This window comes from Patella vulgata, chromosome 6 (genome assembly GCF_932274485.2).
Source record: "Patella vulgata chromosome 6, xgPatVulg1.2, whole genome shotgun sequence".
Lineage (NCBI taxonomy): Eukaryota > Metazoa > Mollusca > Gastropoda > Patellidae > Patella > Patella vulgata.
In genome coordinates, this window is record NC_065884.2 from 1,348,282 (window position 1) to 1,492,460 (window position 144,179).

General features: G+C 36.8%; 4 protein-coding genes and 2 long non-coding RNA genes across 11 annotated transcripts in view; 3 read left to right on the forward strand and 3 right to left on the reverse strand.

The window, feature by feature from the left end:
* Positions 1-4,368: 4,368 nt before the first annotated feature.
* Positions 4,369-67,128, forward strand: LOC126824170 (uncharacterized). Its single transcript, XM_056101661.1, has 13 exons — positions 4,369-4,484; positions 7,363-7,427; positions 22,505-22,590; positions 23,877-24,028; positions 25,880-26,027; positions 26,438-26,563; positions 27,294-27,383; positions 32,999-33,247; positions 36,379-36,429; positions 37,303-37,426; positions 65,120-65,300; positions 65,766-65,816; positions 67,012-67,128. The coding sequence occupies exons 3-13, from the start codon at positions 22,524-22,526 to the stop codon at positions 67,126-67,128; spliced, it is 1,356 nt and encodes a 451-aa protein (XP_055957636.1). The 5' UTR covers positions 4,369-4,484; positions 7,363-7,427; positions 22,505-22,523.
* Positions 12,085-13,555, reverse strand: LOC126824169 (leucine-rich repeat protein soc-2 homolog). The gene has a single exon (XM_050553352.1). It carries the CDS (start codon positions 13,553-13,555, stop codon positions 12,158-12,160), a length of 1,398 nt encoding a protein of 465 aa, XP_050409309.1. The 3' UTR covers positions 12,085-12,157.
* A 2,308-nt stretch (positions 67,129-69,436) lies between the features above and the next one.
* LOC126824818 (myosin heavy chain, clone 203) lies at positions 69,437-98,900 on the forward strand. Of its 4 annotated transcripts, none has more exons than XM_056101839.1 (17): positions 69,437-69,597; positions 69,912-70,037; positions 70,591-70,745; positions 71,292-71,397; positions 72,457-72,615; positions 73,109-73,210; positions 73,512-73,694; positions 85,022-85,153; positions 86,417-86,637; positions 87,259-87,337; positions 88,107-88,211; positions 88,872-88,955; positions 89,069-89,157; positions 92,454-92,556; positions 92,921-93,082; positions 95,575-95,754; positions 96,450-98,900. In XM_056101839.1, the coding sequence occupies exons 1-17, from the start codon at positions 69,442-69,444 to the stop codon at positions 96,543-96,545; spliced, it is 2,238 nt and encodes a 745-aa protein (XP_055957814.1). In that variant the 5' UTR covers positions 69,437-69,441; the 3' UTR covers positions 96,546-98,900. The 4 variants fall into 4 exon arrangements, with proteins under 4 accessions (XP_055957814.1, XP_055957813.1, XP_055957815.1 ...); XM_056101838.1 differs by lacking the exon at positions 89,069-89,157 and adding an exon at positions 90,712-90,878; XM_056101840.1 differs by lacking the exons at positions 69,437-69,597; positions 69,912-70,037; positions 89,069-89,157 and adding exons at positions 70,204-70,247; positions 90,712-90,878.
* A 2,759-nt stretch (positions 98,901-101,659) lies between these two features.
* Positions 101,660-115,873, reverse strand: LOC126824814 (uncharacterized). The gene is made up of 9 exons (XR_008788521.1): positions 115,826-115,873; positions 115,196-115,251; positions 111,633-111,970; positions 108,847-109,000; positions 106,454-106,537; positions 105,773-105,863; positions 104,684-104,799; positions 103,338-103,501; positions 101,660-101,873 (listed from the first exon to the last, which is right to left on the reverse strand). It is a non-coding gene; the product is annotated as an uncharacterized LOC126824814 (long non-coding RNA).
* Positions 115,874-116,911: 1,038 nt separating this feature from the next.
* On the reverse strand, positions 116,912-125,012 carry LOC130013166 (uncharacterized). Its single transcript, XR_008788522.1, has 4 exons — positions 124,643-125,012; positions 119,157-119,192; positions 117,507-117,679; positions 116,912-116,988 (listed from the first exon to the last, which is right to left on the reverse strand). It is a non-coding gene; the product is annotated as an uncharacterized LOC130013166 (long non-coding RNA).
* A 13,376-nt stretch (positions 125,013-138,388) lies between these two features.
* Positions 138,389-144,179, forward strand: part of LOC126824817 (sodium-dependent glucose transporter 1A) — an 8,295-nt gene continuing 2,504 nt past the window's right edge. The window contains exons 1-3 of one of the 3 annotated variants that reach the window (XM_050554216.2): positions 138,389-138,497; positions 140,712-140,935; positions 142,325-142,610. In XM_050554216.2, coding sequence (XP_050410173.1) covers positions 138,452-138,497; positions 140,712-140,935; positions 142,325-142,610 — 556 coding nt within the window. In that variant the 5' untranslated portion in view covers positions 138,389-138,451. Of the gene's footprint in view, positions 138,498-140,355; positions 140,415-140,711; positions 140,936-142,324; positions 142,611-144,179 lie in introns of those variants that run through there. The other 2 variants (XM_056101841.1, XM_050554217.2) reach the window with 2 other exon arrangements.

Genomic DNA, 144,179 nt, shown 5'->3' on the forward strand with positions numbered 1-144,179 from the left:
GGACGGTTGATTAGGAGCATGCCACGACGAATTGCTGAATGTTTGAGTATTGGTGGAGCAATTACTCATTATTAAGACAAAAATCAAAAATGTCCATTTTCACTTTTGACAGTGTATCTCTTTGCGAGTGAAATGGGGCCGTCAGATAAGCCACCCATATGTACTGTTTATGTTCACGTGTAGGCAATTGGCCTGTTATTAACATACACTGGTTACCTCTAATAAACACAGCAGTTCATTTCCACAGTTTTGTATTGTTTCTGAATATCCCCTACTTTTTTTGAAGAGTATATTAAAACAACTCGTGACTAAAATTACTCGTGTTGTTTCAGTATATTACTTAAAGCTGCAATTTCATATTTGTAAGTTATATTTTTAAAATGTATTAAAATAAAGCCCTAAAATAGATGGTATCTATAAACAGTCCTACCTTGTTAAAGAATAATCCTATTAATCCTATAACTATTGACAGTCGAGAAATGGGCAAAGATATCATTTTCAACTTCAAATTCAAACGTTTGAAGATAGCTATTCCATGGTGGGGAATAGCAAAACAAGGGGAGTAATTGGAAGGTAATTGTGTTATTATTTCCGGTGAGAAGATTTTTAAGTGTGAGAAAGATAACCTATGATCGTATAATAGTGAGTTGACAACCTATTGAGCAAAAGCCATAGAAATAATTATGTTTTGACTTTCCATGATTTATGGAAACACAACAGAACATGTCACAAAATTTCTGGTAGTTGAATAACGAAAATGAAATGCAATGGTGTTTAACGTCCTACTGTTTTGCTCTAACTGGGTTAACGAAGACGGGCAAACACCATACTATGGAGTGGAATTTCCGTCATAATTCTAATTTGGGTTAACGAAAAGGGACAAACGCCATACTATGGAGTGGAATTTCCGTCATAATTCTAATTTCTAATGCTAGATTCTCACTGTCGTGCGATACGTCACGATAGAATTGTCCCTATTGAGTCCACTATTAGGTACCAGCAGATACGTTCGGATACGCTTCGATACGATCAACGCGATTGCTACGACTGACCTCAAGACCTGATAGGATCACCACGATTACTCCATAATTAAAACCAGGATTTCGATCGTTGCCTAGTGGGTACCTAGCATAACCTAGTAATGCGTATACTTATAATATGCTTACTTCTACGCCCGTCGTAATTCGCCCAGTTTAGGAGCAGTAGAACAGTAGGACATTAAACCTCATCTCATTTCATTTTACATCTACGCATGTAACTTCTTACTTACACATGTTAAATTGGCTATTTACACATGTTAAATTGGCTATTTACACATGTAAAATGAATGCTAATTTATATGACTTTTTTCTTAAATATTGCAGATAGAATTTGTATTTTTTTTCTATTTCCATTATTACTTTTAATTTATTGTAGTCAGTTTAGTTTTGTTAACTGGTTGATATTCCACAAATGTTACGCGACCATACCGAGTTTTCTTCCTGTATCGAAAATCCAGAAAAAATAATTCCGATTTTTCATCCTGTGCCGAAAACTCCGAAACAAAAATCTAGGAATCGAAATATCATGGCGTTACCCCCCCCCCACCCGCCCTTTCCGAAAACATTGAGAACGCGATACCGGCTATAGTTTTTAACAGATTTTTTTTCGAATTTGATTATGCCCCCTTAGCCGAAAAACCTATCGATAATCAGCGTTCTGTAACCTCCCTCCGTTGAAAACCTTGTAAACGCTACGCAGAATACAGTTTTAAACATTCGATGTGAAGAAATGGGACAATGAGAGAAGACGTCTTATCGTTTACACCATTCTCCGTCCATCAGCGTTCCGCCACCTTCCGTTTCGAAGTTATCCCCATTTTCCGAAAATATTGTGGATGTCAGGCATTAAGACAATGAGGTGAATGCATCTTACATGACAACTGTTTGTTTAAAGGAACTATTTGGCTATTGGTCTCAATGCATATAATAATGTATTATGAATGTATGTAAACCGATTTACGAGCGCCCCCCCCCCCCCCCCCCGAGAGAGGGAGAGAGACGACGAGCAATCGAAGAGCGGGGGCGAGCTGGGGGGGGGGGCGGCGACCGAGCGGGAGGACAGTAGCCAGGACTGAACACTGCCGGCCTCGTTCGCTGCGCGCACTCCCAGGCGAAGAGGAAGACCCTAAGACTGCACATTCAATCAATTGTGTTCGGCGAAATGCGCGAAGAGTCCAAATTGAATGGCAATCTTTGGCGTCTGGTTGTTCCAGTCTATACCGGTAATATTCTTCTGTGGGGTATGTTTAGCCTCGTTCATCGAGTCGCTTCATTCTAAATGGCGCTCGAAAGCATTCTGGCACACCCATCTTTTTACGGTAAAATAACAACGTCAATGTTGATTTAAATTGACCAATAAGTCGTGTTTGCAATGTGGATGACTGTGGCTGAATGGTTAGCGCATGGGCGTTGGGTCAGAAGGTGTGTCATTGAACCAAGTGGCATGCTTTCGATTCCCCGCATGTAGTGTCGCCTGTCAAACCTTGTGAGTTTTCTCTGGGTCGTCCGGTTTGCTCCCACTGCTAAAGACCCTACGAATTATTAAAATAATATTAAACTATTATGTTAGTCGTGGAAATGACCTAGTGTGTCGAGTGAACGTTAAACCCCATCTCTCTTTCTCTCTCTGTCTCCCTCTCTCTCTTTCTCTCTCTCTCCCCTCTCTCTTTCTCTCTCTCTCTCTTTCTCTCTCTGTCTCCCTCTCCCTCTTTCTCTCTCTCTGTCTCCCCCTCTCTCTTTCTCTAGCGTTTTTCTTTTTTCCATTTTTTTTTATAAAATCATATAAGTTTTGGATAATGTGTAGAATGCGCCTCTCTCTCTCTCTCTCCCCCTCTATCTATCTCTCTCTCCCCTCTCTCTCTCTCTCCCCCCTCTCTCTCCCTCTCTCTAGATATAATGTGTAGAATGCGCCTCTCTCTCTCTCTCCCCCTCTCTCTCTCCCCCCTCTCTCTCCCCTCTCTCTCTCTCTCCCCTCTCTCTCTCTCCCCCTCTCTCTATCTCTAGATATAATGTGTAGAATGCGCCTCTCCCCTCTCTATCTCTAGATATAATGTGTAGAATGTGCGTTACTATATAACATATGAGGATCACGGTGGCTAAGTGGGTAAGACGCTGGCTTGCTATCCTGGGTGTCGGGCGTTCGATCCCTGCATTGGCCGAGAAAGTTCATCCTGATTTTCCTGCGTGGTTTCCCCTTGTCAGTGATGCAGGACGGAGGGCCTGACAAGGACAGCTGTCTGGTCGTTCGGATGGGACGAAAAACCGAGGTCCCGTGTACACATTGGCGTGCACGTAAAAGATCCCTTGGCAGTTGGAATTCGATATAGGCCTAAGAATAGGCCATAGTGCCGCTGCCCGGGCAATTTCCCTCATAGCACACTGTATGGCGTATGCCCGTCTTCATTAGCCCAGTTTAGGAGCAGAACAGTAGGACGTTAAACCCCATTTCATTTCACTTTATTTATTTGAACTTTACCATTTCATACAGTTTGGTCGCTATGCTATTGACAAATTACAAGGACATGCTATAAACAGTAAAATACGTATTGCTGTTGATAGACGATCATTTTATAGTCTCCCTCTACACTATAACTCTTTTATAGACAATATCATTTATAACTGATCAACAATATTTGCCTGATTGGACTTTGTTAATACGATGAACATGTCCTAACAAGACTGGATTAGGAGGGACAATCAAAATAATAGAATGATTATCAAGTCTTTCACGCGTGTCAAGTCCCTCTTGTTTATTATTGGGCCATATTTCTAGAAAAAATATAAAGTTTTGGATTTCATATTACTTATATTTTTTAAATAATATAACAGATATGGGGAGGCCGGGGCGAGGGTGATTATAATTGGGGTGAAGTAAACATCTATAAAACGTTTACAGTAAACTTGTACGTACTATAAAAAAGCTGTAAATATCTATCAATCTATAATTGAGGTCCACGACAAAATAAAATAATCTTAAAAAAACATAAAAAAAAATTCTCATTTTTGTAATGGTAAAATAATTTTCATGTATTTATGTATAATTGACATCATTAATATTCTCAGATAAAAATTGTTCATTTTCGACGCAATTTAATTCAATTTTTAATAATAAAAAATAAACTACCGTTACTCTTTCTATCCTGTATTTAATTTGTGATGATTCGGTTTTATTTTTTATATGTAAATCAACCGAGTGAAGTATTCAGTGTGTTTAATACCATACAATATAGAGGTCTGGATGATAAAGACTATAGTAAAGTGTCTCCCACTTGAGTCTAATGTCAATATGGTATTGTATGATTAGTTTGTTTGGCCAAGTGCCATAAACTCGTTCAATATAGCTATAATATATGTATACACGGGATTTCGGTGAAATCTAAGGTTTTTTATTTATATATTAGGAAAATACACAGTGACACGGATGTACTGAACGGCATTTTACAGGTAAGTTTATTTAATTATATTTCCGGATTCACCTGTAAGTCTGTGTGTATCTGTGATGGAAGAAGTTATCTGCACGCTACAGGTGGTCTGGTTGATCGATGACTTGACAATGACATATCTATCAATCAGTGTTTGATATTAGATTCTTCAATTTGTATTATACTAGCCCGAATACTTGAATTCCTCGCTAGTAAAAAATGGCTTGCAACTTATTTATGTGGTAAAAGTTTCTTTTTAGAATAGAGAACTAAATAATTAGGTTTAATAAACATCCTACCTGCTCCAACCGGGGTAATAAAAACATGAATAAATAAATAGATCTACATGAATATGTTATAAGAACAAAGCCTCTTTACCCTAGCTGCCCCCCTAGCTCCCCCACCCCCTGCATCTACCATTCATGCCTAGTGTCTAAACAATTCTCGACCCTCCCCCAACCCACCCCCTACATCTACAAGGTATGCCTACTGTCAAACTCCCCCTCCCCATGCATCTTCAAGGTATTCCTATTGACTAGACACATCTTGACCCTCCCCAGAACCCTGAATCCACAATGCATGCCTATTGCCTAGACACTTCTTAACCCCTACATAAATAATGTACCCTTCACCCCTACATAAATAATGTACCCTTCACCCCTACATAAATAATGTACCCTACATAATTTATGTACCCTACACCATATATAATGTACGGTATATTTATTATGTACCTTACACCCCTACCCTTACATACATGTATATAATGTACACTACCAGGGGCGGATCAAGGAATTTTGAAAAGGGGGGGCGCCGCAAAATGAGGGCCCTGACCGCGGAGACGGGGCACGCCGAAAATTATCCGTCATTTCCCTGCATCTGTAGCCATAAGTAAAGGTTCGGAAATTGTTGAAAAAGAGCCTTAAAATCAAGCAAAAAGCGAGTTGAACATGCGACTCGAAAATTGTCAAGGCAAGCGAGGCATTATGATGGGAAAAAAGACGAATCTATTCCCTAGCCACTTCACTATGTAAGCCTTGTAACTTGTACTGTGTACTGTCCACACATAAAACAATGCTACATCAAGTTGCACTCATGCGCGTCAGTGATGGGCATGAGTGTATACGCCGCCGATTCCACAAGATGCTATCATTAATGTCTGTCTATAGTCACCCTATAGGATTAGGGTGACGTCAGCTAAACAACAAGAATTCGTTTGGAAGTGGAAGCACTAATTAGACCAAACTGGTGTGTTTGAGTCGATGGTTTGAGTCATTTGGGATCCCTGCAACGGGTTCCGAACGGACATATTTGGGTCTGAGAAAAGGCACTTTCAGCAGTAAAAAGGGCACTGTCAAAAACTAGGGGGGGCGCGCGCCCCTTGCGCCCCCCCTTGGATCCGCCTCTGACTACGGACTACACCCGAGCATATATAGCGTGCCTAACACCCCTACACAGTTAATAGCCTAATGTGGAATATTTCAAATAATGCACAGATTAAACTATAATCTCCTGAGTTATATGTGCTACATTTTATTATAACTTAAACTGTCAAGGTTAAATTTTATGAATAACTTTTGTAATGTTTGAATGAGTTAAAGATCTTATATAATAGTCAGTTAAGTGTCTTATTGAGGTCTATTGTTAAATATATCCTTCTGTAGTATATTGTTAACATATATACAAAATCTACAAAATATTAATATATAATACGCTTTCAACGTTGGTGTCTATTTAATTATTTGTTGTGAAGTTTTTTTTAAATACAGACGATTTTATTTTTGTTAGTTGTATTATCATATCTATAATGGCCTCCATTCATAACTTGAACGATATTTTAGTTTGATTGATTTCAAGAGTTCATATAAACACTATTTATTTAACATTAAAATATTTGTCCGTCTATGGGTGTATGTTTCTATAAACAGGCTAAGTAGTTAGATCACTTATTTTAAGTTATTGTAGGAGACACATTCTGGTGTCAGCTGGTCTAAAGAGAAGGCTGGGTAGTCGGTACATTGATCCCAATGCCCTATTCTTGCCTTGCTGGGGTAAAGTTAGAAACCCTATTTTTTGCATATGGTCTTAATATCTTGCTTCTTCACGTACAAGTTTCGTCGACGTCGCGGAGTGTCAGACATTTGTAATTAAAAAAAAGGAACAGGATTTCACATCTCGTTGATACAATATAGTGGTCATTTTGAGACTAACACATTGCATTCTTTTTGCTCTGTCCACAAGGAGCCACAGTGGCTCAGTTAGTAGGATGTTGGCTTGCTAACCTAGAGGTTGCGGGTTCGCTCTCTGTGTTGGCTGAGAAAGTTCATGGGGATATTCTGGCGTGGTTCAACCATGTCTGTGCTGCAGGGCCAGGCAAGGACAGGCGTCTAGTCATTTGGTCAGTTGGATGGAGTGGAAATCTGAGGTCCCGTGTACACATTGGTATGCAAGTAAAAGATCCTTGGCAGTTTCCCTCATAGCACACTGTATGGTCCATGCCCGTCTTCATTAGCCCTGTCGGATTAGAACAGTAGGACGTTAAACCCCACTTCATTTCACTTTCTGTGTCTACAGCCCCCCTTCATTAGTCCAGGCAGTGCAGAACAGTGTGGGAAGTTGGATGGCCGAATGGTTAGCATGTGTGCGCTGTATCATAAGGTCTGTCATTGAGTCAACTGGCGTGGATTCAATTCCCCAGTTGTACGTGACAAGGAGTAGGATTGCCTGTCCAACCTCGTGGGTTTTCTCCAGGTCCTCTGGTTTCCTCCCACTGCTAAAGACCCTTACGCACAAGCGAATTATTGAAATAAAATTGAACCATATGTTAGTCCCGAAATATCCTAGTTTGTGTCGAGTGGATGTTTAGCCCCATTATTATTTCTAACATGTTCTGATTTCAGATAAACTGTTTAGAAGAGAAAGATGACGTAGTTTTAGTGATATTACGCTAGGACATCTAAACAAGGTCAGTACAGTTTAATACTCAGGGGAACAGGCAGTCAAGCCGAGGTGGGGGGTAGTCGAGTGGTCACTATTATTTCTTTCTCAGGGGGATATAAGTGTAAGAGAGTCAAGGGAGGAGGTAAGGGGGTCGAATGGTCAGTATTGTTTAATTCTCAGTGGGTCAGCTGTCTCTGAGATTCAAGGGACGGGGGGAGGGGGTCGAGTGGTCAATATTATTTAAGAGAGACAAGGGGGGTAGGGGGTCAAGTGGTATGATATTATGCAAATAAAAAGTTCAAATGATGGTTGTACTGGTAATAAAGCAGAAAGCCTATAGATTTTAAAGATTCAACACTTATTTTATTAATTTAGACATAGGTTCAATACCATCTTGGCTTTGATGTTCATGGATAGAAATTAATCATCGTTCTGATGTCAACTGATAAGTACGAAAAATTATAGATGAAATCTGCAACATTTCTATCTAGCTAAGCGATCTTTGAGTGCACTGTCAATCTGCACCTTGGAATATCGTGGGTTTTTTTTCACATCTGCAGGCATCATCTAGATCAACACAACCCCCTACCATTTATATATCTAACAATATAGAAAAAAGAGAGATATATGGCGTTTCATGTCTACTCAACACAAACTAGGTCATTTCAAGACTAACATATGGATTAATTTTATTTCAATGATTTGCTTGCACGTATGGGTCTTTAACAGTGGGAGGAAACTGGGGGATCTGGAAAAAACCCATGAGGTTGGACAGGTGACCCTACTCCTTGTCACGTACAACCACGCCAGTTGACTCAATGACAGACTTTGTTATACAGCACACACACGTGCTAACCATTCGGCCATCCAACCCCCCAACAATAAAAGGATTAATACTGTCACTATATAGATCAGTAGATTAATACAGGAGATTATAGATAAAATACCTGAAGATCATCAATCTATATAGACTTAGATATAGGTTTACGTCTTGACTGGTAGACTTAGCTATAAATAATGACAGGTGTATTGTACAAGGCAGGTCATGCTTTTTTAAAAAGAAGTTTAAATAGATGTGTTACAGGATATACAAGCCTGAACAGGTACCTTATGTCCAGGCTACTAGATTTATTACATACATGTAACGCTGTAGTGACATGTGCCATGTAAGAGCCAGGGTATGCTATCTAATTTATAGCACCTTTCTTACAAGACAATATTCGTACAAATAGAGTTCCTTAGGCCGAGTAAAACCAGGAGGATTTTTCAAGCTTGGGCCTTCACTCCCGAGGGGTGGTGATACAGTCCCAACATGGAAAGTATGCCTAGTTAAAAACATGAGGTCTGATAACATGAATATTCATGACCTTTGTATATATGAATAGTAATGAGTTGTGTATGTGTGCAGACATAGACTCAGTTGTCATGGTAAAGCATGCAGTGGTCTTCTGTACATCGAAGGGATAAAACCATGTGTTGACATGTAATGGCGGAGAGAATAAATATAGTGTGGTTATTTAACAGGTCTACCCATTTAACAGGTCCATCCATTTAACCGATCTGCCCATTTAACATGTCTACTCATCTGTGTAGTACTAGTAGTATCCTATTAATAATGACCATAAGTTAATCTCCATATGACATGGGTGGGTGGGGGGGGGGGGGCGTGTAGCGTGTGTGTTGCATCATAACACCTGTCATTAAGTCAGTTGCTGTGGTTTTGATTCACCAGTTGTACGTGACAAGGAGTAGGGTTACCTGTCCAACCTCGTGGGTTTTCTCAGGGTCCTCCAGTTTCCTCCCACTTCTAAAGACCCCTAATTGAAATAAAATTGAACCATATATTAGTCCCGAAATGACCTAGTTTGTGTCAAGTAGACGTTAAACAAGGAATGTATGCCTAGTAGCAAGTCTGAGGTCTGCTCATATATATATTTGTGTACTCCTAAAAGAATCTCATTTAACCATGGAACAAAACATGACCATATGTTAGTCTCAAAATATGACCAAAGTAAACCCACTTTATTGTTTATAAAATATTGATAGCCCAGTTTTAAATATCAAGCCTTTGGTCATCTCATATTAACCTATTGGTTATCCTGTAATTGGTTGTCCCATATTAACCCATTGGTTACCCTGTAATTGGTCATCCCATATTAACTCATTGGTTACCCTGTAATTCTACATGGAGCCATGGTGGCTCATTGAGTAAGACATTGGCTCACTAACCTGACGATCTTGTGTTTGAGCCTAAACTTGGGCGAGAAAGTACATCAAGATTTTCTGACACGCTTGCCTATTGTCAGGGACAATGTGGTAGCTATTTGTAGGGGACGAAATAAACGGGGTCCCGTGTAAACATTGACGTGCATGTGAAATAACACTTGGCAGTTAAAATTCGATATAAAAGTAGGTCATAGCATCGCTGTCTGTTCCCCATAGCACACTGCATGGCGAAAACCCTCATTATGGATCACATGGCTAAGTGGGTAAGATGCTGGCTCGCTAGCCTGGAGGTCGGGTGTTCGATCCCTGCATTGGCCGAGAAAGTTCATCCAGATTTTCCGGCATGGTTTACCCTTGTCAGTGATGCAGGACAGAGGGCCTGACAAGGACAGCTGTCTAGTCGTTCGGATGAAACGAAAAACCGAGGTCCGTGTACATATTGGCGTGCATGTGAAAGATCCCTTGGCAGTTGGAATTCGATATAAGAGTAGACCGTAGCGCCGCTGCCCGGGCAAAATTTCCCTCATAGCACACTGTATGGCGTATGCCCGTCTTCATTAGCCCAGTTTAGGAGCAGAACAGTAGGACGTTAAACCACATTTCATTTCTAGTAATTCTTCAGAACAAAGCCTCAGAAATCTGGACATGACTGAACACGATGTGCAGCTAATTCCTAGATAATTATTAAGTTGTATTAAGTAGCAATGTATTATAGGTCATTGTGTATTTGTTACATCAAAGAGAAGATCAATTATCCTCGACAGTATCAATTTACAATCAACCTATTAATATTACTTGAGATATTGATTGATTAGTTGATAGGTGAAATAAAGACAAATATGATACCAGGTTGTTAAATCTCAAATTATTAACAGGTTTGTTACAATTAGTTTAGTTCGATTTCTCATCTGATGTGTGGTCTTGTAAATAAGGATAGTTGAAACTGTGGAATAATTCCTGGTTAATACGGATCCAGGAAATGATGGAATAATTTCTGGCAAATAAGGATAGAGGAAGCTATGGAAATATTTCTGTATATCTTTGTCTAAAGGTGAGTCTTCGAATAAAATACAACAAAAATTGTAATGTAAGAGCTAAATCTGCCTATCACAAGTCCCCCTTTAGGCCTGAAATGCTATCTTAATTGTTAATTAGACATTAATTAACTTATCCAGACCATAATCAACTCTCGATGCCATCGCTAGTGTGTGTTATTTAGTGGATTTGAATACATTTTGTTATGAATAATTTAACATAACTTTCTTTTTTATCATACCAAAATCAATAATGATGACCGAGACTAGCCTAATATTTAATAACTAATATCTCGGTTGAGAGTGAACCAATTTGACTGAAATTTTCAGCATATGTAGTTTTCATTATCTGGTTTTTAACTATTATAGCAAGAACTGTCAACTATTTATCTAATCTTACCTAATTCTCCTTTAATGAAATCTCAAATCAATTATAAATGCAACTAGGAGTTGTAGATGAGTGTCATACCAGTATGACATGTTTCTAGAACATACTTGAGTCCACACATTATTGTATATACCATAATATTTATGTTAGAAATAGAATTGAGCTTAACAACCATGGGGTGTTGGATGGCCGAATGGTATGGGCGTGCACGTGTATCATAAGGTCTGTCATTGAATCAAGTGGTGTAGTTTTGATTCCCCGGTTATATGTGACAAGGAGTAGGGTCGCCTGTCCGACCTCGTGGGGTTTTTCCAGGCCCTCCGTCCGATTTCCTCCCACTGCTAAAGACCCCTACACGCATGTGAATTTTTGAAATAAAATTGAACCATGTGTTAGTCCCGAAATGACCTGGTTTGTGTCGAGTGGACTTTAAACCCCATTTTTCTCTCTTTTTTCTATATTGTTAGATATATAAATGGTAGGGGGGGGAGGGGGTGTTGATATAGATGGTGCCTGCAGGTGTGAAAAAAACCCCACGATATTCCAAGGTGCAGATTTGACAGTGCACTCATAGATCGCCTAGCTAGATAGAAATGCTGCAGATTTCATCTATAATTTTTTGTACTTATCTCTCTCATGTTGATTGACTGACAGGTGTCAATCATTTAAGACTAGAATACATGTTTAAAATGAGAGATCTTTTGTTGAAAGTAATTTAATAAAAATTTACTTGCTTCATCACATAAATTAAATAATGTTGATTTTGGCTGATAAGTTTGATTTCACACAGTTTGACACATACTTTGTTTTTATTGATATAAAGAATTCAAAATTTTTATTGTGTAAATAAATTTTGAACCCCATTTAATCTGGTAAACAGAGCAAACAAATACTCCACAAATAGCAGTAATGTCACATAACTTCTTTGTCATGGCATAACAATCTAATCACAAACATAATGTATAAAAAGTCTTAATTCAAAAATATTTATGGAATCCATATCAGATTAACTGTTAGATTTATGTTCTGTTAAGTCTGGCACATGTAGAGATTTCTGTTCTGTTGAGTGGTGGTTAGCCATTATGGTGTAGGGATCATTGCATGGTCTTACACAGCACAATAATGGTTATAATTACTGATGAACTTCAGAGCATCCAAACCACCAAGATTTTCACAGTAGCCTTTAACTTGGACTGAAGGGTGTCGGGTGATCCATACGGCAGGCCAACCATCCCTACAGGTACATTGTAAGGGATTGGCCTCCAGGTTCAGCTCTTTTAGGGTTTGGAATTCCTGGACAACTGCTGGAAGTTCTGTTAATTTGTTGTCAAACAGCCAGAAGTTCTGAATTCTGGTCAGGTTTACAGCTGCCCGGGGTGAGACGTGCTGCATGTTGTTGGAACTTAAGTCCAAGTTTATCAGATTCGACAATCCTTGTAGATCATGATTCTCAATCGACTGGATGTGATTATTGGCTAATTCAAGACTCTTCAGATTCTTCAGATCCGATAATGTTGCAGGAATTCTATGAAGTCCACAGCTTTTCATGATCACTTCTGTTAGTTGTCCTGGAAGAATGTCTTCTCTGATAAAACCCAAATTATTATCCGAGATATCGAGTTTGTTTAGGGATGAGAGGGAACCCAGGGCTTTGGGTACAGCTGTTATGTTGACACTTTGCAACAAAAGTTCCTTCAGTGATCCAGATTGTCCATGGAAGGAGTCATACCAGATTCCTTTGTCTCCTATTGGGTTAAACGAGAAGTCCAGAAATTCAAGTCTGTGCAACTGGCTCAGCTGTTGGGGAATTTTGTGAAATTGACAGTTGTCCAGGGTGACTCTGTGAAGTGTCCATTGTAGATCAGACAAATTATCGGGAAAAGTAGAAATAGGATTATAGCCCAGATCTAGTTCTTCCAGAAATGGTAACCGATTCAGCCAATTTGGCCACTGGGTTAGCAGGTTGCCACTTGCCATAAACTTCTTCATTAAAAGAAACTGGCCATCCACTTGATCAGCGGAGAGGATTCTGTTATGACTGATGTCCAGTTCTTCCATATTCTGTAAAGTAAAAACAGTTTTAGGAAGACTAGTAAGATGGTTGAACTCGAGATTAAGAACTCGGAGAGTTGTTTCCAGTCCACTAAACACATCGTCATCGATGGTGCTGATTCTGTTGAATGAGAGGTTAATCTCTGTGACCTTTAACCCTCTGAAGGTCAGATTGGTGACTGTAGTTATATGATTGTTGTTGAGTTTTAGTTTGTCGAATGGTAGATCATGTTGGTGGAATTGAGGTGCCAAGACAAGTCGTCTGGATCCACAGTCTATGGTTTGATTCAGACAATCGCATGGTACGAGAGCTGGACATCCAGCAAGACTGTGTCTAAATTTAGGAATGAATATGGTAGATTTTAAAGGGGTCAGTGGTGTTAATGTTGCAGAGGTCAGTGGTGTTGATGTTGCAGGGGTCAGTGTTGGGAGACCAGCTGCTTGTTGTACCATAAATACCAATAAACTAAATATCCAGAGAAACCTGAAAAATATGAAATGTTCTGTTTTCAAGATTGGTTAAAATTTTACATAAATCCATTGATAATTTTATTGCTTTGATTTTCAGTTTTAATTCAAATAAGCCATTTCAATTGGAAGTATCTAAGCTATTGTATCTGGTAAAAATGATACCAGCAAGCAATGTCTAATATATTGTATCCGGTAAAGATGCCACCATGCAGTGTCTAATATATTTTTGGGTTGGCTGGTTTAGAGTGACCTAATACATTTGATTTTCTATCATTGAGATCTGTTATTGAGTTAAATGTTGTGATTTTGATCCTGCTGTGAACATGAATGGAGTAGGGCCGCTTGTCCAACTTTGTTGGTTTTCTCCAAGTTCTCCAGTTTCTTTTCACTGTTAAAAACTCACAAGCATATTATTGAAATAAAAATTGAACCGTATGTTAGTCTCAAAATGACTTCTCTCTCTCTTCCTGCCTTCATTAGTCAGGTTGATGCAAAGAAGTAAAATATTAAACCATATTTTATATCATAAAGTAAAATATTAAACCATATTTCATACCATAAAGTAAAATATTAAACCATATTTCATATCATAAAGTAAAATATTAAACCATATTTCATATCATAAAGTAAAATCATATCAGAAAATAAAATATTAAACCATATTTCATATCATAAAGTAAAATATTAAACCATATTTTATATCATAAAGTAAACCATATTCCATATCAGAAAATAAAATATTAAACCATATTCCATATCAGAAAATAAAATATTAAACCATATTTCATATCATAAAGTAAAATATTAAACCATATTTCATATCATAAAGTAAAATATTAAACCATATTTTATATCATAAAGTAAAATATTAAACCATATTTCATATCATAAAGTAAAATATTAAACCATATTTCATATCATAAAGTAAAATATTAAACCATATTTTATATCATAAAGTAAAATATTAAACCATATTCCATATCAGAAAATAAAATATTAAACCATATTTCATATCATAAAGTAAAATATTAAACCATATTTCATATCATAAAGTAAAATATTAAACCATATTTCATATCATAAAGTAAAATATTAAACCATATTTCATATCAAAAAGTAGAATATTAAACCATATTTCTTATCAGAAAATAAAATATTAAACCATATTTCATATCATAAAGTAAAATATTAAACCATATTTCATATCATAAAGTAAAATATTAAACCATATTTCATGTCATAAAGTAAAATATTAAACCATATTTTATATCATAAAGTAAAATATTAAACCATATTTCATATCATAAAGTAAAATATTAAACCATATTTCATATCATAAAGTGAAATATTAAACCATATTTCATATCAGAAAGTAAAATATTAAACCATATTTCATATCATAAAGTAAAATATTAAACCATATTTCATATCATAAAGTGAAATATTAAACCATATTTCATATCAGAAAGTAAAATATTAAACCATATTTCATATCGTAAAGTAAAATATTAAACCATATTTCATATCATAAAGTAAAATATTAAACCATATTTCATATAAGAAGGTAAAATATTAAACCATTTTTCATTTAAGAAAGTAAAATATTAAACCATATTTTATATCATAAAGTGAAATATTAAACCATATTTCATATCATAAAGTAAAATATTAAACCATATTTCATATCATAAAGTAAAATATTAAACCATATTTCATATCATAAAGTAAAATATTAAACCATATTTTATATCATAAAGTAAAATATAAAACCATATTTCATATCAGAAAGTAAAATATTAAACCATATTTCATTTAAGAAAGTAAAATATTAAACCATATTTCATATCAGAAAATAAAATATTAAACCATATTTCATATCATAAAGTAAAATATTAAACCATCTTTCATATCATAAAGTAAAATATAAAACCATATTTCATATCAGAAAGTAAAATATTAAACCATATTTCATATCATAAAGTGAAATATTAATCATAAAGTGAAATATTAAACCATATTTCATATCAGAAAGTAAAATATTAAACCATATTTCATATCAGAAAGTAGAATACCCAACCATATTTCATTTAAGAAAGTAAAATGAATTTACTTACATGTTCCTGTGTTTTCTCTTGTTAATAAACCTGTGTAATATATTCTCTGTAGATCTTTGTCTACGATGTCACACTGTTGTGGTTTGATTCTGTTTTCTCTGGTTGAACTTGTGTTATATACAGACCTAAATCTAAAAACTAAATGTTTTAATCAGATTATAAATATTATGATAATTCTATTCTCTACTCCCCAAACCCTTTCACTTATCTCAATAAACTTTCACCTAGTCAATAAAAATACCCATGTTTAATTGGCTCATTAGCTGTATGACATCATCTCAAGCAATTCTCATGTTCACAAGGCCAATCTTTTATCTTTCAAGTGGAAATGTCGAAAACCCATCGATTATCAGAGGATTATAATAATAATAATAATATTTTTCAATGTTTATCTCACAGTATGTAGGAGTGTTTTTCATAGGTGAGCGGAAACAGCTTGAATAAAATCCCATAGAAAAAGCAGCTTAGTTTTTGTCATGCCTTAATTTTTGTTATGCTTTAGTTTTTGTCATTTACTATTTTTTCCTGCTTTTTGTTATGCCTTAGTTTTTGACATGCCTTGGTTTTTCTTATGCCTCAGTTTTCATCATAAGCTGTAGAAGTAATAGTTTTTGTCATGCCTCAATTTTTATCATGCCTCAGTTTTCATCATAAGCTGAAGAAGTAATAGTTTTTGTCATGCCTCAATTTTTATCATGCCTTAGTTTTTATCTTAGTTTTTGTCATGCCTTAGTTTTTGTTATACCATTACCTCAGTTTCTGTCATGCCTAATTTTTATCGTAAGCTGAAGGAATATTTGTTTTGATCATGAGGGAGAGGGGCCTTAGTCTATATTATAACGGAGATGGTCCTTACCTTTATTATAAGGTGGGGGGCCTATTTGTTTATCTTAAAGGAGCTACATCGCTAATATTTGGGACCTAGAAATTGGCACAAATGGGTTGCAATGCATATAATAATGTAATTTGATTGTATATAAACTGATTTACATTTGATTGTTTCCATTTTGACTCTAATTTCAAATCGGTCATGTCCAGCGAAATACGGCCTGAGTCTCAACCGAATGGCAATTTCTAGCATCTTGTTATTCCAGTCTTTTGTGCATGCTCTCCAGATAAGATATGGTGTCACTGTTTGACATGAGTTGCGGAATATGTCTAGCCTCGTTCTTTCTGGTTACTTGTTACGAATGACGCTGAAACGCATCTTGGTACACGAATTTTGTCTCAATTATTGGATATCAGAAGCCCATCTTTTCCTGGTAACATCACAATATCATTTTTGATTTAAAGGACAATATTGGTGCCAGTCATTAACACATATGTGATAGAACTGGTTAAACACGTTCCAAATATAATTTTAACAACGAGGTCATTGCTACGATAGATTAGTAATCAATGTTTCAACAATAGGAAGTTACAAACGCAAAAGGAAAACACGAGTTATCCCTCTATTTAACTGACTGACGTGACGGGTGATAACAGATACATGGGAGAATTTCTGCTCACTAAAAATTCCTTTGAAGACCAAAAGTTGTTGTATGGGACTGTAAAAGGATATCTGACAATTCATAAACAAAATTGACTGTCACTAGATAAGAGAACATGAAAGAAAAATAGAAAAAGTCTGTGCATTACCATGTTTTTATAAGTATAGAATGAATAAACACCTGTGAATGTACGGACTGTTTCTATTTTTCTCGTGTTCTCTTATCTAATGACTTTCAATTACTGTTTTGAATTGTCAGATATACTCTTACAGTCTCATATAACAACTTTTGGTCTTCAAAGGAATTTTTAGTGAGCAGAAATTCGCCCATGTATCTGTCATCACCCGTCACTTCAGCCAGTTATATAGAGGGATAACTCGTGTTTTCCTTTTGCGTTCGTCACTTCCTATTGTTGAAACATTGATTACTCATCTATGGTAGCAATGATCTCTGTTATAAAATAATATTTGGAACGTGTTTAACCAGTTCTATCACATATGTGATAATGGCTGGCACCAATATTGTCCTTTAAATGGACAAATAATTCGTGTTTTCAATGTGTAAGACTTTGGATGATACTGAGTTAGAGACTTAGCTACTTTAAGGATGAGCTGAATTACCTTTATCATAAGGCCTTATCTTCATCGTAAGGGAGAGGGTCTTTGTTTTTATGGGGAAGGGACCTTTGCTTTTACATTCCTACTTGTATATGACATGGGGACCACGTGGCTAAGTGGGTAGTACGCTGGCTCGCTAGCCATGGGCCGAGAAAGTTCATCCAGATTTTCCGGCGTGATTCCCCCTTGTCAATGATGCAGGACGGAGGGCCTGACAAGGACAGCTGTCTAGTCCTTCGGATGATATGAAAAACCGAGGTCCTGTGTATACATTGAAATGCACATAAAAGATCCCTTGGCAGTTGGAATTCGATATAATAGTAGGCGATAGTGCCGCTGCCCAGGCAAAATTTCCATCATAGCACACTGTATGGCGTATGCCCGTCTTCATTAGCCCAGTATAAGAGCAAAACAGTAGGGAGTTAAACCCCATTTCATTTTGTATATGACATTAATGACAAGTATCAAACTGTTATAAAGTAGCAATGCTAAATTCTTCTTTTACCATCGTATAGAAATGTATTTTTAAAATAATTCAGAGTAAAATATACCATAGGTAAACAAACTGTTTGATCGTCATACATGCTTTGTTTACATCGGGCGTAGTAATACAACACAGTTCTATGGATAACAATCGCCTTATTATATACACACGCCAAGATTTCACTAGTATTTTTCAAGCATACAAATTTAATTTTCAACAAGATTTCACAAGTCGTTATCGAGCATAGAAATTTTATTTGAAATAGATGGTTGAGTATTTTATAGCTACGAAAAAGGGAATTTTTAGTTCAAGGGGAAAATGCTGCAAGTGGTAGACCATATTTAAATGTTGTTTGAATGTGTATTTTCATAAACCTCGTGGGTTTTCTCTGGGTCCTCCGGTTTCCTCCCACTGCCAAAGACCCCTACGCGCAAGAGAATTATTGAAATAAAATTAAACCATATGTTAGTCCCGAAATGACCTAGTTTGTGTCGAGTGGACGTTAAACCCCATCTCTCTCTCTCTCTCTCTCTCTCTCTCTCTCTCTTGTTGTTGTGAATTAGCTATTACTCATTGCTTCCATATTGTCCTGTCAGATATGTTTTTCTTTTGTTCCATTATAAATGGCACCCGCACCCGCACATGTCTTGTCTACTGATTTTAAAATGTTCATATTTTGTCTTAAATATTGGATATTGAATCCCATATTTTAACTGTAAAATTTATAACATTAAAGTAGCTAAGTCTCTAACTCAATATCATCCAAAATCTTCGACATTGAAAACATGATTTATTTGTCGATTTAAATCAACATTGATGCTGTGATCTTACCGGGAAAAGATGGCCTTCTGATGTCCAATATTTAAGTCAAAATAAACATTCGTGTACCATAATGAGTTTCAGCGCTATTTGTAATAAGGGACTGGAAAACGAGGTTAGGCATATTCCACAAGTCATGTCAAATGGTGACGATATATTCTTATATGGAGAGCATGCCCAATAAATACTATCAGCATAGACTGGAATAACCAGACGCAAGAGATTGAAATTCGATTGAGAATACTGGCGTATTTCGCCGAACCTAACTGATTAGAAATTACAGCAAAAACAGAAACGATTGAATGTAAATCAATTTACATGTATATACATTCATATTACATTATTGTATGCGTTGCGACCCATCTGTGTCAATTTCTAGGTCCCAAATATTAGCGACTTAGCTCCTTTAATATTGATTGAAATGGACCAATAATGAATTGTAATTCGTGTTTTTAATATTATGGAATATATTGAGTGAGGGGTTTAGCGTCTTTAGATAAAAGTAGAACAATCTCCAGATAATATTCAGTTGTAACCTTTGATATTTACTGATCTTGAAGACGAAGTAAAGTAACGAAGTAAAGTAATATTATCCCAGCTCAATCTAAGAACAACATCCAGGAGAAACATCATGGAGAGATTTACCTAGATATTATGTAGTTAAGTTTGGGTAAAATCTGTCTGTGTATAAAAAAAACAACCTCAGGCTTTGTATGGGGAGAGATAGAAATAGTGTTTAACGCCCACTTGACACAAACTAGGTCATTTTGGGACCCTTGTCACATATAACCGGGGAATCGAAACCACACGAGTTGATTCAATGACAGACCTTATGAAACAATGTGCACACGCTAACCATTCAGCCATCCCCCCCCCTCCTCCCCGTCTTTGTATGGGGTTAGAACATGCTATAATAATCATCTACAATTAAACTTAGTGAATTTTTACACTGCCTTCACATCAAAGACATCTAATGCAGTCAATGTAATATTTTACCCTGCCTTTACATTGTGAAGATGTCTTAGAATATGAACCAGATAATAAATCAGTTTAAACAATTCGCCTGCCAAACCTCGTGGGTTTTCTCTGGGATTTCCAGTTTCCTTCCACTTGGTAATATGTTAGTCCCGAAATTACCTAGTTTATGTTGATTGTACTTTAAATCTGATCTGTATGTCAGATAATGAATCACTTTTTAACATAATCCGGCCATAAGACAATATAGAAGTAGATTTCACAAAATATTATATGGATACTACTTCTGAATTTATTAACATGCAACGTTTCAATACACATACAGATATCGTTATCAAGCAGCATGTTAATAAATTCATTAGTAGTATATCCATATAATATCTTTATTTCACTTTTTAACAGTTCATTTCATGTTTATAAGATATTTTATATTTATGATGTTTTAATATTATCATTGACAATATTTTAACTATAAAACATCATATACCCCGGTTGTACGTGACAAGGAGGAGGGTCGCCTGTCCAACCTCGTGGGTTTTCCCCCGGGTCCTCCAGTTTCCTCCCACTGCTAAAGACCCCTACGCACAAGCGAATTATGTAAATCAAATTAAACCATATGTTAGTCCCGAAATGACCTAGTTTGTGTCGAGTGGACGTTAAACCCCATTTCTCTGTCTCTCTGTAAAACATCGTATAACAATACATGGTGAATTCCTACCAGGATTATAGTTAAATCTAGGTATTGTATATATATTTGATCTATGTACAGATATAGATAAGTTTATTGACTAGTTACTGTGTTGTTAAGTATAGATATATATAGGGAGATAACTCATATCCACTTTAAATACCTCCACACACCTGATATAGGTGAATATACATGAACCTCCACACACCTATATCTTAAACCTATCGATATTTTAATATCATTATACAAAGGGACAGGTAATCTCTTGAAGTATACACTTAAACCTTATTATTATATAGGTAAATACACATACAGGTATTGTCAGGTTCCTGTATGTTACCTTCACACACCTGTGCTAGTTTAATCCCATTTCTCTCAGTAGTTACATCCCATTTCTTTCAAGTAGTTATAAGAAGTTTTCTAATTCTATTTCCACACCGTAAATAACAAATCTCCTATTTGAAGAAGGTATAAATAAAAGTGACGTATTTCCTTGAAGTAATTTAAATATTTGATTGTTTATGACTTATTTTATAATGGATTGACCATTAAGAAGTGTTTAAATCATTTCATGCAAGAGCCTACCTCATATTAACTCGTGACACGATTATATGGAATACAAGGTACTTGAAGGATTTATTTCTTCCGATGTTTCGACGAGGGTTCTCCTGTCTTTTTCAAGCAAAGAATGACAACCACAGTACAATGTTGATATATGTAGAGATAGTTGTTTAGTGCCGAAATGATTTGCCTTCATCCCAAGCCCCTTTGATGGTTTGTATTCGATTTCATGGTTTTACGTGACAAGGAGTAGGGTTGTCTGTCCAACCGCGTGGGTTTTCTCTGGGTCATCCGGTTTCCTCACACTGCTAAAGATCTCTATGCGCAAGCGAATTATTGAAATAAAGTTGAACCATATGTTAGTCTCGAAATAACCTTGTTTGTGTCTAGTTGATGTTAAAACCCATCTCTCTCTCTCTCTCTCTCTCACTCTCTCTCTCCCTGGCTCTAGCTCTCTCTGTATATTAATTAATGTTTGTCTTTATTCCATATTTTGCCTGTCCAACCTCTAAAATTAAACCCTATGTTATTCCCGAAATCACCTAGTTTGTCGAGTGGACGTTAAAATCCATTTCTTTCCCAAAATCTGGGTTTACTCACTTGTTTTAAAAATTACATATTTGTTGTAAAACAAATGAATTACACAATATTTCACAATTGTCCCAAGCTTGCCAGAGTCATAACATGGTTTGAACTTGAAGTAATATAAAGATTTAAACAGATCGCACTGTGATATCACCCAAGATAGAAGTAAACAGTAAGCACAACACACATAGATTTAATACTAGAGATAGAGAGAGAGAGAGAGAGAGAGAGAGAAATGGGGTTTAACGTCCACTCAACACAAACTAGGTCACTTCGGGACTAACATATGGTTTAATTTTATTTACATAATTCGCTTGCGCTGATTGGGGTCTTTAGCAGTAGGAGGAAACCTGGAGACAACCCACGAGGTCGGACAGGCATCCCTACTCCTTGTCACGTACACCCGGGAGGTCGGACAGGCATCCCTACTCCTTGTCACGTACACCCGGGAGGTCGGACAGGCATCCCTACTCCTTGTCACGTACACCCGGGGATTCGAAACCACACCAATTTAATAATAGAATTCCAATGTTTAAATCTCTGTGAATTCCAAGGAAAATTGTATGTTTTGAAAATTTGCTTTGTTTTGTATATTTAGAGATAATTAGAGGTGTTGTATGATGGAGGCAGACGGCGAGTGGAGTGACGGGTCTGATGATGCTCTGAAGTCAGGTTCTGCTACAGGTGAGTCGATTTCGTAACTTATAAATCAAGGTTCTGCGACAGGTGAATAAATGCTGTAATTTATTATAACATCATAAGCGTTGTCCACAAACCATGACAATCTTTCAGGAACAGACTGGGAAGGAGTTTGGGAGATCTTTTTAATAATCTTGAATTTATGTCATTTTTGATGAATTGTTAAGATTGCCAGACGTCAGATTTCTGTATAAGCTAGAAACATAATGAGATACTCTAGAAACCACTATTTACAGTCATTTTTTAGACATACTGTCGAAGTATTCCACAATGCCAGGCATTATCTATTAAACCTCTAGTTCCCCCCCCCCCCCCCAACTGCTGAAATCCTACGTTAATGAATCATTAAAATAAAAATATATAATATATTAGCCCCAAAATTATATAGTTTATGTTAAGTGACGTTCTCTCTGTCAGGACTGGGTTTATCAATAGACATAGTAGGCCCGCCCACAGAGTTTATCAATAGGCAAAGTAGGTCCACTATCAGGACAGCTTTTATCAATAGACATAGTAGGCCCACTGCCAGGACAACATTTATCAATAGACATATAGTAGACCCACTGTCAGGACAGTGTTTATCAATAGACATAGTAGGCCCGCCCGCAGAGTTTATCAATAGGCATAATAGGCCCATTGCCAGGACAGCATTTATCAATAGACATATAGTAGACCCACTGTCAGGACAGTGTTTATCAATAGACATAGTAAGCCCGCCCGCAGAGTTTATCAATAGGCATAGTAGGCCCACTATCAGGACAGCGTTTATCAATAGACATAATAGGTCCACTGCCAGGACAGCATTTATCAATAGACATAGTAGGCCCACTGCCAGGACAGTGTTTATCAAAAGAAATAGTAGGCCCACTGCCAGGATGGCATTTATCAATAGACATAGTAGGCCCACTGCCAGGACAGTGTTTATCAATAGACATAGTAGGCCCACTGCCAGGACAGTGTTTATCAAACGACATAGTAGGCCCGCTGCCAGGATGGCATTTATCAATAGACATAGTAGGCCCACTGCCAGGACAGTGTTTATCAATAGACATAGTAGGCCCACTGCCAGGACAGTGTTTATCAAACGACATAGTAGGCCCACTGCCAGGATGGCATTTATCAATAGACATAGTAGGCCCACTGCCAGGACAGCGTTTATCAATAGTCATAGTAGTTCCGCCCACAGATAACTGGGTACACGTAACTTATTGGATACTATAATAATGCTTTCTGTATCCGACCCTGTTCACGTTTTATTATCTTGTTATCAGGTATTTCTGATGGTGATGGTGATGTGGGTACAGATGAGAAGAAAGTTCTAGCTACAAATCGTCTGTTGAAGACTGATCCTGTAAATGCTATATTAGATAGAATAGATGCTGAATTAGGTGCCATGAACATAGTCTCACCATCACAATCTAAGGTAAGTCACAGGGATGGGGTGGCCGAATGGTTAATGCATGCAATTTGTATCATAAGGTCTACCATTGAGTCAGTTGGCATAGTTTTGATTCCCCGGTTGTACGTGACAAGGAGTAGGGTCGCCTGTCTAACCTCGTGGGTTTTCTGAAGGTCCTCCGGTTTCCTCCCACTGCTATGTTAGTTCCAAGATGACCTATGATGGCTCAATGATTAGGGTGCTGGCTAACTAGCAAGGAGGTCCTGGGTTTAAACAGAATATTTCTCTAGATATTAATTACAGTCACATGAGTCTTTCTGTCTGACGTGGAGAGCGTCTATGGGAAACCGGTCGCCACATCCTACGTAGAACCCATGCAGCTTTTCTTACTACATATTTCTGTAGCCTTGTGATCGTCTAGAATTTGTCTCTAGCTGTCTTTACTTCTGCTTCACGTTGTGTATTTACTTCTTCCAGTTTCTTAAGACGTTTTTCATACCAGGAATAATAATGCATAGTTCGCTTCTACATTTTATATAGCATATAACTGAATACAGGTATACAAGCATAGCACAAATTACAATACTATATAGCTAAAACCACTTCTCCACCCTATCCAGCCTCTCGGCTGTCTAGGAACTCAGATGTACTCTCGATCTCTGGAATCTAATGCAAGTCTGACTTACAGGGTTCCCCGGTTTCTTTTAAAGGTAAATGAATATCATGCACCATAAAGCGTGATCATGGCCCTGAACTTGTGTAATTAACAAAATGATTGGTTACTTTAAATCAAATGATGCAATTAGAATAATTCCACTCACATGTAATTCTGGTGGTAAATGAGTGACATATGTTTTCGATAAATAACTCTTTTTTATGTGTCAACTGACAATTACAGACTAAGTTGATTTAGTGCACACTATATATGTGAATATGTTTGAAATTACTTACTTGCCAAAGATATTAATTAATGAAATATAAAGGCATCTTATTTCAAGAGCAAAAATTCTAGCAATATTATTACACACTGTAATCCGGGTATCATTTAATCTTGTGTATCTAGCACTTATTTCTCTCATATTCATTCAATATCGAAATCAATTATAACTTCGTAAAAACCATTTGAAATCACCCAAAATCCGTCTAATTTGTACTTGATTTAAAATGATGTTCACGGATTTTCTAACAAAGATTTGATATTGAATGAATGTGTAATAAATTGGGGCGAAACACACATGGTTAAATCATATCCTGTCAATGCTGCAGGATGACGGGCAATAATTTACAATTCTGATTTTTTTTATGCATTCATTGTTAGGTTAATGTTTTATTCCCCATGGGGCCCCAAAAATAATTTTCGGCATTTTCAAAGTCGGTTCTATCATTGTCATGCCATGGACACTTTCATTCTCCATTATATGCAATGAAAAACTTCAAATGATGTATACCTGTCTTCAATATCCCAGTTAGTACACCCGATAGTTCGGGGGTTGGATGGCCGAATGGTTAGCGTGCGCGCACTGTATCATAAGGTCTGTCATTGAGTCAATTGCTGCGGTTTCGATTCCTCGGTTGTTTGTGACAAGGAATAGGTCGCATGTGCAACCTCGTGGGTTTTCTCTCGGTCCTCCGGTTTCCTCCAACTGCTAAAAACCCCTCCGCGCAAGCAAATTTTTGAAATAAAATTGAACCATATATTAGTCCCGAAATGACCTAGTTTGTGTCGAGTGGATGTTAAACCCCATTTCTCTCTCTCTCTTTCTCTGCTTATAGTTTACTTTTCATAACTGAAGTTTATTTGGATTCTACAAACATTAATAAACCAACTACAAACAATGATTATGATAAAATTATTATAATTTATCTTTATATTAGTCGAGTAAATCATCACCTGTCAAAAAAACATCTTTAGATACAAACCAGATTGTGGTAAAACAAGATATCGTTCCACCAACCTCGACACATAAAACTAACTTACAACAAACAACTCCTTTAAACAATGGTGCTGTTATAAATGGCAAGGGTAGGTTGACTTTTTTATAACTCTGATTTTAATTCACCATTTGAACCAGAGCACCTGTTAGAAAAGGAAATTGAACAAGAGTTCAAAGATTTAATTAAGAAAATAATGATTATTCTTCAGTGTATTCTTGTTTTTCTCCTGGTAGATTACGACTGCCTTCCACCTAACATGATATATAGTGTAGACAAGTTTCTTCCAGGAGACTTGCAGGAAACACCAGTACTAACCTGTAAAAGGGTGAAAATGGAAGTAGGAAATTTTATCGCCAACATCATCTGGGTTAAAGACATACTTGTGTGTTTTGAGATACTTCTAAGATAGCATGGTTTTAATCTGTAATCTATGCCTCCTTGTCCCCAAATTGAAGCTGTAAGAATGAGACCATGTTTTATTTCTATATCTGTTTGTAGATAAACCAACAAAGAATCGAAGTTTAGATCAAGTGAAAGAAGGAGAACAATATCACAGTGATCTCGATTCTCTCGCCGCTGAACAAATTGATGAAAAATTTAAAGAAATTATGAAGAAAAAAAGGGGTAATTTCAGTAAATTTCTGAATAAAATATACGATTAATTTTATGCTGTACAATGAAATTATTGCCAATTGCTGCATTGTCAGGATTTTCCAAGTTGACGTATTACATACAAATATACATGTTTCTGCTGCCATAGTAGTGTTTTCACAAGATGTTAAAATCCGTTCCTTTTTACGCTTTTGTGTTCAGATTACTTACAGAAACTCTCTTCTACGGATATTTTCTAATGCGCAGTGTGTTAAACATAACATTTGTTGCATCATTTTTTAAAACAAATATGTTGGGTGGTCGATTTATCTCATGTGTAGACTTTAGGTCATAAGGTCATAAGTCAAGTGGTAGTATTGAAATAGTATTGAAATAAAAGTTTGTCCTGAAATTATCTAGTTTGTGTTGATAGGGTGTTAAACTCGAATTCTTTTTCTCTCTTTTAAAAATATAGACAAATTATACGAATTAGATGAATTGTGTTTATTATATGTGGATCATCGATGGAATGGATGTTAAACCTCATTTTCTCTTAAACACAAATCATACAATAATTTACACGTTCCATAGAAAAAACTTTGTGTAAACTTTGAACACAAATTCTACAATATTTTACATGAATTGTGTCCCATGTTACAGCGTGCTCCATAGAAGAGATTTCCCTGTAGACTCGGAGTTCGTGAATATTTTACATGAATTGTGTTTTTAAGTTACAGCGTTTTCTGTATACAATATTTTCCAGGTGGATATCTAGATGATCTGAATACACCTGTTAGTGATGCTGAAAAAATAAAAACAGATGATTTTAAATCCACCATTGTACATAGTAAAGGTAGGAATTATAAATATTCATTTGATTGGTCCATGTAAATATTGACGACTCACAGGAAACCAGACTTCATCCATTGCCCTAATTCACACAGGTCCAAAATGGCCCGGGGCCTAAATATGATGGTCTAATACCTGGTAAATTTGCTGGTAATTTTGATACCGCATATATATATGTAGGGGTGGAGCGTGATGACGTGGCAGGATACGCCCGACCTCCATACCCAAATCGCATGTGGTCCCGAATTTGAAGGCCTACAACATTCATGGGGTCATGGTAAGAAATTTGATACAACATGTGGGGATGGTTTGCAGCGAAGAAGTGTGACGGGCGAACACACATATAGACATCTTTGATTTTGTTTATATGGATTCCAGTTCCCAGAGGAAAATTAGACAAAAGTGATCTGGTTCGTACCTGTCTCTACCTGAACATTCTGACGGTTTCAAACCTCCACAGATATGTAAATAGCTTTCTGTATTATACCACTAGTTCATGCGGGCCGAGGGGTTGGATGGCGGAATAGTTAGCGTGTGCGTGTTGAATCACAAGGTCAATCTTTGAGTCAACTGGCATGGTTTTGATTCCCCGGTTGTATGTGACAAGGAATAGGGTCGCCTGTCTAACCTTGTGGGTTTTCTCCGGGTCTTCCGGTTTCCTCCCGCTGCTAAAGACCTCTACGCGCAAGCAAAGTATTAAAATAAAATTAAACCACACATTAGTCCCGAAATGACCTAGTTTGTGTCGAGTGGATGTTAAACCCCATTTCTCTCTCTCTCTGAGGAACTCTAGTTAGAGCATTTCTGGGCTAAAATGCTAAAGGAATAATATACCTAAAATGCCGTTTTGAAATTTATGTAAAATATATCAATAGAAATATAGATAAAAACAGTAGAACAAATCAAAATATGATTCTGGTCAAATATTGATAAAAAACAGTAGAAAGACTGTCGAACGAATAAAATCAAAATATAGATTCTGGTCAAATATTGAATTAGTGTGTTGTATATTTATCAGTAAACAATTTCATTAAAGTTTTTATTTATTAAACATGCATTATGCAAGAGCTAAATCTGCCTATTGCAGGCCTTACTTTAGGCCGGAAATGTTTTCTAAAGTATTAATTAGACATTAATTAACTGATCCAGGCCTTAATCAACCCTCTTTGGCATCAGATTTCTCCGATATTAAATAGATTGGAATGGTTCAGCGATACTTTGATTTAATCAAATATGGAGGACCGAGACTTAGATTCGATCAACCAGTACGGTGGTTGAAATTATTGCACACGTCTGTCAAACCTTCAAAGGCTAATATCTTCGCTTGCAATAGAGTAATTTGAATGAAATTTTCAAATTATTTATTTTACATCATCTACTTTCGAACTATTATAGCAAGAATGGCTAGTTCTTTATCTAAATCTTACATAATAAATGTTTAATCAATGAATACGATTGTGCATACTGTATTATAGTTTGATTAATATCAAGATTATGCATAGTTTAAATTTTATGTTTTTTATGTTAATAATAAATGAATATTACGTATTGTACTTTGTCAGCTTGCAAGTGTGGATGTAAAATACAAAAACTAAAGCAAAAAAAGCTTGTGACTTTTTCTGATAAAGTTATAACTGCTATAAAACCACCTTCAGGCAAAAAGAAAGGTTTGATTTATTACAATTTATTAAAAAACAAAAAAAACAACTAAGTTTCACTTTTACACTTTTTTAACAAAAATTTCACATAATTCTGCACATAATCTAGTCAGTGAGCTAATCTTAATTCTTAGTATAGATCAATGTTGTAAAACTAGTCTTGTTTCTTATCATTTGCATTGAGGAATATAATGTGTCAAGGGAGATAATTCTTGTGAAAATACTAGTTATTTCCCCTTAATGTGCTTTCTGTGTAGGATAAAGCACGAGACTGAGGCACTCGGCAAACCTCGACAGATTCTACGCATCTTCTCTCGGCTGTATGACGAATTCCGCCATATTGGAACTATTTTAAAGGTCCCGGATGAAAAATGGCTGCGCCCATGGAGATTTCTGTGGAGAGTGTATTATATCAACAAACGTCAAGTTTGGCATTGGGTTTGGGGAATTACCAGGGAATTTTATCAAACCAGCAGCCTTGAGACAATATCTCTGCTCGTTTAGTTATATACACTCGACAAAAGACGCCATTTTGGGACTTTTTTGTTAAAGTAAACCGGTAGCCGCATCGCAAATGTATGGACGTAGGTACATATCAATTACTATCATACAGCCAAGGTTAGATGTAGGGTACCGGAATCTGCCGAGGTTTGCCGATTGGAGACTGAAGTTATGCTGGGGAAAGAAGGACATAGAATATACCCCAAAGATCAAGGAGATTTTCTGTTTAAGGTTTATACTTATAGGACACAAACCAACAAAGTTTCTCTTATTAAAATTTGAAATTTTTTATTCTGGTTGCTTTACCTGGCTCTAACTCTTCACTAGATTTTCCATGTGTTGAACGCTTTCTACCACAGCAATATGTGGCAACGATTTTGAGGTTCACTTCACAGTCTTGAGTCACACCAACATGTAGGCTAACTATATGATGTTAGTCTGGCAAGGACAGCTGTCTAGTCATTCGGATGGGACGAAAAACCGAGGTCCTGTGTACACAGTGGCACATAAAAGTCCCCTGGCAGTTGGAATTTGATATAAGAGTAGGCCATAGTGCCACTGCCAGGGCAAAATTTCCCTCATAGCACACTGTATGGCCTATGCCCTTCTTCATTAGCCCAGTTGGAGCAGAACAGTAGGACATTAAACCCCATTTCATTTCATTTCATACCCTTTAATCTTTCAACATCATGAATATTCACCACAAAATCTAACTTTTCACTAGAATTTGTTTAGAATAACGCTTTCTACCAGAGAATTACTTTAGACATTGTCTTGTCCATAAATTACGATTGACCATGGAAATTTTCAGATGCACAAAAATATAATTTTTTTATTCCTACGCAGCAAATTCATGAATAAGGAGGAAATTAAATTCAAATCCTTTTTCTTTAATTCTACACTGAAAAGACAACAAAACATGCCAATCAGAACACACCAATCAAAACATGCCAGTCAGAACACACCAATCAAAACATGCCAGTCAGAACACGTCAGTAAGAACACGTAAGTCAAAAAAGCCAGTCAAAAAAGCCAGTCCGAACACGCCAATCAGATCCCAATTCGCAAACTAATTATTGAAATAAAACTGGAACGATATATTACCCCTGGAACGAGTGTACCTTAAACACTATTTCTCTCTCTTTTAAATATATTTATGATGTAGTGAAGGCCTACTTTTGTTGTTTGTGTAGTATGTAGTCAGATAGCCGGAACTTATATATAGTGAAGGGCCTGAAGGCCTATTTGTGTAGTTAGTCAGATAGCCGGAACTTATATATAGTGAAGGGCCTGAAGGCCTAATTGTGTAGTTAGTCAGATAGCCAGAACTTATTTATAATATAGTGAAGGCCTAGTTGTGTTTTTTATGTAGTATGTAGTCAGATAGCCAGAACTTATTTATAATATAGTGAAGGCCTAGTTGTGTTTTTTATGTAGTATGTAGTTAGATAGCCAGAACTTATTTATAATATAGTGAAGGCCTATATATAGTTGTCTTGTATATGTAGTCGGATAGCCAGAACTTATTTATGATATATTGAAGGCCTAGTGTTGTCATTTGTGTAGTCAGATAGCCATTATGCATTAAGAATGTATTATGTAACGGCTAAATTTGCCTAATACAGATCTTTCGTTGGGCATCAATTTACATGCCAGGTCCATAACTATCTAGAACTTTGGATGGTTTTGATTTTCAACAGATTTGAATACGATTGGCTGTTAATGATGTAATTTAAAAATGGATAATCAAGACTTTGTTTAGTATCATAACAATAGCAGCATTGACAATCAAGACTACACTGTGCTGCACATGACTGTAAGTCCGCTCTTCGATTGGCCGAAAAAGTTCATCAGGATTTTCTGAAGTGATTTCCCCACGTCACCGGTGCAGGATGCGGGGGGGGGGGGCTGACAAGAACAGCTATGTAGTCGTTCGGATAGTATATCAAACCGAGTTTCCATGTATACACTGGCATGCATATAATTGCTTGGCAGTTGGAATTCGATATAAGAGTAGGCCATATAGTGCCACTGCCCATGCAAAATGTCCCTCATAGCACACTGTATGGCGTGTGCCCGTCTTCATTAGCCCAGTTGGAGCAGAACAGTAGGATGTTAAACCCCATTTCATTTCATTTCATTTGTAACTCCACTCAGAGTGACCGTCTTCATTAGCCCAGTATAGGAGCATAACAGTAGGACGTTAAACCCCATTTCATTTCATTTGTAACTCCACTCAGAGTGAAGTAATTTAACTGAAATTTGTAACATATTCCTTTTTCATTATCTGTTTTTGAACTATTCTAGCTGAAACTGTGAGCTCTTCTATCTAAATCTTACATAATGCATCTATAAAGGACAATATTGGTGTCAGTTATTATCACATATGTGATAGAACTAATTAAACACGTTCAAAATATAATTTTAACACAGAAATCATTGCTACAATAGCTGAGTAATAACGGTTTCATGAATCGGAAGTGACGAACGCCAAAGGAAAACACGAGACATACCTCTATATAACTGACTGACGTGACGAGTGATAACAGATACATGGGCGAATTTCTGTTCACTAATAATACCTTCGAAGAATTATTTATAGAGATATATAAATAATATCAGGGTATAATAGAAATATATTTATTATGTATTTTTGCTGGAATAAAAGTAAAGAGAGAAAAAAGTCGATTGAGTGGATGAAAATTGAGCGTAGGTAAATTGAGCGTAGGTAAATTGAGTGTGGGTAAATTGAATGTAGGTAAATTGAGTGGATGAAACTTGAGTGTAGGTAAATTGAGTGGATGCAAATTGAGTGTGGGTAATGATAATTGAGTGTGGGTAAATTGAGTGAATGATAATTGAGTGGATGAAAATTGAGTGTAGGTAAATTGCATAAAATGGCAGTCAAGTGTGGCATATAAAGTTAAAGGATCTATTTTAGAGAATAAAACAGCTTAATTTTGAATGAAAAGACCTTAACAACCTCTATTTTATCCCCGAGCAACTCAAGCCATGTGATGTGTTTTCAAATGGGGCGTTGGATGGCCGAATGGTTAGCACATGCGCGCTGTATCATAAGGTCTGTCATTGCATGAGTCCAGTGGGGCGTGGTGTTGATTCCCTGATTGTACGTGATAAGGAGTAGGGTTGCCTGCCCTATGGGTTCTCTGGTTTCCTCTTGCTGCTAAAGACCCCTACACGCCAGAGAATTATTGAAATAAAATTGAACCACGTGTTAGTCCCGAAATGACCTAGTTTGTGTCGAGTGGATGTTACACTCTCTCTCTCTCTCTTTCTCTCTCTCTCTCTCTCTCTCTCATAGCATACCACATGGTGCATGCTTAGTTTGTGCTGAACAGTAGGATGTTAAATACGATTTCATTTCTTATAACTAATAATAATTGACTTATTAAACACCTATAGTTTTAATTTAATAATTTTTTTAATTTTATTTTTGTAGATAGTTTAATACCAAACACATCCACTAGTTTTTCACCTTCTAAACTAACATCATCTCTTCCTAAACAAAATGGCTATTGTAGTGACCTAGAATCTATTCAAACCGAAGATTTTGAGAGTAAATTCGCTGAACTGTTAGTTAAAGATGGGTCTTGTAGTGAATCTATGGATGGGAAGACAACTACGTTTGACTTCAAAGAAAAATCACTTTCAGAATCTTTACCAAAATCATCTTTGAAGACCATATCTTGTACGTTTTCTTTTTTGTTCTTTTTTAACATTTATATCTAATGATTTATTAGATAACAGGGAATATAGTTCTTAGTTTTATTAGTAACATACAATATTATTACTTCATATTATTATTCTTTGTACCAGTGTATATGTGCTATATATAATTACTTGACGATATTAATCTTTAAATGACATTTAGTAACTGGATAGAGTAACAACAAAAACTCATGGAAAACAGCTGCAGCTACTAGTGTATATACACTATATCTCATACTCATGGAAAACAGTTACTAGTGGATATAGACTATATCTCATACTCATGGAAAACAGTTACTAGTGTATAGACTATATCTCATACTCATGGAAAACAGTTACTAGTGTATATACTATATCTCATACTCATGGAAAACAGTCACTAGTGGATATACACTATATCTCATACTCATGGAAAACAACTACTAGTGTATATACTATATCTCATACTCATGGGCCTGGAGGTCGGGTGTTCGATCCCTGCATTGGCCGAGAAAGTTCATCCAGATTTTCCCGCATGGTTCCCCCTTGTCAGTGATGCAGGACGGAGGGCCTGACAAGGACAGATGTCTAGTCCTTCGGATGAAACGAAAAAACGAGGTCCTGTGTATACATTGGAATGCACGTAAAAGATCCCTTGGCAGTTGGAATTCGATATAAGAGTAGGCGATAGTGCCGCTGCCCGGGCAAAATTTCCTTCATAGCACACTGTATGGCGTATGCCCGTCTTCATTAGCACTGCATAAGAGCAGAACAGTAGGACATTAAACCCCATTTCATTTTATTTCATTTCATACTCATGGAAAACAGTTACTAGTGTAAATAAACTATAACACATATTTATTGAGAAAAAAAAACAGCTACTGATTTATTTAGGCAACGTTTCGAAGAGTATTCTCTCAACATTATCAAGCTAATACAATAAAACAAATTGTTAAGCAGCATATATAGACAAAACTACAACACTCTTCCAATACTCTTCGAAACATTGCCTAAATAAATGAGTAGCTGTTTTTCTATAAGTATGTTTATAGTTTAGCCTATCTACCCAGTTACTAAATGACACTTAAAGAATAAGCTACAAGTATATTGTGGAGTATTCTCTCAACGTTTTCAAGCTATAGTATGTGTTTTTGTTATACACTCACATTTTCATGTGGACGTATATTGCCGTCGCCCCTGTTTGTCCGTTCGTCCGGACGTCCGTCCACAATTTGTTTGTTGTTTGTGAACAGTCTACAGGTCACAATTTTTATCCGATTTCAATGAAACTTAAAATATAGGTTTATCTTCATAAGATCTCGGTTCCTTTCGATATTGGCATGTATCGGACCGTAACTTCATGGATTATGGCTCCTGGTTGTACAAAAAATTGTGTTTTTCACTTGTGGACCCTATAGAGGTCACAATTTTTATCCGATTTTGTTGAAACTTGAAATGTAAGTTTATAACCCAAAGATCTCATTTCCTTTCGATATTCTTGCATATCGGATCGCAACTTCCCGAATTATGGCCCTTGATTGTACGATCTTGTGGTCCCTCTAGAGGTCACAATTTTTATCCGATTTAAAAAAAACAACATGTGAATATACAGTATCACCATTACACACTAAGATCTTGGTTCCTTTTGATAATCGCTCATATCCGAACATAACTTCCCGGATTATGGCTCCTGATTGTTAGAAAATTCGCATTTTTAGCTTGCACAAATTTTTTTTTTTCCGATTTTAAAAACCGTTTAAATATATCACCATTATACCATGATGAAGGTTGAATTCGCATTTCGGGAAGATTGAAATGAATCTGCCTGACAAAATGGTCGCTCTTTGTACGCAAATTGTGTAAAAGTATGCTATCACACTGATCCGCAGTGAATATTTGCTTGGCCGCGACAATCACTGATAAGGATGACATTGATGCGGCTTAATGAGCTAGAAATATTAACTTTTTTCCTGCGACAAATTAAATTCTAAAACATTTTTTGTATATTTTGGAAAAATAAATAAAGGCGTTTGACGTATTTGTAGTTAAAAATTATTTCCGATTTAGTGTAAATGGGTATTAAATTGACTAAAATGCAGCATTCTCTCCGAAGCAGTTATGTCTTATGTAAACAATGCACGCGCCATTCAGCCAATGATTCACACCGCGTGCTGTGACAGCACGTGTTAAGGCAGTCATCTATGACAAAGATATTATACGAGACTCGTAATTCTCTGTGAAACAGATTGGTATGCTATATGAAGGTTGTGGACCCTCTAGAGGCCACAATTTTTATCCGATTTTAATGAAACTTGAAACATGTCTTTATATCCCAAAGATCTCTGTCCCTTTTGATATTTTGCACATTTCAGACCGTAACTTTCTGGATTATTGCCCCTGATTGTACAAAAAATCATGTTTGTTTGTAGCTTGTTCTCTATCCTTCTCTTGCAAAACGTGTGTGTATCCTGCCTGGCAGTCACTGTTTTGTATATATATAGCTTATATATATTTGTGTATAAAACTACAATAACTGAATAGTTTAATCTTTTTATGAAACTAATTATTTACAATAATTTATAAAACAAAATAAAAGAATTATTTAATTAATAGCCACAAATTGAAATAGCTATGGAATATATAGTATACATTGACTAACTACAATATGTACTATAAAACTTATTATTTATAAGTTGGATGGCCGAATGGTTTCATCATAAGGTCTGTCATTGAGTCAACTGGCGTGATTTTGCTTCCCCGGTTGTACATGACAAGGAGTAGGGTTGCCTGTCCAACCTTGTGGGTTTTCTCCGGGTTCTCCGGTTTCCTCCCACTGCTAAAGACCCCTACGGGCAAGCGAATTATTGAAATAAAACTGAACCATATGTTAGCCCCTAAATGACCTACCGTTAGATTGTGTTGAGTGGACATAAACTCTGTGTCTCTCTCTCACTCTCTGTTTATTAGTAATTTATTCATATTAAATGAATCGCTTACTGCATATGTAATGTATTATTTATATTAAGTAATTTGATAAAAAAAACAACATCCATTTTGAATTTAGAATTGATAATGAGTTTAATAGTTTTCAAGTCTTTAGCTAATTATTTTGGTATGTTTTTTGTATTTTAGTTGAAGGAACTAATAATATTACTCCACAAAAATCATCATTAAAATCTAAAGGTACACTGTTGGAATATTTTGTTTTAAATCTTGAATTATTTTTATAATGTTTATATTACGGTTTGTGAGAGTGGGTTGTCAAGTTCCAATTGTAAAGAACAATCTTGATGAACGAGGCTAAACATATACCAAAGGGGAATAATACCTGTGTAGACTGGAATAACCAGACTGCCATTCAATTTGGACTCATCTCGTATTTCGCCAAACATAACTGATTTGAAATTACAGTAAAAACAGAAACGATTAAATATAAATCAGTTTATATACATTTATATATTATATGTGTATGACTTATTCCTGTTCATCCATAATGTTAGCCCCCCCCCCCCCCCCCCACGGATATTTCACCAGAATAATGACCTCTCCCTTGTTCCTCCAGAATAATGGCCTCCTCTTTGTTCCTAAAATGACCTCTCCTTTGTTCCTCCAAAATAATGGCCTCCCCTTTGTTCCTCCAAAATAATGCCCCCTCCCCCCTTTGTTTCACCAGAATATTTGTCCCCCCAGAATATTTGCCCCCCCCCCTTGTACCACCAGAATATTTGCTCCCCCCCACCTTTGTCTCACCAGAATATTTCTCCCCCCCCACCCTTTTTCCACCAGAATATTTGCCCCCCCCCCCTTGTTCCATCAGAATATTTGCCCCCCCCCCTTTGTTTCACTAGAATATTCCCCCCCAACCCTTTTTCCACCAGAATATTTGTCTCCCCCCCCCCTTGTTCCATCAGAATATCCCCCCCCCCATGTTCCATCAGACAATTATCTCCCCAACTATGGTACAGATGTTTGTATGATTAACAGATGAGACAAACTGTACAATATGTATGTACTATGTTATAATAGTCTATTGTTTTATCTGTTTGATATTTACAGTAGAATCTATACCACCTAGAACCATGTTATCTATATATGGTAGAAATCCACCTACAGGTACACCTACAGGTATACCCACAGGTAGCAATTTAAAGAACAGTGAAAAATCACCAGTTAAATCCAGGTAAGTTCTTGTTGATTCAATCAAATAATATAATAACATATGATGGATGCATATAATAAGTTTATTTGTCTAATAGGCTACTTTACTAACCTCATGGCGCAATATAGCCCGGTTGGAGCTGACGTGCCATAAAATATTAAAACCACATTTCATTCATTCATACTAACCTCCTATCATTGGTCAGTAAACATGTAGAGGATATTGCTAGAAAGGGAGCAACGGTGGCTAAGTGGATAAAGACGCTGGCTCGAAAGGCTGGAGGTTGCGGGGTCAATCCCTGCATTGGCCGAGAAAGTTTTATCATCTAGATCTGGAAGGGTAAAAAAGCCATGAAAAGGGGTCAATGACCCTAACAAAGGGTTAAAAAGTCAATGACTATAACAAATGGCTAAAAGGTCAATGACTGTATCAAAGGGTTAAAAGGACAATGTAAATGAAATAAAATGAAATGAAATGGGGTTTAACGTCCTACTGTTCTGCTCCTAACCTGGGCTAATGAAGACGGGCATACACCATACAGTGTGCTGATATGGAAATTTTGCCTGGGCAACGGCGCTACGGCGCTACGGCCTACTCTTATATCGAATTCCAACTGCCAAGGGATCTTTTACATGCACGACGATATGTACACGGGACCTCGGTTAACGTCCCATCCGAACGACTAGACGGCTGTCCTTGTCAGGCCCTCCGTCCTGCATCACTGACAAAGGGAAACTATGCCGGAAAATATGGATGAACTTTCTCGGCCAATGCAGGGATGGAACATGCGACCTCCAGGCTAGCGAGCCAGCGTCTTACCCACTTAGCCACGTGATCCCCTAAAAGGACAATGTGTTAAAAGGTCAATGGCTATAACATGGGATTAAAAGGTCAGCTGTCATACAAAGAGTTAAAAGGTAAACAGCCTTACAAAGGATTAAAAGGTCAATCACCATACAAAAGGCCCATGACTAGAACAAAGGGTTAACAAGGTCATTGAACACGAAATGGATTCAAAAGTCAAAGACCTTAACTACATACAGTACTAGAGATAATTAACAACAAATAGATGGCTGATTTTAATTTTCTACTGAAAGTAATCTGATGAGAATATCTTTAACGAATATCACATACTTTCAAACATTAAAGCCCTGTTTACACTTGTCCGCGATCAGCCGGCCGTGATTTATTTTAAGAAATTGACCTGTTTACATTACTCTAAAATAACCAGTTTCGGAACTGTGTCAAATTACCCGGATGAAAACAATTATTTCGGTTGATTTAGCTTGGGCTAAGTTTGCGTGAAAAAGGTCAAGGTTCATTTGGTGCATACATAGTAATCCGTACTGAGAACCATTCTCAGACCGGATAGCATTTACACTACGAAAATTTAACCGTGCCGTGCCTGCCACCATGCCGAGACCACCCCACTTCAGTGGGCCAAATTGGCATGGTACTCAGTACGGCACGCTTATGTTTGACCGGTTTACACTACAAAAAAGTAACCGCGCAAAGCCTGGCACGCTTAAAATTTGTAATGTAAACGTGGCTTAAGATACATGTTTTACGTTATTTTTATGATCAGGTAAATTCTGTTTCTTACTGTGATACCTGATCACAAGATTCAGACAATAAGTTTTGTACGTATGTATCTGTGTATATTTGATGATGAAGTCTCTGTATATCGCGGTTTGTTCGTTTTTTTGATATTTTTCTGAAGATGGTATTTTTGACGGTTTTTATTTCTGTGATGGTTTTATATCAAAAATCCAAAATATCGCCCAGCTCTATGAAATATCGCCCAGGAGTTTGTACTTGTGTATAATTGATGGTGAAGTTTCCGTGACCAGTTAAACAGAAACAGTAGTAACAGGTATGTTATCTTTTTTTTATAGTTTTTATATCGTCAGTGAAGTGTCAATACGGTGTATCTCGGGAAATTAGTTAAATAAATATGCACATTTCTGTCTAAGCTGTGTATCTCTACGCCAATTAGAACTGTTATGGGTATCATGTGTCTAAATGTTGTATCTTGATTTCTGGAAAGGTTCTATTTCTTAATTTTTAGAAATTCTTAGATACACCCTTTTGACACTTCACCGACGATATTGATCTTATTTTGTCATTCCCATCGTCCGTCTGCAATCTGGGGGGTTAGATGGCTGAATAGTTAATGCGTGCGTACTGTATCATAAGGTCTGTCATTGAGTCAGCTGGCATAGTTACGATTCCCCAGTTGTAAGTGACAAGGAGTTGGGTCGCCTGTCCAATCTCTTGGGTTTTCTCCGGGTCCTCCGGTTTCCTCCCCTTGCTAAAGACCCCTACACGCAAGCAAATTATTGAAATAAAATTGAACAATATGTTAGTCCCGGAATGACCTAGTTTGTGTCGAGTGGACGTTAAAAACATTTCTCTCTTTCTCTCCGTCTGCAATCTGATTAAAATACAGATCTATATTCGGTTTGTTTTTTTATACTTTCGATGGCCTACACTATACATGAAGATCTGACGGTTGTAGTGCAAGGTTGCATCAGAGGTTATACAAGGGTTTTTTTTACTCTATGATCTCAGACATTTAATTAACCAATTAACGATTACCCACAGTTCCCTGCACCTCACGCCAAAACCCTGCCGTAACAGACTGTTTCATTGGCTAATCTCTCACCCTCACATCATCCAGATCCTAGTGTAGTAAATAAAGACATGTAAAACGACATTTTGAACTATAAAAAACGAAACGAAATAGGATCTGTATTTTAATCAGATTGGTCCGTCTGTCTTTGGTTCGTAGACTAACCCACAAATAACTTTTATAAAGGACACAAATAGATCCAAGTCATCAGTTTATATACATAATTTGTATTAGTTATTTAAAATTGTTAGTAATCAGGCAGTAGTCATTAAGTAGGTGTTATGTCACTATATGTTAAAACTGTGACTATTGAATGATATATACACCACTATTTTCCAGGGCCCTGTTTCTTGAAATTTTAACTAAAGATAAAATCCAATTTTAGTAGATACTTCAATTTTTATTGGCTAAGCACTAAAATCAATCTAATATTATCCAATCAAATTACTAAAATTTGGATTTTATCTTAGTTAAAATTTCGTGAAACAGGCCCCAGGTTTGTGTATTCAATGGTGATGATGGGTGTTATAAATAGTCACGCTTTTACAGCTAGTTACACACCTGCTAATTAATGACTACTGTATAATTTCTAAGCAGTTTCTATACACATACTAGTTGATAACTTTATAATAATGACCACTTATATGATTTAATGACAATAATTGTCATTACTCATTAGTCAATGGTATCAGCTTACCAGTTTTTGTTTTTGTGTAGGGTTGTTGAGTGGTTTACTTGTTTGTCATAGATTCAAGTGCCGTGGTTTTGATTCCTCGCTTGTATGTGACAAGGAGTAAGGGGGCCTACCTCACCATGTGGGTTTTCTCTGGGTCTTCTGGTTTTCTCCCATGGTTTAAGACCCCCTAGTGCAATAAAATTGAACCATATATTAGTCCCAAAATGACCTTGTCTTTGTTGGGTGGATGTTAAATCGCATTCCTCACTCTTGTCATGAAATGAGAATTCTATAGATTTTCAGTGAATTCCTGTTATTACTATTAGAGTTGTTGCCCTTTGAACACTGAAAAATATTCTGTAGAAACTCTGGAGGTGAAAGTTATCATCTGATTGACTTGAAATTGATACTCAGTCTTGATGTAACATATGGGGGATGGGTGGGTGCGCTTTGAACCATAAGGTCTGTCACTGGTTCAAGTGACATGGTTTTGATTCCCAGCTTGTATGTGAGAAGGGATGTCTGGTTTCCATCCCCTGCTACAGACCCCGACATGCAAGCAATAAATGAGAGAGAGAGATAGAGAGATTTAATTTTTTTCCAATCAATCGCTTGTGCATAGGGGTCTTTAGTAGTAGGAGGAAATTGGAGGACCCAGAGTAAAACCCACGAGGTTGGACAGGCGACACTATTCCTCCTTGTCACGAATCAAAACCATGCCACTTGACTCGATGACAAACCTTATGATGGAAAGCACACGTGTTAACCATAAAAAAAACCAGCTAAAGACCCCTACACACTAGCAAGTTATTGAAATAAATAAACCATATGTTAGTCCCATGAAATAATAATAAGCAGAATTAACCATCCACATAAAAGAGATATCAATAGTATTACCGGTATCTATCCCTTTAACTAAAGATCAAAGGTTTTTACCTGGTTTTCTCATCAGCCAACGCCTAGTGATGACATTGACACCTGGATATATATATCAGCTGATATTGTCAGGTAACACGATACACTGAACACATGAGAGAATTATTCCATATCTCTCTGTTGCCATGTTTTATAGAATCAAATGGGGTTTAACACCTGTTCTGCTCCAACTGGGCTAATGAAGACGGGCATACTCCATACAGTGTGCTATGAGGGAAATTTTGCCAAGGGATCTTTTACGTGTATGTTAAAGTGTATACCTGACCTCATTTTTTGTCCCAGTCCCATCCGAATTACTAGACAGCTGTCCTTGTCAGGTCCTCGATCCTGCACCACTGAGAAGGGGAAAACCACGCCAGAAAATCTTGATGAACATTCTCGACCAACACTGAGATCGAGCCAGCGATCTCCGGGCTAGCGCATATGTTTGGCGCAATATAGCCCGGTTGGAGCTGACGTGCCATAAAACCACATTTCATTTCATTTCTGGGCTAGAGGGCCAGGGTCTTAGTCACTTAGCCATCGTGCCCCCCCCCCTCCATGTTTTATAACAGTGTAAAAAAGTTTGATAATAATAATAATATTTATTATTTAACACCAATTACATCAACACTGATCTCGATAGGCGGTACAACATGGAGTGAAAATCAATAAAATATTACAGAACATCGTGAAAAAACAAGATACATGTATATAAAGGACATTTTCGTTAAAAAGTAGATCCACATTTAAAAGAAATAACTAAGAACAAAACAAAATTATTTTTATGCATTTAATAATTTGAAATAATAGTAGATTATTTTTGTATTTGTCTTTATTATTAAATAAATAAATATGGCTGTTTGATTTTGTACAAGCCGATAAGTTTTGATTTGCTTTTAGTAAATAAATAATGAAATAATCTTATATAACATAGTGATGATCAGTATGTTGCTCTGTGGCACTTCACTTAATTCACATAGTTTAAAAGGTATTCTAGAGATAAAATTAATCACAGAATCAATATAAAAACATAAACTGAGATATAGGTGATTTTTGAAAGATATATCTTTTTGAATTTGTATTAGGGAGAGGTTTTTACATGGGCTAAGCCATTCCCCAATCCCATTCAGTGTTCCCCAATCCCATTCAGTATTCCCCATTCCCATTCAGTATTCCCCAATCCCATTCAGTATTCCCCAATCCCATTCAGAAATCCTGAACAAAAATATTGTTTAAAAATAAAACTTGTATTATTGTGAACCTTTAATTTATTTTTGCTAATTTCTGATGTGGATGATTTTTTTAAGTTGTTGTGTAAACTAAAACCAGTCTATGATTTATTTAGTCTTTACCTTTACCTGTGGTTATTACCTGGTAACAATGGAGTTCATTAATGCTTAATTGATGTCTGATGGGATTTGAAATCATTGTTACCATGGTTACTAATGCGAACTTTACCTATCAGGTGACATGTCTCATCATATTATCAGTATTTTGTTTTGTCATATTAATTATTCGTTAAAGACCTAATTTGGAATATTTATTTTGGTCTAACTGTAGCGTGTTTTATACCGTTGCATGTCTGGATATCATCATGCGGTAAGATTTGTTTCTTTTTTATGATCTTACTAAGCTGATTAAATATAGGTTGACTTATTATCAACGTGATCATTTTGAATCAAGTAAAACTTAGAATACTATATCGTCAGTGGGGAGTGAAAACTTAGAATACTATAATATGTATTTGATGTAAACTTTGTGTTAACAGAACAGTATTTTTATGAGAAACAATCACTGGTTTTATTCTAAAAGCACGGCGTTTCGATAAGTATTCTCTTATTGCTGTCGAGGGGGTTGCATGACCGAATGGTTTTCATGTGCGCGCTGTATCATAAGGTCTTGTCATTGAGCCAACTGGCGTGGTTTCAAATCACTGGTTGTACGTGACAAGGAGTAGGGTCGTCTGTCCAACCTCGTGGGTTTTCTCCGGGTCCTCCGGTTTCCTCCCACTGCTAAAGACCCCTACTCGCAAGCAAATTATTGAAATAAAATTAAACTATGTGTTAGTCCCGAAATGACCTAGTATGTGACGAGTGGACTTAAACCCCATCTCTCTATCTCTCTCTCTCTCTCTCTCTCTCTCTGTCTCCCTCTCTCTCTCTGTCTCCCTCTCTCTCTCTCTCTCTCTCTCTCTCTATCTCACTCTCTTATCAAACACAATGATAACATAAGAGGGTACTTGTTGAAATGTTGTGCTTTTAGAATAAAACCAGTGATTGTTTTCCATAAAAATTGTGTTCTGTTAATGTGTTTCCCAATCACTAAATACCATTTAAAGATTAGATTAAAATTTGTGGCTTATGATTTAGGGTTTCATCTAGCCTTAGACTTACTTTAAACATTTTGAACTGGTGATTTTTGAGAATACATTTTGTATTGGATGTAAAATTTGTGGCTTATGATTTTATTATTTAGGATTTCATCTAGGCCTACTTTATGAATATGTTGGTCTCTGAATGCACGACATGATATAAGTGATGTCCAGAATATATTGAATAAAACTAATTAGAGAATATTGTTTGTAATTGTATAGCTCTATGCTTTAAAACCTTAAAATAGACAAAAATGGGTCTGAAGGCAAATATTAATATAATTTGAATTACATAAAGTGATTTACGTTCAATTTTTAAAACAATAATTGTAATTTGATTATGTCAACAGTTACACTGCTAGTCCTTTCTACATTTTTTTTTTTTATTATTTATTTTTTTTATTATGATTAGGCCAACTTTTCCGTTTCTGAATCGGCCATAACTAATTACTATAGCATCCACTCAAACACAAACTAGGTCATTTTGGGACCAACATGGTTCAATTTTATTTCAATAATTTGGTTTAGCAGCGAAACTGGGAGACCCGGAGAAAACAGCCAAACCTAGTCCTTGTCATGTACAAGCGTGGGATTGAACCCACGCCACCTGACTCAAAAACAGACGACACTACCCCAAACTTAAACCGATCATCAAACTTTACAGGCATGGTATCCCCTTGTCAGTGGTCAGGATGGAGGGCCTGACAAGGACAGCTGTCTAGTCGTTCGAATGGTACGGAAAAAATTGATCATCAAACTTTAAAACAAGAGAAATAATGTTGCTCGTTAGTGTCAAATAAACTCATCATGAATGTCAGCTGTGACATGATAATTATCTAGTTGATAACGAAGTAAACAAGTTGCTAATTAATCATAGTATATATCTCTACACATAACAAACTGTTAATAGATAATATATTTCACAGAAGTCATTTAGATCAACAGAATCCAGTCATTCATTAAAAAACGTGTGTTCATATTTGTCATATATTTTAAAATAAGTCAATACACCACATCCGGGATAAACTGTTTGTAAGATATATTATGAGATCTTGAAATATTAGTTGATGAACAGACAGTTTTTAAATAGACATGGGTGTCACATTAGTTGTATATTTTATAATATGATGGACCTGTTGTGCTGAGACAGCAGTGTTGTTGTTAGATATGTTGTGATGAGACAGCAGTTATTGTTAGACATGTTGTGATGAGACACCAGTTATTGTTAGACATGTTGTGATGAGACAGCAGTTATTGTTAGACATGTTGTGATGAGACACCAGTTATTGTTAGACATGTTTTTTTATGAGACACCAGTAGTTGTTGTTATCTTAGTATTATGAGGTATGTAAATTATTTATTAAAGATAGCGGGGTTGGATGGCTGAATGGTTAGCGTGTGCGTGCTGTATCATAAAGTCTGTCATTGAGTTGACTGGCGTGGTTTCGAATCCCCGGTTGTATGTGGCAAGGAGTAGGGTCGCCTGTCCAACCTCGTGGGTTTTCTCCGGGGCCTCCGGTTTCCTCCCACTGCTAAAGACCCCTACTCGCAAGCGAATTATGTAAATAAAATTAAACCATATGTTAGTCCCGAAATGACCAAGTTTGTGTCGAGTGAACTCTAAACCCCATTTCTTTCTCTCTCATTAAAGATAAGAGTGGGGCAGGGTCAAAATGGCAGCAAGATACATTATGGGAGATTAGATAAAGAGCTGGCAGTTCTTGCTATAATAGTGTAAAAACTAGATAATGTAAAGGTAACTTGCTGAAAATTTCAGTCAAATTGATCCACCCTGAACCGAGTGTTTAGTGATTGAATTTTGGGCCTAGCCTCGATCATCATTACGAAAGTCAGTACGATAAAAAAAACCATAGTCTCGATTATCCATTTTTTGATTTAATCAGAAGCAGCAGACCAGGTTCTAATCAAGTAAATATCGCAGGCTAGCAATGCCATCGAGAGTTGATTATGGTCTGGATAAGTTAATTAATGTCTAATTAATAATTTAGATAACATTTCAGGCCTAAAGAAAGACCTGCAATTGGCAGATTCAGCTCTTGAATAATGTATGTTTAACTGTGTCAAAATTCCCTGAGAATTGTAACCACTAGGATGATAGAAACCTCTGTTTATCTAGAGCTATCGGCTAAAACACAATATTTGTCCAATTTTCAATTGTTTGATGTTATATACAGTTGGGAAACAACTTCCAGAATTAACAGTTCATTCTTATATTCAACATTTGTAATAATGACCTCTCCTAATGACCACCAAATTTAAAGTTAATATTTTTTATATCTTCATGTTGACTTAACATTGCTGAGTTACAGCAATAAACATTTGCCTTATGCTGTCTCACTTCAATAAATTGTATTCTGAAACTCAGTTTAATATATTTTCTGTGACTTTTTTGGAAAGGATATAAAATGCATGCTTATAGAACATTTCCTCTAATAAATTTTGGTTGTTGAATTATACAGCAGTGTATTAAAGATACATTTAGATAAAGAGCTAGCCATTCTTGCTATAATAGCTCAAAAATAGATAATGTAAAATGTAGACAGTTGTATAGTTCAATGCCAATAAAAGACATAATTAAACAAATTTAATATACACTGTACCAGGGTTGATGAGCAAATTAAATCATGTTTATAGTCGTATGATAAATCACATTGCCATTTTCAACTCACATTAGGGATTGCGGATATTTCACATTTAGCCCTGTTTCTTATATAAGCCATATCATGTTCGTTACACAGTGTAAGTATTACCTATATATTTTAATTCAAAGATGAAATATTTTGTTAGAAGAATTATATAATTGATGAATTCTAACTGGGATTTGTTTTCATATTCGCTAACATTGTCATGTAAATTGTAATATCCAAATTGTATGACAGAAGGGGATAGATTAACACATTAAGGTGTATTTTTTATTTTGCTTAAATTGATTTTTTTTTTTCAACGTCCCAATTTCTTGTGGTGAAAAATATATACGGACCCAAAACAGTGTATCAGTCAAAAATCTTGTGGAATGTGGTAACTGGTAGGCATATAGAGGGGTCTGAGAAGAAATTTTTTAAAGAAAAATGTTTTGTTTTCTGATTCCAATATCTTGTGGAATTCTTGTGGTGAAAAGTTCCACACAAATGCCCCCAAACCTTGTCATAGCTGAGTTGATATTTTTATTTTATTTTCTAAATTAAATGTTAATAATCAATTTGTGTAGCTCTACACCCAGAATGTCCGTGATTCAACAGCCAATCAGTCACGTAGAATAGATCAATGGACTGAATAGTCACCATAAGGAAGTGTGTAGAATATATCATATATTTTTATTACACTACTACGTACTGTTGACTTGATGTTTTGTGATATTTGAATACTAGTGATATACGCCTACCCATGTGGATATATCGGAATAATTATAGAGGTCAGCAGAATCTCAAACAAGGTATTACATATAGGATCTCCAGATTACGGTTACATGGGGTACCTGGTTGAAAATATCTCAGGGACCCTTGTATCAATGGTGAAATAGATTCCGGTCATTGTCCATCACAAATGCTATTGACATGATAGTATGATAGATTTATTTGGCTCAAACTGATAAATAAGGTCGTAAATTGCTTAGAAATAATTTATGGGTCCCTTCAATATAGGGCCCCTGGCTGTAGCAGGATCAGCCCTCCCTTCCCCCCACCCCCACCCCCCACCCCCAACCAATCCTGGTCTGATCTTAGATAAGGATCTCGGAAAAGGTATTGGATCTTGGACAGGCTTTGGATCTCGGACAGGTGTTGGATCTCGGACAAGGTATTCGATCTCAGACAAGGTGTAATATAGGAAAAAAATTGTACATTGGTGATTTTTCATTTCTATATTTTACGTTTTCAAGACTACCTATTCGTGTAAAAATTTTGAAAATTCATATATTTGAAATACCAGTTAGTTGCCGTTGATATTTTACTGTTAATATATTTAACATGACTGCTTGTTACTGTTGAGGAGTTGGTGTGGGGGGGTGGCTGAATGGTTAATGTGTGCACATTGTATCATAAGGTCTGTCATTGAGTCAACTGGCGTGGTGTCGATTCCCTGCTTGTATAATGACAAGAACTAGGGTCACCTGTCCAACCTCATGCATTTTCTCTAGTTTCAGTGCACTGCTAAAGACCCCTACACGCTAGCGAATTAATGTAATGAAATTAAACCATATGTTGGTCTTGAAATGACCTAGTTTGTGTTGAGTTGATGTTAAACCCCATTTTTATATGCCCACATTTTCATGTGGATGTATTATGCTGTCGCCCCTCTCCGTGCACTGCTAAAGACCCCTACACGCTAGCGAATTAATGTAATGAAATTAAACCATATGTTGGTCTTGAAATGACCTAGTTTGTGTTGAGTTGATGTTAAACCCCATTTTTATATGCCCACATTTTCATGTGGATGTATTATGCTGTCGCCCCTCTCCGTGCACTGCTAAAGACCCCTACACGCTAGCGAATTAATGTAATGAAATTAAACCATATGTTGGTCTTGAAATGACCTAGTTTGTGTTGAGTTGATGTTAAACCCCATTTTTATATGCCCACATTTTCATGTGGATGTATTATGCTGTCGCCCCTCTCCGTGCACTGCTAAAGACCCCTACACGCTAGCGAATTAATGTAATGAAATTAAACCATATGTTGGTCTTGAAATGACCTAGTTTGTGTTGAGTTGATGTTAAACCCCATTTTTATATGCCCACATTTTCATGTGGATGTATTATGCTGTCGCCCCTCTCCGTCTGGACGTCTGTCCGTCCACAATTGTTTGTGGACTCTCTACAGGTCACAATTCTTATCCGATTTTGACAAAACTTGAAATATAGGTTTATCCCCAAAAGATCTCGGCTGCTTTCGATATTGGCATGTATCGGATCGAAACTTCATGGATTATGGCCCTTGATTGTACGAAAAATCACGTTTTTAGCTTGTGGACCCTATAGAGGTCACAATTTTTATCCGATGTTTTTGAAACTTGAAATGTAAGTTTATAACCCAAAGATCTCAGTTCCTTTCGATATTCGCGCATATCGGACGGTAACTTCCTGAATTATGGCCCATGATTGTACGAAAAATCACGTTTTTAGCTTGTGGACCCTATAGAGGTCATAATTTTTATCCGATTTAAAAAAACGTATTATTATATCACCGTTACACCCTAAGGAAGGTTGAGTTCGAATTTCGTGGAAATCAGCCCAAAATTGACAGACAAAATGGCCGCAGTTCGTTCTCAAATAGCGTAAAAATATGGTATATCAAGGTTGTGGACCCTATAGAGGTCACAATTTTTATCCGATTTTGTTGAAACTTGAAATGTAAGTTTATAACACAAAGATCTCAGTTCCTTTCGATATTTGCGCATATCGAATTGTAATTTCCTGAATTATGGCCCTTGATTGTAGGAAAAATCATTTTCTTGTTAGCTTGTTCTCTATCCATCTCTCGAAAATGTGGGCATATCCTGCCTGGCAGCCGCTGGTTCTCTCTATTTCTGTTGATATTTCACAGCTGTTATATTTAACACTAGCAAGATACCCGGCTTCGCTCGGGGGTCATAACTCCGGAAGTGGTAGACTAACGCCACCTGGTCTATGTTACTCCCCGGTCCGAGCTACCCCTTTACCTCAAATTTCAGACTCGGGGCAGACCTAGTGTAGCCGCTAACCCCGAACAGACCGGCTTTGCTCGGGGGTCATAACTCCGAAACCGGAAGTGGTAGACTAACGCCACCTGGCCTATGTTACTCCCCAGTCCGAGCTACTCCTATACCCCAAATTATGGCCCTTGATTGTAGGAAAAATCATTTTCTTGTTAGCTTGTTCTCTATCCATCTCTCGAAAATGTGGGCATATCCTGCCTGGCAGCCGCTGGTTCTCTCTATTTCTGTTGATATTTCACAGCTGTTATATTTAACACTAGCAAGATACCCGGCTTCGCTCGGGGGTCATAACTCCGGAAGTGGTAGACTAACGCCACCTGGTCTATGTTACTCCCCGGTCCGAGCTACCCCTTTACCTCAAATTTCAGACTCGGGGCAGACCTAGTGTAGCCGCTAACCCCGAACAGACCGGCTTTGCTCGGGGGTCATAACTCCGAAACCGGAAGTGGTAGACTAACGCCACCTGGCCTATGTTACTCCCCAGTCCGAGCTACTCCTATACCCCAAATTTCAGACTCGGGGCAGACCTAGTGTAGCCGCCAACCCCGAACAGACAGACTTCGCTCGGGGGTCATAACTCCGAAACCGGAAGTGGTAGCCTAACGCCACCTGGCCTATGTTACTCCCTGGTCCGAGCTACCCCTATACCCCAAATTTGAGATTCGGGCCAGACCTAGTGTAGCCGCCAACCCCGAACAGACCGGCTTCGCTCGTGGGTCATAACTCCGAAACCGGAAGTGGTAGACTAACGCCACCTGGCCTATGTTACTCCCTGGTCCGAGCTACCCCTATACCCCAAATTTCAGACTCGGGCCAGACCTAGTGTAGCCGCCAACCCCGAACAGACCGGCTTCACTTGGGGGTCATAACTCCGAAACTGGAAGTGGTAAACTAACGCCACCTGGCCTATGTTACTCCCCGGTCCGAGTTACCCCTATACCCCAAATTTCAGACTCGAACAGACAGACTTCGCTCGGGGGTCATAACTCCGAAACCGGAAGAGGTAGACTAACGCCACCTGGCCTATGCTACTCCTCGGTCCGAGCTACCCCTATACCCCAAATTTCAGACACGGGGCAGACCTAGTGTAGCCGCCAACCCCGAACAGACCGGCTTCGCTCGGGGGTCATAACTCCGAAACCGGAAGTGGTAGACTAACGCCACCTGGCCTATGTTACTCCCCGGTCCGAGTTACCCCTATACCCTAAATTTCAGACTCGGGGCAGACCTAGTGTAGCCTCCAACCCCGAACAGACAGACAGACAGACAGACAGACAGAAAGACAGACAGACAAACGACAGTCACAAATATATATATAGATAGATGACAGTCTGTTACTGTTGATATATTTAACAGATAATATAATTTCATATTCAGCAGTTATTAATAATATAGTTATTGTCAATCTGCCTCAAAGCTTTTTACTTAAATTCAATTTTTCTATTGATCAGCAGTGAATATTTGCTAGGACGCTAATCATTGATAGGGACGACACCACTTCGGCTTAATGAGCTCGCAATATTAACTTTCTTCCATCTGTAAATTAAATTCTAGAACATTTTTTTGAAGTATCATAAGAAAAATAAATAAAGGTGTTTGAAGTATATCTGGATAAAAAAATATTTCCTATTTAGGGAAAATGGGTATATAAAATGATTAAGAGGCACCCTTCTGGCCGCCGGACCAGTTTTACGTTACAACGTCTTATATAAACAATATAATGCACGCGCCAATGATTGTGATATGACGTCATATGTAGAAGGCAGCCATCTTATATACAGAGTTATAAGAAGACTTTCGCAATTCCTCCGTGAAACAGAGGATCACGTGGCTAAGTGGGTAAGACGCTGGCTCGCTAGCCTGGAGGTCGGGTGTTCGATCCCTGCATTGGCCGAGAAAGATCATCCAGATTTTCAGGCGTGGTTCCTCCTTGTCAGTGATGCAGGACGGAGGGTCTGACAAGGACAGCTGTCTAGTCCTTTCGATGAAACGAAAAACCGAGGTCCCGTGTATACATTAGAATGCACGTAAAAGATCCCTTGGCAGTTGCAATTCGATATAAGAGTAGGCGATAGTGCCGCTGCCCGGGCAAAATCTCCCTCATAGCACACTGTATGGCGTATGCCCGTCTTCATTAGCCCAGCGTAGGAGTAGGACGTTAAACCCCATTTCATTTCATGTCATTTCACCTCTGTGAAACATTGTTTTCTATATTTTAATAACTTCAGGGAAAGTGAATCTAACTGATATGATTCTATAACTTGTTAACATGATAAAATCCCAGTTCTGCTGTTCAACTATCTGAATATATGTGTGTGTGTGTGTAGTCTTGGATGGAAATGGGACGTAATGTCCACTTGTCACAAAGTAGGTCATTTCAGAACAAGTAGGGGGGTGGATGGCTGAATGGTTAGCACGTGCGCCCTGTGTCATAAGGTCTGTCATTGAGTCAACTGGCGTGGTTTCGATTCCCCGGTTGTACGTGACAAGGAATATGGTCGCCTGCCCAACCTCATGGGTTTTTACGGGTCCTCCGGTTTTCTCTCACTGCTAAAGACCCCTACATAGTACAATATTGTGTAACAATAATTGGTTTGCGCGTAGCAAACTTTATGAGTGGGCGGAACCCGGCAGATTAGCCAGGTGAATGTATGCCTTGTCACATAATGACAGGTGAACATATGCCTTGTCACATAATGACACTCCCCTCACAACCCATGTAGTCTTTGAAATACAAGACAAATAAAAACAAGTTTTTTTTTTTTATTTCAGTTTGAGATCCCTGCCGAAAACATATGGAAGAGGTCAGACGGGGTTATCTCACCCTTTCAAACGACAGTGGTCCTGGGATGAGACTCGTTCTAATTCACTCGATGAAGACAACAACCTTGAAACCCCGTCTTCGACAACATTTGAAGAAGTAGAATCTTTACATTCAAACTACTCCGCCAAATCTTTATCGTCTTTAGATTCACCATTTACAGGAACCACCGTCTCTCATTTTCTGTCTCAGCAGTCAAATAAGCCAATCCCACGCCAATTTTCAAACGCTAGTATTGCCAGCGGATACATTGCTGAAAGCTCTTCAAATGATTCCATATCTTCTGGCCTATCAGATTTTTCATATGAAGGTATGAACAACTTTGATAAAACATCATTGAATCTTGAATCGAGTCATTATCTAGATCATATCTTCAATCGCGTACTCACGTGGGAGAGTAACCCGAATGTCGGAAGCCCCATTAGTTCTTTGAATAATAGTGAATCAGATATTAACGCCAAAATTCAGATGACCAATTCTGACACATCTACATCACCATCACTTCATCATGACTTGATCTTACCAGAAGAAGGATCACAGGAGATCCCTTTTGCTGAGAGCACACCAAGCAAAATGAACGAAAGACCAGCTCTTGATTATAATACTAGTGGAGACTCGATATCCTTCAAAAAATATTTGTCACAATCATCGTTGGCTTCTGATACCACCAATTACAATAGTGATAGCTTCATCCATCAGCATTCCACCAGTTTGCCCAATATTCCATCAGCAGTTCAAACACCCACGTCACTCAAGCAGGGTTTTAGTCAAGATGGTATGAATATGGCTAATTTTGGAATCTTTAATCCAATGATGAATCCGATGACTTCAGGCGCTGAAAGAATGTTAATGAATTTGGGCTTTGGCAGTCCGAATCCAAATCTGCCAGACCGGTTCTTAAGAAGTTTGTATGAAAAATTGGCCAAGGCACAGTTTGAGCAACAACAGCTTCTGTTAACCCAAATGGAGTGTTTTAATCAAGCTGGACATCAATTTCAACAACAACAATCGTTTCAAAAACAATCTTTACAGCAACAATCCTTTCAACAACAACAATCCTTGCAAAGGCAAGAATCCCTCCAGCAACAAAAGTCAATTTATAATCCACAAGGACCAACTGTACAAAATGCAGAATATCAGCATCAACCTCAAAATTCACAATATCAACAACAAAATCAACAACAAAATGCACACTATCAACCACAAAATGCACAATATCATCCACAAAATGCACAATATCATCCACAAAATGGACAATATAATCCACAAAATGAACAATATGAACAACCAAATGGACAAAATCATCCACAAAATGCACACTATCAACCTCAAAATGCACAATATCATCCACAAAATGCACAATATCAACCACAAAATGCACAATATCATCCACAAAATGGACAATATGAACAACCAGATGGACAATATCATCCACAAAATGCACACTATCAACCACAAAATGGACAATATCATCCACAAAATGGTCAATATCAACCACACAATGCACAATATCATCCACAAAATGGACAATATCTGCCACAAAATGCACAATATCAACCACAAAACGCACAATATCAACCGACACAAGAGCCACAGAAACCCTTTGAACGACAAGAAATTCTGAGACCTGGGAATGTATCGGCTGAAAAACAACCTTATGATAAAGTATCTCGTGAAGAGATGTCTCCAGCGAGTCATCGTTATAGAATAAAGACGACACGATTAGCAAGATTGCGTGAATATTTAGAATCACATGCAGGTTTACTGAGACTTGGGACGAACTTGCCGAAAGAAAGGAAGCAACAACAGTTTGCCAGTCATAGACAGCAATCGCTTCCAGTCAGCTTAGACACCTTGAAAGAAGAGGATGAACGTCTTGCCAGAAACAGAAGCAAGGAAACAAGTGATAAAGTATCTTCATTAAAACATTTTTTAGAGAAGGAAGTAACAATGGATTCCGTGTATTCTTCTAGTAATTTGGAGTTTGATTTATCAAGCCCATCAGAAACTCCAATTACAAACAACCAAAATAATGGTGGGTATAAAACCACAGGTCTTTTGGGGTTTAAATGATTTAGAGAGAGAAAGGTGGGAGGTGGGTGGTTGAGGTGGGTCTACTGCTTTAGATCGTGAGATCTGGGATCAAGTGACATGCTAAAGACCGCTACGCACAATGTAATTTGTACATGATAATTATTAGGTTAGCCTTCCGTATCTCATGGATTTCTCTTCTATTTGGGGGGGTTGGATGGCTGAATTGTTAGCACGTGCGCGCTGTAACAGAAGGCCCGTCATTGAGTCAACTGGCATGGTTTCAATTTCCTGGTTGTACGTGACAAGGAGTAGGGTCGCCTGTCCAACCTTGTGGGTTTCCTCCGGTTTCCTCCCACTGCTAGAGACATTTATGTGTAAGCGAAGTATTGAAATAAAATAGAACCATATGTTAGTTCAAAATGACCCAGTTTGTGTCCAGTGGACATTAAACCCTCTCTCTCTCTCTCTCTCTCTCTCTCTCTCTCTCTCTCTTCCTCCCTTCTATTTTGTCTAGGAATGTTTTCAAGCCGTTGATATCCCAAATTTATGTCCATGTCATCCACTGTTTTCATTATCAAAAGTTACAAAATGCAGATTATGTGTAATAAAAGATTAAACAGACATCACATAATGCAAGAGCTAAATACGTCCATCTTTAGGCCTGAAATGTTTTCTAAGTTATTAATTACACATTACCATAATCAACTCTCTCATTAGCCAGCAATATTTACTGGATTAGAACCTGATCTGCTGCTCAATGCTCATTGATGATTAAATCAAAAAATGAATGATCAAGACGATGTGTTTTATTGTACCGACTTTAGTTATGATGATTTAATCACTAAATTCTTGGTTCAGACTGGATCAGTTTGTCTGAAATTTTCATTAAATTTCCTTTACATTATCTAGTTTTTGACTATTATAGTGAGCACTGCTAGCTCTTTATCAAATCTCCCAAAATGTATCTTTAATTGATACATGAATAAATTGTTTTTTATTTCAGAGGATGATGAGAAGACATGTGGTGAGGCAGAACCATCCGAACCAGTGGTGTTCTCTAATGATAGTTTAGAAGTAGCAGATATCCTGCATTCTTCCAACGCTATCGAACCTGCCATGGTATCCATTGTGTTACATGATGTCGATGGAAATATCCAACATGCCAACCCCTCAATACCCGAAGTCTACACGTCTGACTCCTCGTTCCTCCATATACCATTATCCCGCTCTTCCTCCATGTCCCCCATTCCCTTGTCTCCCGTAACAGTCATAGAGGTTGGTTTAGATAATCAGTTAGATAGTTTAGATTTCGAGGACGGATATGTTAGCAGTAAAAGTATGTGGTCGGAAAATATGGAAGCAAATCAAAATGAGGAAGTATTGGCTGATGACGGATCGCTATCTCCTATTGTGTTGTTCAGAACGTTGTCATCAAAATGTAATGATTCCATGGGTTCTGTTGGTGTGCAAGCAGATGATGGTAGATTGTCTCCCATACAGTTCTGGACAAATTATGAAAGTCTTTTACAAGTGGTCAGAGATCTGGGGAGTTCATTTTATTTATCATCTGATTCTGGTGTCCAGTGTGACTCTTCAAGGGAAGAAGCACCAAGAGTCTCAGATCCCGAAACTTCCCAACTAGCTACAAATATGGATAGATGGACGGATTCCAAGACTTCTGACCTAGCTACAGATATGGATAGATGGACAGATCCCGAAACTTCCCAACTAGCTACACAAATGGATAGAAAGCTCCTGAAGGTCAGTTCAACAGACTCAGAGTCCCTTTCAGCTGACAGTGGTAGTTCGTCCTCGTTTTTATCCATTTCAGAAAGAGGCCTGAAATCTCCGCCAATTCATGTGATCAATTGTTCTCCGTTATCGGACTCCAGCTTATTAACCTCAATGAAGAAGACTAGTTCTGAAATGACACGAAGCGATGCTACAAATAAATATAACTCTACTATGTTAAATTCACCCATTTTGGTTATAACAAACGAAAACGGTGTAGAAAATAGCTTTGACTTTGATTCAGATAACCAGTCTTATTTTCGACCAATCAAACGAGAACAATCAAGTCTGGATAGTGATGATAACTCTCAATTAAAAAATCTACGGACAAGAAGATTAAGTAGAAGCAAAATTCCTAAAAAGCCACACAGGCCCATTTTTCTTTCAAACACATCAGCGTCTAACTCTTGCTGCGATACCGAATATTCTAGTGATTATGATTATCAGAGTGATGATAGTCGCAACTTTGTTCCAAAAGCCAAGATCATTTTTAAATGCAACTCTATTGAACAAGAATGTCAAACAGATCTCAACTGGGATTCCCGTGAACCCCTAAATTTGGTTGCCGGTGAATCCTTAAAATGGGATTCAATTGAACCTGAGGATAATTCTTTGTCGATCAAAGAAACTGAGCCAGAAACACAAGACAATGGCATGCAGACGGATCAAAACCAGAATGTAACTGATCAAAATTCACAAACAGATTTTGAATTGACACCAAACTTGGTCACACTGGATTACAAACATGTAGAAACGGATCAAAACGAACACAGCTCAAAATGTGTTCAAACTAATGGACTTATACGCACAAGTGAAGCATTTGCTCAGACAGCCGTTATGAAAATATTGCGGAATGTGGATGCACAAACGGACAATCCAGCAGACTGTTTCAACGGTGATACTGTGACAGTTCAAAACAATGTTGGAAATAACATTCAACGAAATTTTACCTCGGTTGCCACATTTTCCATATCGGAGAAATCTGCCGCTCAACCTATATTTAGAGCACGAGATAAAAATATCATAACGTACAATGGTGTGGAAGTGGCTCCAATCAGACCAATGCGTAGACGATCCAGTATAGATAGAAAAAGCGTAAAGGATTTAGCGAGTTTATTTGATAAGAAATCCTGACATTCAGTAAATGTTTGTATTTTGTATTTTGTTTTATTACGCGTTTATTTTTGATGTAAATATAGTTATTTTACTTCAATCTGATTTAAACACAGATCCGATTTCGTTTCGTTGGGGTCGTTATATAACAGGCATTCTTATTGATGTGAGGAATTAGCCAATGAAACGGTCTGTTACGGCAAGTTCTTGGTCGTTATATAACAGGCATTCTTATTGATGTGAGGAATTAGCAAATGAAATGGTCTGTTACAGCAAGTTCTTGGCATTCTCTGTACGGAACTGTGGGTAAACCCGTAGAAACGTCAACGCTGATTGATTAATCAATGTCTGATGTCATAGGGTTTAAAGCCGCTCGTACAACCCCTGACATGACCTTCCAGTACAACTGGTCAGATCTTCATGTAGTGGAGGCCATCGAAAATATAAAAAAACGAAAGGAAATATAGATCTGTATTTTAATCAGATTGGTTTTATTTCTAACTTATTAACTCACTCCAAAAACTGATTAATTTGTGTATTTTTTAAAATATTTTATGCATCATGAAACGATCTATGCACGATATCAGTCTCAGTAAAACGCTTCATTTCAACATGGCTACAGATGTAAAACTTTTAATGTATAATGAAGTCTCTAAGTCAATTTCACAAATATTGTTTTTTGTCCTTATTCTGGTCAAAGCTGGTCGAGCCTTTGGTGGCTCAATGGGTGTGGTGCTGGCTCCTGGATTTGATCCCTGTGTTGGCTGATTAAAGTAGTTCAGGGCTTTCGTATTGGTGAAGGATGGAATGGCCCACAAATAAATACCATCTAATCATTCATATGGCTCAATGGGTGCTGGCTGGGTAGGTAGGGTGCTGGCTTCTAGATTTGATCCATGTGTTGGCTGATAAAAGTAGTTCAGGGCTTTTGTATTGATGAAGGATGGAATGGCTCACAAATAAATACCATCTAATCATTCATATGGCTCAATGGGTGCTGGCTTCTAGGTTTGATCCCTGTATTAACTGAAAAAAATAGTTCAGGACTTTCATATTGGTTGTGGTGTAGGCTGGAAAGGCCAGGCAATAAAACAGCATGTATTCATTCAGATGGTGTGAAAAAACTGAGGTCCCATGGACATGTTGGCATGACAGTCAGTGTAATATTTCCCTCATAGCACACTGAATGGCATATGCTGGTCTTCATTAGCCCATTTGATTCTGTGCTGCATGTTCTTGTCTGATCAATTGAGGTGACAGTATCTATTTGGAAAAGTCATTGGCACAATTCGATCATGTCTTGTTTTCACAACTTCTACCTTTAAGCCTACACTTTACCTATATACACATAAAGTGGCATAAAGGGCCCAGTCACTCCAAAACTTTACCTATTTCCCAACTAAAGGGATATATACACATAGGGGCCCAGTCGCCCATACACTTTACCTATTTCACAACTAAAGGGATATATACACAGTGGTGTAGGGGCCCAGTCAACCTTAATAACAGTATAACAAATTTCACTTATTATTCTATTTGTATGAAATGTAGAAATCTGAGCTTTTGGTTGTTTTGGGTGATGTCTAATCAGGTGTGGTACCTGAAGAAATTTAATATTATATTCAGATCCAGATATAGGCGCCACTGGCAACCCTCAGCCCCCCTCTCTCCACCCCCCGTTACAAAATACCCACTGGTTAATTACCAGGAATCTCAAGGTCAAAAAAATTGTGAATACCCCTTTAGATTATTATAAACACTGTGATTGTCTCATTATCAATATATTGAGGAAACCATGGCAACTGAAAATATGGCTGATATATATATTAATCAATGATAAATGATAGTTTACAATTTGAAAAAACCCCAACAACATTGGTTTTGGAATTTATTTTGGGTATGTGAACAGAAAGTTGTTTGCTTTATGCCCAGAATAGCGTGGGTTCCTTGTAATTAAAAAATAAACACAATTCAGACATCTTAAAACTGACTTACGTTGAACATATGGAATACTAGGAGGGAGAACGTTTGCCCAGGCAGTGGCAATTTCCCCCTGTTCTTCATTGAAATCTATCGGCAACTTTTGCCCAAATCGGCAACATTTGCCAACCACCAGCAGTACAACTACTCTTCAGTAAAATCTATCAATTATTCTGTTACAAACCCACCAACACGTTCACGTCAATTTTATATTTCCCATAATAACATCATTCTCGACATTTAGTATGTATTATTCCCTTTAAGAAATAATCTATCTTTATTTATTAATGTTTAAAATAAACCAGAACATGTATCCTTTATCTATCAATTGAGGATATGAACAAATATATTTTATGTTAATAACTTTTGAACATTGCGAATTGTCAGCCCCACCCCTTCTCGTTATGTAGCTATGGATGCCAGATCCGTTGTTAACCTCTATTCTATATGAATGAAATGTTAAAGTCAGTTAAATGTCAGTTGGTGGAGATTAAAACATCAAACCTCCCCAGTGTTTAAGATATTATTAATCTGTTCGGTAAATATAGTCTATATACACTACATGTAAGGGAGAGTGGGGTGAGATGAACCACAACCTACCTGTAAGGGAGAGTGGGGTGAGATGAACCACAACCTACATGTAGGGGAGAGTTGGGTTAGATGAACCACAACCTACATGTAGGGGAGATTGGGGTGAGATGAACCATATCCTAGAAGTGAGGGAGATTGGTGCGAGATGAACCTGTTCTCTATGCAAGTCATGTGTTTGAAATGAACTGTAATGAAATGGGGTTAAACGTCCTACTGTTCTGCTCCGATCTGGGCTAATGATGTAGGGGATATGCCATACAGTGTGCTATGAGGGAAATTTTGCCCGGACAGCGGCACTACGACCTACTCTTATATCGAATTCCAACTGCCAAGGGATCTTTTACGTGCATACCAATGTGTACACAGGTTATTGGTTTTTTGTCCCATCCGAACGACTAGACAGCTCTCCTTGTCAGGCCCTCCGTCCTGCATCACTGACCGGGGAAACAATGCTAGAAAATCTGGATGAACTTTCTCGGCCAATGCAGGGATCAAACACCCGACCTCCAGGCTAGCGAGCTAGCGTCTTACCCACTTAGCTGCCGTGGCCTCCATGTCATGGGTTTGAATCCAGGTTTAGACTTACAAGCAGTAAGGTGCCTACCTTGTGGCTGTTTCTCTAAATATTCCCAATTCTAAAAGATTTTTATGCACAAAATTAAAAATATCCCATATGTTAGTCCTGACATGAAATATGAACTATTTGGTGTCAAGTGGATGTTAAACGTCTAGGTGGAACACGTTGAGGGATTGAAAGAAACACCACTGTCTGAGCAAAATTTCCCTCCTAACACACTGCAGGGTATGCCTGTCTTCATTACGCCATTCCAATTTCAGCAATCACTGTAAACCCCAAAAAGTGGCCGAATGGTTAGCACATGCGCACGCTCTATTATAAGGTCTGTCATCATTGAGTCAATGGGTGTGGTTTCGATTTCCCGGTCCAACCTCGTGGGTTTTCTGAAGGTCATCCGGTTTCCTCCCACTGCTAAAGACCCCTACGCGCAAGCGAATTATTGAAATAAAATTGAACTATGTGTTAGTCCTGAGATGACCTAGTTTGTGTCAGTGTAAGTTAAACCCCATCTCTCTCTCTCTCTACTCTCTCTCTCTCTCTCTCTCTTGTCTTCATTACCCCATTCCAATTTGAGCAATCCCTGTACTAATAAACCCCAAACAGTGGCTTAACCTACCCCGCTCTCCCCTAGTGTTGACTATAGGTCTATATACTACCATGTTCTACGTACAGTAGACTATAGAGATGTATGTAATAAAGGTAGGTGAGATTAAAAGTCAACATACAGGTACTTCAACATGATTGTTTATATAGTTATTTACATGTTTTAACAAGTACAGCAATTTAAAGCTGTATATACCTCTCTTACTCATGTGCGAATTTAAATAGAAACAAGGTTTAAAGTCTCTAACTCAATATCATCCAAAATCTTCGACATTGAAAACACAAATTATTTGTCAATTTAAATCAACATTGATGTTGTGATCTTAACCGAGAAAAGATGGGCTTCTGATATCCAATATTTAAGACAAAATAAAAATTTTTACCGTTGGTACACGAATCGTGTACAATAATGTGTTTCAGGCCCATTCTAACAAGGGACTCGAAGAACGAGGCTAGACATTCAACAAGTCATGTCAAACGGTGGCGGCATATTCATATCGGGAGACTATGCGCAATAAATACTATGTAGACTAGAATAACCAGACGCTAGAAATTTTCATTCGATTGAGACTTCAGACATATTTCGCCATAACTGATTTGAAATTAGAGTAAAAATGGAAACGATTGAATGTAAATATATTCCTATTACATAATTATATGCGTTACGACCCATTTGTGTCAATTTCTAGGTCCAAAATATTAGCGATTTAGCTCCTTTAACGAACGTCCTACTGTTCTAACCCAACTGGGCTAAGGATACTGGGTTTAATGTCCTACTCTTCTGCTCCGACTGGGCTAATGAAGACGGGGCCCATATAAGAATTTAAATGGAAATGAAATGAGGTTTAACGTCCTAATGTTCTAAGCTAATGAAGACAGGTGGAAACAGTGTGATATGAAGAAATTAAATGAAATGGGCTAATAAAAATGGGCATAAGCTATACAGTGTGCAATGAGGGACATTTTGCCCGGACAACGGCACTATGACCTACTCTTATATAGAATTCCAACTGCCAAAGGATCTTTTACGTACATGCCAATGTATACACAGGACCTCGGTTTTCCATACCATCCGACCGACTAGACAGCTATCCTTGTCAGGCCGTCCGTCCAGCATCACTGACAATGGGAACCACATCAGAAAATCTGGATTAACTTTCTCGGCCAATACAGGGATCGAACACCCTACTGCCAGGATAACGAGCCAGCATCTTACCCACTTAGCCACCGTGGCTCGCCAACTTTAAATAAAGTAAAAGCAGTGTATAATATACCCCTTAATGTCACTGTCCACTAATTTCTTGTTGTATTGGCGGTTCTTAGTTTCTCTCAAATAAATTCACTGGAAATAATGTTTGCGAAGATGACAGAAGCCGATATTCACATGTTAAAAATTTGACTTTTAAACAATTGAAAGAATTGAATGAATCAAATTGACTCTAGCCGTATAGACAGAAAGAGGTTGGACAGGCGACCCTACTCCTTGTCACGCTCTTGTCTTATATGATCAACAGTTTTCGTGATGTATCATTGGCTGTGTGTTCCTCCACCATTTTGGGGGTTGGATAGCCGAATGGTTAGCATGTGCGCGCGCTATATCATAAGGCCTGTCATTGAGTCAACTGGCGTGGTTTAGATTCACCAGTTGTACGTGACAAGGAGTAGGGTCGCCTGTCCAACCTCGTGGGTTTTCTCCGGGTCCTCCTGTTTCCTCCTACTGCTAAAGACCTCTACACACATGCAAATTATTGAAATAAAATTAAACTGTGTGTTAGTCCCGAAATGACCTAGTTTGTGTCGCGTGGTCGTTAAACCCCATTTCTCACTCTCCCCCCCCCCCCACCATTTTACACAAAAATAAATCTGGTGCTAATAGTTAGCAACACTTCATAAACTTTTACTTGTTATTCAAAAATCAAAAAAAAAAGGAATCTTTCGAAGTCCAAAGAGTCAGCCCTGGTGACCCTTTATTATTGGTAGTGCTTTGAAATAATTTCCAAATAAAGCTGGAAAAATTTGATTTTTTTGTGAAAATATTTTTAAATTGCTCCCCTTTCCCTATAACATATCTTTGAGTACATCTCCCCTGCCCTATACTTTTGATTATAAGCCATAAGCCCCTTTAAGTATATTAAAATAAAATATTAATTCAACCCTTGTCAATGAGAGGGTCGATTGAACTCCTTTAAGTACGGGATTAAATCAGATCACAGCACGTTTCCTATGTCTTGTCATGTAGTCATATCAGTGTATTTCTTGTCATAGGGTATATGAACTAATATATATACCTGTTAACACCAGAGATAATATACCTACTTTATAGTGTGGTATACCTGCACAGGTAGGAGTTCTTCTAATTCTCTCAAGTTTGTTGTTTGGGGAATTTTACCTATACTTTACTTATTTATTATAATGATTTACCTGGAAGAGTTGTTTTTTGCCAGGATGGGTTTATTTTAACTGATTACATAAATACTCCTCTTATCAGGTAACATATATGAACAGGTAAATCCTTTCTAACCCTTGAAAACCCTGACACCATAATTTATATGATCAACAATTACTGGTTTGTACACATATAACACGAAAGTCTTCTTTTATCGTTCTCGATCACAAACGATAACTCAGTACAAGGTAATTCATTAAAGTATAATTACCGATTCTATTAATTATATTTCACTATGTAACTTTAACAACTAAAATTTATATATTAATTTAACTTCTTTCATTTGATTTGTTACAATATATTTTTATACCTAATTTTATCTTTAATCTGATTTGTTGGAATGATTGTCCTTTTGTCTGTATGCAAATTAGTTTGTTTAAAAGACCCTCACACAGACAGGGGAGAACAGAAAACAGAAGATCAGTGAGCAAGGGTTAAGACATTTATTAGCCATTGATATGATCTTGTATATAATGTATATTTAACGTTATATAAAGGAATATTGAAATAGATTTCGACTTGGACTTTTAATGCACAGTGACCACCGTCACCAGAATACTTTTCCGGCAATGAGCTATATACACCCCAAATAGTAGCTCATTCATATGTATGAAATATTACATATGTATTGGTGCGTATTTAAACAAAGAATAGCCCCGAACATGTTGGTGATAAAAGGATTAAATATTTCAGCGAAGGTGTAAAATTGTTTGTTTTATTCTGGTTAGATGATGACTTTAATTCTTCAGATATATAAATACATGTATTTGTTTTCAGGTATTTGTGGATATCAACAGACCTTATTTTATTTACCTGTATTCATTGTTATATAAGATACCTGTTATATACTTAAAAGACTATATATACCTGTCTATAAATCTAGGTGCCAGTAGACTGGGTTTAATGAATATGTCAAATATATATAAAACACCTTTCGACTTTCGGGGAATGTAGCTCATCGACAAGTGTTCTCTATGTATATCGAAAATGAATACAGATTCTTGGAATGGATCTTCCAACAATTTATTTCAGGAGCAAATTTCCTGTAAATCGGACCTCCAACTAGTATATAGGTTCCCTAAACTGGTCTTTCCAACTAATGAATCATCTTACATACATTTGTCTTTTTATATCAATTAGTTACATATAATTATTGAAGGATTAAGGCATATAAAACAATAGTTAAAGAAACCTAACAGATCAACCACTTTAGTTGCCAGCCTGTCATAATTTGACTGACAGATTAATTGCTGTAGACATTGGTCATATAATAAAGGGCATTCCTTATTGATGAATCAATAGTCACATCAAGTTGTTTATCTTTTAGGAACTACTGCCAGAAAATTCACCTTCTTTTTGAGATTTTGATCTCATTAAGTCCATAGATATTTTGGAAAAACGGGGGAAGGACTGACTCATTAAATAATAAAATCTACTTGTATTTTATAGTGGTGAGAAGACTAAAAGCGTTATGTTTGAGACAGATAGCGTGGATGAGACATGTCGAGAGATAGAACGAGAGTCTGCGAGGATACAGTTGGAGATGGGTAAAGAAAGGCGAGCAAACTCTCCAACTCGTATCACAAATAAACCTGAGTATTCATCACCTTCACCTGTTAGAACATCAACAGTAAGTAAAGTCATTTTGAATCTAGAGATCAAACAGTCAGGGAGCTGAATTAGAAAGTTCTGTGTTAAATTCCTAGCATAGGCCTGCAGAAACTTTTAGGATTATTCGAGCTCTGCTTTAATGTCAGGAATCATGCTTGCAAAGCTGACAAAACAAATATGTCAAGTCATCAGATTCAACAATAAATGGAGGTTCACCTACTGCCCAGGCAAAATTCACCTCACTCCTCCCTAGCACAGGTGAACATGAAAATAAATAAATAAATAAATGAAATATAGTTTGATCAGACATCAGTACCAACCAAGTTATATTGCACCAAATAAAAATAATTAAAACTATTACTGTCTATATAGAAATAATTATATTTTATATTTCATCAGAGTTATTATAGTTATATTTTATAGTTACCATCATCAGATAGAGTTATTATAACATCATCAGAGTTATTATAATTATATTTTATAGATGCCACCATCAGAGTTATTATCAGTTGCAGAAGATGACGATGAGAAACAGGTCAGCTCCCATTTTTATAAATCAAATAAATAATATTTTCTTTAATTTGTTAAGATATTTTCAGAAAGATTTGTTTTTAACAGACCTGAGTTTAGTACTTGTAGAAGAGAATGTAATGTAACATTTTGTGAACCACTATATTTAGAAAAGTATTCTATTATAACAAATTAGACTGATCTTTAGCTTGCACAGACTATAACGTTGCTGAATGCTGGCAAGATGGAAATAATTTTCATATTAACAGGGATTTTGTTTTAAAAGTTTGCTAGTCTGAAAATTTTTGACGTAGATTTAGATTTATATTTTAAGGATAAGGATAAATGTTTGACATAGATTTAGATTTATGTTTTAAAGATTAAATTCTTGGATGACATGTAAATAGACTAACAGGAAATTGTGAAGTAGAAATAAATTTATGATCCTATTTTTAATCCAACCTCGTGGGTTTTCTCTGGATCCTCCTGTTCCCTCCTACAACTAAAGACCCCTACTCGCATGCGAATTATTGAAATAAAATTGAACCATATGTTGGTCCCGAAATGACCTAGTTTGTGTCGAGTGGACGTTAAACCCCATTTCTCTCTCTCTCCCTATTTTTAACCTGTTTGAATCTAAGTTGGGACGTTATCTACTGTTGATATTTTCATTTTCTTTCCCGTATTAAATGTTCAATAATGTATTTGAGTACATTTTACCGTCGATTCAGTCGTTAGAAATTAGATATTGTCCCATGAAGGCCAAATTGGGATAGGCAACATTTAAAATATGTTATGGATTCATGGCAAAGGAAACTAAAATATTTTAGGAGTGCAGGGTTTCCATTGACTAAGTTGATATTTTAAGGATCTGAGCTAATTAATATTTAGTTAAAGTTTCCAGGAATAAGATCATTTCGGCAAGGTTGTTACTACTATTGGTTTATTGTTTGATTAATTTCATGAAAACATATAATTATTTTTAACTTATCTAATTATTTTACTATCAGGCTATAGAGAGACAAGTTATTGTAACCTATGTATATTTTAGGCTACAGAGAGATAAGTTATTGTAATCTGTGTATATTTTAGGCTACAGAGAGAGAAGTTATTTAAATCTGTTTATATTTCAGGCTATAGAAAGAGGGGTATTGTAACCTATGTATATTTTACTATTAGGCTATAGAAAGAGAAGTTATTTTAATCTATGTATATTTCAGGCTATAGAAAGAGAAGTTAAATTATTAAGAGAAGCTCTACATTGTTCCAGGTTAGAATTACGAGAATGTCAGACTAACTTGAAAGAAACGAGAGAAAAGGCAGAAAATGCCAGGTAAACAGTTCACTTCTCTACTATCCAATGTACACTACAGTATAATATATACAGTTCATCTCTCTACCATCCCACGTACTCTACAGTATAATACGTACAGTTATCGTCCCAAGTACACTACAGTATGATACAGTTCATCTCTCTACCGTCCCACGTACACTACAGTATAATATATACAGTTCACCTCTCTACCATCCCACGTACACTACAGTATGATACGTACAGTTCATCTTTTATCATCTGACATGCAGTCCCTGTTCTTCTCACAGCTCCAACCTCGTGGGTTTTTTCTGCATCCTCCGGTTTCCTCCCACTGCTAATGACCCCTACGCACAAGCAAATTATTGAAATAAAATTAAACCATGTGTTAGTCCCGAAATGACCTACTCTGTGTCGAGTGGACATTAAACCCCATTTCTCTCTCTGTCTGTCTATTCTCACAGCACTACATATAATATATGGGTAATTCCAGCATGACAGAAAAGGTGACCATGTAACATGTCAAGCCCATTCTCTATATGATACTATAAGGATAGACGGGAATTTAAACATGGTATTTCCTAGCAAAGAAGATATAGTATCATATAAAATATGAAACTTATCTCCGTAACATTGGCATGGAATTAGCCATATACAGTTCATCTCTCTACTGTCCCACTGCCGATGAGTATGAGTGCCTGTAAGAATTCTTTATTACCTCAGGAAGGTGAAAACGATTAGTTTTCTGTAACTTTTACAATACTAGAGAAAACCAGTTCAAACATATATTAAGGACCCATCGCCAACATCATATTGGCATCCTGAAAGATACCTGAAAATTTAAGTCAGTTTCTTGGCATTTGAGGTCATTGCTGGGAGCCAATTGTTGTGAGCGGGAGGATGAGAAATTAGCTGTTGTAGAGTCTGTCGCCCCACGATCCACTCACAAGTGGTACTACTAACAGGGTGGTTCACTATAACCATAAATATGATAGTGATAAGATACTATAATATATGTAATATCCTGAACTTTTAATTTTTTTGATATTTTTCAGAACTCAGCTGATGTTAACTGAGTTCAAGAGACATAATGCTGATAAGGATTTAAATAGATTGACTGAAGAATTAGAAAAACAGAAGAATCAAAGTCAAACCTTTGATGATCAGCTTCAGGGAAAGTTAAAAGATGTCCAGGAATTCCGATCCCTAGGAATGACTGTACCTGAGGTATGTATTTTGTAAAAGATACTTTGACAGTTGGAATTGGATATAAGAGTAGGCCGTAGTGCTGCTGTCTGGGCAAAATTTACCTCATAGCACAATGTATGGCGTATACCCGTCTTCATTAGCCCAGTTCCGAGCAGAAGAGTAGGATGTTAAACTCCATTCATTTCATTTCTTACCGTGTTTCACAGGTAGGGAGTCACGATGGCTCAGTAAGTCAAGACGCTGGGCTCGCTGACGATGAGGTCTCGGGCTTGCTCCCGTTGTTGGCCAAGAAAGTTGCTCAAGATTTTTCTTCGCAATTTATACTTGTCAGTGGTGCGCGATAGAGAGCCTGGCAACATAGAGAGCCTGGCAAAAATAGTGTGTAGTTATTTGGATGGGACAAAAATACTGAGGTCCTGTATACACATTGGCGGGCAAATAAAAGAAACCTTGACACGGCCACATTTCCCTCATAGCACACCGTAATGTGTTTGCCTGTCCTCATTCAGCGGTGAGAAGTTCATTTAGTTGTCTGGCCTAGCTTGTAGAGTAATAAATGGGTCTGTTTGTAGGTCAAATAGTATAATCATTGTTCTCTTAATCTAGGAAATTTCACTTAAATTTGGCATTTCATAAGTGTTGAATTTCTTTTTCTGAGAAATGTCAACTAGAATATTATTATCTGTTTGTTTCTAACTGTGGGGGAGCTGCTTGGTGTTGTTTTGTTTCCTTCCTGTTTTATGTTTTAAATATGAAATTTCTAAACTTGTTTCCTTCATTCCGTTTTTTCCCTTAAATATTCAATTAGAATATTATTAATTATAACAATGGTTGTTGTAGGTTCTTGTAGGTTATAAATATGGTTGTTGTAGGTTATAAAGGTTGTTGTAGGTTATAAATATGGTTTTTGTGTGTTATAACAATGGCTGTTGTAGGTTATAAATATGGTTGTTGTAGGTTATAAATATGGTTGTTGTGTGTTATAACAATGGATGTTGTAGGTTATAAAGGTTGTTGTAGGTTATAAATATGGTTGTTGTAGGTTATAAAGGTTTAGGTTATAAATATGGTTGTTGTGTGTTATAACAATGGTTGTTTTGTTATAATATGGTTGTTGTAGGTTATAAATATGAAAGAAGATTATAGTAAACTGAAGATGAAGAGTCGTAATTATGAAACAGTTGAGTTGGAGAGAGATGAATTAGTTCGACAGTTAAATCTTGGTAAAGATGATTTATTTCACGAACAAAAACAAGCACGAATACAGAAAGAGGAACTACAGTTGGTACGTTAATAATAATACCACCTAGATATACATTTATATTTACCCAAAGAACCAAAGAATTGGAAAGTTTTAATGTACAACTTGAATAGAAAGTTCTGTACAAGTCATGTAGCTTCAAATTTGAAGTGTTTGTTCATTTAATCACTATGGAAACAGAAATTCAAGGAGATATTCTTTTCGTTCCTGTTACAGTGAACATTATAAAGCCTTGTGAATGAAATCAACAGATATTTGTGTCAAGCGGACCTTAAGCCCCATGTTTTTTTGGGGATTGATATTTTGGGATTAATTATTTAAATATGTTCTGATTTTAGGAGCTGGAGTCGATTACATCTCAATTAGAAGAAGTTCAGTCATGTCGAGATGAATTACAACAAACATTATCTCAATTACAATCTAATTATAGTAGATTAGAGATGGAGAAAAATGATATTTTACAGGTAAATTACAATCTGATATTCTACAGGTAAATTACAATCTGGTATTCTACAGGTAACTTAAGTCTGATATTCTACAGGTAAATTGCAATCTGATATTCTACAGGTAACTTAAATCAGATATTCTACAGGTAAATTACAATCTGATATTCTACAGGTAAATTACAATCTAATTATAGTAGATTGGAAATGGAGAAAAATGATATTTTACAGGTAAATTACAATTTAAAGCCAGTCCGAAGTCTGTCTCACACAAGAATGTGACTATTCTGCGTAATGTCTTGTGCCACCTAGCAAAAGTATTTGTGTAATGTGACCTGTATGGAGTAAAGTAATTTTATAATGTAATCATACCGTGTCATTTTTAACAAATATTCACAATTCTGCGCAAATCTGTAATACAGTGTTGTAAGATGTGTTACCGTAGAACTTGAAGCAGCAACTGACAGCCAAATAAACAATGCTAATCTTGCGTGGTGATCAGGAGCTTGGTCAGCCATATGCACAATGTAAAATGTATAGGCTATGGTAAATATGAACAATATTTTAATTGTAGAAAAAATCTCAAGAATTTGATGTATTGAATAACAGTAGACGATATTATGATAAAGAAATGGTTGATTTACAACAGGAAGTTCACGAGTCGAAAATAAAAATGGCTGATTTACAGGAGAGAAACAACGAAAAAGATGAACTGAATTTAAAACTAAAGTAAGATTATTTTTTATGATAACATTTATAAAATACTGGAGTGATCTTATACGAACATGCATTGTAAAAGAACTTTAGGCATTTGAAATTTAGTGCATTCTGTCTGCATTTCGGTCGTTGAGAGGTTCCAAAAAGGTGACGAAAAAAACTTACACTCAAAAGAAGAAAGAGTCCCTTAAACAGTACAAATAAGTTTGGATCTCAGTGATACAGCCGTGGAAGAACAGGAACCAGTCCTTGTAAATAATTCATGATAAAACTCCCTGGACAACAAACTAGACTGTGTGAAGATCAAAATTTTACTCCAGTACGTGTTGCTAGGGATGTGCCTTCCCTGTGAGGGGTATATATAGATAATTACAGAGCATCAGTGAATATACATGCTACTGGCACACTAACCAGCAGGTGCTTGGTTGAATCTCGATGTTTGCCATGGAAGTTATTCAGGATTTTTCAGAATGGGTAAAATTTTCCTCGTTTATACTTCTTTCATTTCATTATTGTTATAAAGATATAATATTTAATATATTTGATTTGTTTAACCAGAGACCAGAATATAGAATTACAACAATTATTAGCTAAAGAAGAAGAATCACGAGAAGTTATATTACAAGATCACAAACGATTGTTACTCAACTTTCGTAAAGAAACGGTAAGATTATCATATTATTATAGATTTTAAATGGTTTTACGTGTAAAAGCTATCAATTTAATTGTGTTTAAGGCTAAGTTTTTGTTTTAAATTCAGGGGTTGGATGGCCGAATAGTTAGCATGTGTGCACTGTATCCTAAGGTCTGTCATTGAGTCGATCAACTGGCGTGGTTTCGATTCCCCAGTTGTACGTGATAGGAGTAGGGTACGTCACGTCTGTCCAACCTCATGGGTTTTCTCCGGGTCCTCTGGTGTCCTCCCACTGCTAAAAAAAACCCTACACGCAAGCAAATTATTGAAATAAAATTAAACCATATGTTAGTCCCAAAATGACCTAATTTGTGTTGAGTGGAGGTTGAACCCTCTCTCTCTCTCTCTCTCTCTCTCTCTCTCTCTCTCTCTTTTAAATTCTAATTTTAAGTTGAGGATGTGTGATTTGCATTATTCGGAAAATATCAAAATTCTCAAGAACTAATTGATTATTTAAAATTTAATTAAGAAAAAAGAAAGAACAATACATAAACTTCCCTGTTGGATTCGATCGCACTATTATCAATTTAATTTCCGGCAAATAAAGATGTTGGCTGTCCTGTTGCGCTCAAGCACCATAGGTCGATGGAATTTCAATTTATCATAACTTTGTAAATATTGAATGAATTTGAATCATTTTTGAACTGAGAATACTATTAAAGTTTCACATTTCACTGCCAGCCGATCAAGTCCGACAATAAGCTAAAGAGCCGTCTTCGAAACATTGAGGGGTGTTGGATTGCCGAATGGTTGTCTGTCATTGAGTCAACTGGCGTGGTTTCGATTCCCCGGTTATACGTGACAAGGAGTAGGGTCGTCTTCCAACCTCATGGGTTTTCTCCGGATCCTCTGTTTTCCGCCCCCTGCTAAAGACCCCTACACGCAAGCGAATTATTGAAATAAAATTGAACCATATGTTAGTCCCGAAATGACCTAGTTTGTATTGAGTGGACGTTAGACCCCATTTCTCTCTCTCTCTAAACATTGATATGTTCGTTATTTGATAGATTGTCCCTTATTTTTCTACAGGATGCCGCCATGATGCAACTTCGAGAATCGTTATTTTTAGAGAAACAGACAGCGTTAGAGAATTTACGAGATGAGATAGAAAATGATCGTCGAGAATCTTTGAAGAGAAACGATGAGAAACTTGCTCAGATTTTAACAGAAAATGCTAAAATTATTTCTGTAAGTCAAGTTTTCAATATTTGTTTATTCTACAGATTATTCTAGAAATGTTTGCGTTAAGGGAAATTTGCGCTCATACTGGCTTTGTGATCCACGCGTCAAGTGATCTGTAACCTGCTTCAGCTGATTCAGACAGAATCTCATTTTTTTGTTCCAATTGATGTAAACAATTTTGCTTTTCTGTCCTGCATCAGTAACAATTAAACCCCATTCAACAGTTATTTAGATCAAGAGTGAGTTGGGTTGTCGAGTGGTCTAATGTATAAGCTTTGGATCATAAGGTCTGTCATTGAGTCAAACGTTTCGACCCGACGCTTGTTTGTGACCTTGTGTTTCATTTTCTAGTACTGCGTTTCCCTTCCACTGAACACTAATAGCTCCTGTGTGAAAATATGCTATTATAAAATGTAGCTTATGTATTAATTAAACCCTCCCTCTCTTCTCTTTTCCTCTGTTTGGATTTTGATAAGTCAAGTTGTTTTTTTATATGTAGAGTAAAAATGACGAGATTACACAGATACAAACATTGTTGAAAAATCTGGAAGAGGAAAGACGACAAATGGAACAGAAATTACAGGAAGAAATTCAACGACAGGTCAATATTTTAATTTAATTTTTAAGTAAGAGGAAAATCGAAGGCCAGTCCTTCCCTCAATTAATTTTCATATTGTCAGTAGTAAAATATGTGTTTTTTTTCTTTTATAGACAATATATTTATTGAATTTTATATTTGAATAGAAATTTTGGAACAGGTATAGCCTTTATTAAACCCCTTGTTGAAGAGTTTACAAGCTTAATAATTTCATTATACTTCTGTAGTTTTGAAAAGATGAAAATAACTGATTTGATTTACAGGTGACTCACACTGTGACTAAAATAACTGATTTGATTTACAGGTGACACAAGCTGTAACTAGAGAAAGAAATCTGTTAGAGACGGAGAAAGACTGGGCGATTAGACGAGAACGAGATAGTTTAATAACGGAGAATAATCGTAAAGTAGAGGAGATGTCAGCCATTTTACAACAAGAGAGGAATATGAAGGAAGATTTACAACAACAAATAAAAAATACACAAAAGGTAAGACGACTATCAATACATCTTTTATAATACACAAAAGGTAAGACGACTATCAATACAACTTTTATAATACACAAAAGGTAAGACGACTATCAATACAACTTTTATAATTCATTGAGAATCATGAAAAACTATTGGATTTCCACCTGTCTCATATAATAATAATACATGTCACAATACGATGGAATACACAATTACTGCTAATTACTGAGCGATGTTTCGAGGCTTCTCAAGTCATTATCAAGCAATGATGACTAGAAAAGCCTCGTCAAAACGTCGCTCAGTAACACTGTAACCCAGGTATCATTTAATCTTGTGTATCTAGCACTAATTTCTTTCACATTCGTTTAATATCAAATCTTTGTTTAAAAATTTGTAAAAATCATTTAAAATCCCCCAAAATCATCTAATTTATACTTGTTTCCAGTTAATTAAGGCTGACTGATTAATTTTGATAATGAGTGTCCAATTTACAAATATTTAATTTCCTGACCACTGTTCAAAAATTAATCATCATGCATCAATAATCAATTAGGTTGTTTATTTTTTAACAGTGATCGAGAAATTAAATTCTTGTAAATTGGACACTCATTATCAAAATTGAATGGTCAGCTTTAAGCTGGACACAAGTAAAATTAAATGAATTTCGGTGATTTTAAATGATTTTTACAAATTTTTAAACAAGGAATTGATATTAAATGAATGTGAAAGAAATTGGTGGTAAATACACAAGATTAAATGATACCCTGATTACAGTGTTATAAGGTAGTAATTGTGTATTCCATAGAATTGTCACCTGTATATTCCAGTTTAATTACTAAATGACATTGAAACAATTTACTGTATGACAGTTTAAAATGGTTTGTGTAGATTAGATATTGAGGTAAATAACAGATTAATTAATCACCCAGTACTGCTCCAGAAACTAAACAGTTATAAACTCAGTTATCTAATCTAGATAAAATACAACTAACTCATCATCATCATCATCTAGATGGACCATTTAAACTACACAATAGTAGAAACTCAATAGTCTTCTATGATTCTCAACGAATTTAAACATTTTTTTTTTTTTTTTTTTATTTTAAACTGTCCGGGCAAAATTCCCCTCATAGCACACTGTATGGCGTATGCCCGTCTTCATTAGCCCAGTATAGGAGCAGAACAGTAGGACGTTAAATCCCATTTCATTTCATTTCTGAGTCATACTGGCCATGTTGGCTAAACAGAAAGTCCAGGCCTCCAGGGTTCATCCCAGTATGTTCATTAGGATTTTTCAGCATTTTGTCAGTAAGATCAGATCCAATGAGTCTGGGGATGGGAATGTAGTGAGAGACTAGGGTTAGGGTTGTAAATATTAGCCAAATCTAAAGATGAACAGGCATGTCCTGGTCCAACACAGGTAAAAGATTTTACATAGATACAACCTAACATACAATTGTTTTTTTCTGTGTTTTACCAGTAGAATATATGCATTCTTTTCATTCTGTGTGATAGAGAGACAATTTGATTAATTCTCTGTAAAAAAAAAATGTCCCAATATAGTGGTAAATAGATTAACCCCAATATGCACCTTGTGTGCTTGTGTTTTACACGATGTTTAAGTGGTCATGTCCTGCCCTCTTTTTATACTTTATTAACTTGTTAATACTACAAGGGTTGCCTATTGTTACTTGATGGCTCCTTTCTACACAAAATATATCTATACCAATGATTAAAGATACCACATGTTCTTTTTATATTTCTATTGTTACCTTTGTGGCTCATGAGTTGCACTGAAGACCAAAGATTTGAGTTATACTGTTATGTGGTCCATAATTCTATTGTTACCCTTGTGACTCATGACTGAAGACCACAGATTTGAGAATTATAACAAGTGAAGTAGGATCATATAGTGAATTAGATATGTTTCTTTTCTTATATTATTATGTCCTATTGTTAGTATTTACTTGTATGAAAACACAGGATTCTATAGAAGATTAGTGGAATATAATAAATGAAATGTGATCATATAGTGAATTAGATTATGATTCTATTCATCTTGGTTGGTTAGATATCAATGGTCAGTTCTTAATAAAGAAACAGAATTTATTGTGTTTTGATTATATGGGATATTTCGAGGTTGATATGAGATCAATTTAAAACATAGATCGAGTGTAACAACATATCCAATCAAAACTTCTTTTATTAAAAATAATGTTATTCAAAGAAATATATTATAATTCACCTTATGGCCATAACAATTTTATATTTATTTTGACATTATAGTAATATGTATTTTTAACATTTTGTGATGAGGTTACATATAAACTTTTCAGTAGGCCGACATGCAGTTTAATTACCAATATTAGAATACTGGTCTCACAATCAAGATGTTCAGAATTTCATCAAAAAAAATAATCTAGATTTTCCACTTGGGAAGGGTAATGTCTGTGATTCTGTGTTGCTAGTTATTGATTTGAATGAAATGAAAAGTTGAGGCTTGGAGTTTACGGGGGTTGGATGGCCAAATGGTTAGCACATACATGCGCATTGTATCATGAGGTCTTCCATTGAGTCAACTGCCTGGTTGCGATTTCCCGGTTGTATGTGACAAGGAGTAGGGTTGCCAGTCCAACCTAGTTGGTTTTCTCTGGGTCCTCCGGGTTTTCCGGTTTCCTCCCACTGCTAATGACCTCTACGTGCAAGCAAATTATAGAAATAAAATTGAACCATATGTTAGTCCCGAAATGACCTAGTTTGTGTTGAGTGGAGTTAAACCCCATTTCCCTCACTCTCGCTTTCGCTTGGTGTTTACATACCTATTGCACACAAAAACCATCATATTGACACGTACATGAAGATTGAAAAATTACACAGATAACCTAACAATAAAAAAGACAATTTATCAGTCCAACAGACTTAAATATAATACATATAGTTTCAATTCTGTAGTCATATTCAAGTTCCATAATCCTTAGATGCAGAAGATGCACCTAGAACATGCTGAAAATCCTGTAGTTCACAAAGAATCTTTGAAAGTTTTTTTGGTGAAGCAATTTCGTTTACTACAGTAGGATCTGGAAGAGTTGTTATATAACAGGCGTTCTAATTGATGTGAGGGATTAGCCAATGAAACGGTCTGTTATGGCGAGTTGTTGGCTAGAGGTGCACGGAACTGTGGGTAAACCTCTAGAAACATCAACGCTGATTGGTTAATCAAATGTCTGATGTCATAGGCTCAAATGCAACTTGTATGACCTCTGACGTGGCCTTCCACTACAACAGGTCAGATCTTTATGTAGTAGAGACCATCAAAAGTATAAAAAAATGAAACGAACAGACTGATGGGGAAGCACCTTCGCCCCTACTCTTCATCCTCTCCTACTGGACTATCGTGGCTTGTGTCGATGCTGCCCACATTATAGCGTAGGAAAGGAATATATGTTACCAGATTATTTTATCATAATTCTACCCTGCAACATCTCTTACTGGACTAAAGTGGCTGGTGTCGACACTGCCAATATTATAGCTTAGTAAAGGAATATATGTAATCCAGATTATTTTGTCATAGGCCTACATAATTCTATAAGTGGTGTATATTGATTTTATAGCCCTCCATCCATCAATGTCAGGTAAAGTAAAGAGTTTGTGAGTAAGAAGGATGTACTAAAACATGTGATCAAATTAAATAATCTCAATAAATCAACAACTTATACTTGTAGTGGTATCTTTATAATCATAAACTCTTTACTTTAAAGGGGGGTTGGATGGCTGAATGGTTAGCGTGCGCGCGCAGTATCATAAAGCCTGTCATTGAGTTAACTGGCGTGGTTTCGAATCCCTGGTTGTACGTGACAAGGAGTAGGGTCGCCTGTCCAACCTCGTGGGTTTTCTCCGGGTCCTCCGGTTTCCTCCCACTGCTAAAGACCCCTACGCGCAAGCGAATTGTTGAAATAAAATTAAACCATATGTTAGTCCCGAAATGACCTAGTTTGTGTCGAGTGGACGTTAAACCCCATTTCTCCCTCTCCCTCTCTACTTTAAACAAACAAATATAAAACCATAACTCCTACAAGTTTAAAGTGAAATCTTTTAGTTTTTTATTTTTTATTTTCATTCTGGAGTCAACATAGGCCTAGCCTGTTCCCCAATCCATTTTCAAATGAAATAAAATATTGTTTACCAAAAAAAAATTATTTTTATTAAAAAAACAAGAATTAAATTTTTGTATATATCGTAGCCGGAGCTGCTGTGGCTCAGTAACCTAGAGGTCCTGGGTTTGATTTTATTTTTGGCAGAGAAAGTTGATCTTGACTTTCCACTGTCCTTTCCATGTAGATGGAGGAACAGCTTCTAGCTGTCTGGATGGTACGTACATCCCATGTTGACCTGTATATAAAGAACGATTGGCAAAATCTCTGTCATTGCATGCTGGATAGCATATTCCCGTCGTCATGGTTGCGCAGAAAAGTAGGACGTTAAACCCGATTTAATTCTTTGTTCTGTTTGCAAATTAAAATAATGGGACATGAGTTGACATAATTTTCATGTTGATTTCATGATCTACTCAACTGCTCCAAACAAATACATGTATTGAGAATCCCTTTAACACCATGAACTACTGATCAACTGCTCCAAACAAATATTGAGAATACCTTTAACCTTAAGATTATATATCTGTTAAAAAGATCTGGTTTTACTAGCTGTACATGTTCGTACATATTGTTGAGTTTTTTTATATTAATATTCTGTGTTGTTTAATGTAACAACATGAATCAGATACCTGATTACCTGTATATACCTGTATACCTGTATACAGGTGAATAAATATTCTACACATTAATTTATTGCACGAAAACCAAAGTCTAAATATATTCAACTCATATAATATATAGGTTCGTGATAAAAACAAAATGCTTCAATTATCCACTAATATTTATTTTAAAGATGCAGTATGTCTGATTTACGCAGAAAGAGAGAGGGGGGAGAGAGAGAGACACACACACACAAACCCAGGACTAAGATATAAATGATAAAGAGCTGATTTTTATTAGGCCTACTATAATAGTTTAAAGATATATTATGTAAGATTTAAATAAAGAGCTGAGCGTTATTACTATATATAATAGCTAAAAAAATACATATTGAATATTTCCTTCAAATTGTTTTATTCTGGGCGAAGTTATGACCATTGGAAGATGTAGCCTAGATCATTTTTTTTATAGTAACAACTGTACTTGACAACCAAGACTAATTCTCGATTATCCATTTTATCATTAAACTGTTAAATCTCGCAGGTATTCAAATCAAATCCATTTAAATCTTGGCAATCTGGTCGTCTACATCTATTAAAATATAATTAAAACAGTTCATCAATACATTTATATTATAGTTCATCATTACATGTATTAAAATTTAAAATAGATCATCTCTATCTTATAGTTCATGACCAAATCTATTAAAATGTAAATAAATCAACTCTATATTATATAGTTCATGACCAATTCTATTAAAATGTTGTTTGATCTATTAAAATGTATATAAAATATAGTTTGATCTATAAAAGTTAAACAGAACAAGTTAGAGAGACCTTTGATTTATAATTGTGTTGACAGAACAAAGAGTTTTTCTTTTGTCCCCTTAACATGCTTAAAACTGATTAGACTATCTTATTTCATAATATTTGTTTGATTTTCATGAATTGCCTTTTAATATGTTTTATTTTAGTAAACTGATATCATAATTCAATATTTAGTGTAGACTCACTGACATCTTATTATATCATATTAAACTATATCTTTATGTCATGGAGGTCGGGTGTTCGATCCCTGCAATGGCCGAGAAAGTTCATCCGGATTTTCCGATGTGGTTTCCCCTTGTCAGTGGTGCAGAACTGAGGGCCTGACAAGGACAGCTGTCTAGTCCTTCGGGTGAGACAAAAAACCGAGGTCCCGTGTATACATTGGAATGCACGTAAAAAATCCCTTGGCAGTTGGAATTCGATATAAGAGTAGGTGATAGTGCCGCTGCCCGGGCAAAATTTCCCTCATAGCACACTGTATGGCATATGCCCGTCTTCATTAGCCCAGTTTAGGAGCAGAACAGTAGGACGTTAAACCCCATTTCATTTCATTATGTCATCATATTTCTTTTATTGAGAGAGAGAGAGAGAGAGGGGGTATAACGTCCACTCGTCCAAGAGAGAGATGGGGTATAACGTCCACTCGTCACAAACCAGGTCATTCCGGGACTAACCCATGGTTCAATTTCATTTCAATAATTTGATTGCGTGTAGGGGTCTTTCTTTAGCAGTGGAGGTAAACCAGAGGACCCGGAGAAAACCCACGAGGTTGAAGAGGTGACCCCACTCTTTTTCACATGCAAGTGGAGAATTGAAACCAGGTCACTTGACTCTGTGACAGACCTTATGATACACACGCTAACCATTCGGCCATCCAACCCCCCTTGTAATGGGTGGTCTAGTGGTTTAAGGACTGATATTGAGGCAAGTGGTGTGGTTTCCTCCAATCTGATTAAAACACAGATCTATATTCGTTTCGGTTTTTTATACTTTCGATGGCCTACACTACATGAAGATCTGACAAGTTATAGCCATAGGTCACATCAGGGGTCAAAAGATCGACTTATGACCCTATGACGTCAGACATTGGATTAACCAATCAGCATTGATGTTACTAGTGGATTACCCACAGTTCCGTGAAAAACATGCCTAAAGCCTGCAGTAACAGACCGTTTCATTGGCTTATCCCTGACACCATTCAAATCACAAGTTAAATAACAACTCTTCCAGATCCAAGTGTAGTAAAGAGAAGTAAAACGAAATTTTGAACTATAAAAACAAAATGAAATGGGATCTGTGTTTTAACCAGATTGGGTTTCCTCTTGTTAGTGGTAGGCCAGACATAGGGTGTAATAATTTGGATGAGATCCTGTGTACATGTTGTGTGCGTGTTAAAGAACCCTTGGCAGTTGGTATAAGATGAAGAGTAGACGAAATTGCTACTGTTCACTCAATATTATCCTCATAGCACACTGTATGGTGTATACCCTCATAGCACACTGTATCGTGTATACCCCCATAGCACACTGTATGATGTATACCCTCATAGCACACTGTATCGTGTATACCCCCATAGCACACTGTATGATGTATACCCTCATAGCACACTGTATCGTGTATACCTTCATAGCACACTGTATGATGTATACACTCATAGCACACTGTATGGTGTATACCCTCATAGCACACTGTATGGTGTATACCCTCATAGCACACTGTATGGTGTATACCCGCATAGCACACTGTATCGTGTATACCCCCATAGCACACTGTATGGTGTATACCCTCATAGCACACTGTATGATGTATACCCTCATAGCACACTGTATGGTGTATACCCTCATAGCACACTGTATGGGGCATACCCTCATAGCACTCTGTATGATGTATACCCTCATAGCACACTGTATGATGTATACCCTCATAGCACACTGTATGGTGTATACCCTCATAGCACACTGTATGGTGTATACCCTCATAGCACACTGTATGGTGTATACCCTCATAGCACACTGTATGGTGTATACCCTCATAGCACACTGTATGATGTATACCCTCCTAGCACACTGTATGGTGTATACCCTCATAGCACACTGTATGATGTATACCCTCCTAGCACACTGTATGGTGTATACCCTCATAGCACACTGTATGGTGTATACCCTCCTAGCACACTGTATGGTGTATACCCCCATAGCACATTGTATCGTGTATACCCCCATAGCACACTGTATGATGTATACCCCCATAGCGCACTGTATGATGTATACCCTCATAGCACACTGTATGATGTATACCTGTCTTCATTAGTCCAGTTAGTGTAGAAAAGATGGACTTAATAAAACCCCATTTCATTCGATCCATTTCTAATATAAGTATCTACCTTTCCAAATAGTCGCCCTTATAACAATTTTATACCGTAAAACCAGATTAGGCTATCGTTATTTCATAGTTTGATTTTAATGAATTGCCTTTTCATATTCTTATGTAATCACATATCGGTCGTTCGGTATATACCTTTTGTTGAAGCCACATTGACCTGGGATTGTAAATAAAATCTTTGTATTCTCGTGAATATAATAAGACCGGAGTTAATGTTGATGTTCTTTCTATAATGAATTCAGTAACGATTTGTTAACATTATTCAACATGTGCCCCGTAGAAATAAAGTCATTGTGTTCATTTATGTAAGGTTCAGGTGTTGACATAAAGATTTATAAAAGTACAAAGAGAATTTGACGACTTTATTTGCTAGATAATGGGGTAATAATTTATTATAAACTCACTTCTCCCCTTTCATTCATTTGATCTTTTGTTGCTGATTATAACGACAACCTAGAAACTGATAACATTAAATAACTTGTCTCAACTGATATAGTTAGTGTATTGTCATGCTCAGTTATTGTTATACTGCACTATTATCAGGGGAAGGATCATATTCTGTGAGAAGAAGGATCATATTTTGTGAGAAGAAGGATCATATTTTGTCAGGGAAAGGATCATATTTTGTCAGGGAAAGGATCATATTTTGTGAGGGGAAAGATTGTATTTTGTCAGAGGAAGGATCATATTTTGTGAGGAGAAGGATCATATTTTGTCAGGGGAAGGATCATATTCTGTCAGGGAAAGGATCATATTTTGTGAGGGGAAAGATTGTATTTTGTCAGAGGAAGGATCATATTTTGTGAGGGGGAGGATCATATTTTGTCAGGGGAAGGATCATATTCTGTGAGGGGAAGGATCATATTTTGTCAGGGGAAGGATCATATTCTGTCAGGGAAAGGATCATGTTTTGTGAGGGGAAACATTGTATTTTGTCAGAGGAAGGATCATATTTTGTGAAGGGGAGGATCATATTTTGTGTATAGTGTATGTACGCCAGTTAAATCCAGAGTGTAAATTTGGTGTATTGTGTTACACAGTCAGTGTTGTGGTGTACTTTTGATGGTAGAGCAGTCAGATATATTTGATGTGGGTTTTTGTATGGTACATCAGTGTATGTAAGGCTTAATCCTTGAACAGTGTGCTGTACTTTTGATAGTCGAGCCAGTTATATTTTATGGGTTTTTTTTATTGTGTACATTACTAGGTGTATACAGGGCTTAAGGCTTGATGTATTGTGATACAGATGTTAATATTAACCAAAACTTAATTACAATAACTGAACTTATCTTATACCTTTTTTTATTGGTGTTTACATTACTGGGATTAAACCTCGGTGTATTGTGATATATTGGTCTTGTGATGTTAAGAGGGGAATCATTAACAAATATCTGATTAGCGACAAGTGTTTTTTGAAGGAGCATCAGTACATGGAGGGCTTAAAATCTTGGTGTATTTTGATATAATATACTTGTCTATGAAATTAAAGGAGTTATTGTATAGGGTGTAGGGTTTAAAGGTGTTTTATATATCAAGTGTATTACGATAAAGATTATGTAACAGGAGAAATCATTAATAGTTTAACGATAGATAAGGTCTCTTATATTTCTAGTGTTGACCCTTCACAGGAATTATTTAAATCAAGATTAAATGTTTATAAAGTTATATTTCATTGAATATACTCTTGTTTGAATAGTGAAAGATATCTTAGTGTATGTAGTCTTTCTTACTTTGAACATTCATGGATGGAAGTTTGTACTTATAAATCTTCTCTCTATATTGTCCTTGGATTAAATCATCGTCTGTCCTGTATTATATTATTACAACCTGACAGAAAGTGAAATCATTAATGATCTGATTATATATGTAGGCCTACGAGATAACATGGTGGATTATCTGTGATCTAAAAGGATTATAAATTCTATAAGTGACAGTCATTAACCAGCTAGATTGTGAACTATACACGTGACAAAATATGAACTTATGATTATAAAATTATATCTAATTAAATCATGGATAATGTTTTTATACATGTATCGGAAATATTTGTAAACAACCTGTTTTCATCTGTGATGTTATAATATATTTGTTTTCGCTCACGATCTGTGTATCTGATTGTTCTAAGGTGATTCATCCTTTCATCTTATCTGGATTATTTGATTTCACCCCGGATCATTGTCCAGTATCTTGAGTATGATTTGTAAATACAATTAGTATATTATCACATGGTGGTAGTAAGATATTAGGTGTGTGATTATAGACAGATAATATCCTGATGTTGATGTAATAAGAATGGAGGACGATAATTTACGTGATATTAAAATGGAGGATAATAATTTACGTGATATTAGAATGAGATTTATTAACGCTTGTTATCAGGTATTTGTGACATCATCAATATTTTCTACTGTTAGTGGGAAAACAGAGGATTGGTATTTTACTACTGTGAGAACACGCATGATCAGTATTATAGTATTACTGTGTGCTATTTGAAAAGTCCCTGTGTGTTACTGTTTGCCTAACATTTAATGGGTCAGGGGGGGTTGGAGGGCTGAATGGTTAGCGTGCGCGCTGTATCATAAAGTCTGTCATTGAGTCGACTGGCACGGTTTCGAATCCCTGGTTGTACGTGACAAGGAGTAGGGTCGCCTGTCCAACCTCGTGGGTTTTCTCCAGGTCCTCTGGTTTCCTCCCACTGGTAAAGACCCCTACGCGCAAGCGAATTATTGAAATAAAATTAAACCACATGTTAGTCCCGAAATGACCTGGTTTGTGTCGAGTGGATGTTAAACCCCATCTCTCTCTCTCTCTCACTTTTAATGGGTGAATTGTAGAAATAGTGTTAATTTCATCATAATGTTTCAGCTTTTACAAAAAGGGTTGTGATATCGGAAATGTTATGATTGAATTACCACTTTATATTCTGTTTGTACGTCTGTTCATCAAGGGGGGGGGGGGGGGGCTACTCCATCTTCTATTTATATCTCCATATGCATGAGTTTTGATCCAGCAGCTACACGGAACTATTGGTTTGTCAAACCTCTGCTACTCTTTCAGCGTCAAGTGGTGTAACTTGTGCGCTTTATATAATAAGGTCTGTCATTGAGTCAAGTGGCTTAGTTTTGATTTCGAACTTGTACTTGTAACCTTGTGGGTTTTCTTGGACTCCTCTCGCTTCCTCTCTCTGCTAAAGACCCACACGTGCAAGCAAATTATTGAAAAAAAAATTGTTAAATAATGTTAGACCCAAAATAACCTTGTTTGTGTTGATTGGACATTAATCTTCTATATAGTTCATCTTAGTGTAGGCCTACCTTGAATTGGCTAAAAAAAAGTTTACTTTAAATTTTGTAATCAATGAAGTTGTGTTTTATAATGACAGGAACTTGAAGAACAACGGAATCACAATCGTCAAGCTTCGAAAGACAAGATGGTCGCTGTGGCTCGAGCGAAGGAGATGATGAGAGAACAGACAAACGGAGAAATCGAGCGAATCAAAGATAAAGTTAAAGAGGTGATGTTATCGGTTATTTATTACAATGGAAAATTAATTGATCATTTTAGACGAGAAGAGTGGGGATCCTTTGGGACTAAATCTTATCGAATATGTCAACCGATGCAAACATTCTTCAACTCCAAGTAGCATCATTTTGTTTGTTATCAGGATCAATGTCCTTCACAATTAAATGTACTCGTTTTAGTATATTGTGCTTAATATCTTCAAAATGATCTTTAATTTGTTTTGAAAATGGAGGGGGTTGGAGGACCGAATGGTTAGCATGTGCGGGCTGTATCATAAGGTCTGTCATTGAGTCAACTGGCGTGGTTTTGATTCCCTGGTTGTACGTGACAAGGAGTAGGGTCGCCTGTCCTCTACCTCATGGGTTTTCTCCGGGTTTAAATCTCATCAGCAATAACCATTCGGCCATTACCCAACCCTAAACTTTAAAATGACTGGATACTGTGAACAATCAAAGTAACTGATGGGTGATGTAATTAATTCAAACTAAGATGATATATATGGCCGTACTTGTTAAAGATATTATTATTATTGTTCGATTTATATAGCGCTTCATTACACATGAAGTGTTTCTAAGCACATATCACAAACATTTACTTCAAACACACAGAAACAATCAAAATCAGGAGAACATAATTAAACACAATTAAACACAGCTGCCTGTTAGGCGCTATTATTCAAAGGTTTATATCCAATAAATCAACCGGCTAATCTCTATATTGAACTCAGTCGAGGTATTACCTGATGAACACCTACACCAAGTAGAGTTCAAAAATAAAAAACGAAGTTTAAAAGAATCAACTTCATTAACAAAAATTAAACAATCAAAAACTAAACAGATAAATCAAATTCAAACGAAACAAAGAAAACAAAGAAAATGAAAAGAGTAGTTCATTACCATTCTACATTAACAAAATAAAGGAAAACAACTTGTGAAAATTTTTCAAAAAATAAGAGCAAAGTAACACTAATGTTAATACTTTTTTAACGAACATATGTTATATAAAGTATTTATTAGACATTTATTCACATGACAAGCCAATAATCAACTCGTATCATGCTGTTACCATTGTTCACATTTGTTTGTGGACACTCTACAGGTCACAATTTTTATCCAATTTAGATGAAGCTTACAATGTATGTTTATTTCCCAAATAACTCGGACACATGTCGAACCTTAAATTTCTGGATTATTACCCCTGATTGTACGTTCATGGGAGGACGAACTCCAGATATTGTTAATTTGTTTATTAACAGGATAATAAGAGAGAGATAGAAGAATTAAAAGAAACTGTGAAGAATCTTGAGGAAGAAATCCAGAAATTACGATCAGATAAACAACAGTTATGTCGTGTAGAACGGGAAGTTAATAGTACGCTAGATAGAACAGAGAGAACCGTTATAAACGAAATCAACGAAGAATGTCGACGTAGTGCTAGTGTGTTGGGTATTTCACCCAGAAAAGTTCATTTAGCAAGGTAAATAATCTGAATATTTTAAGGCAAGGCTGGGCAGTAGTAAAATGTGTGCTTGGATCCAAAGTTTTCTGTCGAGTTATAGGTGGTTTCAACAGGACTAGCGCTAACCCTAGCCCTAACCTACAATCAATCTCGTCAACAATCACGTGCCCTAACCCTATTTACTTCCCACGACTTTGACGAAATCTGCAGTGGGACTTAATATTTAGACAAAGCCCTATAGCAGTGATTCTCAACCGTGAGATCTTCCTAAGTTTGTCGCGAAATTTTGAACAGCACACTATAAGAAAATGTAAAAGAAACCAACATATGATCCCAAATGAGTATTCGCTGGTGTCTACAGATAAGTTCATAGCTGCGTTTTTTCTTTGTTTAGTTTGAGTCATTCTATGTGTCTCTGACTAGTCTATGTCTATGGTTGTATTCAGTCCGACTTACCATGTTTTCATTTGCAAAATTAATATATTTTTCATGTATATTTAGCCAGGTGTACTGCTATTTTTTCACGTGTTCCAATGTGTACCGTTGGTAAATAATAGGTAGACAACCACTGCCCTATAGGATGCCATTATAGTAATAAGTTTGTTTAATTTTATATAGAAATGATTTTTGTTTTTCCAGTTTTCGTGCTGAAAGTCCTGTTGCTATGGGTGGAAGTCCAACATCTTCTAAATATAGAACTCCGGTCACCTCATCTCTCGTAAGTATGGGGAGGTCTCATTATTTTAAAGATACTGAAACTCTGTGATACTTTTTAAACAAATGACAACAGTGTCTGTGCTATTTGAACGATTAACAGTTTTTGGATTTTGGTCATTTTGACAACCAACCCAAGCTAACAAAGACATAGTTACGCCATGCTGTATGTTTCGAGGAACACTGAAAGCCACACTACGACCTAATTGGATTTTGATGTCCAACTGTCAGGGATCTTTAACATGCTTCATGGTCAACAGTTTTTTTTGTACCATCCAAATGACTAAATTCTTTTTCTTGGTAAGACACTTCACCCTTCATTACTGATGAGGAAAATAGACTGGAAGATCATAAGGCACTTTCTCAGTCAGTGGTCTTGAGATTTTATATGGCTTTGTTTTATCCTGATTCTGAAAAAACATATATTTCTAGAAGGGGGGTTTGATGGCCGAATGGTTAGCACTTGCACATGGTATCATAAGGTCTATCATTGAGTCATCTGACGTGGTTTCGATTCCCTGGTTGTATGTGACAAGGAGTAGGGTTCGCCTGTCCAGCCTCGTGGGTTTTCTCTGAGTTCTCTGGTTTCCTCCCACTGCTAAAGACCCCTACGCGCAAGCGAATTATTGAAATAAAATTGAACCATATGTTAGTCTGAAATGACCTAGTTTCTGTTGAGTGTATGTTAAACCCTCTCTCTCTCTCTCTCTCTCTCTCTCTCTCTCTCTCTCGCTTGATATGATTTAAACTGAATATGATTGATTGATTTTCAGGCTAATCTACGAGCGTGTAATGAAGAATTGAGAACACATCTTTATGAATTAAAACAAGAACTAGATTCACAGAAATCACTGTATAATAAATCACAGAAAGATAAGGTAAGTTTAAAACACAGAAATCACTGTATAATAAATCACAGAAAGATAAGGTAGGTAATTATCTGTTAATTGTTAACAGTTTCAGGTTGCAGATTTCGATATAAGAGTAGACCATAGTGCCGCTGCTCAGGCAAAATTTCCTTTATAGCACAGTATATGGCGTATGCTCGTCTTTATTAGCCCAGTAGGACGTTAAACCCCATTTCATTTCAATTCAATATTTATTATCAAAGAATAATTAAAGGAGCAATATTGTTATAAATTTATAAGAAAAATCCATGTTTGGTCATTACAAGGAATTAAAACATATCTTGTGGTCTTCTATAAACTGACTGAATCTTATAAACACCTTCTTTTCTAATTATAATTATACTAACTCAGCAATAAGTAAGATTAATGACAACAAATTATTCTGATTTGGTTTAATTTATTCACACTCTAAATTAATACATTGAATAATAGTTGATATAATTATTCTGGTTTGGATTAATTTATTGACACTCTAGATTAATATGTAGACTAAAAGTTGATATAATAACAAAATAACAAATTATTCTGGTTTATATTTAGACTTGTTGCCCCTGACAATCTTTAATTTGATATATATTATAATTACAAGGACAGTGTTTGATACCTATATATTATTTTTATTGCTTGTAGGAAGACTCATTAGAAAATTTAAAACGGAAATTAGAAAAAGAGAAATCCAGCGAACTAGATCAGTTGAAGGAAAGATTAGTAAGGGTAGGTAACTCTAATTTCACAATATCATAATTTAAAAATACATTTTAAAAACCTTTGAATCAATAGATTTATTTTCCTTATATTTCATGATTTTTCCCTATTCGTGTTGCTAGGTGATTAAAATTGCTGCTGAACTAAGTCAACGAAGAAAGAATGAAAGAATCGTTGACGATGATCCTCCAGAATTTATCAGAAATGATTTGTAAGCTTTGTGTTGATTGGATGGTATTGGACTGAAATAAAATGCATTATGGGGGATTATTTAAAACAGCATGATGTCGACAGATATGGAAATCAAATTTTTTCTTGAAATGAGATGCCATGTTGTCAAATTTCTTTGTCACATCATATCTGCCCAGATTGTATTTTATTCGAGACAATATCCATGAATGTGTTCGAGTTTTGCTGTTGATATACTAAAACTATTTATGCATGCACAGTTTGCCGTGTTAATTAAAATAAATATGATTGATATAGGCTAGTATATTTGTTATATATATTATAATCTATTTGATGTGAATGTGTGATATAACTTATATTGTAAAGTTTAAAAACCTCATCATTTGCTACTTTGATTACAAATTTATATAGAATTTGACCGGTTTTGTTGCTGAGACACTGTCATGTTGAATTCCTAGATTTGGATTTAAAAAACTTGATGAGAAGATATTTAATGATTGGTGATCTACAGTGATTTTGTCCGTGGATTATTAGCTTTATGACATATCCTCACTTTAACCATTATATTTTCGCGGGTTCGGTGGCTGAATGGGTGAGCACTTGAGCATTTGAACAAAAGATCTGTCATTGAATCAATTGGCGTGGTTTCATCTCCCACATCTGTACGTGACAAGGAGTTGGGTTTCCTGTCCAACCTAATTGCTTTTGTCAGGGGCTGCCGGTTTCCTCCCACTCATAAGTGAAGTATTGAAGTAAAATTGAACCATATGTTAGTCCCAAAATGACCTAGTTTGAGTGGATATTAAATGCCATCTCTCCTATTCTCCCAATTGTTAGACACTAGCTGGGTGTTGTGATTTTAATATTAATTCAGGCACATTGTGAAGCCATTAACACAATAATTAATAAAACTTATTAAAAATGCATTATGTCAGAGCTAAATTTGCCTATTGCAGGTCTTTCTTTTAGCCTGAAATTAAAATCTTATATTAATTATTATTTTAGACATTTATTAACATGACAAACTCATAATCAACTCTATACACCATTTATTAACATGACAAACTCATAATCAACTCTATACACCATTTATTAACATGACAAACTCATAATCAACTCTATAGACCATTGGATGGCAGAGAAAGAAATGGATTAGAATGCCAGCAAGATTTAAAAATTTGACGGAATGGATAATCGAGGCTTGGTCTTGTTTGTCTATTTCCATTGCTTCAATAATAAAAAATCTACGCTACATCTTCCATCACTTGAAAAAATAGTCCTTCGGATGGGATGAAAAACTGAGATCCTGTGTATACATTGGCATGCACATAAAAGATACCTTGGCAGTTGGAATTCGATATACGAGTATGCCATAGTGACGCTGCATGGACAAAATTTTCCTGTCTTCATTAGCCCAGTATAGGAGCAAAACAGTAGGACTTTAAACCTCATCTAATTTCATTTCATTTCATTTTTATCTAAATCTTACATAATGCATCTTTAATTCAAACACCTGATTAACACCTGATTGAGACACACCTGTTTAAGACACACCTGTTTTATTAATCACTAACAGGAGCATATAACCCAGATGAATCGACTAGCCAATCAATACATCACCGAAGGTAATCACAGTCTACCCACGGAGAAAACTCCCAATTTCTGGAAAAATAATTTACGAGAGGAATCACCAGAATATTATATAAAGAGATACGAGCAGGAAATCAGCAAAGATCGAATGAAGTAATATCTTTTATTGTATTTTAAATGACAAGAATTAATAATTAGATTTGTAGAAACTATAACGAGTGAGTGTTCGAAGGAAGTATACACAGATAAATCTAACAGATATTGAGTCAACCGGTGTGGTTTTGATTCCTCGGTTCCACGTGACGAGGTGTAGGGTTTGTCCAAACTCGCAGGTTTTCTGCTAGTCCTCCGGTTTCCTCCCACTGCTAAAGACCCCTTTGTGCAAGCAAATTAATGAAATGGAATTGAACCATATGTTAGTCCCGTAATGACCTAGTTTGTGTCGAGTGTACTTAAACCCTCTCTCTCTCTCTTTTTGAGTCAAGTGACGAGGTTGCGTTTAGTGTTGCCTGTTCAACCTTGTCGTATTTCTCTGGATCCTCTAATTTTTATTTCCTCCCACTTTTAGACCCTGAATTGCAAGCAAATTATTGAAATAGAATTAAACCATGTGTTAGTCCCAAAATGACCTAGTTTTCATTAAGTCTTTATCATGTCTTTGTCCTGTGTAATTCAGAGAATAAATGAAACAGGTTGCTCAGAGACGATTATATTTGTCAACTGGAGTAGTTTTGATTCCCCGGTTGTACGTGACAAGGAGTAGGGTCGCCTGTCCAACCTCTGGGTCCTCCAGTTTCATTCCACTGCTAAAGACACCTGCGCGCAAGCAAATTGTTGAAATAAAATTGAACCATATGTTAGTCCCGAAATGACCTCTCTCTATTATTGATATGTAAATGCCAGAAATTATTTTTAGAGGTGGTGTTTATGTGATTGTTCAGCTTTAACCCCTTCGACAAGTTTGATTTATATTAACATGTTTGCATGAAGTATTTAATTTATATCCTGTGTTGATCCCTGCCAGATATTTTTATGATATATATTGCATGATATATTATTGATATGTATGTTAATATGAAAAAAAAAAATAATAATTCTGATATACGGCTGATCTAAATCACCTGTTGAGACTAAATTAACATTTCAAATCTATAAATATTGCATCTAATAAATCTGGTTATAAAATTTTAATGCATTATTTGCATTTTCTGTGACAAAAATGAAGGTGACAATCCAGAGAATTAATCATTTTTGGCTAATAGGTTTTTAATGTAAAGGGGAGTTAGGTGGTCGAATAGATAATGCTTGCTCATTGGATCATAAGGTCTGTCATTAAGTCGAGTAGCGTGGTTTCCCCGCTTGTACGTGACAAGAAGTAGGGCTGTCTGTCCAACCTTTAGGGTTTTCTCCGGGTCCTCCGATTTCTTCTACAGCTAAAGACCCCTAAACGCAAACGAATTATTGAAATAAGATTGAACCATATGTTAATCCCGATATGACCTAGTTTGTATCGAGTGGACGTAAAACCTCATTTCTCTCTCTATTTTTAATGTGAAATCTATTTATATAGATTGTACCTTTTAATAATAGTTTTATTAATATATATTGTGTAGATTCATGTTGCAATATTTATAGGTATAAAGATTTAAATTTAAGACTATATTAGAATATACTTTCCAACAAATGACCAGTAAGTAATTTGTAAGTATTGTTTATATTTTAATACAGACATGGTGTTGATCGTTGTCCATCACCAGAATTTAAACATATAAACGATTTACAACAAGATGAGATTAATAGATTAGAGAGAGAAATACAGAAACTAGCTCTTGTAAGTTATAATTATTTATAGATATTAACTGGTAAGTTTTTATTATTATCAGTGGCAGACTGGCCAGGTTGTCATCTTGCCCAGTGGCAAGTGAGTCCCTGAGGAAGTGGGCCTCCTTAGACATTAGATAAAATCGCGAAAATTCTAATTCATCTTTTTGTTTCCACTTACATATTTTTTTGAAGTTGAATTTATTCATTTTAAAAATTAAATGATAGATCTGTATCCGAATTTTCTTAAACCGAAAGATGAAGAGTGATGGTGTATTATGTTGCCTGACAAACTATGTTTTATTTGTATAATGTATAATGATTAGTTTTTATCCGTCTAGAGTAAATAGATATAAATATGTTGTATGTTTTAGCATCGTGGTAATAGAAAGCCTCCGAGACCTAAACGAGATATAAAGACACCAGATGGAGATAAATTACATCACAGACAGACGATAGATTATCAACCTGTTCACTCTAATAATTTCTATACAGGTTCGGTACCTGATTTAACTAATCCTGATTTATATAGACAGGTAAATATACAGGTGCAGTACCTGATTTATATACACAGGTAAATAATAGTAATATAAACACCTGTATAGTGCTAATTACACATTTAAAGTACGCTTTATGCACTTTCTACACACGAATATAATACATTAGCCTTGGGACCGCCCGAAGCTGCCCACAGATGTATTTCTTCAGACCACCGAAATTGCCCACAGTCCATCTTTATTGGACCGCTCACGTCACATGAACTGCTGTGTCTTCTGTGATCTCGAAGAAATAAACAACTTATAGTGTTTTCATGTACATGAGATTATTATGTTGTTGTGTTTTTGGGACCTTCTTTGGAGTTGTCTCCCCTATACATGAAACATTATAATTATAGTTGAACTATACTGAGCGCCATGGAAAACGCATCATATAGTTTTTCGTATAACAAAATGATCCTGTAAACATATCTTATTTATTTTGCTTCTTATTGTGAACAATATTCAAATGGGAACACATCAATAACAACACATTTGTACACTTATGGATGTTTAATCTGTAATCAACGGTACAAAGTCAGAGGGGTCAAAACCAAAAGTACGACACAGATGTCAGTAGCGCGTGTGTCCTCCACGGGCTCTTACGCATGCTGTGCAGCGATGTCGCATGGAATTTTCCAATGTTTGAAAGAAGGCCTGGGGCAAAGTGTTCCATTCTTGGATAAGAGCAGTTTCTAAAGCAGCAATGGTGTGCATCTGTGGTCTCTGATACAGACGGCGTCCAATCTCATCCCAGACATGTTCTATCGGTGCCATGTCCGGAGACATGGCTGGCCAGTCCCAAACATTGATGTTGTTAGCAGCCAGGTAGTCCATATTAAAACGGGCGGTATGCGGACGTGCATTATCCTGTTGGAAGTGCTGAACTTGTGGGTGCGCTCGAAACATCTTAACAACAATTGGTTGCAAGACATCATCACGGTAGGCCACAGCATTAACGGGACCCGTGCAAATGTGTAGCTGTCTGCAAGACATTCCCCAAGACATCTCCACACACGTTGACGGCCATCAGCGTGATAAAGATGAAATCGACTCTCATCACTGAAGAGCACACTTTGCCAGTCTACTCTTCTCCATGTCTGGTGTCCTTGAGCCCATATCAAACGCCGCTGAGGGTGATGATCCCTGAGGATAGCTCCAACATAATGTCGTCGTGCACGGAGTCATACTTCTCTTAGACGACGTCTTACGGTGTTGGCATTTACTGGTCCTTGTCTTCCGACGACTGCTGCACCTGTTCGAGTCGCTGGGCGGAATCTGTCACGCAGATGAGTGACCCGGATGTAGCGGTCTTGAGTCTGGGTTGTAACGCATTGTGGACCAGGACGTTGACGGTCACGTGTTGATCCAGTAACTCGAACACGTTCCACCAACTTTACAATAGTGGACTGATGACAATTGAAGTGTCTGGCAATAGCACGTGTAGACATGCCAGCCCTGGACATTCGCATGGCTTCATTCCGTTGATTTTCAGTAAGTCTCTGCATCTCTAGCTCGATTCCTTCACACGTCCAACAACAAATTACGACAGATTGACGTTTCACAGTTCATGTACTGCACATTAAGTTGAAAACATGCTTTTAAAGGGCTCACACACAATGCTGCACGTGAATATTGGGTTTTTCATGTGCATCTCGTGCAATTTTTTTTGTGCACAAGGGCCGATATTTTTTGCGTTTGGGAGCATTGTGTGAAACAATAGTTCATAATATTGCATAATATTATACATACAAAACCAAATAGTAATAAAATATTTGGGAAAAAAAGTGATGCGTTTTCCATGGCGCTCAGTATATTTATCTAATGTTTACAGTAACTAGAAATGACAGACTTTTCACAGGTTTTGTTTTTTATCTGATAAAGGGAGTCACCGTGACTCAGTGAGTAAGATGCTGGCCCTCTTACCAGGAGGTCTTGCAGACATGGATCCAGAGGGGGGGGGGGGGATGCACCTGGCACACGCCTCCCCTATTTTTTCCGGTGGCGAACAAGGAGAACAAAAATACTTAAAAATGATAGTGATCCTCGTCATAAGTTGGCAGTTCCTGTGTTGGTGACTTGGTAGATTGCCTGTCAGTCCGTCCACCGAGTGCCGAGCTTCACACTCCAAAGTGGGGGCAGCACGTCCCCACCCCACCCATTCTGAAAATCCTGGATCCGCACCTGTGTTGAGTTCGCTCAAGGTGTTGAACCAGAAAGTACTTAAGGAATTTCTTGTGTGGTTGTTTCCTCTTGTCAGTGTTTCAGGACCGAGGGTGTGGCCAGGAACAATGTGTAATTGTTCATGCCACTGCTAAAGACCCCTACGCACTAACGAATTATTGAAATAAAATTTAACCATATGTTAATCCCCATCTGTCTGTCTCTCTCTCTCTCTCTTTCTCTCTCTCTCTTTCTCTCTCTCTCTCTCTCTCTCTCTCTCTCTCACAGAACAGTAGGATGTTAAACATCATTTTATTTGTTTATTAAAGGTACCATTAAGAGCGAGATTGAGTGCTGAAAGAGAATCAATGGCAATAAGTCTTTCAGAGAGAATCAAGATGGATGAACAACAGGCGCCAGATCCAGAATTAACACAAATATTCTCAAAACCAAATCAAAAAATGAGTGAAATGAACAAATTACAGAATACACTAACCAGTCAGAACAAAGTTCGTAATATATTGTATTATATATTTATTACTAGCTAGTAGGATGTTAAACCCCATTTCATTTATTACATGCTTTATGATCTGGAGAGTAATGCTGTGCCAAGTTGATGGTAGGTAGGGGCCAAAAGAGAGGTGAACAGTCTACACAATACATTCCTTGTCCAGTGATGAATACCCTACACATTACATTCCAGGCTTTGGTTGGTTCAGTGATCTAATGCATGCACTTTAGATTATAAGGTCTGTCAATGAGCCAAGTGGAGTGGTAATGATACCAACCTTGTATAGGACAAGGAGTAGGATCACCTTTCTAACCACCCTCTCTCTCTCTCCCTCTCCCTCTCTCTCTCTCTCTCTCTCCAATGGTGATTTGTGGCACATATCCTGGCCTGAATATAGTATTTCATCAGTTTCATCACCCCAACCAATAAATATCCTCAGATCTACATATTTCATAGAAACAAAATAATAAATGGTGGGTTGGTTGGTGGGAATGGGCCCCACGACCTGATAGTTTGTACTGGTGTGTTGGTTGGTGGGAACGGGCCCCACAACCTGATAGTTTGTACTGGTTGGTTGGTTGGTGGGAATGGGCCTCACGACCTGATAGTTTGTAGGCCTACTAGTGGGTTGGTGGGTGGGAATGGGCCCCACGTTCTGAGAGTTTGTACTGAGTTTTGTCTTTCTTGTTTCAGGAATTAATGGAACTAGAAAGAGCCTACAATCAATTAAACAAAAATTATGATCATAGAAGTCCATCGCCATCTTTACATTTTAGATCGACTCGTTAGTTCATCGCCATCTTTACATTTTTGATCGACTCATTAGTCTATTGCCATCTTTAGATATTAGATTGACCTATAGTCTAATGCCATCTTTGCATTTGAGATCGACTTGTTAGTTCATCGCCATTTTTACATTTAAGATGGACTGGTTAGCCCATCGCCATCTTTACATTTGAGATCGACTCACGTTTGAAATTGACTCGTTAGATTATCAGCAAATATTATACCAGTATGAGTGCTCTTAAAAATATGTTTATATCAATTACAAATAAATGTTCTATGATATTAGTTACGCATGCATTAATTGTTGCTATGACAACACTGCCAAACAAACAAGATACTGAGATTGGTTGTAAAGGTTTAATTCCAGTTTGTAGTTTGGTGTATTTGAAGACTGTTCTGTGAGTCTCGTGTGACACCCTGTAATGTGCTAAAAGATTTTGAATTTTCTAAGATTGGTATTTATGCATTGTATTTTATTCTGATTGACATTATTCTATATTGATGTCAGTTTCACTAAAGATACATTATGTAAGATTTAGATAAAGAACTGGTCGTTCTTGCTATAATAGTTAAAGAATAGATAACGAAAAGGGAATATGTTGAACATTTCATTCAAATTACTTTATTCAGTGCGAAGTTATGAGCGTTTGAAGGTTTGACAATATGTAAGGTAGATTTATTATTATCATAGCAACAGTACTTGACAATTGAGACTAAGTCTTGATTATCAATTTTATGTAGATCCAATGGTGTAGAAGGCTGGATATAGGCTTGTCATGTTAATAAATGTCTAAATAATAATTTGAAGCCAAAATAAAGATCTGTAATAAATGGATTTAATTCTTACATAATGTATGTTTAATTATTGTGTACTTTTGTTCTATTTCGTTTTATATTGCTGTCCATTCATCAACTACAATTTCTTGTGAACACTCTGCAGACTACATTTATATTGCTTTTACCCTGTCTATTCATTACTCTGCGGAATAAATGAATCATTTGACCATTTTAAAATTTATATGTATATATAAGTTGTTTACATAAGTGAGGTGAAGAAGCCTATTGAATTTCAGCATTGTGTATTTAAGGCTGTCTATTAAAGCCTACTAATATTTACCAGTTAGTATTAATTGTACAGAGTGTGGCCAAATGTTACCACATGTGGCATGACGTGATTAATATTATTTAAAACCAAAACATTCCTCTACAATATAGCCTAGTTATTGAAAATTAATTCATACATGGAAGCATGGAAGTAAGGAATGTAACAGAAACAGGCACCAAGTTCAAAAAGCATTCTCAGACTTTGTTAAGAATTTACTCAACTTTCAATCACTGTTTATGAGAAATTTCTTTGATCCAGAAACACAAAACTTTGTACATAGTTTCTTATTGATGTATTTGATAAATTAAAATTCAAAACAACAAAAGTTTTATAAAAGGCTATATTTTAGTTGAAATTTGGCAAACAATTTTTAATAAATTCTTAACTTAAGTCTGTGAACATTTTGTGAACTTGGGACCAGAGCTCTTGTTTATATTATTATTGCCGGTCACGGTTCGACTGACATTGGAAATGTCCGACTGACAACCTAACAGTCAGTTTGTATTTCAAGGCACCCATGATAGAAACAGTCTTATTACTAACTTTAGATATTTACATTTGAATGTCATGAAAACATTGGAGTAAGAATTACACCTTAAATGATAAATAATGTTCTGTTTGTTCTATTTATACAAAACTTTATCAGTTCTCCTGCCATTGTTATTATATTTTAAATTAAAGATATATATACTATACCATAAAAATATAAATATAATTCATTTACAGACTGGTTTTAATTTCTGTATCTTCTTTTAAATGATCTACATTCTGTTTAACCTTTCTTAAAAAAGACTCAAGTTTAATGTTAATGAATTATTCTTGTTTGGGAAAACAAATACAGATATCCCTTGAACTATTGTGTTTATGGTCAGAAGACCCCTTGCTAAAGACCCCTACGGGCAAGCGAATTATTGAAATAAAATTGAACCATGTGTTAGTCCTGAAACGAACTAGTTTGTGTCGAGTGGACATTAAACCCCATTTCTCTCTATATATATAATGATATTCTTTTCTCGAAAAGCCCCCCCCCCCCTTCTTCTCCCTTCTATATCTAGACCAGAGATAAATTAAGATTGACCGACACCAAAGTGAATATATTTTCCATCTCCAGCATTAAAGTTTTATACCTTTTTATATATATATATATATATAATCATAATACTGTGATATTATTAATATTTTCATTTTTAATCTTATTTATTAAAAAAAATAACCATTTATTGTGAAAATCAAAATTATATCATACAATAATATACTGGACTGTGATTTTGAATGTATTTAATATAATAATATATAACTATGTAATAATATTGTATTGAAATATATATTAATATAATAATATATGTAATAATATTGTATTGGAATATATATTAATGTAATAATAATATATTGAAAATAAAGATATCTTTGTTGTATATATTGATATTGTTTTTGTCTAGGTTACAACCAGTGTTAAGGGGGGGGGGGCACAACAGGGGGTGGCGGCACCCCCCTATGCTTAGTCCAGATAAGCAAATGGGCCGATTTTTTTGCCGAGTGGCCGTTTTTTGGATGAAAATGGGCTGGTTTGTCGGAGTCTCTTACCCATTCAATCAAACCAAAATAAGGCCTACAAATCAACATGATTAATTTAAAAATAACATAATGCTATATTTACTAACTACATCTCGACCTTACTAGGGGTAATAATTGATTTTCTAATGCTAAGTGGTTTCGGTTATTTGATGGCCACCCTCCTTGGGGGGGGAAATATGTGCGCCCCTGCCAGTGTTATATACTGTCGGGGGCGGGGGACAGCTAGGAGGTTAGATCATAAGATCTGTCATTGTGTCGAGTGGCGTGGTTTCAAATCCGCTTGTACTAACAAGGAGTAGGATCGCCTGTCCAACCTCATAGGTGCACCCAGGTCTTCCAATATCCACCCATAGCTAACGGTATGGCACAGCCCTCAGCGGTTAACGTGATGCTGGTTGAGTTATTCCTCTTCCAGTATTGCTGTCTTTCCCCTTGTCAGTCTCTGGCAATTGACGTGTAGTTGTTCGGATGGGACAAAAACTTGAGGTGCGTGTATACTTTAGAGTACAGTTAAACAACAGTTGGCATATCAGAGTAGTTATAGCGGCGTTGTCAGGGCAAAATACACCCTTCATAGCACACTGTATGCTGTATACCCGCCTACACCCAGTCCGAACAGAACATTGAACCCCATTTCATTTCCTCCCTTAAGATAACTACCCTTGCACTAAATGACAGGCAGTGTTAATCGATAGGTTATTGGAGATACACCAATATATTAAACAGGAATTTGAGACTACGTCCGTTGTGAAATTGAGATTTTATTGCATCATAATAATTTATTTACATAATTATAGATTTTCTTTAAATATATAAAACAATAACAAAATACATATATATATACAAGCACTCGTTTATCAACATCTGTAACAAGGGTATCTATGGTTACATCTGTAACAAGGGTATCTATTGTTACATCTGTACCAAGGGTATCTATGGTTACATCAGTAACAAGGGTATCTATGGTAACATCTGGTGGATCCTGTTTATATTTTATAAGGAATAATTGGATGATGTAATTTCTATTATATGAATTAATTAATGGACTACTAGAGAATAGAAATAGTGTATTCTATTATATATACACGTATCACACTCGAGAAATCATTACAGTTTGTCCAAATTAAAAGGAAAGAGAGAGAAAGAAATAGGGTTTAACGTCCACTCGACACAAACTAGGTCATTTCGGGACACAAATATGCGTTTGCACGTAGTAGTGGAAGGAAACCGGACAAAAGCTATGGGTTTGGGTAGGCAACCCTACTTCTTATCAGGTACAAGCGGGGAATTGAAACAACCCCACGTGACTCAATGCCAGATCTTGTGATTTAAGGCCCACACACGTTGATCCATTCGGCCACCCAACCCCGTCAAAGAATGAGTTCATGTCCGTGTTGTATAGTTACACCTATAAAAATGAATCCAGTTTTCTACAAATATGAAAGCAACATAATTATATTCCACAATACAACAAACAAAATAAACAGAAAAATTAGGTAAACAAATAACAAAGTAACAAATAATTTGTTATAACAGTATTTGGTTGCGAAAGTAATACACAAATAATTCGCTATAACAGTATTTGGTTGCGAAAGTAATACACAAATAATTCGTTATAACAATATTTGGTCGAGAAAGTAATACACAAATAATTCGTTATAACAGTATTTGGTTGTGAAAGTAATCCACAAATCGGTATAAACAGTAATTAGTTGTGAAAATAATACATATAAATAATACATTATAACATTTGTGAAAGTAATACTCCGTTATAACAGTATTTGGTTGTGAAAGTAATAATTCGTTATAATTCGTTATAACAGTAATTAGTTGTCGAAATAATACATATAACTTGTAATAACAATTGTGAAAGTAATACATAAATATAATTCTTTATAACAATATTTTGTTGTGAAAGTAAAACATATAAATAATTCGTTATAACATTATTTTGTTGTGAAAGTAAAACAGGTTTAAATTCAGATTTTTCTTCAATTAGAATCATTTTCTGAAAGATTCCAATCAAACTATTGAAGATTTAAAACGTGAAATAATTTTTAGTTTTTGTACAAAATAAGTGTCCCTGCTTGACACGCGACATCCACTTTCGTTCGGTGTGATAATGTTATTTCTGGAGTCACAAAAAAAAAACCCCAAAAACGGTGGTAGCCTTGCAATTTTGGTAGATATACAATACAATATTTGATAGTAGAAAATCAATAGAAAAATGAGTGGTTTGATATTCTGTCTAGCAGAGGGTTGAATATAGTCAATAAACAATAAATAAAACAGAATAATAAATAATTCTTCGGTTAATCTAATTAGATTCCTTGTAACAAGCAACCAAAACAAGCAGACAAAGGGTGGTCATTCTAGCAGAATTTAATTCTATTTACAAGTCTACTACAGTTGCCCCCCCCAACTACCCTCACGGTTATGACAATACCGTATGAATACTCGGTGGTCATTTATTCCCCCAGACTGTGATACTACGTTGTTAATACTGGGTAGTTATTTATGCTATAGATTTTAACAGTCTTTCTACTGGAGGGTTGACCTTTACTCCATGAAACTTCCAATCTAAAGCACAGAAATCAGCACATTCTATTTTCTCTTTCTGGAATCCTGGGAGATCGGCCGTATCATCCGTTCTAAAATAAACATGAAATCACAAACATTTATTTAAAATAATCTTAATCAATAATTATAAACGTAATAGTTTCAAATTACAGTGGCTTATTAGAGGGTATGTTCTGTCTCACAAGCTATGGTGTTCCCGCTCGGGACTCTCTGGTCTGTTGTACCGTTGCTAGGGGTGCATGCTAAAGGGATTGGATGAAATACCGAGGCCCACCAGCTAGAGAAGGCCACACATTGAAGTACAAGTAGGCTACACATTGAAAACACCGCTATCCCCAAAAATGAAATGAAATGAAATGGGGTTTAACGTCCTACTGTTCTACTCCGACTGGGCTAACGAAGGCATATTTTGCTCGGACAGCTGTCTAGTCTTTCGGATGGGACGAAACACTGCGGTCCCGTGTACACATTGGCGTGTACGTAAAAGATCCCTTAGCAGTTGGAATTATATATAAGATTAGTCCGTGGCGCCGCTGTCCGGGCAAAATCTCCCTCACAGCACACTGTATGACGTATGCCCGTCTTCGTTAGACCAGTCGGAGCAGAACAGTAGGACGTTAAACCCAATTTCATTTTTATCAAAATTATTATTATTATTGTTCGATTTATATAGCGCTTCATTACACGTGAAGTGTTTCTAAGCGCATATCACAAACATATACTTCAAACACACAGAAACGATCAAAATCAGGAGAACATAATTAAACACAACTGCCTGTTAGGCGCTATTATTCAAAGGTTTATATCAACAAATCAACCGGCTAATCTCTATATTGATTCATTCGAGGTATTACCTGATGAACACCTACACCAAGTAGAATTCAAAAATAAAAACGAAGTTTAAAAGAATCAGCTTCATTAACAAAAATTAAACAATCAAAAACTAAACAGATAAATCAAATTCAAACGAAACAAATAAAACAAAGAAAATGAAAAGAGCAGTTCATTACCATTCTACATTAACAAAATAAAGGAAAACAACTTGTGAAATTTTTTTCAAAAAAAAAGAGCAACGTAACACTAATGTTAATACTTTTTTAACGAACATATCATAAATATAATTAATTTTACCTATAATATCTTTTTCAGAAATCAGACTTTATTTTGCAAAAAAAATTAATCCAAAGAGTTGTGTACGACCATTATCAATCACTTCATCAAAAAAATGGCAAATACCTTAGAAGAAGCACCCCAAAGACATGGTCAATCTTACCACCATTCTTATCCAAATTTTTGATTTGCGGAAGGTGAGTACCAGTGCCATACAAAAGACCCTATTTCAAATTCCCGCGCTTTCAGATTCTTATCATATCCTTCTTTTTGACGTGAATGATATATACTTTAACTTTAATTTTCAACAATGAAACAAATATATTTACACTTTGACTTCCATGAAGTTTAAACCAATGGGCTAAAGCAGTCAAGATATGAGAGGTACGTGTGGATATTATAAAAGTGATTGGTGATATACTTACAAGAATACAGGATATAATAATCGTTCTATAAGAGCAGCTATACAAGAGAACAGACGACAATCTAGTTTAATATCTTCTGGTATCTGTAATAACTGACTAAAATATTCCAATCTCTGGGCATTTACAGCATTTATTAATACATCATTTAGCGCTTTCTCTAAATCCTGAAATATACAATATATAACATAGACAACCAGTATCAAGTTCAGAAAGACCGGGACATAATACAAGTCTCTGGAATTTATCATTGAAAATCATTGAAAATCAATAGGATTCTCCCTTTCAATGAGATAGTATCACTACAGGCCTGGGGCTATACAGCGCAGTGGGCGCTTACAGCTAGCCCCAAGGCCCATTCACTTGATCTGATCTATATGTTTGTTGTTTGTTGTTTGTGATTAATGAATATAGGTTTGTCTTGTGTAATTGTTTTTGTGTGGTGAGACCCCCCCCCCCCCCCCGCACTTTCTATAGACAAACCTTATATATTTGAAAAATATAAAAAGAAACATGAACAGCGAACGGACAGAGTTAGAGTAATATATGATGACTTTCAAATGTTGGAATATAGAATAATAACTGGACCAGAAGATTAATTGACATATAATATTTATTACAAATCGTTCTGAATCATCTGTAGACGATTACAAGCTATTTCCCATAACAATGTTGAACTATTGCTTTCATATAACAACTAGAACAATCAACCCTACTAAACTATGTTCAACAGTATCATCTATTATTCAACAATCGCAAGTAGGAGACGATAAAAACACGCACTCTATAGGAAAATAATTTTATTATTATTTATTATTCAACAAAGTGGGTCCAAGTCGAATGGTTTAAGATCTATTACAGGGTCAAGCTGTGATTCAATCACACACTTGTACGTGGCAAGGGGGGTGGGGTGGGTGGTCGAATAGTTAGTAGTGCGCGCTGTATTATAAAGACTGTCATTGAGCCAACTGGCGTGGTTTCAAATTCCCGGTTGTACGTGACAAGGAGTAGGGTCGCCTGTCCAACCTCGTGGGTTTTCTGCGGGTCCTCCGGTTTCCTCCCACTGCTAAAGACCCCTACGCACAAGTGAATTATTGAAATAAAATTAAACCATATGTTAGTCCCGAAATGACCTAGTTTGTGTCGAGTGGACGTTAAACCCTATTTCTCTCTCTCTGTGTGTATGTGGCAAGAGTAAGGATGCCCAATCTCGTGGGTTTGCCCAAGGGCCTCTAGTTTCAAAGAAACGATTCTCGCTCTCCCTCTCTTGCAATCCGCATGCGTCCGCAAAATATATCATGTTAGTGTGAGAAAGATGTCGACTGGATGTTAAACCCAGTACTACTAACCTTATAAAGTATAACCCCTGTTTTATCTTTATGTTTTACAAACATTTTCTGGTAGAGATTCTGTCTTCTTGTTGATATAACACAATGTCGCCGTAAATACTCTAATGGTGACATAGCTACAAGATAAACAGAGTCAATTTGATCATTTCTTCATATAATATTTATACTCTAACGGTATCATAGCTACAGGGTAAAACAAAGTCAATTTGATCATTTCTTCATATAATATTTATACTTTAACGGTATCATAGCTACAGGGTAAAACAAAGTCAATTTGATCATTTCTTCATATAATATTTATTAGTTATAATGACGACGACATTCCAGCAGTAATCTATTCCTTACCAATCACAGTACGCACGTGCATGTCACTTACAAATATATGTTAAAATACATTTCATATGACGTAATTCACAGGTATGACATTATATTCACAAGTATGATGTCATTCACACATATGACGTTATTCACAGGTATGACATTATATTCACAAGTATGATGTCATTCACACATATGACGTTATTCACAGGTATGCCGCACTCGGTAAACCTCAGTAGATTCGTTACTCTACATCTAGCCTCGGCTGTATGACGGTAAGTGATATGTACCCACGCCTCTGCAATTGCGATGCGGCACCAGTTTACTTATTAGGAAAACTTGCCGCTTTTAAAAAGAAGTTATCAAAATTGCGTCGTTCGAAAGCTGTGTAGAATTTTTAGCGTAAAGTTGACCTTGTTTGAAGAAAATCGGATAAACTTGAAAGAAAAACAGCTTCAGACTTTGAAATATTTGTATGATAAAAACATTCTTCAAAGCCCTAGTCATGGGCAACGCCATTGGTAATCCGGGAACTTGAAAAAAGTTCAAATGGCGGACTTCGTCATACAGCCGAGGCTAGATGTAGGGTACTGGAATCTGCTGAGGTTTGCCGTTATTCACGAGTATGACGTTATGGATGTTATAATATTCACAGATGCATGTATATCGCTATGTCATGTATACATGCAAGTCGCAAGTTACAGCCTTTGGTAATTACCAACCAACATGAAGATAAAATATAACGAATATTATATTACAAGCACAACTTACATTCTAAGAGTTTCATATCCATAGGTAACTCAAATCTACTTGACTGTTGAGATAAAGCCAATCTACCTTGTAACCATGACTGTGGTTTAGGCTGTAATATCATAATATAATATTATATACATTGAAAATACGACCCGCTGTCCTGTATACCAAGATATCAGTCGTATAGTTGGGAATCTATCATTTTAAAGTAGCAAGAAAAATATTACTCAATGCAGGTCAAAACGCTAGAATACCCATGTGTCTTTAGCTACGGTTCATCAAATACAAGTTAATTACAGTACATTTCATCACGACACAATATTAAGAAAAACAAAACAATACTATTGCAGAGTGTTTGACCTGAACATTTTTGGTTGCAGATCATTTTTCTATCTAATGACAGCTCCCTCCCTCAGCTTCTTACAATGTTCCTATTTATAAACTATTTCCCAAGCATATTGTTTGGAGTCTAGTGTTATATAAGAACCCATATCATTATTATTAGTTAAAATTCTCACCATAATGTATATATTATATCCAATCTGTTGTTAATCTGGTTTGTGAATCAATGAAACAGGTAGATGTAATACCTGTATGATGCCTGGTCTGTGAGTCAATGAAACAGGTAAATATAACACCTGTATGATGTCTGTATACCAATCAATAAGGTGTAAATAATTTATATTTTAATATACTTACCTTGGGTGTTGATTCGTCAGTATGTACATCCATGACAACACCAATATCAAACTCGGGTCGTACTCGACTCTCGTCATCCGAATCCTATAATTAAAAAATAAACCAATAAACTAGTGTAATTTAAATATTCTAGTGTCAATATATATTGAAATCTTAATATAATTTCAATGTACAATGTATTGGATTAACTGTGAATGTATAGGTCGGTAGGGAGGTTTATGAATAGCGACGTGGTTCGCTTGATTCCACACTTGAAATAGAGCTCAAGCTTTCCCTCAAAACTTCAATAAATTTAATATGTCTTGTATATACTGATGACATTTTATATTCATAATGTGCTTCAGGTCGTTTTCTACGGTAATTAGGAGCTATGGTGGCTAAGTGAGTAAGCCGTTGGCTCGCTAGACTGGAGGTCGCGGGTTCGATATCCCTGTGTTGAATGAGAAAGTTCATCGGGAATTTCCGGCAGGACAAGGACAGTTGTCTAGTCGTTCTTATGGGACGAAAAGTCGAGGTCCCGTGTATACATTGGCGTGCACATAATAGATCCCTTGGCAGTTAGAATTCGATATAAGAGTAGGCCGAAGTGTCGCTGTCCCGGGGTTTAACGCCCGCTCACACAAACTAAGTCAGTACGGAAATGAAATAAAATGAAATGTTTTATGGCGGACTAACATAAGGTTCAATTTTATTTCAATAATTCACTTGCGCGTAGGGGTCTTTAGCAGTGGGGGGAAGCGGGGATGGACAGGCGACCCTACTCCTTGTCAGGTACAAAAGCGGAGAATCGAAACCACGCCACTTGGCTCAATGATACAACGCGCAGGAGTTATCCCCCCCCCCCCTCACCCTAGTCTCAGTCTAAAAATGAACACCATATTGTGTTAAATAACATTCTAATTAATATACCCTTGTTTTTATATTTACAGAACAGAACACCATTGACTATATCATCAATATAGACTACTCAACACTCAACACAGTCGTAGAAAATATTACAAACGGCATCTCAAAATAGACCCCTGTTCCACAATCAATTAGTATGTCCTGAGATTCCGTCTAAAGTTTCCTTTAAATCTATAAATAATTAAATGTACCATGTATCTAAATACAATGAATAATATCAATGTATACAACACTAGTGTACTACTGTAACCTGTACACAGAGCATAATTATATGGCATATTATATAGTAGTTTCAATTCACTGTAATAATTCATAATATATACATACTTATAGAGAAAATACCAATCCTTATAAACATCTTGAATTTAACATTTAACACAGTCGATATCCATCTTGATTTCAACCATCTTTCTAGATTGGTATTAGGTTTTCAATATATACTTTATTAGTTCAAGTGATCTTAAACATTGTTTATAATATTGTTTACTAGTAGGGCTATAGTAGGTACAATTACATTAATATATATTTACCTATTATAAGGTTTATATATAAATAATACCTGGGGGATTATCCCATATATTAGACAGTATATAGAAAATCCCCTACCTGTCAAACAGTCCAACTATTCTATTATCCCTGACAATAATACAATATAGTTTCTACCTGAATATCAACGTTAATATCTCTATACCACTAGATACAGATGGATTTCTTAATAGAAAATTAATATATTATTAACAAAATTACTATATTATTGAAGAAGGAAATTAATATTTTATTGCCGAAAATAAATTCAAGGAAATTATTATTTTATTGTCGAAAATTATTTTTATTCAGGAAAATTAGTATTTTATTCAAGAAAATTAGTATTTTATTCAAGAAAATTAGTATTTTATTAAAAAAAAAATTATTTTATTTATAAAATTAGTATTTATCAGAAGCAGTTAAGCCTACTTTTATTATCAAATGAGTTGAGATCATTGTATTTGGATAAATATTTCTGTATGTGAAGTTCATGTATTCCAGGTAATGTTTCCGAATTAAATCCCCATAGATCAGCTGTTAATCTTACTAATTGTTCAATATATGTATTTAGAAATTAATATTTTATAAATTAATAACAATACTTTAACTTCTCGTTGACATTAGTGTGTGTGTGTGTGTGTGTGGGGGGGGGGGCGAATGGTTAGCGCGTGCGAGTTATACCATAAGGTATGCAATTGAGTCAACTGGCGTGATTTCGATTACCCGGTTGTACGTGACAAGGAGTAGGGTCGCCTATCCAACCTCGTTTCCTCCCACTGCTAAAGACCTCGACGCGCAAGCGAATTATTGAAATAAAATTGAACCATATGTTAGTCCCGAAACGACCTTGTGTGTCGAGTGGACGTTAAACCCCATTGGCTCTGTAAGTGTATGAACGTAGGGCGTTAAACACCATGTCATTGTATTCCTACTCTACGTGTAAACGCGTAATGATATCTTACCAGTTTACTGCTTTTAAGAGATGAAGGCGCCGAGATGAGACTGCGTTGTTTACTTTGTGGAGTTTTGGGTTCTTTCGGTGGTTCAGGTGTGGGGAATACAGGTAACTCAGGTAATTGGGAGTCCACCTGGGGTAACTCAGGTGTGTCATCGTATCTGAAAATAGAGGAAAGCATAAATATATAATTATTATATATGCGATTAGGGAATAACTCCACGGGACATATGACTACAATCCAGACTTCTTAAATCCAGTTCCACCTGTCAGCTGAACCATCCGAGAGACTGATAAGGAAAGGTACCTCGTCGTCCGGTTGTACAAATGACGTGTAAATGAAACAACACTACGAAGGTATAATTCGAATAAATGAAACAGGGTTTAACGTCCTACTATTCTGCATCAACCGGGATAATGATTCTGTAGGTTATCGGGGATATTTTGCCCGGACAGCGGTGCAATGACCTACTATTAATTCCAAGTTCAACTGACAATGGTGCTTTTACGCGCAGGTCAACCATCAACATGAACACGGGACCTCGGCTTTTCGTCCCATCGGAACAACTAGACGGTGTACATAGCCAGGCCCCCAGTGTGTATCACTGACAAGGGAAATGAAACGAAATAAAATGGGATTTAACGTCATACTGTTCTGCTCCGACTGGGCATACGCCATACAGTGTGTATGAGGGAAATTTTGCCCAGGCAGCGCCACTATGGCCGACTCTTTTATCGGATTTCAACTGCTACGGGATATTTTATGTGCACGCCCATGTATACACGGGACCTCGATTTTTCGTCCCTTCGGAACGACTAGACAGCTGTCCTTGTTAGGCCCCATCCTACACCACTGATAAGGGGAAGCCACGCCGGACAATCACTGACAAGGGGAAACTACACCAGAAAATCCCGAGGAACTTTATCGAACACGGATCTGTGGGTTTACGAGCCAGCTCCCAAATCACTGTGCCACCGCGGCCCCCGGAATTCAAAGAAGAGGAAAAAACACCGAAATATCCTGAATCCCATTTTTAAGTTTCTCTATGAAATAAGACACAAGGATATCTTGCACCTCGAAGAAATCCCGCAGGCCTACTTAAAATGCAAAAATGTCATTATAATTATTAATTTCATCAAATTAATCCACTAATTCATAAAATACCAGCCGATATTTTAAAAAATCCAGTAAACCATATCAAAATTAGAAAATAAGGCGTCTTACTTTTGCCCTTCCATTTGAAATATTTAAATTATTGTGAATATTATATACCACTGGCTACCTTCTATTTTATATAATTGTTACTGATGACAACCTATAATTGTCTACGTCATAATAAGGATGTCATTTGTAGAACAGACTATGAAAGGAGTCCGCGGTGATATGAAAATAGATCTAAATTATTACAGAGCTGGACAATTTACCGTGAAAATTACAGATAATTGAGAACCTACGCATTTCTATTACGTAATGGTTTAATCTATATTCATTGTATTTTCCAAATTCAAGCATAACGAAACCAATAAAACGGAAAGAATTGAATATCTCCTTAACTCAGTAATTTTGAGACTAGTCTATTCCGATTTATTTTATTTGCAACGTGTAATGTTCTATATTCACGTACAATGTCCTAGCCTGGAGGTCGGGTGTTCCATCCCTGCATTGGCCGAGAAAGTTCATCCAGATATTCCGGCGTGGTTTCCCCCTTGTGATGCAGGACGGAGGGCCTGACAAGGACAGTTGTCTAGTCGTTCGGATGGGACGAAAAACCGACGCCCCTTGTACACATTGGCGTGCACGTAAAAGATACCTTGGCAGTTAGAATTCGATATAAGAGTAGGCCGTAGTGCCGCTGTCCAGGATAAATTTTCCTCATAGCACACTGTATGGCGTATGCCCGTCTTCATTAGCCCAGTTCGGAGCAGAACAGTAGGGTGTTAAGCCCCATTTCATTTTATTTCATTTCCTATGTATATGACTGGACAAAGTTCCATATATTTTAATTGCACATTAACTGAGCACAAAAATCATAGCACATATTTCCGCTCTTGACCAATGCAATTCAACATTCTTAAAATGTTTATGTCACACCAAGATTTTATCCCCAAGTGTTCAAAGCAATATATATTGGCACGCGTTAATAGATATATGTATAACTAGCATATGGTACAATTTTTATTTCAATTTGAGAACAGTGTCTTTAGCTGTGAGGGCAACGTTTTCCCGTGTATTTTAGTACGTCCTCGCCTCGGTTTTTGTACTATCCCAACGACTAGATGTTTTTTCTTGAAAGAGTCACCGCCCGACTGCACCACTGACATATATCCCGAGGAATCATATCACTTCGATGTAAGCGGGCATTTAATAAAGCTATTATGACCTTTGGGTCATTATAGAGAGTTTGACTGAATTACGTACAGTATACATACCTATAGAGGTGATAAATCTATCGAATACAATTACTGCTTAGGGGTGTTGAATGGCCGAATAGTTAGCGCGTGCGCGTTGTATCATAAGGTCTGTCATTGAGTCAGATGGTGTGGTTTTGATTCCCAGTTAGTACGTGACAAGGAGTAGGATTGCCTGTCCAACCTAGTGAGTTTTCTCCAGGTCCTCTGGTTTCCTCCCACTGCTAAAGACCCCTAAACGCAAGCGAATTATTGAAATCAAATTGATCCATGTGTTAGTCTCGAAATGACCTTGTTTTTGTCGAGTGGACGTTAAACCCCATTTCTCCTGTTTATTACTGAGAGATAGTCACCTGTACATTTTAGGTATATAAACTAACTTACTTATTATCATCAAATATGGTAGAAGGTTGATCATAGATCGTATCTTCTGTATTTATAACCGGTCTTATTTCTTCTTCTAATTTAACTGGTTTCTCTACCACTTTCTTCTCTTTCTTACTGATACATGACCGACTCCGTCTATTGTCGTCATCCGACTCATCTTTATCTCCTCCAGCAGCGTCTACGATCTGTTCTAAAAGTATTATAGCATCTGGCGGAACCGTCACCGGTTTATTTTGTTGAGCGGAACATTTACTTGTTTTTGATTTGCTGCTGTTTTCTTTTTTTGTTTTTTTGCTCGTTGTCGTCTTTTTAGCGGCTTTCTTGTTCTTTGACGGCTGAAACACATGTTGACAATAACATTATTACATACGTCACTTCCAAATTTTAATTATATACGTCACTTCCGACATGTCTTAAATGGCATTAAATATATTTTAAATTTTCACACCCGCAATCGATAACAATATATTAAATTCAAAACAAGGAAACTAAAGGGATTTTTTATTGTCCTGTCTAGTTTAACCGTTGTAATGCTGATAAGCAACGTGTACTAGCCGTTGAAATGGTAAGACACACGGAGCATGCAGACGGTAATACAAGTCCTACCTACGTACGTTTCACGCAGCCTACAATAGGTACTACACCTCCATCCTACACCACTAACAAGGCCAAACCACCTCCGGAACTGTCTCTACGAACACCAGGAATTAACCCGAGACCTCTAAGCGACGTTTTTACTTACTCAGCCACCGCGAGTCCAACCACTAACAAGGCCAAACCACGGCGGGAACTGTCTCTACGAACACCAGGAATTAACCCGAGCCCTCCAGGCGACGTTTTACTCACTCATCCACCGCGAGTCCAACCACTAGCAAGGCCAAACCACGCCCGGAACTGTCTCTACCAACACCGGGAGTGAGCCCGAGACCGCCAGTCGACGTTTCACTCACTGAGCCACCGCGACTCCCACATGGTAATGAAATTCCGAGAAGACTAGACGGATACCCAGATGTCTGGGAATAATCCCTTATTCATAAAACGTATGCAAACAATTGTAATAATGAAAATAAGTATCATAAATTGATTGGTTTAATATAAAGGCCTACTACTACTTACCATGGTGACATCCGTGTACAGAATGTTATTTATTATATCTTTACTATAACCTAAATCATGCCCTAATGGCGGTTTTTATCCAATCATTGAACATAGATTAATATCAAACTAAACTAAATTAAATATTTATAAAATTCAACAAGTTTCAAATCCTGTTTCTATAAACATGGTAACAACAAATACACTATTAATAATTCTTAACATGGAGAACTGTACAACACTTAATAAACAGAACAAACCAACACAACAAGTACTACACCGTAAACCTTGGTGGAGATGAACAATGGGGCGTTAAAACGGAACTACTCCGCGCAGTGTTTCGTTTGGTTAAGGCTATGATCCCACTGTCCTGTTATGACCACTCCGCGCAGTGTTTCGTTTAGTTAAGGCTATGATCCCACTGTCCTGTTATGATAGGATTATCCCTACTGAATCCTCCATCTGGTACGTGCAGATATGTTCGGATACGTTTCGATACGATCAACACGATTGCTACGACTGACCAAATATGATGAAACCTGAAAGGATCACCACGATTACTCCACGATTAAAATCTAGTGGAAAGCTAGCATAACATAGAATTGGAAAGAGACTGGAGTTTATTACTTGATGTAAAGAATGAAATAACACGTTTTTATTACTGTTTGTAGACAGATCGTGGATAATTAACCTAATATAATATACAATCAATTTATCATTAATATATCTGTATTATTATAACCCCCATTCAATATATTCATACAAATTTTCATCGATTGTTACTTCACGTGCCTGTCTTTAAATATTTCCACAGAGTTGTTTAATATCAAGTATTACGTTAAAAATTAATTATTCTAGTACAATATTTGACACGGTTTGATTGTTATACAAGTGATCGAAGATCGATAATATTATATTGATTAAATGTCAATAATAATGTCAGTAATATCAGTAGGTTTATAATATATTTCTAAGACTACTCTATCCATAGATTGTTACTGATTGACAGATCACAATAAAATAAAGTACAAAAGGGCACAAGGCTTGTCATAATCGGACTTTAATTATTCATATTTCCTTTCGTTTTTATTTCTGACTTGTTAACGTAAATTACAAGACTTCGGGTAACTAACTAAGTTTTGATATGAATGATCCAACCGCGTGGGTTTTCTCCGGGTCCTCCAATGTATATCCATCTAGGTAAAACAAACGAATCGAATTTAAAGCTTTTGTGATTTTTTTTATCTTGGAGTGAAATTATGAAAGAGAGAGAGAGAACGAGAGAGAGAGAGAGAGAGAGAGAGAGAGAGAGAGAGACGGGGTTTAACGTCCATTCGACACAAACTAGGTCATTTCGGGACTAAATGATAACATCCTTTTATACTTAGATAGGCACTATTGTGTTTTTAACCAAAAAATGAAATTAAACTCATTCAATAAACGTTGGAAACCTATTAATCTAAATAACACATCAGAATAACACGACTTAATTCAGGATTTTATATTGATCCGATTCAAGATTTTATATTGATGTAATTCAAGACTTTATATTGATGTAATTCAAGATTTTATATTGATGTAATTCAAGACTTTATATTGATGTAATTCAAGAGGGGGTTAACTTATCTAATAAACAAACGGATTATTTATTAACAGAATATTGAAGATCAATATACATGCTCTCATGAACAATACGTTCCTCTTTTCTGTAATATAGATTTAAACACGGTTGACAATAAAGTTGAAATAAAATAATCTAGTTTAAGTATTTATAGACAAATAAATAAAATAAAATTGACTTGAGATAAATCATACAAATATGTTTTGTTATGATATATAAATTAAATTACATGTTGTTAATAATAAATATCAGATCAGATTGGATATAACAAATGAAATGAAATTAATTGGGTTTTAATGTCCTACTGTTCTGCTCCGACTGGGCTAATGGAGACGGGCATATCATTCCATTCGGTGTGCTGAGGGACATTTTGTGCGGACAGCGGTGCAATGACCTACTACTAATTCAAAAGATCCCTTGGCAGATGGAATTCGATATAAGAGTAGTTCGTAGCGCCGCTGTCCGGGCAATATTTCCCTCATTTCAAACTGTATAGCGTATGCCCGTCTTCATTAGCAGGACAGTATGACGTTCAACCACATTTTATTTCTTATTATCCACGTCTTAGAAGTGATACCTACGTGGAAACTAGACAAGAGAATGCCATTTCTTGTTATCCAGAGAAATAAATTCAGTCGAATTTACATCCTAGCTTCATTTTTATATTTTAAATACGAGGTGTGACACTTTAGTTCGCTTTTACATGTACCTTGATTTAAATGTCAACAATTATAAAACAAAAAGTCGAAAGACTACGAGATGTATGGATATGAGCGACCCTTGCTTGTATTTAAAATAACTTATGTTGTGATAATAATATAACCACCCGTGTATGTATGCTTACCTTGTTAGACAAGAATTGAGGTGGTTTTGAAACTGGAAATCCAAAGTTAACGATTCCTGAAATTTATACCAATATTGATTACCATAATGTTATTGTGACATTATTCATAGATTTTAGAATCTATATACCAATAATCTATGAACACATAAATATAACCTGAACACTGACCTTTTAACACTGCGCATTTAATATGGCTAGATCATAAGGTCTGCCGATTCCCCGGTTGTATGTGACAAGGAGAAGGGTCGCTTGTCCAACCTCCTGGGTTTTCTCCGGGTCCTCCAGTTTCCTCCCACTGCTAAATACTACCTACGCACATCGAATTATTGAAATAGAATTGAACCATATGTTAGGCGCAAAATGACAATATATTTTTTGATTGGACGTTTAATCTCTCTCTCTCACTCTCTCTCTCTCTCTCCTAAGGTCGGTCTTGAAAGTGAGTATGGTACTTGAAAGTGAGTACGGTACTTGAAAGTGAGTACGGTCGCCTGTCCACCCTCGTAGGTTCTCCCCGGATCCCCCGGTTTCCTTCCACTACTAAAGACCCTGACGCACAAGCGAATTATTAAAATAATAATAAACCACAAAACTTTGAAAGAATATATTCTAGTTATATTAATTTCTCACCTTTCCTCTCCTGTGTTTTCACACCATTTTTATCTGATCTGACTGGAGTTATTCTAACATCTGAAAAACGTAATGAAATGGGGTTTAACGTCCTATTTCGACTCGACTAATGAAGACGGGCATTATGGCCATTATGTCAGTGTGCTGTGAGGAACATTTCGTCCAGACAGCGGCGCTACGACCTACTCTTATATCGAATTTCAACTGCCAAGGGACCTTTAACGGAAGTACACGCCAGCAATGTATACACGGGACCTCGTTTTTTTGTCCCATCCGAAGGACTCTATACGTTGTCCCTTGCCAGGCCCTCGGCCCAGCACCATTTACAAGGAGGTACCACGTCTGAAAATCAAACTGAGCCAGCGTGTCTCCCAGGAAATATATACATCAAACTTAACTGAAACTGCGTTTCCTTAATACTAATAACATTTCTATTCGGTCTCATATTATAGTATTCTAAAAATAGGTTGCGACAGGGTAATGTTTAAATTCTAGTGTCGTATTAACATATTTTTTTTACAAATACAGCCGTTTCATTGGCTACGAAATAAATCTCAGCCAATGAAAATTTTAAATCATTTAAATATGTTTGTGAATTGTAAATAAGGCCCCGGTCAAACAATACCTATCTTGGGACTAACACACAGAACAATAATTTCTATGTTCACGTGTGCAATACTAAGGTGAGATATTTTGTCAAGGCAGCGATAAAAATACAGACATGTACAATTCAAAATGTTAGCCATGTCAACGTAGGACATCTACGTGACACTGTATACGAGGTTCTATAAATATACGTGACATGGTATACGAGGTTCTATAAATATACGGGACATGGTATACGGTGTTCTAGAAACGGTGTCCTAGCACAATCATGGTACCAGACATTTCCCAATCTGACTACCACCTGGTTTTATCAAGAATGGGAGGTGGTATAAAGTGTTCCAGAACCTCATTTTTATCAACAGTACTATAAAATTATAGTATAATATTTACCAATCTTAGTTTGTCGTTTGTAGTTTTGACCTTGAGTACCACGATTATCATCATCATCACCATCCCCACCATCACCACCACCATCCCCATCACCACCACCACCACCATCTGATCCGTGACTTCCAACTGAACTTGGTGATGTAGTTCTTCCTTCATAACCACTCGTACTACAATAAACAACTATATCATCAACAAAACCTCCAGCATCACATATCTGTCAAATGATCAATATGAAATGGGATTTAAATTTCTGCCAATGAAGACGGGTGTACACTATGCATTGAAATTATTTCTGGACAACTTAGGAGCCACGGTGGCTAAGTGAATAAGACGCTGGATTGCTAGCCTGGAGGTCGCGGGTTCACTCCCGTTGTTGGCCGATAAAGCTCGCCGGGATTTTCCAGCATGGTTTCTCCTTGTCAGTGATGCAGGACGGGGGGGGGGGGCTGACAAGGGCAGCTGTCTAGTCGTTTGGATGGGACAAAAATTCTACGTGAACGCCAACGTGTACCCGGGATCTCGTTTTTGGCCGACACAAACGCTTGACGCTCCTTCATTGCTGCACCACAGCCATCAGCGACATCCAACCTGGAACCCTCGGGTTACTCTATGAGTCACCGCGTTTCCCGTCAGTCACCGGAATTGAAATCATATACACATTGTCTGATATGAAATAAAAACCTACCTAAAACTTCTCCTACTTGATAAATCTAATATACCGGTACTGTCATCTGCTGTAGCATCTGTTTCTACAGCAGCCCAACCTTTTCTTGGTGTTCGAAATGCTGATTGTGGTCGTTCATGTAACGGTAATCGGTTAACGAAACTACAGAAATGGGGAACATATCTTCCGATTAGCTGAAAAAATACCCAAACAACATGTTGGTCTGAATCTAGAATGAATATAGGCCTAACTATCTAAGTGTTTCCTTTATTCAAATAATCAGCGTACATAGTTGGATTTATAGAGCTCGGTATTGAGACAGGCGATTTTTCGAAGAGTGCCGATTGGTTTCAGCCTTCAGGTGTTGTCAAAGACTTTCAAATTTAAAGGCACAACACTAAGTTTTACAAGTTCATCTTCATGGTGACCATAATTATAGGACAGGACGTATGGATAAAGAGAGACAACTCTATTTTGGAACCCATAAAATACTTTGTCATTTCTTACAATGTCCTAGGTATACGCAGATAAGAAACCTCATCTCTCAACCTCCATGTTTCGAAATAAGAGATGTTACTTTATAGTTCCAATTAAGTTTGTCAGGTGAAACTAAAGGCACCCAATCGTAGCTAAAAACAAACACATCATTATATCTCAACGTTTATAGCCACATTCTCGTAGCTAGGTAGGGCCTATACCGAAATCAACCGTTTATCTCCCCAGCCTTGAGATTTAGGGACCCGAATGACACCAGCACTCCTTCTAGCCTGGAGACATAGGGCATCACCTACACGTCTATTTATATCAAATATGTTATAACTATTTAAAACTAATTTAAAACAAAGTATGCCCGGATGTTGATATAAAACACGATTTTATATACCGCTCTATAATCATTCTTAGCAATGGAGAAATTGCCTCGGCTGTATGACAAAGTCCGCCATTGGAACTGCCGAGGTTTGCCGAGTGGGAGAAATCATACGTATTATTACAATACACGATGAAATGAAATGGGGTTTAACGTCTTGCTCTACTCCGAGTGGGCTAATGAAGACGGGCATAGACTTTACAGTGTGCTATGAGGGATATTTTGCCCGGGCAGCGGCATTATGGCCTATTCTTATATATAACGAATTCAAAATGCCAAGGGATATTTTACCTGCACGCCAATTTATACACGGGACCTAGTTTTTCGTCTCATTCGAATGACTAGACGGTTGTCCTTGTCAGGCCCTTCGTCCTGCACCACTGACAAGGGGAAACCACGTTGGAAACTTCCGATGAACTTTCTCGGCCAATGTAGAGATCGAACACGCGACCTCCAGGCTAGCGAACCAGAGTCTTACCCACTTAGTCACCATGATTCCCAAGATAACATGAAATTGTCGTGTAGGCAACGACAAATATGATAAAAAAATACATGTAGTTTGTCGTCTGCACACAAGTTGTTATTAATATTTGTGATGAAAAGGTTTTTAAGGTTTTGAATAATTGTCTACCTGTTTACCTAATAATAATGACGAATGTCATGCAAGGGGCAGAGTATTTCCACGTGTTATGATAAGTGCTGGTAGTTAAAGGAATGTAGTTGGTTTAATGATTGCTTGGGTAAGAATATTCCTTTATGGTTGTTTTGGATATTTTATAAGCTAGATAGATAGGCCTACTTACGAATTGTTGTCTTGGTGGATTCTCATATTCTCTACCCTGTAAAATAAAGTTCAGTGTAAGTTATATCATACAGGTCAAATTATCGATTATATAATCTGCTGTGATCTAAATTAAACCAATCGTCTCAATATATCGGCTTTATAATCGTTCACACTGTGTTCTAGTTTCATCTATATTTAAAAACACAAATGGCTATACTAGTCGTTTATATATGGGTTTTATAAAACATGAGTTATTTATATAGGCTACTCGTCTATATATGGGTTATTATAGACTAAAGCTACAAGTGGGGGGCAGTGGGGTGAGGGGAAATAATTAAAATTTTAAGGTGCTGTGACGTGATGTCCATGACACAATCAATCTGGATATTTCTTTGTAACCATCCCCTGTACTTTATTATAGTTTATACCCAACGATTCACAGACCTGGACATGGATTATACTATTGACATGGGTTATACTCAACAGAGTTCAATATTAGAAACATTTACAAAACCCCAGACCTGGAATTGGCTATACCCGTGCTGCATATATCTAGGCCTATTAGGCCTGCATGTAGATCTATCGCATATCAAACTTACACTGTCTTTCTACAACTCCAACTGAGAAGAGACACTAAAGCTAACTGACCGACATGTTAATTCATAAATCGACAATTTTGAAACCTAAGTAGGACTATACATAATACTTCGAGACTTTTCTTTTATAAGAAATTTTTATTATCCTTCCATTTATTAAGATTGAAAATGTTTTATGTAGGCTATGACAGATGTTAAAGGGACTATCCCGATTTCAACAGAGTCTCAAAAATAAAAGTTGGAGTATGTATGAAATTTAAGTGCCACAATATAGAGGAATGGTGTATTTACCTTCTCTCAAAATTCCAGCTCAAAATATTGACTAGTTTGGACGTGAACGTCAAAACTACTTATCCAGACACGTAACCCTTTTAAGATTTCGGGGCAGTTTTTTCGTTGGGTGACCTGACAATCGATTCCCGTTCCTTGAGAGGTCTTTATGGTGTATGACCCATGTGCTCTACTTGATAACGAAAGGTAAATTTCACCTACACATTATTTTTATAAAATAAAAGTCTGGTTTTATCAAGACACCGCATAATACAGCTTGGGACACCGGCCTCCATTTCCAGATGAAGACTGACAGGTTTAAGTTGTTTGAAAACTTATCACAAATATTGAGTTAGTTGCTCGGTCCAGTTAGAGGATTTTAAGCGATTTTAACACAAAATTAAGCAGTTTTATTCTCCAATAAATATCGGGATTAGCCCTTTAATGTCGTAGAACCGCATAACAAAATAATATAAATAATTAAACATAAACATACATTATGTAAGAGGTAAATCGTCTTATTACAGGCCTTTCTTTAGGCCTTAAATGTTATATAAATTATTAATTAGACATTTATAAACAAGGCAAACCCATAATCAACTCTCGATGGCACGGTAGGCTACTCGAGATGTTAACTAGATTAGAACTAGAACCATTCGAGATTTAACAATTTATTTTAAGAATGGGAAAGCCTCGAATATACAAGTGCCCTGGTAACCACAATGCACACATCTTGTCAAAACTACAAACAGTGATAACATGGCTCAGAATGAAGTAAACTGAATGAAATTTTCAATATTTTCATTTTACATTATATATTGTTGACATATTATTTATAGCAAGAAGGGTCAACTCTTTAAATCTAAAACTTACATAATGTAGGGCCTATCTTTAATTTTCAAATATATGGCGGTCACTCAAGTAAGTGATCTATCCTCGAAATAGGTAGTTATCTGTGTGTAGATTGTATCTATAGGCCTATATTCTTCGTATGATCAAACCTTTTCAAATTACCCAACAATAATCAATATGTAATCTAATCTGACTAGGCCTACACCAGAGAGATATAATTTAATCCGCCAATTACACATTATATTATTGTATTGAATATTCACCTTTTGTACTGTTAATCATTTTATGCCTGGGCAACAAAATGAAATACTAATTCTAGTCAGGCTAATAATACATTAGCATCAGGACATAAAAATTAATACATAAATATGTTTCTTTTACGTGCACCATAGATTATCTATGCGTGCACGAACACGCTTGACAACCTAAAGGGAGTTAACTCTGAAAAGTAACAACAATCACAAAACGCTATCATGGCTCCGGGCTTTGAATTTTATAAACGACATAATTATAAACGGCAATACTATATTAAAATCTGTTCTATAGCACAATAACAGCCAAACAAGTTGTATTCCTTCTGGAAAACCGTGTGGTTTCATCAAATTGTAGTCATGAACGGTCGATTGCTGTCGCCAGTCACTGAGTCAGTCTATGGTCAGTCACATGGTATGGTCATGGCGACAAACTAGGCCTAACGGTCCACAAGAAAATCGACAAGAAGAGAAGAGAAAAGAAGCAGAGAATCGGCGTTGCTATGATACCCCGTATGGTGCCAGCATCTCGGAGTAGAAACGTCGCAATTGAGTAATAACCAGGTTAAATAGAAAGACAAGTAGGCCTACCGTCCAGAGAAATTGCCATTTCTTGATCTTCGCCATTGTTCGGGATAACAAAACGTTCTGCGCATGTCTATCAGTGAAGCGATTAATTTGACCCTTGACCTTTTCTTGTCCCGTTATATGAATAACAACACATTGACTTTTTGATCTTTTCTAGCGGGAATTTTGAATTTTGGCTGTCTTTAAAGTTTTAAAATGCCGGTATTTTAAGTACTAAAGTAAATAATGGGTCTTCGAGAAACAATTTCGTAATAGGCAGTGGGTGAAGGTATTATACCGTTGTCTAGATTTAATCTGTCCTGAATTCAGAATAATTAGGAATAGCCGAATAGGATGGTCATGTAGACGTACTATTACTAATAGGCTACCTTCCCCACTCACTTAGCGTTAGATTTGTCTAAAGGTGATATACATGTATATGTCCATAATGTTCCGACGTTTTCCTAAAACCACCTTCCCGAATCTAACCTCAAAGCGGATACAAGTAAAAATGGCTATTTTTGATACCAAAGGTTAATTAATCCTACAAGAGCAGTGAAATTAACCATATTTTCCCAATAGCAATGCCCAGTGCCAATGTCCCATATTTTCCCAATAGCAATGTCAGTGCCAATGTCCTGTAATGTGTAATTTCAGTGTAAAGATCTGTAGCGATTCGCACGTGAAGTCGTGGCTGTCATGACAAATTACACTAAGATAAAGATACACAGAAATATGACCTCTTATTAAACATAGGCCTATATTATGCAAGAGCTAAATCTGCCTATTGAAGGTCTTTCTTGAGGCCCGAAATGTGATCTAAATTATTAATTAGACATTAATTAACTTATCAAGACCATAATCAACTCTCGACGCCATCGTTATCCTACGAAAGTTAGCGGATTGAATACATTTTGTGAAGGATGATTGAACATAAAAGTGAATAATCGAGACTTTGTTATCGTAACGACTTTAGTAATGATGATCGAGGCTAGGCTAATATTCAAAAGCTAATTTTCAGCATATTCTCTTAACGTTATCTGTTTACGTTATCTCTTCATCTAATCTCCCATAATGTCCCTTAAAATGAGTTAAGCCTAATACAAACATCCCTTATACCAGATGATATACACACTGGTCCTAAAAGTAAAACTGGAATGGAATGGGGTGTAACGTCCTACTGTTCTACACCGACTGGGCTAATGAAGACAAGCATACACCATACAGTGTACTATGAGGGGACTTTTGGCCTAATAGCGGCGTTACGGCCTGTACTTATTTAGAATTCCAACTGCCAAGGGTTAACGCTAATGTGTAGCCAACGCAGAACCTCATTTTTTTCGTCCCATCCAAAAAACTAGACACTAGACGGGTCCTCTGTCCTGCACCACTAACAAGGAGAGGCCACGCCTCGTCCGGGAGCGAACACGAGACTTGTTCAGTGTCTTATTCACTGAGCCAGTGCAGCTCGGTACCGGCAAGTTGTTCTGCCGGTACCGGCAACTTGTTCTGCCGGTACAGGTAACTAGTTTATATTTCAAAAACGGATAGAGTTTTAGGGACTCTGACGCTACTATATGGATATTATCATCAACATATAATATCAGAAATATATACATTATTCAACTTATCAAGCAAAATTACACAACTTATAATTTCCAATTTATATATATAAAAAAAACAAACCTGTAGGCCTATAGGCCTATTTCGATAGGCTCATGTAAGGCAAAACATAGCTTCCAGACTTATTTTTATTCAACGGTAGCTTCTAATGTTGTGGATGTAAGTAGTTAATGGTATTTTACGTATTATATTTTAAAATGTTTCAATTTCCTAAATGCAAAGACGAAATCTAGATAGAAATTATTCGAAACTTGCGGAAAGATGGTGGATTGTGAACGTAGAGTCCCTGAAATGCCATTTCATGGACATTTGGGGACGATTTTGCAGAATTCTGATGGACAGAAAACACGTATAACATGAGTATAATTGAATACTAAGCATGGGAATTCATGTTATTTATTAAGACTTTCGGGGGGTTGGATGGCTGAATGGTTAGCGTGCGCGCGCTGTATCATAAAGTCTGTCATTGAGTCGACTGGCGTGGTTTCGAATCCCCGGTTGTACGTGACAAGGACTAGGGTCGCCTGTCCAACCTCGTGGGTTTTCTCCGGGTCCTCCGGTTTTCTCCCACTGCTAAAGACCCCTACGCGCAAGCAAATTATTGAAATAAAATTAAAACCATATGTTAGTCCCGAAATGACCTAGTTTGTGTCGAGTGGACGTTAAACCCCATTTCTCTCTCTCCCTCTATTAAGACTTTCGCAAGAGTGCAACCCACGCACGCGGCATACCACAGTTTATGGTCTAGGAATCATCTGGAAAATTCTGCTGTCCTCGAAGTTTATGTTGAAGAATGATGTTACATGTGAAAATATTCGACTCAAATTTAAATAATAAAATTCGCAGTATTTTAGTTTGTTTTTTATAGCCCAAGGAATATAGAAACTAAACCTAAAGGAATTTTCAAAAGGGTATTTTAATTGACATTTATGACATTGTGGAGACCGGAGTCCGACTTTGGAGTTCATAAGTTCAGCATTATATACTTTATAAATTCTTTATTGAATATCATCCGCAATTACCTAATTGACCTTTAAAAAATCGCCTAATTTATTCGTAACGTCTTAAACCCCCCTTTCAATGAATTAAGTATCATAACATGTAAGGCAGACACAGAGAGAGAGGTTTAACCTCCACTCGACACAAACTAGGTCATTTCGGGACTAACACATGGTTCAATTTTATTTCAACAATTCGTTTGCGCTTAGGGATCTTTAGCAGTGGGAGGAAACCGGAGTACCTGGACAAACCCATGAGGTTGGACAGGCGACCCTACTCCTTGTCACGTACAACCGTGGACTCGAAACCAGGGCAGTGATATTTGTGTTGTAATATAAATGTCCTACCGTGGGATCTGTTTGTGGTCTGTGGTAGTCTATATATCTCTGTATACGATAGGCTATTTCTGTTGCCACTCCGGCATCTTCAACACCAGAATAATGGCTCCTGGCCGAGATGGGTCGACTAGTTGTAAGGGTTGGACATGATCCTGTTGGCAAGTCACAAGCTTGAAGAGGTTCGTAGATCTGTGGTTGTGGTTGGTCGTAACAACGACAATGTCTACTCAGATAAGGGGCACCCGGATCGGGTCGAAAATCAACCACAAGTCCCCCACGGGGATCGTGTCCAAAATAATCGGGATTATATCCTTCGTATTTTGGAACAACTTTTGTCCACATTCCATGTCGAGAACATAACGAAGAACGTGTTCCTGCACTTTTAATTTGTCTTTGAGCGTTCGGACGTCGACCTGACGGGGGTCGGGCACTGAAAGGTCGTCGTGGTGTTTCAGAACGGTTCCTCTCAGCAAGCACCTGTTTAAAAGACAATCTGGGTTGCGCACTCTTTACTCTGGGATTACGTTTAAAATGTAAAGGCGTAGAAACACGTACATCCGCATAACTGTTTAAATATTCATCCGCGCATAGTGAAAAATTATCCTCGTCATTAGGGAATATTTCTTGTTCTAGTTGACTGTCTGTTTTCAGTGATGTTTTGTATCCATCCGCTAACCACGGTATATCCACTTTCAACATGATGTTATATATCTAAGCTAAATAATCAAACAACAAAAATCCTTTAAGAACGTAACTAAATTCTCAGTTCATTAACATCGAACATTGTCAATAAATCTGACAAATAAGACACGACCACGCCCTATAAATAAATTAAAACAATCGTATGTTTACGATAAGATCACTTGACAATCACAGACGACCGGCTGACAAACATAAGAGGTTGTATTCTCTCGTTAACATCCACTATCCCAATGATTAAACACTCACGATATTAAAATTAGATTCCTTAATATAGACTACACAATATACAACAGCTGTGTTAATATCTCCCGTTACTCGTTGACTAGCTTCTCAAACAAAACAACAATTTAAATACACCATCAGCTTGCTATTAAAAACCTAATGTTCATTACAAGTTGAAAACATAAAGGGATTTCTGTCAACTTTAAATAATGCCCAGGTTCTCAGAATAATTAATAAGACAATCTCCAAGTGGATCGAATCCGTATCGCTACTACTAATTACACAAATTCAAAATATACACAATGTCCTGTCTACGGGCTTTAAATCACACAGAATTATTTCCACAATTATAATGGAACCATACGATATATTCCTCTCTCGGCCTCGAGATATCGTTAATGTCATTGATATCCACAGATTCAAAATATACACAATGTCCTATCTACGGGCTCCGAATCACATAAAATTATCTCCACAATTATGATTAAACCATACGATATATTCTCCCTTGGCTTCAATATATCGTTAATGTCATTGATATCGACTCCGAATCACATAGAATTGTTTAGACAGTTATAATAGAACCATACGATATATTCCTCTCTCGGCCTCGAGATATTGTCTATAGCTGACAATAATATCTGATTAGTTAGACGACCTATAAAAAAACCTGTTTCCACACGACGACAGTCTGTAATTAGCCACCATATACTTAGTTTGATCTTATCCAGGTTGAACGTGAAGGTATTGTTGTCCCTAATTACAGACAGGTCTCAGGTAATATGGTTTGTTGGAGAAGAGAGGGGATTGTCACGCCGCCATTATTTATTATATAATAATCGGATAAACACTAAATCTATTGTATTATATTATTCACAAGAGAACAAACCTTGTTTCTAATATATCACAATCTTTCATAACTTTAAACAGACATATTGTCGAGTTTTAAATTTATATTTTCATTTGTTAATTAGCGGAAATTCGAAATAAGAGTAGGTCGTTATCCGGGCAAAGGTATCACAACACGGCTTCTTCAGTATCCCGGGTGTGCCAGAATTAGTGAAATACCGTAGAGACGAGTATAATAAAGGTGACCAGGAAAACAACTTTTCGTGTAAACGTCACTCGCAAATAAATAGAAATTATGTTATTTCTTGTCACCGAAACAATTTATCGTTGAAATATGGGGAGGTTGGGTGGCCGATTGGTTAGCGTGTGCGCGTTGTATCATGAGGTCTGTCATTGAAACAACTGGCGTGGTTTTTATTCCCCGGTTGTACGTGACAATGAATATAGGGTCGCCTGTCCAACATCGTGGGTTTCCTCCCACTGCTTAAGACCCCTACGCGCAAGCGAAGTATGGAATTAAAATTGAACCATATGTTAGTCCTAAAATGACCTAGTTGTGTAGAGTGGACGTTAACCTCTCTCTCTCTCTGTCTCTCTCTCTCTCTCTCTCTGTCTCTCTCTCTCTCTCTCTCTCCCTCTCTCCATCTCTCGTTGGAATGTCGCTTTAATGTTTGAATGTAAACCCATTAAGTTATTAATGAATGACGTGTGTTTATACGACTGTTAGGGACGGATATCGGGTATAACAATAGACTCGATCAACTGGAACAATAGATCTATAATGTTGAACACATTATGTGAAATAACTTGAAACAGAATCACGAGAAATAATTTTATACCTATACATCAAATCTTTTAATGATAAATTATCAATTATAACAACTAATTAAATCTGAACCATATCCACTTCTTTCCAATACTCATCAGTGGCATCTTATGGAAGTGGGATCACGTGGCTAAGTGGGTAAGACGCTAGCTCGCTAGCCTGGAGGTCGGGTGTTCGATCCCTGCATTGGCCGAGAAAGTTCATCCAGATTTTCCTGCGTGGTTCCACCTTGTCAGTGATGCAGGACGGAGGGGCTGACAAGGAAAGCTGTCTAGTCGTTCGGATGGGACGAAAAACCGAGGTCCCGTGTACACATTGGCGTGCACGTAAAAGATTCCTTGGCAGTTGGAATTCGATATAAGAGTAGGCCGTAGTGCCGCTGTCCGGGCAAAATTTCCCTCATAGCACACTGTATGGCGTATGCCCGTCTTCATTAGCCCAGGTAAGGAGCAGAACAGTAGGACGTTAAACTCCATTTCATTTCATTTCATCTTATGGAATGAGCCCCCCCCCCCCCCGCTGAATCTTGCGGGCGAATCCTAAAATGACTTAATATTGAAACAACATTTCCGGCAGTGAATTGTTTTGGGGTTTTTTTTGTAATATTTAACTTTCCAAAAACATCACGTGGCATAATCAAAACATTATTTGATCTCCGCTCCGCTCGGCGTAAATCTGCGCGTTCTGAAATAACCTCATAGGCCCCACAAACTGGATTCAAACTTAATTATATATATTATTTGTACTTTGATTAGTATTTTCAATGCATACCCTTTATTCATGTTAGAATGCAAACTATCCCCTAAATATGTTTTTGTGAAAAATTGCTGTCATTGCATTTAAGGGGTTTGGGTGTGTGTGTGTGGGAGGGGGGGGGGTAGCCGAATGATTAACACATCCTTGAGTCAGGTGGTGTGGTTTCGATTCCCCGCTTATATGTGACAAGGAGTATGATCGCCTGTCCAACCTATTACTGCTAAACCTATTACTGATTATTGAAATAAAATTAAGCCATATGATAATACCGAAATGACCTAGTTTCTATCGAGTGGACGTTACCCCCTCTCTCTCTCTCTCTCTCTCTCTCTCTCTCTCTCGTATCATATTACGTGACGTAAGCCCGTTCCGAAAAGTAGGTAGTTAACAGTTAAACCCAACTTCATTTCATTTGTAAAATTCGTCCTTAGAATGTTGTCGTTTTGTTTTATTCTCCATTATATCATAAATATATTACATGTTTGTATACCGAGTAGGCTAGGATCTATAAATAACACACTTGACAACCGAGTAGGCTATGTCTATAAATAACCCACGTGTTTAAGTTCACCTGTCAATATCAACAGTTAATTTAATCCCCCAAGAGATTAAAGAGATTACTGGACTTGTTAATTATATTGAATTATATTTTATTGAACGATAGTAAGGGAAAACATGTTATAAATCATTTTACCTGTAAATCTAATCACAGGTATCGACAATTTTCTCAGGTATAGATACATTTCTATTAAAAAAAATCCCGATCCGATTATCTTATTCAAGAATATAGGTCGATAATTGACCACGTTCAAGGGACATAATGTTAGAATAACGCTGCATTCAAAGAGGGAGAGAAATGGGGTTTAACGTCCACTCGACACAAACTAGGTCATTTCGGGACTAACATATGGTTTAATTTTATTGCAATAATTCGCTTGCGCGTAAGGGTCTTTAGCAGTGGGAGAAAACCGGAGGACACGGATAAAACCCACGAGGTTGGGCAGGCTACTCTACTCCTTGTCACGTACAACCGGGGATTCGAAACAACGCCAGTTGACTCAATGACAGACCTTATGATATTCGGCCATCCAAGCCCCCCCCCCCCGCTGCGTTCAAGGGACAATATGTCAGAATAACGCTGCGTTCAAGGGACAATAATATGTCCAAAGAAAGGTAACAGTTTAATACCATACACAATTAATACTGCTTTTTTAAAAAAAACATATTCTGGTCAATAAAACATACATCTCAGCTAGCTCTATCAAATGATTTTGCCATTTGAAGTTTACATTAGTTCGTTTTGATGCCTCTGTGCTAGTACATTACCACGTACAATCAATGCCGCGTTTATTAAAAACTTATACAGGCCGACAAAACATTCAATTCATTATTGATGTCTCTGTTGTCGGTTGAAATACATTTTATTTTTATCTGCTCAAATCGAGGTCAATAAATTAATCACCTAATTTATGATACGGAATAAAAAGCAGAATAATTCAAAATCTCAACGTTAAAGATACGTTATTCATGGGCTAAATCTGTCTATTGCATTGTTTTAGTTTGACCTAAAATGTTATATAAACTATTATTTAGAGCTTTATTCACATGACAAACCATAATTAACTCTCTAGATCATCGGGTGGCAATGATTGTGAATGGATTGAAACACGGTTGTCATTTAATAATTTAATTTAACAACGGTAGCAGTGAACAGCGAGACTACGCTAATCTTCAAAAATTCATAAACTGGCTCAGAATAGAGTAATTTGAATGCAATTTTCGTTATCTAAATCCTAAATACTGTATCGTTAAACATACATTATGCAAGAGCCAAATCTGCCAATTACAGGTCTTTCTTTAGGCCTGAAATGTTATCTAAATTATTAATTAGACATTTATTAACTTATTCAGACCATTATCAACTCTCTATTCCATCGCCAGTCTGCGATATTTAGCGGGTTGGAATACATTTTCTGAAAAATAATTAAACGTAAAAATGGATAATCGAGACTTTTTCGTACCGACTTTAGTAATGACGATCGAGGCTAGGACTAAAATCCAATCGCTAATATCTCGGTTCAGAGGGGAGCAATTTGACTGAAATTTTCAACATGCACGTATTCTATTTACGTTATCTATTTTTTAATTGTTATAGCGAGATCGGTCAACTATTTATCTAATCCAATCTAATCCCCCATAATGCCCCTTTAAATTTAAATTTCAACGTGTTTTTTTCCCGCTATATTGGCTCTTTAATCTGCCACGTTTATTGACGATATATATCTATATTGTTTGAACATAGAACTAGTCATAAATCTAGTCTGTCATATATTCATATACTGGATTAACAACCAATCAATTAATCTATAATTACATTTAATTAATCTCTATTATAATCTTAAATTGTATTCCATTATTAAAACGGCTCGTCTTTTTCAAGATGGAAATAGGATTATCTTATTCTCGCGTATATCGGTAAATTAATTAAATAATCCTTTTATTCAATTTTTATTTGTCTAACATTCCTCATAGAAATGGTTTGTCTTTCTCAAGATATAAATATATAGAAAACGCCGGATTATCTTATTGGGGTTTATTCTGTGGATATACAATTTATCATAGAAATAGTTTGTCTTTCTCAACATATAAATATATACATAGAAAACGTCGGATTATTGGAGTTTATTCTGTGGCTATAAATATGTTATGACATGCCGATAAGAAGGGAACGCCTGAAAAATGTTTCCACAAAGGCAGTGGCGGGGCTACTTAATACACTTCTACCTATCTAACGCTGACTGTACGCAAACGATTGCCGAAGAGAGAGAGAGAGAGAGAGAGAGAGAGAGATGGGGTTTAGCGTCCACTCGACACAAACTAGGTCATTTCGGGAATAACATATGGTTTAATTTTATTTCAATAATTCGCTTGCGCATATGGGTCTTTAGCAGTGGGAGGAAACCGGAGGACCCGGAGAAAACCCACGAGGTTGGACAGGCGACCCTAAAAGTGAAAGAAATTCGAGCTATTAGATGAAAGATCACGGAAATTACGCGCACGAAATCGATTTTTTGTCCTATCCAAACAACTATACACTGTTCGGTATCGGACTCTTCTCCAGGAACATGTCGGAATATCCCGAGGATCCACCCCTGGACCCCACCACACTGAGGAACCCAATGACAAGTGGTATCAAGTGATCAATAAGCACACCATGCATCACGCACCATACACGTCACACCCCACAACTACTAGGTTAAAACCGGACAATGAAACGGGGTTTAACCGTCCAACTATTCTACTCCGACTGGGCTAATGAAGACGGGGAAACCGGACAAACTTTATGGCAATAACCGAAACAAAATGCAATACAAAATGCATCAAGCACTACACACGCCATGCATCAGACACTACAAACGCCATGCATCAGACACTACACACCTCATGCATCAGGCACTACACACCTCATGCATCAGGCACTACACACCTCATGCATCAGGCACTACACACGCCATACATCAGGCACTACACACCTCATGCATCAGGCACTACACACGCCATACAACAGGCACTACACACCTCATGCAGTCAAATTTGGACAATGAAATGGGGTTTAACGTCCAACACTTCAACACCAACTGGGCTAATGGAGACGGAGAAACCGACAAATGGCAACAGCCGAAAGAAAACAATGTACATAATACAAAGAAGCAACAATCAAACTGAACCGTACAACCAAATATCAACTGTTAAAAATATAAAAACCTATTGTTGTAGAATTCCATATTCCGCTCAATAATCCCGTCTATAATTTGACACGATCAACATAGTCTCCGTATAAACAATAATAAGTACATAATCTCCATTGAATCTAACACTGTGATAAGTGACTAGGGGGTGATAGAGTATGCTAACGACAGACATTTGGTTTGTTGCGTAGCAGCTAATAAACACAAGGATATCTGATGTTATAAACTGTATTTTTTTACTAGCTTATCAGTTAAAACGTGCTAGAGTTATATACTCAAGTATAAAATAAATCGATACCTATGATGATATTATCTCACCCGGGGTGGGTGACAAACCGGTAATGACATTTCATAAATCTATAATAGTTCAATCTTCGATGGTCTTCATAATCCCCACGAACAGGACTATCATCCTGAACATAAATTGGTTCTAACACCCCACCCCCTCTAACCTACTATCTTCCACGGGGGTCACAAACATGTCATGGTTCAATCTTCCATTAATATCACAAACCTGCCATGGTTCTATCTTCCTTGGTCACCACAACCCTATAATGGTTCTATCTCATGGTCATCACAACTCTAAAATGGTTCTATACCCCATGGTCACCACAAACCCGCCATGGTTTTATCTTTCATGGTCACCACAACCCTATAATGGTTCTATCTCATGGTCATCACAACTCTATAATGGTTCTATCGCCCATGGTCACCACAAACCTGCCATGGTTTTATCTTTCATGGTCACCACAACCCTATAATGGTTCTATCTCATGGTCATCACAACTCTATAATGGTTCTATCGCCCATGGTCACCACAAAACCTATACTGGTTCTATCGCCCATGGTCACCACATCCCTGTAATGATTCTATCTTCCATTGTCCCTGCAACCCTATAATGGTTCCATCATCGCCACAACCTTATAATGGTTCTATCTTCCATGGTCACTGCAACCCTATAATGGTTCTATCTCCCATGATGGTCACCACAAACCGATAATAGCACCAACAGTATCTATAAGTCTATCTTCCATAGTGGAAAATTAAAACATTATGATTAAAAACAAATGGTATTCATCATATTGTTTTTTTTTTTAAAAATTAGTTTTTCAGGAAAAACTAGGCGTCTGTTACCGAACTGTATAATTTGATTCAGTTCCGGTATCGCTATTCCATCACTGACTTTATGCAATTACATCCTAGAGTGCGTTTAGCCTCCCCCCCTCCGCTCCCGGCCCAACTCTCTATTATTGGTGTTTATTTATTTATTTGATTGTATTATTCCAACAGAGTAAAGAAATAAAATTAATATACATGAACCTATAAAAATAAAACAAGAAATATAAAACAAAGGAGAATAATATATTTATAGGTATACCGTTTAATAAAAAACATATTTTTAGTTCTGTTTTCATTATATTTAATCGATGGATAATATTTATTTTCATTTGTAAAATTACTATAAATATGTTGAATGCAGTATAGCCCAGTAAAGTTGATGTTGACGTGGCATTTCTTATATTCTGTCAAATAATGGACAAATTAGTAAGCGAACTGGAAACCCTAATCCTTATTATACTTGATGAATACCATAAATATTATCATATTCTTATATAAACTGTCAATATAATAATCCATTGTTTATCTATATGAATGGCAGGTGCTCGTATTATAATATATTAGTATATATATAAGACTGGCAGGTGCTTGTGTATATATTATATCTTATTACATAGTATTCACTTTATACACATTATAAACTTATCAATTATTGGTATAAAATGGGTCTCACTTAATACATAGTATTCACCTTACAGACATCATACGCTTTTTAACTATTTGTATCAAATGGACAAGAAACGGGTCTCATATCTTATGCTACGGGCTAATCAGGCGACCCTACTCCCTGTCACTGTCACGTCCTTCTTATGACAGCGGTTAATCTGTCGATCCTTAAGTCCGTCTTATGCGTGTGCTACTAGCCTTATGCCAGGCTTTAAAGTGGGCCACGAATGCCACGAATAACCCCGAATCCAAAGTTTTCCCGATTCGTAGATAAATCATAGACGGTTCTTGAAGTTCGTAAGTGATTTTCGAAACAAAACCTTTCGTGGACTACGGATGCCACAAATCGTCCCGAATCCAAACCTTTTCCGATTCGTAGATCCAACGCCATCCCAAAATTATGAAAAAAAAGAATTAAGTTACTCCGCATCTCAAATCGTTAAACGGTCAAGCTCCATCTTATATAAAAAGTCGTGTAGGATCCTATACTGCAAACAGAAAACTCCGCTCTCAGAAAAAAAAAACATCTACTAAAATTTATATCTATTAACTTGCAAATTGGAAAACCTGTCGTTTCCTCTGCTGGACCTTTTCTATGGAATAAACTACCACAGTCACCGAAATAATTACCGTCTGTGGGCCATTTTAAATCTCAACTCAAAACGTTGTTATTTCAAAACCCTGATCTGTAAATAATGAGTGAATATAAAAACCAACAGCGCCTTAAAACCTGTTTTCTTCGGTATTAGCACGTTTTATAAATGACAATATTATTATTATTATTATTGATTTGTCATTTATTGTATATTGCTGTCAATGCCTGTGTAATTTGCGCCTTATCCGCATTTGTCTTTTCTGTTTTGCGTGTGTGTAGTGTGGTCCCTTAATCCATTTATTGGACAAATATTTCGTATAATTTGAAATTCATCTGTTTGCAAAACTACATTTGGTGAGTTTGAGTCATCATTTTAAACCCCGTTCGACGATTTTCAGCTAAAAAGCAACCCCCCCCCCCTTTACTGGATTTAAGTAAGAATGCAAAACTCCCTTTAGCGCCCTAGAAACTGTTCTCCAGTCTTAACGTGCTCTATTAGTAAGTGCTGGAGTACCGCACTGCACGTAAAACAAAAATCTACAAGATAAACCCGCGGACAAGACAGAAGATAGACATTGCACTAAATAAACAAATATCAAATCAAGTGAATGGATCCGGGGGCCAGCCGTAAAAAAAGTAAAATGTAAAATCCAAAATCAATTATAAAAGTGTTTTTAAAATCGTGCATTTTATTATGCCTTTTAATAAAAACAATTTATTATGTGAATAAATAATTTAACAAGACAAAAAGAAAAGAAAAAAAATCAGTAAAGAAGCAAGCCACATGTTGATGTATTTGAGTAAACAGATTTTACGATTCCGACTTACCTTTCTCCATTTTGATAAAACCCAACTCAGAAAATATTCCACTCCTCCAAAATATTTCAGCACTCGTTCTCTAGCTTCGTTAAGTTGATTACAGGAGCTGCATCTCCTGTGGTCGTCATGTTCATTTGGAGCTGGCGGGCCTGTTACAGACTTCCGGGATTTCACATTGACTACTGGTAAAGTGGTACCAAATGATTCCAGATGTTGTGGGATAGTTTCTCGTTGTCTGTCATCACTGATCGTGGACGATACGTAGGACAATAAGGAATCACAATCGCCATCCTCATTTGATATAGTGTCTGAGATTTCTGAGATATCCTCAAACCAAATCCGTTTCTTGTCAGCGGAATTCCCGTATATTCCATTAGGATACAAAGCCGCCAATTGAACTTTTTGTAATGAGTTATCCGGGAAGACCAGCTCCCTTAGCTCCGATAGATCTAAATCCTCACGAATACGGGCTTTTGGGAGTAGCATTGTTGGAACATGGTCAATGGATATCTTTCGATCTTTAGGATGGACGTAGGATCGCCGATATTCACGAGAAGCATCAAGGGAGAAATTGGGTAAAATTGTTCCAGGAGTGATTGTCTTGTATGGTGTGGTATATGATCTAGTATCTCCTATATCTGTAGAACAGAGATTAAACTTCACCACCGGCATCTTTAAAGTTTAAATGAGACTATCCACTTTGTCCCTATACAATTATATAGACTTCTTCACTTCTTAAGTTTGTAGTGTACTACGTTGTTTTCAAAATATAAATATTACTTAATTAAGCTGCTCGAACTCTGACAAAGTCTCTTACTCAGACTGGTCGAACTCTCTCGAACGCTGTTAGTCCCTCTGGTCGAAGTCTATCGATCTTTCTTAAACCGATGGTCGAACACAGTCAAACTTTCTTAAACCGATGGTCGAACACAGTCAAACTTTCTTAAACCGATGGTCGAACACAGTCAAACTTTCTTAAACCGATGGTCGAACACAGTCAAACTTTCTTAAACCGATGGTCGAACACAGTCAAACTTTCTTAAACCGATGGTCGAGCACGGTCAAACTTACCCTGATCGAACGTTTTCAAACTTACTTTTGTCGAACTATTTTACTCAGTCTGGTCGAACTATTTTACTCAATCTGGTCGAACTATTTTACTCAATCTGGTTGAACTATTTTACTCAATCTGGTCGAACTAATTTACTCAATCTGGTCGAACTAATTTACTCAGGTCGAACTATTTTACTCAATCTGGTCGAACGTTTTCAAACTCCCTGTCATTATCCTTCATGTTCCATAACTCTAATATTGTAATTAGATTCGAAACAAATCCCGTTTTTAGTCCAAAGTCGATCAGATCCTTTGGGATACTAGGTTGTTAAAGATGTCGGAAAATATACGATACGAGTGGAGAGATTAATATGTCCAAACGATATCACAAAAATAAACCTTTCTTAAACGATCAGTAGTTCTTAAATAATAAATCCACCTTAACATTGGGTACTATCCATACTATTGACAACGTATAAAACCCCATTCATTAATTATGTTACGTATAATTCCATAATGTCCAATTTTTGATCAATAAATAATCAATAATTCTCCGAGTTTGATGTTCGATTTATCGGTTAGAAAGACCATGTTTAATCAAGTATTGGTTAGAAAGTCCATGTTAAATTATCTACTTTCTGTACATCAAACGATATTTTATAGACTATTATACATGTATTATACGACCAGTAGACGCGAATTACCACTTGGCCATTATAGCCTGTATATTAGATAAAAACAACCATTTATTTTATTTGATGGGTATATGTTTAAGAGAGGGGGTGACGTCACCTCAGGGGCGGGCCCAGAAGGTTAAAATCAAAAGGGCTATGTCTCGCCGCACAAATAATTTGGCAAATGTGTGTTTGTGCATTTGGGCGGGCCCAGAAGGTTTAGAGAGGGCTATGTGCCGCCGCACGAATAATTTAGCAAATTTATGTTTACGCATGACTGAGTATTATGTGGAGTCCATAATATGTGGGGCTGTGATTGAGTCAATTGTCCAACCTCGTGGGTTTCCCAGGGTTCATCGGTTTCCCCCCCTTCTGCAAAAGACCCACCAGCGCAAGCGAATTATTGAAATAAAATGGAACCATAAGTTAGTTTCGAAATGACGTAGTTAATTGTGTCGAGTGGACGTTAAACCCCCTCTATCCCCCCCCCCCCTCTCTATCATTCGGTGGGATTGTCTGCGCATAATGATCAAACCATGATCAATATTTGTGAGTATCTTCCAAACGTTGATGGTAGTTGGCTGGATCCGCCGGTAGTATACAGGGGTTCTGTGTATCTAAGGGATAATTCAACAAGTTTACTGTCACTTCACGCTAAAACCCATACAGTAAAGATTACTAAGAACACACTGACTTTCACCTGAACTACAATAGAGTATATCTACTGATAACAGGGGAGAAATATGCATTATAATTTAGTTTATCTATTTTGTTTAGAAACCAGTCACTTAGTTCATTTATTCAAGTATAAAATTCATTATTAATTCAGTATTAATTCATTAAAATTCTGATGATTTAGTTATAAATCCATTATTAAGATCCACCATAAATGCCTTACAAATTCATAATAAATTCATAATAAATCATTAAAAATTCACCATAAATTCATTAATTCATTAAAAAATAGCATTAGAAATTCATTAAAAATTTATTATCAATTCATCATAAATTCATTAAAAAATCATGATAAATTCATTACAAAAATTCATTATAAATACATTAAAAATTCATTATAAATACATTAAAAATTCATTATAAATACATTAAAAATTCATTATAAATACATTAAAAATTCATTGTAAATTCATCATGAATTCATCATAAATTTTCATGAATTCATTATAAATTAATCATGAATTCATTATTAATTAATAATAAATTCATTATAAATTCTTCATTAATTCCTCAGAAATTCATCATAAATGCATCATCAATTATTCATAAAAATTCTCCATAAATTCATTATAAATTCATCATAATTTATTATGAATTCATAAGAAATACATCATTAATTCACCATGAATTATTCATATATAAATTTATCATAATTCATTATAAATACACAATTAATTCATAATAAATTCATAATAAATTCATCATAGATTCATCATAGATTCATCATAGATTCATTATAAATTCGGATGATTACATTGTCCCCCCCCCCTCCTAAAAGCCCCCAAAACCCCAAAGAAATTAGTGATATAAGAAAAGTACCGTCGCTTTCTACGCCAGTATTTAAGGAAATATACTCGGTTACGTTTTATATGTTCTTTCTTTGTGCAGATAAACCATTTCATATAGCACGTGACCATTACATTAATAAGATGAATTTATGCAAATACACATAATATCATTTAGATGAATATAATTTTGTCCACGTTTAGCCGACTGCTGGTATAAGTCCACTGTTTTATTTATCAGGAATTGAATCGAATCATACAGCAGGAATGGATAATTTGGCATTTGAAGGGGGTCTTAAAAATGGAGAGGACGGTAAGAGATATATATGCTTCACTCCAGAGAGAGGGAGAGAGAGAGAGAGAGAGAGAGTTTAACTCCACTCGACACAAACTAGGTCATTTAAGGACTAACACATGGTTCAATATTATTTCAATATTCGCTTGCGCGTAGGGGTCTTTTAGCAGAGGGAGGAAACCGGAGCACCCGGAGAAAACCCACGAGGCTTGACAGGTGACCCTACTCCTTGTCACGTACAACCGGGGAATCGAAACAACGTCAGTTGACTCAATGGCATACCTTCTGATACAGCGCGCACGCTCTAAGCATTTGGTCCCACCCCCGCCCCCAATTACTACAAGAATATATAAGGGGTCAGTTCAACTCATGGCGTAAATAGATGGATACTATAGTATTTTTAAACATAGGCGTATGGGCTCGATAAATGTTAGGGGAGGTCAGAACCTGAAATGCCTGGAAAAATTTCGGCTTTCAGACGATAGTCCCGGTCGTCTACTAGAGGCGAAGGAATCCCCTTTCCCCAAGAAAATTTGGGAAATTTGACGGCCGCAAGTACGTTTTCTTGCTATTTCAGCCGATGAATACAGCAACTTCAAAGTGTTCCAATATACTCTAACTTAGGCGTGAGAAAAATTAACTGCCGCAAACGCGTTTCCTGCTATTCCAGCCTGTGAATACAGCATCTTCAATGTGGTCCAATATAGACTACCTTAGGTGACTGACCTGAATACGGGGGCCTCGCCCTCCCCGAGAACATTTTAAAAATTTAATCGTCGCAAATGCGTTTTTTGATCTGTGAGTTGTCCAGTCGTTTTGCAAACGAAATCCCAATCCCACTCTAGTCAATTCAGATCGTTGCATCTACATTCACAATAATAATCGATGTCCGAAAAATGTGGCACAGAGTAGAGTGACTCAAGACAAAATGTTTTAATCCATAGTAAATTCAATACAAATTCCTGGTATTCAATTGAAAGAAAATTAAAATCAGTGTTTTATTAGATTTTAATCCATAGTCAATTCAGTACAAATTCATGGTATTTAATTGAAAGAAAAGGAAATTGCATGTAGTGTTTTCCTAGATTTCGGTCACTTTATTTTATCACCTAGATGAAATAATAATTTTTGTTTTCACTTTACATATCTGCCTGAAAAGTCAGATTGCCCTGAAGTGGGGGTCGGGGGGGGGGTGCGTAGACCCCCCGCACAACTGGCTCTTACGCCTGGGATAATGACGACGCAGGATGTGCTGCTGGCCACATGTTTTCGTACCATCGAAGCGACCGGAAGCTGCCCCTTACCGGACCATCTTCCCTGCATCAGTAACAAGGGGAACCCAGTTGCCATTCTTACTAGAAAAATATAAATAACTTAGACTATTTATGTATTTAGGTCTCTTACTTAGAAATGAAATAAAATGGGTTTTAACGTCCTACCACGCCGGAAAATCTGGATGAACTTTCTCGGCCAATAAATTACTTAGACTAATTATGTATTTAGGTCTCTTAAAAGCTTTCATCATTATTTTGTCGTATTCTGTGAAAGAGATATTATTTGTTCTTAATAAATACGGCCGACAATCGATCGCAGTAATGACATATATAAATATTCATATAAAGAAGACCACGAATACCCCATGATAAGTGGCGTAACGGTTTTACATAGACGAGATTACCAAGCCGCCTGTGAGTGAGTAAAGTAATGTTTAGTATGGATGTCTTGGTGATCGAGACTATGTTGACAAATTGACAAGCTAGTGAAAGATAAATAACAACAATGGATGGTCGTTCGTATATAATCAGATATAAAAGATAACAACATTACCCAATAATAAAATGACACAGGGATCTTTATACAATTTAATAACCGCTCCCTGTAATGGCCTCCACCAGACGATAGTAAAAAGTAACGAACAAATTTGGAGTAAATCAGGTTTTAATTTATTATTAACCTTTTATATCTATCTAGAAATGATCTTCTAAATTTATAATTTGATAGTTCTGTCAATATATGTGTAAGTACATGTACACTGTCTGTCAATTTAATCTACACTTAGTCGAATAGCTTAAACAGAAGAAGGCTAATCTATAAATAGTCGTTAAATGTAGTTATCTCCCTTGAAATGATACTTCGTGAATGGTGGACACGATATATACGATTTCTGACGGATTGCTTCGTTATTTTTATTGATCGTTGTGCTAGATTACATTTCTTTCCTTCAAATTTTAGGTATTTTCTTCACTGCTAAATCAAAATCGGCATTGGAAGCTAAAGCCATGGATAAAGACGAGGCCATACAGAATGGTGTCCTATTGGAATCACCCGTCAGTGCTGGTGGCGAGATAACGAATGGTGAAACTAAAAGGATGTCTGTACGAGAGAGCTTGAGGCAGGCGGCATACAGATCTAAATTTATTCAGAGCCTCTCGGTTTCTTTTGCTTTCTGGTGTTTAGTAAGTTACTTTAATCTTTATGTAATTATTAAATTCAATAGTGTCCGACAAGAAATGAAATGAAATGAAATGGGGTTTAACGTCCTACTGTTTTGCCCCTACACTGGGCTAATGAAGACGGGCATAGGCCTACGCCATACAGTGTGCTATGAGGGAAATTTTGTCCGGGCAGCGGCACTATCGCCTACTCTTATATCGAATTCCAACTGCCAAGGGATCTTTTACGTGCATTCCAATGTATACACGGGACCTCGGTTTTTGGTATCACCCGAAAGACTAGACAGCTGTACTTGCCAGGCCCTCCGTCCTGCATCACTGACAAGGGAAAACTACATCGGAAAATCGGGATGAACTTGTCCGATAAGAGGCTGTCCTAACAAGATATGAACTTGGAAAGTCTCTTTTTGAGAAATTTAAATTATTTTTGCTTGGTTCTTTTTTATTTTAAATTAATACTAATAATAGCCTTGGCCCAAGTTAATGTCCTAATTCCACTCGGTCGCGGCTTTTTTTCGCTACGAGTAACAAGGCGAAGTCAAAAACTGATAAGTATAACGTCGCCTTGTTTCTTTCTTAACTTGCTATAACCGGGTGGCGGAGCGATGTGACGTCGCCGCTCGTGGGAGGGGGGGGGGGGATGGAGCGCTGTATCATAAGGCCTGTGATTGAGTCAACTGGCGTGGTTTCGAATCCCCGGTTTTACGTGACAAGGAGTAGGGTCGCCTGTCCTTCCACTGCTAAAGACGCGAATTATTGAAATAAAATGACACCATATGTTAGTCCCGATATGACCTAGTTTGTGTCGAGTGGACGTTAAACCCCCCTCTCTCTCTCTCTCTCTCTCTCTCTCTGTCTCTCCGCCCCGTCAGTATCCACCATGCGCATAGTTCAAGCTTGAGCTTACGAATTCTTTATGACAGCCATAGAACGGAAGGCGGGGTCATAATTATATTCTTAATTGTTCCTGCAATGCGTCTATTCTGGTGTTTTGGTAGGAAAAAGTCCGCTGGTTTCTCCTTTTAATTGATGCAAGACGGAAGGTCTGCCAATGCACAGTGTCTAGTCGTTTGGATGGGACTAACACATATGGTCTCTTGTAGACTAATACGGTTAGTGCAGAAACAATGTTCGTGCCATGTGCGTGCCACTTGCGTGACCCATGCGTGAAGACATTGCGAACTCCTCGACGAGAACATTGCCAACGGCGCGCGTCAGTGTGTGCCATGAGAATCCACTACAAACGCTGACACGCCTTGTTATGCGCCTCTCTCTCTCTCTCTCTCTCTCTCTCTCTCTCTCTCTCTCTCTCTCTCTCTTAAAGCTGCTTTATAATGTTTTGTCCAACACACTCTTATCTTAAAGCACATAATTATATTTCTTTTGGTTTAGGGTTTTCAAATTGGTCAGAGGGGTCCATCATTCTTGGATATCCAACTAATAACTAACACCAATGTGGAGAAAGCTTCCACGTTTTTTACTGCTGGTTCTGTAGGTTATCTGTGTGGTTCCTTTATCAGTGGTGTGCTGTATGACAGGTTTAACAAGACCCTTCTAATGGGATTGCTACTGGTATTCTTGGCAGCTACAGCCGCGGTACTTCCCCTGTGTTCTCCATATGGACTGATGCTGGTAATATTCTGGGCTAATTCATGTGTCATGGGCGGCATGGATACAGGTAGGAAGATCATAAATCGATATATCGCAAATTGTAATATTCTTTTTTCAGCTGCCAAATGGCTGCCAGATATTACTTTTGTATCTGATCGTTTGAAACAGAGAGAGAGAAATGGTGTTTACCGTCCACTCGACACAAACCAGGTCATTTCGGGACTAACATATGGTTCAATTTTATTTCAATAATTCGTTTGCGCGTAGGGGTCTTTAGCAGTGGGAGGACGCCGGAGGACCCGGAGAAAACCCACGAGGTTGGACAGGCGACCCTACTCCTTGTCACGTATAACCGGGAATTCGAAACGCCAGTTGACTCAATGACAGGCCTTCTGATACGTGCTAACCATTCGGCCATCCAACCGCCCTGATCATATGAACTGCTGGTGATTATTTTGAAGGGCGATAGAATTGGACATATAATTAAAAATTCTATGATAGCTGGATGTCGATGAGGAATGAATGGAGCCGCCGCTGTCATTGACAATTGCACCTTGTCGCGAATAACTGACTCCACTATCCTGGTTGGTGCAGAAAATTAGTAAGATAAAATCCTAATTGATAATCATATTTCTGATGGATTAAATGTCACACGCTTGTCTGAAATTATAAGGGGTTCGGCGGTTTTCAGGACGTAGACCTGGGCTTCGACTCCCTGCACTACAAAGCTGGGGCCTTTTGTACGGACCCTTACGCATGGAATCGAGTGAAACATTGTTGGCTACAAATCTGTTCCTTTATTCGACACAACCTCAAATATTATTTTTGTCCCCCGCCTTTCGAAGAAAGCAGGGGACTATTAAAATGGGTTTGTCTGTCTGTCTGTCTGTCTGTCTGTCGGTCCGTCTGTCTGCCCGTCACACTTTTTGGGACACAATAACCCTCTTTCTAGTTGAGCTAGAATGTCCAAACTTGGTGTAGGTGTTTATTAAGTCAATGCCTTGATGGAGTTCGAACAGGAGCATTTTCTGCTTAGGGTAAGCAGAGATAAGCAATTTGATTGATTGATGCTTTGGGACACGATAACTTTAGTTCTAATTAAGTGAGAGTGATGAAACTTGGTGTTTAGTTTCATTACATCAATACCTTGACTAAGTTCGATAATGAGCATTTTCTGTTCAGTGGAAGCAGAGTGATAAGCAATTTGATTGGTCGAGACTTTGGAACACAATAACTCTCATTCTAATTGAGTTAGAATGTTCACACTTAGCGTAGGTGTCTATTAGGTGGATGCCTTGATTCCCTTGATGGAGTTCGAAGATGAGAATTTTCTGCTTAGGGTAAGCAGAGATAAGCAGTTTGATTGGTTGATACTTTGGGTCACGATAACTTTAGTTCTAATTAAGTGAGAGTGATGAAACTTAGTGTATGGTTTGATTGCTCGATACTTTTGAAAAAAAAACAAATGTGCAATTAAAGATGGGTTCCCAGAAAAATATTTATCGGGTGGTTATTTCCAATAAAAGTATGGCAATTTTGGTATATATGGAAAGTAGAGATATCCAATCTTACTAGAAAAATACTGGATTCCCCGAAAAACATTCATGGAGCCTATACAGGACAAAAATGTAAGGGT

What these genes read in the sequence shown, in the direction of transcription:
- LOC126824169 (XM_050553352.1), bottom strand. Translation starts at nt 13,555, where the DNA reads ATGGTACAACAAGCAGCTGGTCTCCCAACACTGACCCCTGCAACATCA.
- LOC126824170 (XM_056101661.1), top strand. Translation starts at nt 22,524, where the DNA reads ATGATGGAGGCAGACGGCGAGTGGAGTGACGGGTCTGATGATGCTCTG. An exon ending in AATTATGAAGAAAAAAAGGG is followed by an intron (nt 26,564 to 27,293) that starts GTAATTTCAGTA and finishes AATATTTTCCAG; the next exon opens with GTGGATATCTAGATGATCTG. An exon ending in AAGATGACGATGAGAAACAG is followed by an intron (nt 65,817 to 67,011) that starts GTCAGCTCCCAT and finishes TGTATATTTCAG; the next exon opens with GCTATAGAAAGAGAAGTTAA.
- LOC126824818 (XM_056101838.1), top strand. Translation starts at nt 69,442, where the DNA reads ATGAAAGAAGATTATAGTAAACTGAAGATGAAGAGTCGTAATTATGAA. An exon ending in AAAATGCTAAAATTATTTCT is followed by an intron (nt 72,616 to 73,108) that starts GTAAGTCAAGTT and finishes TTTTATATGTAG; the next exon opens with AGTAAAAATGACGAGATTAC. An exon ending in AAATACAGAAACTAGCTCTT is followed by an intron (nt 92,557 to 92,920) that starts GTAAGTTATAAT and finishes TGTATGTTTTAG; the next exon opens with CATCGTGGTAATAGAAAGCC.